This window comes from Strongylocentrotus purpuratus, unplaced genomic scaffold (genome assembly GCF_000002235.5).
Source record: "Strongylocentrotus purpuratus isolate Spur 01 unplaced genomic scaffold, Spur_5.0 spur5_scaffold_8, whole genome shotgun sequence".
Lineage (NCBI taxonomy): Eukaryota > Metazoa > Echinodermata > Echinoidea > Camarodonta > Strongylocentrotidae > Strongylocentrotus > Strongylocentrotus purpuratus.
Genome location: NW_022145614.1, coordinates 7,764,960 through 7,909,138, shown reverse-complemented (window position 1 = coordinate 7,909,138; position 144,179 = coordinate 7,764,960). Strand labels below are relative to the sequence as shown.

At 37.2% G+C, this 144,179-nt stretch overlaps 8 protein-coding genes and 1 long non-coding RNA gene across 10 annotated transcripts; 5 read left to right on the top strand and 4 right to left on the bottom strand.

The window, feature by feature from the left end:
• Positions 1–1,742: 1,742 nt before the first annotated feature.
• LOC100888732 (enoyl-CoA delta isomerase 2, peroxisomal-like) lies at positions 1,743–5,760 on the bottom strand. The gene is made up of 5 exons (XM_003730702.3): positions 5,601–5,760; positions 4,564–4,742; positions 3,394–3,529; positions 2,723–2,874; positions 1,743–2,005 (listed from the first exon to the last, which is right to left on the bottom strand). The coding sequence occupies exons 1-5, from the start codon at positions 5,741–5,743 to the stop codon at positions 1,839–1,841; spliced, it is 777 nt and encodes a 258-aa protein (XP_003730750.3). The 5' UTR covers positions 5,744–5,760; the 3' UTR covers positions 1,743–1,838.
• A 21,440-nt stretch (positions 5,761–27,200) lies between these two features.
• LOC100893077 lies at positions 27,201–35,795 on the top strand. The gene is made up of 8 exons (XM_030975872.1): positions 27,201–27,328; positions 29,026–29,109; positions 29,429–29,638; positions 30,300–30,437; positions 30,869–30,929; positions 31,828–31,895; positions 32,837–32,931; positions 34,616–35,795. The coding sequence occupies exons 1-8, from the start codon at positions 27,287–27,289 to the stop codon at positions 34,758–34,760; spliced, it is 843 nt and encodes a 280-aa protein (XP_030831732.1). The 5' UTR covers positions 27,201–27,286; the 3' UTR covers positions 34,761–35,795.
• A 2,497-nt stretch (positions 35,796–38,292) lies between these two features.
• LOC100890428 lies at positions 38,293–41,360 on the top strand. The gene is made up of 2 exons (XM_003726085.3): positions 38,293–38,465; positions 39,707–41,360. The coding sequence occupies exon 2, from the start codon at positions 39,775–39,777 to the stop codon at positions 41,278–41,280; it is 1,506 nt and encodes a 501-aa protein (XP_003726133.2). The 5' UTR covers positions 38,293–38,465; positions 39,707–39,774; the 3' UTR covers positions 41,281–41,360.
• Positions 41,361–43,609: 2,249 nt separating this feature from the next.
• Positions 43,610–45,443, top strand: LOC115920330. Its single transcript, XR_004062339.1, has 2 exons — positions 43,610–44,907; positions 44,943–45,443. It is a non-coding gene; the product is annotated as an uncharacterized LOC115920330 (long non-coding RNA).
• Positions 45,444–56,649: 11,206 nt separating this feature from the next.
• On the top strand, positions 56,650–62,144 carry LOC574834 (mediator of RNA polymerase II transcription subunit 10). Of its 2 annotated transcripts, none has more exons than XM_775230.4 (5): positions 56,650–56,752; positions 58,634–58,864; positions 59,329–59,415; positions 60,187–60,289; positions 61,037–62,144. In XM_775230.4, the coding sequence occupies exons 2-5, from the start codon at positions 58,731–58,733 to the stop codon at positions 61,124–61,126; spliced, it is 414 nt and encodes a 137-aa protein (XP_780323.1). In that variant the 5' UTR covers positions 56,650–56,752; positions 58,634–58,730; the 3' UTR covers positions 61,127–62,144. The 2 variants fall into 2 exon arrangements, with proteins under 2 accessions (XP_780323.1, XP_011675314.1); XM_011677012.2 differs by having other exon boundaries at positions 56,656–56,752; positions 58,629–58,864.
• A 1,185-nt stretch (positions 62,145–63,329) lies between these two features.
• On the bottom strand, positions 63,330–70,303 carry LOC586452 (exosome complex exonuclease RRP42-like). Its single transcript, XM_030975923.1, has 7 exons — positions 70,177–70,303; positions 68,508–68,621; positions 67,498–67,677; positions 66,965–67,104; positions 66,188–66,311; positions 65,213–65,368; positions 63,330–64,463 (listed from the first exon to the last, which is right to left on the bottom strand). The coding sequence occupies exons 1-7, from the start codon at positions 70,234–70,236 to the stop codon at positions 64,368–64,370; spliced, it is 870 nt and encodes a 289-aa protein (XP_030831783.1). The 5' UTR covers positions 70,237–70,303; the 3' UTR covers positions 63,330–64,367.
• Positions 70,304–71,366: 1,063 nt separating this feature from the next.
• LOC100892079 (kinesin-like protein KIFC3) lies at positions 71,367–103,327 on the bottom strand. The gene is made up of 21 exons (XM_030975085.1): positions 103,166–103,327; positions 102,113–102,243; positions 98,484–98,610; positions 96,241–96,324; positions 93,657–93,745; positions 92,800–92,992; positions 90,999–91,309; positions 89,424–89,570; positions 88,005–88,131; positions 87,268–87,500; positions 86,366–86,566; positions 84,710–84,889; positions 83,296–83,574; positions 82,193–82,486; positions 81,175–81,279; positions 80,599–80,726; positions 80,124–80,241; positions 79,200–79,329; positions 78,197–78,400; positions 77,408–77,586; positions 71,367–76,175 (listed from the first exon to the last, which is right to left on the bottom strand). The coding sequence occupies exons 2-21, from the start codon at positions 102,131–102,133 to the stop codon at positions 76,089–76,091; spliced, it is 3,237 nt and encodes a 1,078-aa protein (XP_030830945.1). The 5' UTR covers positions 102,134–102,243; positions 103,166–103,327; the 3' UTR covers positions 71,367–76,088.
• Positions 103,328–106,736: 3,409 nt separating this feature from the next.
• Positions 106,737–108,865, top strand: LOC580695 (exosome complex component RRP41). The gene is made up of 3 exons (XM_011677038.2): positions 106,737–106,971; positions 107,819–108,025; positions 108,492–108,865. Exons 1-3 carry the CDS (start codon positions 106,801–106,803, stop codon positions 108,852–108,854), a joined length of 741 nt encoding a protein of 246 aa, XP_011675340.2. The 5' UTR covers positions 106,737–106,800; the 3' UTR covers positions 108,855–108,865.
• Positions 108,866–114,686: 5,821 nt separating this feature from the next.
• Positions 114,687–123,407, bottom strand: LOC580634 (protein LSM14 homolog A-B). Its single transcript, XM_030975593.1, has 8 exons — positions 123,164–123,407; positions 120,692–120,861; positions 120,066–120,240; positions 119,086–119,439; positions 118,355–118,558; positions 116,978–117,062; positions 116,095–116,454; positions 114,687–115,646 (listed from the first exon to the last, which is right to left on the bottom strand). The coding sequence occupies exons 1-8, from the start codon at positions 123,282–123,284 to the stop codon at positions 115,508–115,510; spliced, it is 1,608 nt and encodes a 535-aa protein (XP_030831453.1). The 5' UTR covers positions 123,285–123,407; the 3' UTR covers positions 114,687–115,507.
• Between the last annotated feature and the right edge of the window lie 20,772 nt (positions 123,408–144,179).

The following is a 144,179-nucleotide window of genomic DNA, read 5'->3' as shown; positions in this document are numbered from 1 at the left end:
AAAAATCTTGTCATCTGTACTGTATATGCTGATCCGAGTCATGAATCTGATATTGTACATTTATTATCTTTTCCACTTTGATAAACTGGATATTTAAACTGTACTTTGGTCTTCTCCTCCAGAAATAGATCTAGTAGCTAAATGAATGATTGATAATGGTTATCATTGTCTTTAGTGGTTTCAATGTTCAAATCTATGAATTCTTCAAACAAACTAGTCTGTTAATTTGTTACATGCTTTCATGTAAATTTGAATGTACTGTACCCTTCCCAAAACTAAATGCATATTGAACCTTTCCTTTCAACAGAATGTTTGTTCCAAATTCATGGACTTTCATTTACTCAAATCCACTCAAAATTTCTAAGAGATTGAGTCATGCACTGCCTGTTTTGACACTGCATAAGGAGTAAAGATTTAAACTGTATTATTTCTACACGATATCACTGGATATTATTTTTCTTCATTATTGATATGATTGCTCATCTAAACTGAGGTTGCTGAGCTCACTCAAATCCTCTCAACATTAATCAAAGTGGTGAATTATATAGAGGAATCTTAAAACATGAATATGTACAATGTAAATAAAAGAGGCATATAATGTGTATATCACGCTCTGTGTGTATCTTTCATTTCTGCTTTATTACTTGGATGTATTTTAATGAATGATCAATATATTTACAAGTCAGATTTTTAAAGAATTTACAAAGCTGTGCAATTTGAACATGTTGATTATTAAAATGTTTTCTTTTTTAAAACATTATTTACAGTTCACAGTTCATTCTGTACACATGGCACTATCATCTGAATTACATGTCTAAAATATATGCAAGTTTTCAGCATCACAAGGCATTTTATTACAATTAACAAGTATCAGGCATGTATTTTAAAATCACAAGCTGACCAATTGTTTAAAGATGAATTATTCAACTTTTTTTTTTATGAAGATGAGAATCTATGGAAAGGATCAATCAATGGACGGATGATTCAACACATTTACAATGTCACTTCCATTTTAGTTTTTTGTAACCTTTGTCATCAAATGAAGCAAACGAGACTAGGAGGAGCTCTCTCCCTCAAGGGTTGTAAAAGTACAGACAAAATAAACACTCCACCCTGATTGCTTTGTATAAAGATAGGTTCACCTTTGCTGCCTTTGCAGGTTATGCAAACAGTTGATAAAAAGTCAAAAGAGCAAAATTAGTTCGCTTCATTTTCATTTTCTAAGTACAATCTGCAAGGGTATACCGTTAGAACTGACAGTCTAACTTGGTAAAGTGTGAATGCCTGTATTTTTGAGAAATAACATGTTGAATCAGAGAATCTCTCCTTGCAAATATAAAATACCAACATTGTCTAAGGCAATATTGCAATATTCCCACATCATTCTCCTTATATATTAAACAAAGTCATCTTAGAGTGAGTCAAATGCAAAACTAAGTTTTTCAGAATACTCATTTATGAAATCAATTCAGTTCAGAACTTTATTTCAGAGTCAGCTGCACAAGGTAGAGGTCCATAAAACATATGTTACATAGATATATATCACAACAAATCTTTCAAAGAGTATAGTGTAGATGCATCCATATCAATTCTGTCCAAATGTTATATGGTCAACATTTGTTCTTGCTATATCAAGAAACTCCAGGAGTGCTCCTCGAATCTCTCATTCAAGAGCAGATTTAGTTCATGCTTTATCTTCATAATCACCATCAGATCAGTGCGTGATGAAGGTATTAATTGGCATGCCATTCTTGGTCACTTCTTCAGAATAAAGTCACATAATAATGTTAAATGTTACAAGTCAATTCGACATGATTTGGCAGCTGTTTTGAATGATTTTACATGTTTGATGCATGGAGTTGAGCCCCTCGTTTGAAATCTTCGAGCCTGTCATTCTTGTCTTTTTCTGTCTCTCTCTGAAGATGTGCATCTCTTATCGACCTGAGGGGGGCACCATAAAGCTGGTCCTTTGTGGTATGCACACAACGTCTGTCCAGTTTCTCACCTGCAGTTTACATGAGACAACAACATGTTATAGAGAACATAATATATGCAATCTTGTCACTTTTATTAACTTCTGTACTCTAATTTACATTACAAATAATGGGAATGCAAAGGCACTCAAATGCCTTGGGGCAAGTCATTTCAGCGACATTGCGCCTCTCCACCCATGAGCTAAATAGGATGCAGATATATCATTGTGGTTGGATTACCATTAGAATGAAATTGTTATTTGGCAACTGGCTGGAATACTCTCCTTAGGAGTGGAGAATGCACACTTTGACTTGCACAAAGGTAATGGAATCTAGTCCCGGCCCCCCCCCCCCCCACTCTGGGGTCGGAATGACCGCATGCGTGTTACCAAAATGTCCGGTAAAGGGGTACTTTTCGTGCGACAAAGTCCGGCCCAAGAATTGTAAAAAAAAGGGGTGTATTTGACTTTTTACCCAGAGATTTCTTTAAAAAGGGGGTGTTTTTCTTTTTTTTGCTCTCATCTCTTCGGACTCCTGAGTATTTATTCCGAATTTAGGGGGGTACATTGAGCATTTTTCCGTATTTAGGGGGGTCTCCAAGGTAGAAAGGGGGTTCGGAAATGTTGGCAGTCCTCAGATAGGGGGTGCTTTCAAAAAGAGGGAAAGAGCATACGCGTACCCTAAATAACACTGAGTGGGGGGCCGGGAATCTAGTTACCTGGGTAATAATAATACTACTGTGTTCTTACCTAACTTGTTACCATAGCGAATAGCTGCCTCCATGACTTGATTCTCATCCACTGCCTCATCTACTATGTCTGCTCCCAAAGCTTCTTCTGCTGTGTAGCGTTTGCTGAATATAGCTGCATCCCGCACAACTTGTACTCTGTGTAACTTTAGTCTGATTTTTTTTTTTAATGAAATGATGAACGATTACAAAATAAATATGGGTAGCTTAAATGGATTACTCACTTTCTGCAAGCAATGAAGGTCATCAAGAAACAGATAAATGAAGAAAGAGAGAGAGATATGGGTAGAGATAGGAGAGAGAGAGAAAGAGAGGGTGAGAGAGAGAGAGAGAAAGAATGTAGAAAACGATAAGTAAAGGAAAGTTTCTTACAGTTAAATCATAAAAACACTAATACACTTCATAAGTTCATAAAGATATTGTCAAATGCGAAAAATATTAATTCAATTACTGTCTAAACTGCACAAATCTCTCTTATTTCCTTTCACAATAATCAATTATATAAACCTCCACAGAAGTATATATATATATATATATATATATATATATTCTCATGACAATGAAACTTATTAATAAGTCCAAATGTTATGAGGTCGATGCATTCATTTTCAAGTATTATCTGAATGTCTTACATCGTCTCGGTGAACATGATTATAGAAGATGCATGCTTACCTGATCATTTCCAGGGTAGTAGGAGAAAAAGATACAGGAACTGTAAGCTCCGGAAAACAGAACCAGCCACGCCCTTTCCCCATCACCCTGTAATCACAAGCCAATGCGAGGATGGCACCCATTCCAAAGGCATGACCTGCAGAAACACACAGCAAGGATGCAATTCTCATTTCTCAGGAAACTTTTTTTTCATCATACTCAATAAACCATTCCACTCTTGATTAATGAGCTGAGAATGGTATGTGATACAACTAATGGTTGTATCCAACACTAATCATATTCTTAACTTCATATCCGGACCCAACACTATACATAACCCTTACCCTAAATACCTATCATATAACCCAATTGCAAATGCCCAAAGTAATGATAGGAGCAAATGTCGGGTCACCAATTAAACACATAAAATTAATTCATTGTACAATGCCATGAACATCACTCTTGTGCTGACTATATTAAACTGACTTATACTGCTCCCAATCGAAATTAATATTCAATTCATAGTTTTATTTGTCTCTTGACACAATACCTTATCATTTATATCTCACAATATCATATAATATCTCACAATATCTATCATATCAAAATTATTATTTTGATTGGTGAAACAAAAATGTAATGATAATCATGCTACTAGCTTCTTGGAAGAATGTATCAATGAAGAAAATAAATGTGGCCAATTTAATGAGAGCAACATATTTATTCTGCCCTTTGGACAGCCCCTGTTTATGATAAAATATCAATTTGATCAGAAGGATGTATTAATGAAATCCTGTTGTTTTTTAAGAATATAAGATCTGCATATAATGTTAATTATTATGAATTCATTCAGTAATACAGTCAAACCTGCTTTAGTGACCACCTGTCTACAAAGACCACCTTTCTACAAAGGCCACATTTGTTGTTTCCCTTGAAAATGGTTTCTCATTGAATCATGTACTAAAGGGACCTGTCTACAAAGACCACCTGTCTACAAAGGCCACTTTTTGTGTTTCCCTTGGGTGGTCGCTATAGACAGGTTTGACTGTATTTCTTTTAATTTTTTTTTTAAAGTTAGAAATATGGCCAATTCAAATATGACAACATATATGTGATTCTTTCAATTCATTAGGCTTTATGGTTTGTTTTGCTTAGTCAATATCATGATAATTATGATCAAGATCATTTTACCGTTCATAGCTGCAATGGTTGGCATTGGAAATGATGCAACTCTCTCTGTGAGGGCATCACTTTCACAAATAAATTTGTCAGTCATGTCCAAAGTTTGTTGAGCGACCCATGGTAGGTCCACTCCATAGCTAAAGAACTTTCCTTCACCAGTGAAGATCACACCTCTTACGTCATCATTTCTAGGGTCAAATCATCAAAATGAGACAAAATTGTAGATAAATCATTGATATGATAATTGATTCATATCATGTCGTTATAGTGTAGAACTTTTTCAATTTGAAAATCTCATTTCAAATATTTAAATTCCTCTCTAAATGCATGACCTACCTTGGGCCAATCCCAGCTAATACACAAACAATTAAAGGGACTTGGTAACATTGTTCCGATGAGAGAATATGGTGCAAAGGTAGTATAAGGTACATAATAGTGATTTCAATGCTAGATGTACTTAAAGATAATCTGAAAGTAAAAAAACATTATTAATGATAACTTTGGGGGAAAACTAATCTGTTCGATTCCTTAATTCTCCCAACTATATTATTACAATTTAATTACATTTTAGGTGAATATAAATCGTCACAAAGCAACGAATTGGCTCTATATATACCATTCAAGACATCGAAGTGTTGAAAGACTTTTAAGAGCCTGCCTTATGTCTTATTTTCGTGGACAAACGGTTGGGATAATTCGAAAATGGTTGGGAAAATTTACTTTAGAGGGGGACGCACAGTTATGTTTTCAAAGAAAACCATAAATATCTTTGTGGTCTGAGAATTTTTTCAGGATTTTTTGCATGTTAGAGGGTTACAGTCGAAGGAATATAATAAATAACTTTTCAAACAAAAATTACCCAGTTTTTTCGTCAACCTTCAACAATGTTACCAAGTCACTTCAAGTCTACTGCACGAAAGCTTTGTAGGTACATGATTATACATTATACATATACTACATCAAATGTCTCCCGATCCCGACCTCCCCCTGCCCCATCTTCGCGCTCTTTTGATCCAGATCTAGATCACTAGAAATATCTCGTTTACCTTTCTACTTCGTCGAGCGCTTTCCCCATACTATTCAAAAACGGCATATTCATTCTATTGTCTCCTTTGATCATCTTGATGAGTGCAATACCATCTTTAACACCCTCCAACCTCACAGCCCGCAGAGCAGCAGCAGCCGCCATGATGACACAGACGTCACGCCTATAAAAAAATTAATAAATGATAAAGCGGAGGGCCGAAGTCAATATATACCCGGCAAATATATATCATGCCTATAAATATAGTTTTTGAGTGGGTTGCCACTGCCGCACAAACTAAACACATTTTTTCTTCGATAAATCATACCATAATACACAATATTTCAAAGGTATTTTTTGTTTTAATTTGTAACGATCACCCGAAATGGAAGTGCGTGCAGAAAGCGCCCCAGTTTTAATTATGGAGAAAAAATAGTATACGTTGTAAATATTAATATTTTACGAGAACTATTGAGTTTGGTGACATATGAAAGAAAATCAAATTTTCTACACTTTTTTTTCCAATTTCAATATGATTGGAATGAATTAACATCACAATTTTGAGTTAAAACATGATTTTTTTTTTTGGATTTTTTTTAAAATTTGGATAAAACACTTATTTTCCAAATATCAAAATCGGGAGAAATATCATTTTTCATAACTTTCCAGGAATTTGCCAATATACAAAGACAATATATTGTGCGAAGGAGAGGCTTATATCTCGTTTCAGTGAAAAGTTATTGACTTGAATTCGTCACAAACGACATCTTCCACATAATTTAAGGGGCCTACATTGTTGGTCTCGTGATGGTTCAAGGTTCTCATCAAATATTATTTACAAAATACTATTTTTTTCATTCATAATTATAAGGTCCGCTTTTGGACGCCCCCTCCGTTTTCGGGGCCTGATCACTACAAATAATTTGTTTTTAAACTCCTCTGAAATGTTGTATATTATGATACAATCTTTCGTAGAAACAAGGTGTGCTTAGTTTGTGTGGCACTGGTAGTGGCAATTAGTCGCGGTTCCAGGATTTCTTGGGGGGGGGGGGCCAAATTTGAAATTATGCGAGCCAAATATTCATACGTAATGGTGACCAGCGGTGACGTATTGAGCAAAAACGTTTGGGAGGCAGACAAAAAAAAAATCCGTTTCACCACATTCTCTCACATGCAGGCCCCGCTGAACGTTCTTCAAATTTGGTGGGGGGGGGGGAGGCTAAAGTATTTACGATCAGGTAGAACGTAGCGTAAATTGGCGTGGGGTCTAGGGGGGAAGCCCCGGTTTTAGGCATTAATTTACGGTCAGATAAGCATATTTTGATACCTTATTTGTGACACTGGCAGGTCACTAATTGGCGTGCGGTCCAGGGGGGCGGAGCCCCCGTAAGCTCAGGGGTTCTAGGCGTTTAATTACGGTTAGACAAGCGTGTAGCTAGAATTTTTCATTTTAGGGGGGCGGTAGTGAGCACTACCTAGGGGTGCAGGAAGGGGCGAGTTTTTCCCTTCTCCTACGCGAAGCGCGGAAGCGTTGACGTTTCATTAAATTATTTGAGAAAGAAGACTATTCGTTGTACCGTTCTCGACTCTTAATCCTTGTCTGAATTCAGCCCCCCCCCCCCTCCTGCGAAGCTTTGACGTTTCATTAAATTATTAGAGAAAGAAGACGATTCGTTGTACCGTTTTTGACTCGATCCTTGACTGAATTCAGCCCCCCCCCCCTCCTTCCTGCGCGAAGCGCTGAAGCATTGACGTTTCATTAAATTATTAGAGAAAGAAGCTAGACTATTCGTTGTACCGTTCTTGATTCTTAATCCTTGTCTGAATTTAGATCCACTCCCCCTTCCTGCGCGAAACACGGAAGCTTTGACGTTCCATTATAGAGGAAGAAGACGATTCGATTCGTTTTACCGTTCTCCACTCTTAATCCTTGTCTGAATTTCAAAAATGTTCTTTGTCTGCTCCTTTTCCTTCCTACGTTCTCTTCCTTTTTTCTCCTCTCTTTCTTTTTCTTTGTGGTCGGCGTTTTGGGGGCGACCGCCACCCCCCCCCCCCTCCCCTGGCTACGCGCCTGCGGTCAGATGATCATATTTAGATGCCTTGTCCACGGAAGCTCAGAGGTTTAAGGCAATAAATCACGGTCAGATATTTCATAAGCATTATCATAAACATTCAGGGGCCAGCCTTGAGGCCCCTGGTGGAATCGAGGGGGCGAAGCCCCCGGAAACTCAGGGGTTTTAGGCATTAAATTACGGTCAGATGAGCATTTTTTGATACCTTGTTATTTTGTGACACTGGCAGGACACTATATTTGGCGTGGAATCCAGGGACGGAGCCCCTGAATTTCAGGGGTTTTAGGCATTAAATTACCGTCAGATGAGCATATTTTGATACCTCATTATTTTGTGACACTGGCAGTTCACTATTTTTTCTTTCTTTCTATTTCTCTGTAATATACCTTTTCAAAAAAAGTTCATATTTTTGTTTTAAATGATATTTTATTTCCTTCCTTATAATTTCCCTATAACAAAAAATTCACATAACAAGAAATTATCAAAATAAGCAATATAAAACAAGATCTTTGATACAAGACACTTCATGAGTTACATCAATCAATAAACATTAAAAAAAATCTCAGATTCTACATGATTCTACATTTTTTCTTGCATATAACAGTGTATAATCAAAATAACAGTAGAGGAAGGTTTAAAGTATAGTACCATCCTGTCACACACCAACAAACTCATGCCACCCCCCCCCCCTCTAGCCCACCCACACTACCCCCCCCCCCTTTCACACACATAAACACACATACAACACACACCCACACTACATGCAACTAGCTGTTCCGGAGATTTCTGTTCTCATAAAATTCACATTACAAAAGAATTATCACAGTATGTAATACAATATAGTTCCGTTTAGTCTCATTTGACAACGCCCCCTATCGTTAGAGTCAGCAGCCTAAAATGTAAGCCTATGGAATTTTACCAACAAATCGTTAGAAATTCATTTTTGTTTAAACGAAAAGCGCATCCACCCCGACGTACGTTATCACTAGCTCTTTCATTGGAACCCTCATGTCCCATTGACTTTTGAAAGTTCACCCACCGTAATCTGATCAAAATAGGTTGCAAGCTTGCCATTGCCTATATACTACACAAGTGAAACAAGTCGAACTTTGGACTCAGTTTGCCAAGCGATCGTAAGGTTTTAGGTCAAGCACACGAAGGATAAGAAGCATGAATTATAATAGATCAGTTCTGATCGGTTCATGTCCATTTCATCCAAGTCCCCACCGTAATTTTTCCATTGAGGATAGGCAAACATTTTGCCGAGGTAAGCAAAAACATGAATATTCATGAACACCATGGACTATTCGATTATTAACAGAGGGGTGCCCACATCAAACCCCCCTACTTTAAGTCAAGTATTTCATTGTATTATGTAGTTTGGTAGGTTTATTTTAATAACTGTTTTATATGCAGATATCAATGATAGATATGGAAAATGTTCTTGTATTTTATATTTAGCAAAGCAATCTCACATACATGCAAATCCACTACCAACTGTCATCTGATCCGCCGATTGTCGTCTGCTATATACGTCCAGCGAGCGAAAATGAGACAACCGGAGCAATATGGGGGGGGGGGGGGGGGTTCGAGGCTCCCGATCCCCGTCATTTCGCAGGCCCTGACATTTAGGCATCTCAATAAGCATATTTCTTGCCTGAATGTAAATTTAGCAATTTGTCATTTTCCAACAAACGCATACAAAAGAATAATTTACTAAAAGTGAGAAAAAATCTCGGAAAATTATGTCATTTCAGCCACATTTGTAAATCACCATTATGGAATTAAAAATAAACCGCGTTTGAATTGTATTTCCTCCCAAGCCCCCCCCCCCCCCGATCTACACCTTGTTGGCAGGAAAATCGCAATTGATCTCCCCTACCTTTCTTCCTTCTCTTTTTTTCTTCTTTCACTTTCTCTCCTCTTACCCCCCCCCCCCCCCCCCCTCTCAGTGTTATTTAGGGTACACATATGCGTGTTCCCAGCGACCCGGCCCCCTTTTCAGCAAAAGTTCGGTGTATAAAGTGGTAGACCTTTTTCTTTTGTTACGAGCCGGAGAGTTTGGGAACACGCATGCAGTGGCGGATCCAGGGGGGCCCGGGGGGCCCGGGCCCCCCCCCCCTTGAGAAAAAAACCATGCAAAATCACGCAATTTTTACCTTTTTGGGGGGTTGGGCCCCCCCCCTGGCGCTCAAGGGGGGGGGGGTGCAAATTTTAAAATTTTCGAGGACCAAAAAAAAAAATTGTGCTCACTACCCCAGGCTTCTAAATAAGCATATTTTTGCCCGACTGTAAATTTGAGAAGTTGTAGTTTTCCAACAAACACTTATACAATTATAATTTATTAAAATAATTGTGAAAAAAATCCTGGAAAATCATGTCATTTTAGCAACATTTGTAAATCACTGGAGGCATCGAATTAGAAATAAACCACGTTTGAATTGTATGGGGGAGGGGGCTCATTTCTTCTCACCCATATAATCAAAACACACACGCTTTCCCATCCTCTCACAATATTTCCACAATATACACGTATCGCTATTATCAAATCCACCGTTGATGAATATAGGGGCATGCGGAATGTTAAGGAAATTTAACAACTTTTTCCTTTTCTTAAAAGGAATATTATTTTTGTTTTGATTCAATTCATGTTTCATTATTTTTTTTTCTTTTTGGTTGAAAAATCATTTTTTACTCCTTTACTACAGATTTTTTTCGGAGGGGGTGGGGCTTATTCTGGAGGGGGGGGGGGCTAAAAATATGTTTTGCTCCCCAATTTTGTCGTTTAAAGGGGGGTCGACTGTAGACTTTACGTTTTACCATAACAGTGTCTGTAGCATAGAACATAAATGAAGAGTACAAAGCACATAATTATATTACTTGTGTAAACACACTTTATTTATCACAGCAAGTATGTAATCAAAATTGATATCACTAACTGGAATAATAACGATATAGACAGAGTGAGAGAGGGTTGTATATAAGTTGCATACTTAGTATAAATTAATAACATTAATTAATAATTTGGCGATTTCTGTTTGAAATACAGCCCACCTCTTAAAGATATAGACCGGTAGTGGACAAATTGCTGTTCAAGGGTTTTGGGTGCAAAATATCCATTGTATATTGACTTGACAGAGGTTTAGATGAGAATACTTCAACCTAAATTCGCAAAAAAAAACAGAAATATGTGCCCAAATATTCAATGTTGAAGTGCATTTGCGATATCCATCCAGTCTGGATCGATATGATAATTTACCAAATATATAGTAGGCAGTTTCCCGGCAAAATTTGTTTAATTATTTCTTACATCGTACTACCCTTATATAACTTTTATTACTGTAATGTGCTTTGTATTGTATTATTCTATTATTGCAAAATATGTCCTGAAGTAGATTAGACTTTAACTTATGTGTATTTTACTTTATTTCTTGAATTACTTGATGGTCGTATGCCCAGGGGCGGCAATTTCTGTTAATGACCGGGGGGGACGAAATGCGATTTTTTTTTTTTTTACAAGGATGTTATGCGAGGGAGCGTAGCGACCGAGCGAGATTTTTTTTACAATTTGATTAGTCTAAACGCTGCACTCTTGGGCCTTCCAGAGCCTAAAAGTGTGTTGCAGTCATTATTCAGTATATGCTATATAATTTATTTTGCACGTTTTCAAATTTCCAGGGGGGGGGGGGACGATCCCCCCTAAAAAATTGAGGGGGGGGGGACGTGTCCCCCCCGTCCCCCGGGATCGCCGCCCCTGCGTATGCCCACAATACATTCCCACATAACTGCGCCAGAGGTGCCAGTTTCGACAGACATGGCGCATTGTAAATGTTCACTATTATTTAATATTTATTATTATTAGTCAAAACACATCTTTCACATGATGGGTAATAAGAGCTTCCATTTCATTTTGTGAGAGGGGGGGGGGGATGTTTCCAAAACTGGTCTTTTAATATATATTTTTCGGGGGTAGGGGGTAGAGAGGTTGGCGGCTGTCATAGTTTCGATGAGCTTCCGTTGTCATGGATGAAATGAGAGTGACGTTGATTGTACGATGACGATGTGTTGTTTGACAAGTTCCACTAGACGTTACCAATTACTCCGCCGATGCCTTGTAATAAAATTGTAAACATAACACACATGAAAACAACGTAGTTAATCAGCAGAATATTAACTGTTACATGAAACCTGGGGGTCTGCGCTTGAAATATAATTAAAAATAGCAATAATAATGATACAGCGAGCATGAACATGGAAAAGATAATCCGAGGAGAGTTCCCAAGTAGACAGCTAAAGATTCTTAATTAAGCAGGGCTCCCACTTAGCCGAGTTGGAGCCTCGAGTTGAGGCGAGCTGGCGCAATCTTATGACCAGCAGTTTTATCATTAAAACATATTGCTTGATATCAAGAATTCAATTCTTGATATCAAGAAATCGAATTATTGATATCACGAAATCGAATTCTTGATATCAAGAATTATCATTGCTTTACAACGTAAAATTATTTCTTGATATCAAGAAATATGTTTTAATGATAAAACTGCTTGCCATAAGATTGCGCCAGCTCGCCACGACTCGAGGCTCCAACGTACTCGGCTATAAGTGGGAACCCTATTTTAGGCTCAGCCTCAGGAGGGACGATAATATTCATGACATGACGTTGAGGGCCACCGATCGTTACACATTATGATAATACATATTATGAAAACAACTGTAACTTTATTTTTTCATCATTTTTTTTAATTACATGGTTTTTTGTTTTGTGTGGTAGCTTTACAAGCCTACTGATATGGATATGGAAGATAGTCCATGCCTTTTCTTTTCTCGTCCTTTCCTCTTCTCATGTTCTCTCATTTCTGGCCTTTTCTGGATTTGTCTACGTTCTGACTACTCAGTGAGATGAGAGGGGCACGTCCACCCCTACCCCGTAGCTTAAGAAATGGTAACACATAATAATGTTGAGCTAACAGTAATTCAAACTGCGAGGAATACGTTATTAGAAATTCATGGTAAATCTTACTTTTTCCCCATCAACCCCATTTGCGCAACCCGGCGTCTGACAATCATCATCCTGTTCCTCGATGGCAGCGGTGTCCATGTCTATAACAACATGATGATATAAAGGCAATCAGCAATTAATACCCTATATTGGTCGAATGTGTATCGTCGAGTAACGGGACATGTATCTTTGATCGAAATTCTGATAGATATATTATTTCCTAAATAATGAACAACTGTATTCTTCAATGTGTTACTCAACTGACATCTTCGGCTGGTTCAGTAGATTTTATACATTTTGTTTAAACGTTGCACTATAGACTACAAGGTTTAGGATAAACATTCAAGGATTAGAACATACACAACAAACTCTAACATCAATTAAAAACGCTGATTATTTGTATCCAATTGTATTAATAATTATGCTGCTCCTTCAAGTCTGGGTTTTAATTTTTTTTTAATGAAAAAAAATTCTTGGTGATACAGGTTTTGAAACCTTTTTAGAATTAGAGTCGTGGAATCTTCCTCTTTCCTATACGAAAATGGGTTGCCATTATTGCAATAATTATTGATCACTACGATTGGGATTTTTCTTCAATTGCTAATTGTTAATACACATTGATAATTGAATCAATTAGGAAGAGTTAAAAAGAAAATATATAATGCAGTTTCTCCAGGAATGTTGTCGCCTGTGCGATGGCTTAAAAATAATATCCATCAGGAGCGGATCCAGGAATTTCTTACGGGGGTGGGGGGGGGGGGCACAAAATGGCTTTGGGTGAAATCAGTTTATATATATATTTTGTTGGTCCCCCAAAAAATCGCAGCTACTTAGCCAGACGCTGAATAAGCGGGGGGGGGGGGGGGGGTAAGAGGACATACATATTTTTGTTTTTGGTCCCCCAAAAAATCGCAAAGACTCAGCCAGCCGCTGAATAAGCGGGGGGGGGGGGGGGGGGGGGGGGGGGGTAAGAGCACATTTTTTTTTTTGCTCTTGAAATTCGCGCCGGCCGCGAATTCGTTCAGTGGGGGGGGGGCGTGCCCCCTGTGCCCCCCCCCCCCCCCCTGGATCCGTTCCTGTCCATACAATAATTGCTTTTAATTAGAGGCTAATGACTTATAGATTGTGTTTTGTCGTCATCATGGTGATTATGTGCAGGTGAAGTTTAAAAGTATTTTTTTTGGGGTAACCCACTGCATGGGGTATTTAACAGTTAGTTTGTAAACACAATCCTTGCCAGCTCTAACGTATAACAAATAAAGGGGGGTCGTTAACCATAGCGTTCTGAGAGAGATAGTGCACACTGTCTTGCGCGATCAAAGCAGGGACTTGGGTTATTTTACAGTCTTCTAATTATGGATAGGAACTATTTGGAGCTCCATGAATTGACGTTTGATCGCGTACGTATGCGTGTGTCACAACTCTCTCTCTCTCAATATGATATGGTCTAAACTAACCAATATGTATAGGCATACTAGCTTCATTCTAGATATCGCCTTTACGGAAGCGTTAAAGTGCCATTCTACTTGACGACATGACGAGATATTGCATCTTGTCAAGTCGACTTAATATCCATATCATGTCGACATGTAAAGATATTTAACCTACTATGTCGACTTATCAACTTTTATTAGTCGACATGGCGAAATAAATTATCTTGCCAAGTCGACTTCACAAAAAGTTCATGTCGTCATGGCGACATAAGTTATCTTACCAAGTCGACTTCTAAAAAAATACATGTCGTCATGGCGACATATATTATCTTACCAAGTCGACTACCCAAAAAGTAATGTCGACATGGCGAAATAAATTATCTTACCAAGTCGACTTCACAAAAAGTTCATGTCGTCATGGCGACATAAGTTATCTTGCCAAGTCAACTTCACAAAAAGTTCATGTCGTCATGGCGACATAAGTTATCTTACCAAGTCGACTTCTAAAAAAATACATGTCGTCATGGCGATATATATTATCTTACCAAGTCGACTTCACAAAAAGTTCATGTCGTCATGGCGACATTACTTTTTTAGAAGTCGACTTGGTAAGATAACTTATGTCGCCATGACGACATGAACTTTTTGTGAAGTCGACTTGGCAAGATAATTTATTTCGCCATGTCGACTAATAAAAGTTGATAAGTCGACATGGTAGGTTAAATATCTTTACATGTCGACATGATATGGATATTAAGTCGACTTGACAAGATGAAATATCTCGTCATGTCGTCAAGTAGAATGGCACTTTAACGCTTCCGTACGCCTTAGAAAGGGCTATCAGGTAATCAGTACTGTTGTAGAGGTACATTATTAAAAATAGCTACCAACGTTTAGATAAGGTAGCTAATTTTCTTTTTGATGTTTAGTACACAGTACAAGGTAGGTTTACAGCTAGGTTTAGAGTGAGGGTCGTCTATCGTTAATTTTTTTTTCATTAAAAAAAATAGAAATCATGCCGCTACAACTGATTAAATATACCATATTAGGCATTATGGTCCATGATATAGAGCTCAAGTCAAGTTGCAATCGTATTATATCAATCAACTCAGCCCTGCCCCTCGTAGCCATTTGCAAGCTGGTTTAATCCTTTATTAATGAAACAACTAAAAACACTTTAAATGGCTCAATAAAGTCTGTGCTTGACAATTATTATCTTACCGCTTTCAGCTTCAGTTGATGAGTCTCCGCTTAAATCAGCATGAACACACACCACCACCATCATGACCACCATTGATAAGATGAATAACTTCATGACTGCTTTTGATAACGGTTACTATATGCAAGAATCAACGAAAACAGTGTTGCAAATTTGTGTTTCACTGATGACAACTTCAAAAATGTATAATTTTGCTATCTATTTTTATAGGATATTGCTCAAATTTTACTAATTTGTTTGTCTCACTATTCTGCTTTTATTAAAACTATTAAATATACCATGATGGACTTCCCCTTTAAAGTACTATGTCCCATTTGCAGGCCAAAACATGAAAAGGTCAAATTCCAACGGCATTTAAAAGACATTACTTTAGAACTTCCCTCAAAACGAAAGGGCTTGAAAACGGTCGTACGTCGTACGTTTTGTGCTGCACAAAGATTCAATTAGTTTAATTTCGGCTATTACAAGACAGTAGTGGGTTATTGATGTAGACAAATGCTCTTGTACCTGTTACAGCACATTTTATGTATGTTATTACCAACAAAAAAAAGATATCTGTCAGTCACTCAATAGTGTCTGACAGTGAAGTCTAGAAGGTAAACGGAGTTTTTTTGCATAATTTAAATACTAGGACACTGCTAATGTTTAATTTCACAGATAGGACACTACATGAAACGGGAAGATATAAAAGACCAGAAAAAAGGCCCCCGAATCTACGATTCTGTGAAGACTGTAAAGAATCTTGTAGGAGATGAATTCCGTATAATTATGAAATGTGACAAGTATGAAGATTTACGAGTAGATTTTATAGAAAAAAATAGTAATCTGGAAGAAAATTTTAGTAATTTAGAAAGTCAAGAAAAATTCATATTTATAATGAAATTAGACAATAAAGTTGTAATAGATATTTTTTCTTCGTTCACCAAAAACATAATTGCAATAAGGGGTAATTTTTAGATGCAATGTAATAACAAAGTAAAAATGTACAATCTTATGCTCTTGGTTTAATTCTGCAGTAGGTCGCAGTTATGTAAAAGTACTATTACGTCATTTATTTTAGGCATTTCATGTACCTCATTTACCCATTTTGTTTGGCACGAGTTATAATTTATTTAGAAAAGTGCTGTTTATGTTTTTATATATCTAAATATTCGGATGTAAATTGATACATTATATTACTATATGCATTATGTCATGTTATTACTAAAAGAAAAAAGAGTGTTTCTACTGGATATAATTTTCCTTCTGTTTTACTATAAACACTGCATCGTAAATTAATTTATACGGTATATATGTTTACAGAATATTGATTTGTTACATTACATTGTAAATTGACTTATATGACATATATGTTTCCAAACAGAATATTGATTTGTTACATTACATTGTAAAGTGATTTATATGTTTATAAACAGAATATTGATGTACATGAAGTTTAATAAATACAACACATGACATATTCATAATTCCTGCAAAGTTCTACAGAATTTTATGTTGGCTGCAAAAGGGACATAATATCTTTAAAACAGTTGGATAATATTTTACACATAGGAGGTAAATAAAAAAAGGACCATACATGTTTGTTGGGTAAGACAAAGAACCAACACTAGGTAATGTTTAACCAATTTCTGGTACATTTTACCTAACTAAAAACATGCAATAATAATAATCGCTCATACCCAACTTTGAGTTTGAAAACAGTTAGTATTTTGAATACCAATCAAATACCAATTTATGAAGGTAGGTGTAAGACACTAGCACCCGTTAGACCTCCCGTTTACGAGATCACTGGGCCATCGTACCCCTCAAAATTGCCAAAGCACTAGCTCCTGATTAATGTGCACTAAAAGCCCGTTGCACAAGAGGAGAACAAAATGCAGACCTTTACGCTCAACAACTGAATAAACATTAATTATTCCCAAATTCTGAATCTCAACGACCGAAAAACGTTTTATAGTGGCTGCTTCGGAAGATAATGAACCTGACTTGCCACTTTTAAAAGATCCCATTAAAACATACTTCTTCCCTCAGTAATAAAGATTGATTCACCTTTCTAATAGTTTATTGTTTCTCTTCACATTCTGTTACTTAGTAAGCGATAAGGTACTTTTTGTTTTAGCGCTCCTAAAATAATAATCGATATCATTTTCAATACCATTACGAACTGACGGAATCAGAAAGACGTATCATGTCCAACAGGCATAACGTAAGGGATGTTGGGTCCTACCTGATTTCGATGAGGTGTTCGAGTAGAATCCTGTGAGATGATGATATTCTTTCACGTAGCTTGATGTGACGAAGTGTCTCTACCCAGATATCATTCTGTTGAATCACTGCCTAGATAGCTTTTAATTTTATAGAATATCGAAGCCTGCAATGACCTTCTGCTCGTAACCGACAAGTCACCGCATTCAAATTAAATTGGAAATAGTGTTCAACAACACGATGGTGGATAAAACTTTCTAATATTCGAAGATATATGACCCTCAGACCCTATTGTTTCATTATTTTTTATTCAAAGTTTTAATCATTGTCATTGTCATCATTTTGGCATTTCCGTCTTATTAATTTAATTTCTTGTCTGTGTATTAACTACAGCTGGATTTCATATTGTTTGTTAGATTGAATAGATATCGAAGCCTAGATATCGAAGATATTCCCACGGTAACCGACAAGTCACCACATTCGTATGAAAATGAACAAATCAGTCAACGTCAAAGAATTGATTTATCATCGCTCTTTAATTAATTATGTCACCTTTTAATGTACTTTCATTCTTATGCATCACGAATGAACACTGAATGGGACTCTTCAATGTTTGTTTAGATAAATTTCCTCCCCTTTTCTTTCTTTCTGTTTAATACTGATAAAATTTTCAATTTTTCTTAATCAAGGCAAAATATTATTTTCATATTTTCTTTATGCAAAAGAGGGGGAGAGAGAGAGAATATGTTAAGTGAGAATTGTCGAGTACAACTATGAATTGCATCCTTTTCGATATTATTCAATTCGCTGAAAATATTCAGAATATGAAGTATGATAAATCCACATAATACGCCAACGTTGTTTAACGCATCCAACGCTCCAACCATAGCCCATATGCAAATACACACTTTTTTTCAAATATGAACAGATTTTACATTGAAATTTGAAGAAAAATCAAATTTACAATCCACTGACAGGCATCAGTTGAAAAAATGAATTCTTTGTGACTGGCTTAGCACTAGTTTCTGAGGGACCAGTCACTGAAGATCCATAATTTTACATGTGCCTCGAAAAAAAGTACAATGTAAATTTGATTTATATCCTTCATCAAGAAATGACTAAACTAAAATTGTTAGCTTTAAAGAAATACATCAGAAATCAATTATTAATTCACAACTTCGTCCAAAATACACACAAACACACACACACACACACACACACACACACACCACAACACACACACACACACAAACACACAATATATATATTTATATATATATATTACTAAAGGCGTCATTAGAGGGGCATTTGGGGTGAAAACATGAGTCATTAAGTAGACATTGTCATTAGGAGGACAATTTGGTGTCCTCTTAACGTTTTTTACGTTTTATTTCTCATAGAAGGCCCAGTTTTTTAATTATATATCTCCCTCTATATAATTATGTAGTTTTACTAAAGGCGTCATTGGAGGGACATTTGGAGTGAAAAATGAGTCATTAAGTAGACATTAGGGTTAGGGTTAGGTTTAGGATTAGGGTTAGGTTTAGGGTTAGGGTTAGGGTTAGGGTTAATGTCCACTTAATGTACCATGTAGGGTTACAAAAACGAATACATTGTATTAACAAATATACATTTGTTCATGCAATGTATTTGTTTTGTATGTGTTTGCACTTCAGAACCTGAAGAAGGTCTCACAAGCCGAAAGCTCGCAATAAAATTGTAAAGTACAGCTACGTCTCACGTTCCTAGACCATTTTCTTCACGCCTACATTATTTTGGAACACCCGTTGTCATGTCAGAGTTGAGAATTCTCACACTTTTATATATACAAATTAACGCTTTTAAATTCCCTTCTAATATGCTATTTTGTATTTTCTCCTGCACAATCTTCATAATCTTAATCTATGATAAGAAACCAAAAGTAATGTTTATAGATTTTGGACAAAGATAACCAAATTTAACCGATCTGCGCCACCTTTATTCAGTTGAATACAGTATGAAGCATACAACATCAAATTGGTCACGTTGTCGAAATGACTGAATAATTGTTATCAAGATGAACCGAAAATAAAGACAAGGCAGACGACTCTTCATTCCTTCAAGGAGTGTTCAGCTCGAAACCGGCAAAGTTAGTAATCATGTTTTCAAATCTACATAATTAATTAAAACATGGGAATTATTGAAACATCCTCTACAGCATCAGAGAGTTTGATCAAACCCTTCCATTGTCGCATGGAACTCGATATTGGTATTGCAGCGTGGATATTGAATGAAATCACTTTGACAAAGAAACTGTTTGATTTCTTCTTAAAACGGGTTCCTGGATTGAGCAGTGGTTTCATGCTCAGTACAGCTTGGGGTGACAGAGCCTTTTACTGGACCTAAGCTGTGGAACAACCTTTCATGATCTATCAGGAGCGCTGAGTATATCACGTCGGTCCTCCGTGATTTTATCTGAATAAAGATTTATTTCAACAACAAAAAAAAAATCATGTCGGTCCTCAAGACTTTCCGGTTCCTAGGTGCGACATCATCTCAACGATGCCACAACGAATAATGGAAAATAATTTTGATTTGAACACTGACCAAAAACGCTGAGTTTATGAGACATTCATTGTACAGGAGGAGCAGGCACGTAGCCAGAGTTTGATGTTTGGGGGGCACATACATGTAATCGATCGACGTCCTGGGGAGGGGTCTAAAAAAGTTCAACCGATCTTTTGGGGGGGCACGTGCTCCCCCCCCCCCCCCTGTGACTACGTGCCTGAAGAGGAAGACAACGGCGCTATTCAATGAAGCCATCGATCATCATTATGGAAAATGCTTTTGTGTTCAATAAGGATTTTAAAAAAAACACAATAAAAAAATGTCTTAGTAAAATATATTTGAATCATCACATGTAAATCTGGTGACACAGTCATACCTATAGGCACGCCGCCAAACGGATTAAAATATTTTCCATGTTGTAGTCGGTCTGCAATCAGTCGTGTTGATGTAACCAGTTAAAAAGGTTAATATAAGTATTTTATGATGATAAAGAGGAAAAACCGTAATTTGAGACCCGGTACCTTGGTCCTACCTCACAGTAGCGGATCCAGGGGGGAAGTGTTTTTTTACGTTGGTTAACGTTAATTTTACCTTTTTTGGAGATGCCCCCCCCCCGCACCCCCTGGCGCTCAGGGGGGGGGGGGTGCAATTTTTCAAATTAAATTTGTAAAAAATTAGTGCTCCTCATTATCCCCCCCCCCTCCCCACCGCTCTTCAAAAAAGTTATAGGTGACGATGTGGCATATGGCTCTCTGTCATTCTCTCTCTCTCTCTCCTCTCTACCTCTCCTCTCTCTCTCTCTTTCTCTCTTTCTCTCTCTCTCTCTCTCTCTCTCTAGATAATGCTCTCTGTCTCTCTGTCTCTCTCTCTCTAATGCTCTTTCTCTCTCTCTTTCTTGGGTTCTCCTTCTGTCTCTCTCTCTCTCTGCTCTCTCTCTCCCTCTCTCTCTAATGCTTTCTCTTTCTTTCTCTCTCCCTCTCTCTCTCTCTCTCTCTCTCTCTCGGGTTCTCCTTCTCTCTCTCTCTCTCTGCTCTCTCTCCCTATCTCTCTAATGCTTTCTCTCTCTCTCTCTCTCTCTCTCTCTCTCTCTCTCTCGAGTTATCATCCTGCCTCTCTCTCTCTCTCTCTCTTTCTCTCCCTCTCTCCCTGTCTTACTCACTCTTTCTCTCGCCAAACCTTTCTTTGTGTCTCTCTTTCTGACTCTCATGTTCCTTCTCCCTCTCCCACTCTTTCTCTCTCCATATTGATTTGTGTAACCCTTAGTTTTTGCATGAAAAGAGGAAATGATTTTCTGACACAAAACTAGAAATTCGTTTTCCGTGCAAACAAATAACCTCCGTATAATCTAACTATTGCACCCATTTTTGTTCTCTCGCCTCCTTTTCACATCTTCTCAACATTATGATTTGCTGTCCTATAGAACTGTTTTATCCATTTTAGTGCGATTCTATTTTATCGTTGGAGCCATTGTAGGCAGGCATGACTATGCGCTTTACAACGACATAGATTTTTTTAAAATATACGCTCATACATTATGAAGGTCGGGCAATGGCCAGATCAACTGCAAAAGCAGGCCGTATGGTGTTTTCAAATCGACTTATTCTGGAATTACTTTTTTGATTATCTTTTTCAATTTAAAAGTGGAAAGCTATCACAGAACATCCGGCTGGAATAATGTAATTGAAATTTTTCATTCAATACTATATTTTTCACCTAATTTTACATGAACTTGTTCACTAGCGGATAGGCCTATACTGCCTTTAAATCAGGGCTTGCATACTGCATAGCGGCGTACATCATTAGAGGCGCCTTATTTGTGAAAATCGTGAGCTCGCCACCTTTTCACATCTTCTCAACATTATGATCTTGCTGTCCTAACTGTTTTATCCATTATTTAGTGCCATTCTATTTTATCGTTGGAGCCATTGTAGCCAGGCATGACTATGCGCTTTACAACGATATAGATTTTTTAAAAAATATACGCTCATACATTATGAAGGTCGGGCAATGGCAAGATCAACTGCAAAAGCAGGCCGTATGGTGTTTTCAAATCGACTTATTCTGGAATTACTTTTTTGATTATGTTTTTCAATTTAAATGTGGAAAGCTATCACAGAACATCTGGCTTGAATAATGTAATTGAAATTTTTAATTCAATACTCTATTTTTCACCTAATTTTACATGACCTTGTTCACTGCGGATACTGCCTTTAAAGATGAAGTTGAGTTCTGGTCATGCGATTGCACTGTGAAAGAAACGGTGTGGAATCGACCAGAAAAGGTTGATCATCTAGCATATAAGAATGTGTGTGTATTGCAAGGTTCTGGAATCATCAAAATGATAAGAAATTTGGCCAAGCCTTGGTAAAGTTACAAACACTGTACACAGAAAGATGTATGGGACTACACGAACACATGGGGTAAAAATCCTACCTAGATTTTTACGATGTCACATGACATATTTAGGATATGAAGGCATTTGAAGAGCCATGCTTTTCAGGGAACATGTCTTATCTGATGTTCTTCCACAATTGCATAATAATAATAAGAATGATAACGCTCACAAATTATTGTTCACCTCTTCCCAGAACTCAACCTTCTCTTTAAATCAGGGCTTGCATACTGCATAGCGGCGTACATCAGTAAAGGCGCCGTATTTGTGAAAATCGTAATCGTTAACAGACCGGTACATATTAAGAGAACAACAACCTACCCCCCCCCCCCCTCCCCCTTTAACTTTGTAAGAAGTGCCCCTTTTTACATAGGAAATGTACCCCTTTTACTTTGACAAGTGCCCCTATTAATTGTTAAAAGTGCCCCTTCCCCTTTCCACCTCTGATAATTGCCCCTTTTATGTTGACACGTACCCCTTTTCTTTTCACAAGTTCCCATTTTCCTTTGCTATATGAGTGTCCATTTTCCATTCTCATAAGTGCCTTTTTTAATCTTTCGTAAGTTCCCTTTTTCAGGTACGGGAATTAGCGCTCCTTTTCACTTTTGACAAGCGCCCCCTCCACCTCTGATGATTGCCCTATTCAAATCTGAGAGGTTCCCCTTTTGCTTTGACAAGTTCCCCTTTTCCCTTGTAAAAAATGTCCCTTCCCCCTTTTTTATAACTACCTCTTTTTAACCCTTTATTTTTTACATGTACCCCCTTTCCTATTTTACTAAAGTGCCTCTTTTCATTTTTTCTAAACGACCCTGTTCAATTCTGAGAGATACTCGTTTTACTTTGAAAAGTGCCCCTTCCCTTTCTCATAATTTTCCCTTTTCATCTTTGATAAGTGCCCCGTTTATTTTAACATGTGCCCCTTTTGCATTTTAATAAGAGGCACTTTCCCCATCTCATGAAAGCCCCCTTTCACCTCCGATAATTGCCCCTATTAAAATCTGATCGGTGCCCCTTTTCTTGGCGTGGAATCCAGGGGGCTGAGCTCAATGAAGCTCAGGAGTTTTAGGCATTTAATTATGATCAGATGAACATTCAGGGGCCGTCTTATTGCCCGTGGTGGGGTCCTGGGGCGGAGCCTCCGGAATCTCAATGGTTTAAGGCATTTAATTACGGTCAGATGAGCATATTTTTAAACCTTATTTGTGACACTAGCATGTCACTAATAATGGCGTGGGGTCCAGGGGGCTGAGCCACATGAAGCTTAGGGGTTTTAGGCATTTAATTATGGTCAGATGAAGGGGCACGTCTTAATTAGGGTCCCTAATGGGGTCCGGCCGTCCAGGGGACAAAGCCACCGGATGCTCAGGGGTTTTAGGCATTTAATTACGGTCAGATGAGCATATTTTGATACCTTTTTTGTGACACTGGCAGGGAGTCTTATTGGCGTAGGGTCCAGGGGGCTGAGCCACATAAAGTTCTAGGGTTTTAGTCATTTTGATTACGATCAGATGAGCAAGTGGCGTACCTGGGGTACTCCGTCAGGGGGGGCAAGCGACCGAAACAAACAAAAAAGGCGATGCTAATTTTCACTTCTGGCGAGCGAGCGAGCGAGCAAAAAAAAAAATCTTTAAGTAACGTTTGGTATATAAACTGGTATTGTTGCAAGTTGGGGGGGGGGGAACATTCACTTGTTAGCGACGTTAATTTCACTTTTTTGCAAACTAGTGTAGCGAGCAAGAAAAAAATCACTTCTTTTTTAATAATTGCCACTTAAACTTGGTTCAATTGTCCCATGCAGGGCGCGGGAACAATATTGTGTTTAGGGTGATTTTATACCCATTTTAGCTAGCGAGCCAAAATACATCTTTCTCTCAATGAATTGCTATATAAAATTTGTTTCATTGTTGCAGGTAGGGGGCGGGCACAATCGTGTTTAAGGCAATGTCAATCCCATTTTGGCGGGCAGGCAACCCCCTACATTTCTCTTTTTTAATGATATTGTAGCAGGTTAGTGGTGGGCACATAATTCCACGAGCTAGCGAGTGTAGCGAGCGAAAAAAAAAAATCACTTTTCTTTTATAGGGAAAATATGGTACATAAAACTTGGGTTCATTGTTCCATGTCAGGGACGTGATTAAAAGCGGTGTTAATTCTATTTTGGCGAGTGAGCGTAGCGAGCGAGCAAAAAAAATCACTTCTCTTTATAGGGAAAATATGGTATATAAACTTGGTTTAATTGTTCCATGTCAGGGACGTGATTATTAAAAGCGGTGTTATTTCTATTTTGGCGAGCGAGCGTAGCGAGCGAGCAAAGTTTTTGTAATGATAATTGGTTCATAAATTTCAGATTTTTTTGTTGCAGGGCAGGGCTTACACAATCATGTCTAAGGTGATGTTAATTCCGTTTTGGCGAGCACGAGCACACCAAAACTTCTTTGAATAACGTTTCGTACATAATTATTAACTGGTTGTTGCAGGTTGGGGCGGGCACGTTAGCGGTGTCAATTCCATTTTGGCGAGCGAGCATAGCGAGCAAGCAAAAAAAATAAATTCTCTTTTAATAGAAATTAATAAATAAACTTGTTTTTATTGGTGCAGGTCAGGATGGACGCAATCGCGTTTAACGCGATTCAATTCCTTTTTGGCGAGAGGGCGAAAAAACTCTTCCATTTTTAATGATATTGTTGCAGGTCAAGGGTGGGCACAATTATTGTTTCCAAAGCAATGTCTATTCATTTTATTCGCGGGTGAGTGTAGCGAGCGAGAAAAATGAATTAGTCTCTTTTAGTAACATTCGGTACATATATTGTGTGTTATTGTTGCCATGGTTGCAGGTCGGGGCCCGTCGGGGCAGGCACAATTGTATTCTAGGCAATACTAATCCTTTTCTTTTTTCAGGGGGACGAGGAAGTGAAAACATTTAATACAAAATAGGCTAGCAAGCAGTTCGCGCCAGCGAAGAGTTTCAAATTTGTTATATCACTTATATTTTCCTATTTTCATTTGTTTTAATTTTTCAGGGCCGTATGCGGAATATTTTTCTGATGGGGGAAGGGGGAAAGATGCGTTAAAAGTTTTCGAAGAATCTCAAAAGCAAAAGGAGTGAAGGGAGTTCGAGCGACCGAACTGGTCGTGAGGGTACTTTTGCATTTTCAAAAGTAGAATTGAAGGATTTGGTATAGGCCTACACTACATTTTCAGGAAAAAAACTGTACGATTTCAAAATATCTGGGGTCAACTGCCTCCCCCCCTGATGCTTACGGCCATGTTCTTTATTTTTTTTCCCCATTTTTATTCCTTTCCTTTTCTTTTCCCTTTTTCTTCCTTTTCTCTTCTTCTTCTTTTTTTCTTTCTTTTTTTTCCTTTTTTCTTTTTCTTTCCTTTTTTCTTTCCTTTCCCTTTTTTCTTTTTCTTTCCTTTCCCTTTCTTTTCTTTCCCCTTTTTCTTTTTTCCCCTGGAGCCCGTCAGGGGGGGCACTCTGCCCCCCCTGCCCCCCCATAGGTACGCCAGTGGACTGAGGGGCCATCTTTAATAGTTAAAAAAGGATATTCTTAAACTCACTTCAAGTGATCTTTGTGATGGAGTTAATGCAATCGAGACTTGAATATACCTTTTTCGTGGACAGTTGCTAAAAAAAAAAATTGATTTATCATTATTAATTTACCAAAAGAAGCCAATGGACTAGTGAACCACTAGGGAATTCAGAAAATGGGACCATTAGAAACCCATAGAAAGATCTCTAATGGACTAAAGGGAACCCATAGAAAAACTCTATTAAATGGACCAACAGAAACCCATATAAGAAAATATCTAATGGAACAACAGAAACCCATAGAAGACGTGGGTGGATGTTGGTCCAATAGAAGTTTTCTGTTGGTCCATCAGCATTTTTTTTTTCTGTGGGTTTGTGTTGGTCCAATAGATATTTTCTATTGGTTTATGTGGGTCCAATATTTCACTTTCCATGGTAACCATGGTACTTTTGTCCAAATTACCATCCACCATGGTAACCATAGTTATCATGGTACCAAAACAATGAAATACATTGGGTCATTAAACAATATATTTCATTGTTTAGCGTACCATGATAACCATGGTATTGAAACCAATATACACCAATAGCTTTAATGGTTTCTGATGGTCCAATAGGCTATCGGATCCTATTGGAATTTCGACCTGGGTGGGATTAACCGCAACTGATCTCCCCTTCTTTTCACCCTTTACTTCTTCCTCTTTTTCGTTCCCTTTTAGCTCTCCTCTGTCTCTTTCCGTCTCTCTCTCTCTTTTTAATCGGGGGCGGGGGGAGGCAAGGGCCTTTTGCCCCCGGCGGCCTCCCCCAGATCCACAACTTATTGGCGGGAAAATTGCAACTGATATCCCTTTCTTTTATTTTCTTCTTCGTCAGCATTCCTTCTTTTTATCTCCTTTTTTCCTTTTTTTATTTCCCTTTCCTTCTCTCCTCTTCTTTCTTTCCCTTTCTCTCCTCTTTCCCTTCCCTTCTTTTCCTTCTCTCTCTCTCTCTCTCTCTCCCTCTCTAGCTCTCTCTCTCTCTCTCTCTCTCTCTCTCTCTCTCTCTCGGGGGGGGGGGGGGCAAAGCATGCTCGGCCCCCACCCCCTTCCCCTGGTTCCGCGCCTGGTGGCAACTAACTCAAAAACCATATATACAAGCATGATATTTGACATAATATATTTCGCCCTCCGCAACAAATACCAAATAATTGCGCAATGTTCGGTTCGGTTCGGTTCGGGTCGATCGTTAGTATAGTCTTAATTCAATACTTCTAAGTTATTTAGCGTCGTTGGTTGCTTGCTTTGACTGAACTGTAGAACTAGGAAGCAAGATGCGCTGGAATATGGAATGGTTTCTGTCACTGCTCACAGTGGTAAGTTTAACTCTTTTTATAGATCCTCATTATCAAGTCTTTCATCTGAAATGCCCAACTGCCTTATTGTAGCTTTGGTCGTTATTGTTTCTCCGGTCCCACCCATTAAAATCGATGTGCTCTAGATCTAACTTGTATTTTCCAAATGATGTTGATAACTTGATTTGCGTAGGCTATATAGACAAGCTTGTGGATTTGTTGTTTTATGCACCATCATCCATGGATCAATAAATTTATGTATTTTTTAAAGTAGAGTTTAGAAAAAGATGGTGTATCATTTTTGCCGAAATTTGTGCAAAAAACTGTCATTCAAAATCAAGTCATTTTCACTGATCAGCTGATCATCGATCTGGTTCTATTCTAGTAAAAAAAAAAAGAAATAATAAGAATAATAATGATAATAACACGTTCAAAGATCTTGATTCGATTGTAAAATTATAAAATTGTTGATGATGAGAAGTAGTGCTGTAGTCAAACGTTTAACCGTCCGGTATCCGACCGCCCATGGCGGATTCCGTTTTCAATTGGACGGTTTCGTTTTCCCGATTTTTTTTTTTTTTTTTTTTTTTTTTAAAGTTTCGATTTATGCCCCTCCACCTGGCACAATGCCTGGCAATGTCTCCCAGCTCAGTAATCTGTGTGTTGACTCACCACTCCAAAACTAGAACAACACTCCAATTTGTCTGTCATCTTGGTTTGAAAGTAATCTTTGTAATAGATCTCATCATCTCAATATGTAGTTTATAATAATAATTCATCCAACTTTTACACAAGGTTCTGTTCTAGGTCCTCTACTGTTTTTAATTTACATTAATGATCTTACACATTCTTCTAAAAACAACATTGTTACTTTTATTTGTGACAAGTTAACAAGCACAAATCGGCCCCTTTAAATGCACCTCGCAGTTAAATGAAAGTAAATTTTTTTTTTAATTTTTTTTTTTTTTTTTTTAAATCGTTTAACCGAAAACCGTCCGGTTTTGACTGGCGGTTAAACGGAATTGGAGATATCCGTGATGTTACAGCACTAATGAGAAGGAGAAGGAGGAGGAGGATGACGATGATGGTGGTGGTGATGATGATGATGATGATGATGATGATAAACGATGCATTTTGCAACACTTCTGGCATGGCTTTTTTCACCAATCGTTTGCATCAATTTTATGACCCGTTGACTCTGGCCAGTCTGGGAATCAAAACATTTTTCGATTTTTAGATTTTATACCTCCTGCTTAATTGTGTTGTTTTAATGTGAATCAATGACAATTGCCAATGCCAGTACACAAAATATTCAAAGCCCAATTATGTGTGTTAAAAAGTGAAACCTTGATTATTGTGATGTCATAAAAAATGTTGATGGGCTTTAATCAAAAGATTTAAGTTTTCAACAGAAGTACTATCAAAAAGTCTGTTTTGTTTACCTTTTCTTTCCTTAATTATAAGCTTTAGTTTCTTGTAAAGTGTATGTATCTAATTCAAATAGTCAGTATTTGATATACTTATAGTTTTGTAACTACTTAAATTGTGTTTACTGACATAGTGACATGTAGATACTTTACAGGGATAGGTGAAAATGATATTTTAGGCACAATCTGCTGTGTGGGAGTGAAAAAAATATACAAGAATCATGAAGAATGTACCCTAATTTTCTGTTCCACATTTTTTGCCTGATGGTAATATTTTTGCTCCATTATAAGGTTACACTTGGTCAGCTTGTAAGATGTGAAGAGAACAGATGCTCTAGAAGCCGGTCAAGGGTGGCAAGGTCAATCCTTGATAAGGTAAACATTTCATCAGATTTCTGACTTAATTGGCATGTGGATCCAGTATTGCAATTTCTTCTTGCAGAGTTGCAGTCTTCATTCCCATAACATCATTAATTGATTTTCATGTTTTTTCAAAAGTTAAATCACATATTTTTGAAGTACTGGTAGTTAATTATCATTCCAAAATTGTTTTAGAAATAAATGGACCTGTGTAAAAGGTAAGCTAAATGTACCATAATATTTGCCTTGAAAATGATAGTTTTTTTCTTATTATTCTTATTATCATGAGTGGTCAGTTAAGTGCCATTTTTTATTTGCTTTCTGGTTTATCAAGTCTTTCCAAGACATCATGCGGAAAGAAGAACTAAGCCCTGGAACAGAGTGTCTGCTAAAGCCAGAGAGGAACATGTACTGGGACGACGAAAGACACAAGTGGTCAGAGATAGCAAACAATTGGAACTGTCTCTACTGCGGCAAATCCTTCTACAACGAGCAATTCTTGGACAAACATTACGATAATAGACATGGGAGTACAGTATTGACAGTGAGTAAAAGCTTTAAAAATAGGGAAAAATACTAGTAGTGGTAGGTCCCGGGTTTGCTCGTTCCTTGGTGCTAACATCCTTGGACAAGTTGTTTTGCCCACCTTTGTCTCTCTCGACCAAGGTGTATTGAATGAGTGCCTTGCAAAGCTGGGGTAACAAAAAATACATTCCTACACGAACTGATTTAGGGAGGCAAGTTGGCTCAGTCGGTAAAGCGTCTGCCTGTCCAACCAAAGATGACTGAAGCCTGCATTTTTTTAAACGTGCCCCTCGCCTTGTTTCATAGACGCAGGCTATGTTAAGTGGAAAACACTCCGTCCCTCGGATGCAACGTTAAATGGAGGCCCTGTGTACCTGAGAAGCACCACCCTTGCACGTTAAGAACCCACTGCACTATTCGTATAAGAGTAGGTGGAAACCCTGGTGTAGTGGTGCACTTGCACACCCCAATCATGCTGAGTATATACGGCATCTGCAAGAATCTTCAGTATTGAAGGAGGCAGATTATCTTGAAGAAGAAGAAGAAGAAGAAGTTACCTAGGTCAAATATCTGGTTAAAAACAACCAAGGTAATCTTTTAGAAAATCTGTGTGAAACTGTGTACAAAACTAAATATGGTTATAATTTTGATAAAGGAGACCTACATTTTATTTTCTATAGGGACCTGAAGCAGTGTGCCTTGCCGATCATTGTGATTACCTGCGCTGTGACATCATAGCCAGCACTAAAAAGACTTCTTTCTGGGAAGAGGCACTCTGTAAACAAAAAGATCTCCTTGTGCTCAGAAAGAAATGCCAGGTGAGTCCTCCCAATTGACTTTCTTCTTATATTTTTGTTTCATGTTGACGTGTAAGAACACAAATCCTATCCTGTTACTTAAAAACTAATAAAAGAAGTGATATTGTGAATTGATTGATTCACATAGTTCATGCGGGGAGTAGGTCAAAATACACAAAGTGTAGGTAAATATAATAGTCTAGATGATTTATTAATATTTAAACCAGCCACATGGTTTATGTTCAGTCTAATGATGTTTTTTAAAACTTTATACTTGCTATATTATGTGCAATATATAATAATAATAATAATAATAATGGATTCTTGTATAGCGCTCAAGTCAGTCAGATTTGACCCTCCTAGCGCTCCCGATATGGGCAGTTGAAGTTGCCTGTAAAAGATAAATCAAATCCGTAACTAATGCAGGTTTCTATTTTTTTTTCTCAACACAGAATATCATGAAGTCATGTATTCCTTCCCACATAACAGATGCAGAGAAAAACAGCCTACTAGGTTTGTCTTACATTATTTTATTTGACATTTCTTGTATGACAAACACTTGATCATATCCAGTCAGTTACAACTACATGTACATTTATGATATCTTGTATGAAAACACTAGTTCAGTCAAAATAATGAACCAATTACAAGAAACCCTTTTTTAAAGGAAGAGGGTCGCCAGTTTCCACATGCTGAAATCCCATTAATGGATGTACAAGTCTGCACACAGCAAACCTGTAGTCCTATCAAGAAATACCCCCTAGCGTCTCGGAGAGTCTTTGGGTGAGGGAAATATACGATAATGACATATGGGGGGATGGATGGATGGAAAATGGAAAGCATAACAGAAGACCTACATGTATTGGTCATAAGACTGAAGGCTAATCCTGGTGATTGGGTAAACACCCAAATTCCTATGAGAGCCCGCTACCATGCGTTTTTTTGAATTATTGAGTTTTTCATCCTTATTGTATAAGTAATCGTCTAGAATCCCAACAAATATTCATACCTGGTGATATGTAAAAGAATCATGAAATATCATAGAAATCAGTAAATATTAGAAAGAATGAAAGAATGTAAACATGTAGTGAGCATATGAAACTGTAATTCTTGGTAGTGAGCCCTTGTCATTCTCAAATTTAAACTGGATGCCGGGCTCGTGCTTTTGTTCAGAATTGGATTTAAGAAAGAAAATTAGTCCGAGGTCTAACTTTTCCTTTGTCAAACCTGATCTTGGACTTAGGGTCGTGTTTAATTGAATTTATATGGATCTTCGGGTTTAACAAAGATTAAGCCTTATTTCAAACTGTCATCACATAGCTCCTTGTAATATATATTTATGTATTTTCTTATGAATTCATGTAATCTTAAATGCTTTGCATGACTTGTTACCTTGGTTTGTTGATCACAGATAAGCTGGATGATACTGTGTGTTCATTTCTGACTTGTGAAAAATACTGGGAGAACCCTTACAAAGAGGTGAGATATAAAATAGGAGATAACTTTAATGATCCAGGGAGTGGAAAAGCACAATTATGCCGATACAACTCTCATTGCGATGATAGGTCTTTGAAGTCTGCTGTCTGGTCACAGTTTGTAAAGGAAAGCAATTTGTTGAGTTGCCTCAAATGAGAGTCAGGGTAGTTTACAATCTTGCAGATTTGCTGTGACAATTTGGCAGTGAGACTAACCAAATAGTTTGTTTGGCCCTTCAATCAGTTTGACATTTTTTCTCACGCGAGAATTGTTTTGTTTTCACAACCACGTAATGTGGTTAGATTTTCTTATAAATGGTTTTCCCAACAAAGAGAGTATCACAGTCTGTAAACTACAATCTAATTGATAACTGAATTTTGCTGAATATCCAATTCTGCTTTACAATGGGAATGGATTCATATACCGGTACAATAAATACCAGCATACAAAGCCAATACTATGAGAATGACAAATGGAGAAAACTACAGAAAATATAAATCAAAGTTTTCAAATTCAATTTATTTTGTCTTGTAACAAAAAGCAAGTTACCGGTAAGGCACTACCAGTATTTATACAAACATTGCATCATGCTTATATGTTCCTTGTTGGAAGTTTTACGTCACCACAATTCCACAATTCATAAGGCAAAATGCAACACCAGCCATAGGGATTTGCAATATTGTTCAAAGTATCAACTGTGAAAAAAAAAACCATTAATCTCAAATCGCAGTCAATGATTCAAGTTCCATGCCTTTTACTTGTTTATCTCTGTTTAAGCATTATTCATTACTATTTCCTTCTCCAATGACAATAAAAGCACATCTTTTCAATTAACTGTAAATCTAAGCATATCAGGAGCTCTTGTAGCGCAGTAGAATATATAAATGTATTATTATTATTATTATTTTTAATGAAATATGTTCCTATATCATGACTCTGTGCAGGTGCCGCCCTCGAGAACTGCTGCCTATTTCATTGCGGGCATCTTCACTGTGTTTGGTTTCATCATGTACTATGTCATGGCCTGTTCCCATCTCTAGTAAGTTAAAGTCAATTTCAAGAATTTTTTCTTTAATTTGTTAAAGATACACTGTACAATAGTGTCACTGGATATTGTACAGCATATTACATGCTTCATTTCCAATGCCAGACTAAAGCCCCCTCTAAAATGTTGGGGGCCCCAAATTCGCCAAAAAAGTTATGGCAAAATTTCACTTAAATTGTATCATAATGTGAAAGAGGATATCATATGCAAAGATTTCCCCCCAAAAAATGTGTTTGAAGACAAATATTGATAAAAGAATACTTAATTTGGGTTATCTGTTGTACGCATAAAACCTATATTTTGTATTCTTTCATCAATATTCGATTTCAGACCCATTTGTTTTGAAAATCCTTGCAGAAACGTGTCTAAAAAGACATCCTTTTTCACATAATGATACAATTTAAGTGAAATTTTGCCATCAAATTTGTGGGGCTCCCAACTTCTCTAGAGGGGCTTAAAGTCCGACAATTTCAAGACCTTTTTTCTTTAATTTGTTAAAGATTCAATAGACTAGTGTCACTGGATATTATACAGCATATAAAATGCTTCATTTACAATACCAAATTAAGTTTCAAATACATCACATTCTAAATGATTGCTTCTAAAATACCTGTGCTCAACACTGTAACCCCGTGTCCACACACAACAAATTCATTGTATAACTATCCCGAAACGGTATAGTTATAACGTTTTGGGATAGTTATACGATGAAATTATGGACACGCTGTTAGTCACCATGTATCATCAACTGTAAACATACTAGAATATTTTTGTTCTCGCTTGAAGTAGAAGATCAGACTGATTATATTTGTTTTAGGTGTGGTCTTGTGATATCAGCTATATTTGAATGAGACTTGCTAAATGCTCGTACCCTTTAAAGGTACTATGTCCCATTTGCAGGCCCAAAAAATGAAAAAGTTAAATTCCAACTGCGTTTGAAAGATAATACTAATTTAGAACTTCCCTAAAAAAGGTGTGGCTTGAAAATGTCTTCAAGTGGGAAAATAATGACTATTAGTTGTCAAATCGACTTTAGGGCTATAGAGCCCAAAAGTAATAGTCTTGATTTTCAGACAGTTGTACCGAATGGTCATATGTTTTATGCTGCGCAAAGATTCAATCAGTTTAATCTTGGCCATCACAAGAAGTGGGTTATTGATTTAGACATATGCTCATGTACCCTTTACAACTCTTTTCATGTGTGTTATTACCAAAGAAGAAAAAAGGCCAGTCAGTCACTCAATAGTGTCTGACAGTGAAGTCTAGCAAGTAAACGGGTTTCCTTGCATAATTTGAATATGAGTACTACACTGCTAACGTTTAAATTTCACAGATAGGACATACATGACATATTAATAATTCCTGCAAAGTTCTACATAATTTGAGGTTGGCTGCAAAAGGGACGTAGTACCTTTAAAGCTTAACTTTATGATTTTAATGTATACATGCATAGTTTCTTTTTTGCTCTGTCATAACCAAAGACAGTATCGTGAACAAACGAAGTCAGTACCAAGTATTATCAATATTTTATTTTACAGAAAACCATTGATGTTGTCTTAATCATCTTAAGTATTAATAGTACAATTTGTATGTTTTTTCCTTTGGAATGTAAAGGAAATTCTTCATATTTACTTTGCAGGACATTAATTAGACTTATATCTTTTTCGTCAAACTGCAGCGCTGATGAAAAGGAGTTCTTAGGAGATAGTGATGGTTTTGTAAGAGAAAGGTCTAAACTTCCAGACAGCCGTCGCTATGTCAGTTATCCAACCAATCAAGGGCAGTCAATACGAAACAGACAAGGGATGGTGGGAGACAGGTGACAAAAGGACTTCATTTGAATCTTTTACTGTTAAGGAAGAAGACTTGTAAGCTGCTGGAAGAATTTATGTTTATTCTTCAACCACCGAAGAGGTTCATCTGATTGGTGACGTAACTTAAAAATAAGTTTTCTTCACAATCAGTAGAAAAATCTACCTGTTTTCAGATAAGCTTTCGCTTGCCGTGCTGCAAGCTTCTTCAGACAGACGATTCAGGACAACGATTGTGAAGAAAGAACTGACTTTCAAGTATTCTCCTTTGAAGCGGGAACAACTATTTGATGCCATTACAATTTCTCTCTCTTCTAGGTTATTGTGATGAGACATGCATATACCATGAAACTGTAAAGTAGGTTTGGAGATTTTGAAACATACAATTGAACAAAGTGAGAGAGAGAGAGAGAGAGATGGAGAGAGAGAGAGATGAACAGAGAGAGAGAGATGAACAGAGAGAGAGAGAGAGAGAGAGAGAGAAATAGGTATATACTTGCAATAACATGCTCATCTTCAGCATGCTTTTGCCCCAGACAAAGCAATAAAGAGAAAACAAATTTGTGGAAAAATTGAATGCTAGGTTGTCAATTTGTATTGATTGGAAAGAAATGCTTTTGTTATTTAAAGTTCATAAATGGATTTATTTCGATGATTGTTTGATTTGCCAGTTTTTTTTCTCCAAAATCTGTATGACTACTTTTTTGTTGTTGCACTTAATTAAAACAACCAACCTACATGTATAATTAGGCTGCACCTCAAATCTATTACCTGTAGCCGAAACAATGGCAGTTTAACAGTTGTTTATGATTAATTAAGCACAAAACCATTACTTACATGAAATGCCTACACTTACATGTAGAAGCAAAGTATTAGGCTCATGCATCTGTACCCAAGATTGTTTACAAAATATACCTCTTTCTTTTTCTTCTCTTAAACACCCTTTACAGACCTATGTATTGAGGGAAGGTATTGGAAATTGTCATGGTTAGAGTCAGTTGATCAAATATTTATAGTCGTTATACAAGGTTGTGATTAAAGAGAAGGTTGAGTTCTGGGAAGAGGTGAAAAATTATTTGTGAGCATTATGATTGTCTTATGCAAGTGTGGAAGAACATCAGATAAAAATATGTCAGGACAGATTTTTATGCCACATGTTTATGTAGTCCCATATACATCTTTCTGTGTACAGTGCTTGTAACTTTACCAAGACTGGGCCGAATTTCTTATCATTTTGACGATTCCAATACTTATATGCTAGATGATCAACCATTTCTGGTCGATTCCACACCGTTTCTTTCACAATGCAATCGCATGACCAGAACTCAACTTTATCTTTAAGTTGTAAAAATTGATAAGCTTTGTATTATATATAATTAGTAGTAATAGTACTCATATATAACAAACCTTGTGATTATTTATCTTAAAGAAAACACAAAGTCATTACCTTCAAACAGTACTTCAAATAAATAATAAGATCTGTTTACCTTGAGCAGGGTACTAAAACAAATTAAAGATGTTATTTATGAATTATTTGACCAAATGGTTTTATTCTATTTAAAGTGCAATTCCACATTTCAGGCACTTATATGTATTCTTGTGCACCATCGTCTCTAGGGAAAACACAATCATGGGTGTTACGATAGAAAACAGATGGCTGCTGGTAATTTAAAGTACAGATTTCTGAATTTTGTTTTCTCCTGCTACATGAATGAGACTGTTTTCTGTAACTGTAATATCTTTTTTCATTATTTGATGTTTGATATTTAATAATAATAATAAAATTAAACAATATTTATAAGGCACTTAATACTGGTGTCTCTAAGCGCACCATATTCTGACTTAACAATTATTTACCAAAACTTATAATAAACACACAACTTATACATCTGTTCTTTATTCAATAAATCATGCATATATAATAATAAAAAATAAGATAAGAGTGAGATCAAACATACATACAAGAGGTCAAACATAGGATCAAACATAGGATCGAACAAACAAAAAATAAGACGGTGTGCACCTCCTTTGACCGACTCACAACTGCAGAATATGTTTTATATTATGTCTATGGATACTGCAATTTTTTCATCATTTTCTTATAACTTTCTTAAAAGCCAATGAAAGACTGAAATTTATGTCACAATCGACAGCAAGTCACAAACACACAGGGTATCATCTAACATTTAAGTCTATATTTCAATATTCAATGGTTTAAATCTATCTTTTATTATGCTCATTGTTGTAAGACAGTATAGTCCTTGCCTTGTTCAATATGTTGAGAAAATAACACTATAGAAATTATGGATAGTTATCTAAGGGGAAACTTATGTAACTCCTCGGTATTATGTCTAAAATGCAAGCACTCCTGAGTTATTTATCCAATTTAGTAATTTAAGTGGAAAATATGGAGTTTTAGAAAAGACTGCTATACAATGGGGAAAAAAATAAATATATAAAATAGATATGTTCCATATGTCTTCAAAATGCATTGTGTGAACTTTTCAGGTACTGAAGACAGTTATGATTTCAGTCTAGATTCATTATGTTAATCAGCTTTAGAGTTTACACCAAACGTAGCTAGCATAAAGAAAGAAGTATCCACAAGAAAGTTTACATTGGGGTCAACTGTATGTTTATTTGTATGTACTGTAGTTCTGAAACTGTTAGTTTTTTAAGTTTTTTAAAGTTTCACAGGGCCTCTTGAAAATAAGATAATGTAACATGTGTGTACAATCAAATCAAAAGAAATAATATTCTGTTTCAAAATCAATGACTGTAATTTTGTTTTGTTTTACGTAATATGGAAATTGGGCAAATCAATCTGAAAAAATATATTGATATGAATTACTTGTTCTACCGCTATGCAGTGATTTTTCTTATATTATATCATGTATAAGTAATTAAAATCTGTTCAATAAATAATGATAATTGATTATTTAATGTAAGTGCAATTTCTGTTTCATTCTTTCATTTCTTTTGTGTTGATCTGGAATACTCAAGGAGGTTATTGTTTATAAGAGGTGTTTGCAAATAGAGTTTTTAAAGTTTACCAAACATGACAAAACAAAAGAGAGAGAGAGAAAGAGAGAGAGAGAGAGAGAGAGAAATCTAATAGCAATCTTGTCATTAAAGTACAATGTGCAATTTTGATTTTACAAATAAAATAGATGTTAAAGAAATACAGAATAAAAATAAAGCTTATAACAATTCATAAAAACACTGGTACTAGTGGGTTTGAACTAAACATATATATTTATAAAGCAATATAGGTTTATACTAGCTGTACAATAAATGTCTAGATCCAGTGCCCTATACCGGTATCTTACTTTTTAATGGAGATCAAAGTATCTATAACTTAATTCCCATCAACCTCTCATTTTAAACATGTTTTTTTCTTTTTAATTAAATGTTAGCAGCCTTTCTCCATGACGCATCCGGGTCCATGATACTGCAGCTGCACAAGAACAAGAGATGCAACCACTGACCTCTAATTGGCATGCGAAACTCGTGTGAGGGCGGCACAGATTCAAAAGAAAAATTCGTTTCCATCAATTATCAATATTTGCTAGAAAGTAAAAAATTGAATAAGAGTTGACATGTTAGCCAGGTGGTTACAGCGCCAATTGGAATCATTAATTCATTTGTCTTAATATAGATGTGGTCTTAATCTTTTTTGGGTGCAATCAACTAGGAAGCAAGTTTCGACAGAGTGTGGTAAGAGATTTATTGAATAAAATTAACGAACAAAATGTGTGCCTGGCCTAGATCTAGTCCGTAGCTTGGCGACCAGTGACGCTTATGGAAACCGCTCTCTCGCCTAATGCTTCGGCAGCGGTGCACGGTGGCGTCTGTGTGTGTGGCGCGGCGTGGCCGAGTTTGTGGGTTTAGTTTTGTGCCATGCCAGCAAAAGTTGCAATGTGTTTTATGACGTTTACAGGTCTTTAACTTCTAAGTTTGAAGTGTTGCACTTTAGAGAAATCATTGACGATTTCCTCTAGATTTTACCAGTGCGATAGCAATTATCAACTTGCATTTTGTCGGGCTTGCACTTGTTAGGTCTGTCGTGTTGTGCATGTTGGTGGTAAATGTCTGTTGAATAACTCCACTCTTCAAGTTCAGGGCCAGGGAGCGGGAGGGAGCTGAGAGCTTGAATAAAAATTGAATATGAATTTGTAACTTGAACTTTGAGATTGAACTTTGAAGTTGTACTTGAAGTTGTACTTGAGTTGTAGGCCTCCTGTACTCGGTGTAGGCCTAGGCCTCCTGTACTCGGTGTAGGCCTAGGCCTGGCCTAGTTGTATCTACATTTTGCTCCTTTTTTTTCTTTACCTGATGTTTGTTATGTTTATTTGTCATATGAATATGACTGCGTCAGTGCGAGCAGTTCTCCAAATCAGCCTTTCCATTAGTTATGTGTAATTACATTATTAGCTTGTTTTCATTTAGACCAATTCTTTTTCTTTTCTCTCATTTTATGAAAGTTGGAAGACAAAAACTGTTACAGGGAATACTGAAATAGAAACTGGTAAAGGAGAACGGAAAAAACAGTTGATTTATTGATAAACTAGTACAGTGACTTGTAATTTAAGATTTACAAGTCACTGGTTTTTGTTTTTGTTTAAATTTACAGATGGATTATTAGCACCTAAAAAAAAACGCCAAATGGTCACCATAAAATAAATTAAGGAAATCTAGGCTATGTGTTTATATGATAATTGAAACTTTTTATTAGTGATTAAGCTATTATATTTAATTAACATTTTAAGTTCAACTAATCCAGAATTCTGGCTGTATTTTAATTTACATGTAAGTGCAGTTATTCGGTCTAGTGGATGCTTACTGTCACTTATGTATGCACATTGTACATACACCTTTAGGTATACACTGTATAGATGCTTTGTTTGTACAGATACATGTCTTAATACATTTGTACATGTTTATCTATCTAATTCCAGGTGAACGATTTTAAGAGATATGGGAGCATCCAATGTAAGACGGAGCCCCTGTCATCCCAAGCGCTGCAATGGAACAGGGAGGGATTAATGCTACCCATCTAAGGTACCCCCAGAACACGGATACAGTCTGTGTAAAGGATGTCGTTACTCAGGACGATGAGAGAATATGGATGGACAACCTCCTGGCTGTCAGCGAGGAGCCAGACGAAGGATGGGATTATATTGACCGGATAATATGTAATGATTGGAACCTAGCAGTGCATGGATGGGATGACACGCAGCCTTTTGTGAAGTATGCCTGGGGAGATGCTCCTGCAGCTCCTAAGAAGCGGGAAGTAGAGGATCATGGTGGAGGGAAAAGGCATAGAGGGAGACGTCACCATCAGCAGCCAGTTGTGGACGACTCCTGGAAGCGCTGTGTGGAACCGAGGACATACAGGTATGTGTATGACCCCAAAGGATTGCATCACACAACACTCAAGTATTACAGCGGAGCGACCCTTGAGAGAGCAGTCGAGGAGGATGGTTTCTCTAATCATATCATGAAATTACGGGAGTATTTAGAGAAAACATTAAATCATGCCAAGAAGGAGACGTCTAAAGGGATCAAAGAACATGCCAAGCTGGGACAGTATGTTGCTAAAAAGACATCCGTTGGAAGAGATAGGAGGGAGCAGCGTTCATCAGAAAAGAAAGTTGGTGGAAAGCTACGTGGACTTGGAGATGGTTTGTATTTTATGACGGATGAATCATCACCAGAGGATGAGGAGGATGCTAGGGTTACATTCAATACACTGAAAGGTGTAGAAGGCAAGGGCTTAGATGATAGTATTCGATCAAAGATTGAGCGTCAACCAACTCCCATCCTGCCTATCAGGAAAGTGGAAAAGGTCAGCAATGGGCAAAACGATCATGTCACAAACCAGAGAGAAAGCCCGCGGTTGAAACTCACTCATGCTTTGAATATGGGAAGTGGTCCAACCAACAGCTATGAGAAATTCCCAACGCATTCTGTTCAAGTAACTCCCCATAACATTCTTGACCTCACTCTCAATCCTCTCAAGAAAGTGACACCTTATCAAAGACAGGTTCACGATGACAATGAAATTCTGTTCTATGATCGCATTATAGAGAAGATACCAAGCAAACCATCCAGTGCAAAATCCGAGCCAGATCACTCTCCATCCTTTAAGGTCCTCCTAGAACGCTCGTCTGCACCACACATGGGAAGCAGGGGAGATAGATCAATGCTTGCAGAAGTGAACGGTAAAGCCATGCCTCTGCCAACGTCCGTCAAAGAATTCCCCCTCGCACAAGAGCTTGCTAATGTTAGCAAACTGCTCAGAGATCAAGACCAGAAGAACAAAAACAAAGGGAAGCAAGGAAAGCCTAAACAATTCAAGCTTGGAGCAGGGTATGTGAATAGTGTTGGTGAAACAGGGGCTAAGTTGGGGGATCCGTTGCATCGTGGTGTGATGGACAGAGAGACTGCAGGGGCCATGGCCGCAGAACTGCTGCCTGGAGTCAGTGGACATAAACTCAATCTTCCAGCATATTCCCAAAGAATTCTTTGATTTCAAATGAAATGAGCCTTCCTTGTTATTTCAACATTAACTGAGATGTTTAGTAATGAATGTAGTCCTACATGTATCGGTTCATTTAATGTACATTTCTTTTGCCTCCTCCTGAGGCTTTTACTATCTCCCGTCCCTTATCTCTGTCTCCCTCTCAATCTGAACTTTAAAAAAATAACTATTAGGAAGTTCAAGCAATAGATCAGGCACTGCAATTTGATAGTCATTCAGATATTCCAGTCATACAAAGCATGTGTAGCTGGGAAAGTATTCTTTAGGTACAAATTAGGCTACGGTACTTGTGATTATAATGAAATGTTATTCACAAGAAATAAAAAAGTACATGATGTTTCCAACTTTTCAATTACCGGTATGCTGAGTGGCTCCTGTGGATATCAGTAGACAATACATGTATATTGCATACAATGTATAGATCTCCTGGTTATGTCCATCATGGTGTGTTTAATTGTCAACAAATAATTTTCATCTGTATACATTCATATCATTGTTTTAAAGGCCCACTGCACTACTGGTAGCTACTTGCGCCCTCTATATAACAAACAATGCCTAATCGGTGACCATTGGTCCCCCATGATCCTCTTTTTCTTATGTTAACTGAGAGCTGAGTTGATGAGATAACCACCTGTCCAGTGACCTTGCAGAGTGGTCTTATCCCTCCTGTAAACTATGGCAGATAAGCTTTAAAGTTGATTTGAAAAATTTGCACATATAGTCACATACTGCATTTCACTACTGTCATTTGGTATCTAGCTCTAGACAGAAGGACACATACTTTAACGCAGAGTCAAAGCCCTCCTGGCTCTGAACAGACAACATTGTATGCCACAGCCATGGACATACTGAGGTTCCATCCATTTCAAGAATACTTATTCACAATATTTATTGTCTATATACCGTGTTTTTGATAATAACCATTTTTAATCACATTTTTGTATAAATAAGTAAGGAAACTAATAGTTTCCTTTGTTCTACAACTATGGGCTACTATATCAAACAAATTTCAGTCTTTCATGTTTGGATAAAATGTGATCAGAGTAGTGGAGAGAAAACGACTGTTACCAGGTACTCTTCAAACAAAAATTTGATGATCGACCCTGCATGTCATCCATCTATGACCATGTGGCTGTATTTTTGTGACATTTCCAAATTAGTGCAATCATTATTAGTGGAATTTGTTCCTTGAGTGGCAATTAGGGCAATTATTTGACTCGTGGAGTTTCAAACCTTGTCTTTTCATGAATTTCCTGTAATTTGGCAGTCACAATGATAGCTTACTTTGTGTGCATCATTAAAGAGCCCTTACCTTGCTGTAGGACTTCATTTGTAATGTCATGTACATTGTACCGGTATGTATGCAGTATAGTACATTGTGAGATCGGTTAAAAGCAAATGTTCTAATCAATATCATGACCTGTTTGGTACAATGACTTAGATAGCAAGTGTGAGGACTCGTGAGCTAGCCTGGCATGAATAATCAATATTCCTTAATGCTTCATTGTCACTGCTATTCACCAGCTAGCGACATGTTGATAATTAAAAACATGACAATAGTCATGAATCAATTTGGATTGAATCAACCTTCAAACTCAACTAACCAAAGAGAATAACCCGACATTGTACTTTGTGTTTCCTCACTTTGCTGCATAGTTTTTTTGCTTTTACAATTATATACTAATTTAATACCCTCTCATGCAGTGGACTTAAATGTGATGGTGTTGTTAGTCAGATATTGTACTAGTCAAAGTCATGGATGTTTTGTGAAATTATGTGTTAATCTTGCATTAATTAGATTTAAGTTTATTTGATATTATGAAATTCTCTTAAATTCAGCTTTGAATTTTGACAGTTTCAACCTAGTTTCAAGAGAACATCATAATTCAGAGTTATCTGGTTTCCCACGATCATATTTTGAGAACCATTTTTGCGAATGAGTTAAATGCAGTTCTCTATTAGGTTTAGAATTTGTTCTAAAAATCATTGGAGATACATTTATTTCAGTATACGAACGTTCTTATCTCAGAATTATAAGCTGTGGTATCATTATTTTTTTGGATAGTCAACAGTTCAATACATGTCGGCAATGTATCTTTCAGTGATTATTCTCCCAGACCAACATTAGCATTTGTTCCAGACCATGCAGACTTAAATTTGTCATGATTGTTGTCTACAATTTTCGGTGCTTTCAAATGATAAGAAAATTAGGAAATTTATGTTTTGACCGTAATGATTTTTTTAAAACATTGTGCATTACTTATTTACTTGTTCTTTATTGCTTTTATTTGTCAGAAAGGAGATTCAAAAGATTCAGATAATTCAGATTATATTTTTGTTAAGGGAGTACACCCTTTACCATTGCCTTGTTTAACAGAAGTTATCTGGATGGGCATAAATTCTGTTGCTACGTTAAACAAACTGAATGACCTTCCACCTGCTCGTATCCATGCATTACCCATTAAGTCCTGTGTTACCATGACAACGATGACATCCACACTGCTCATTAACCCTCTAAAGGCAGATCTAATCGAGCGGTTGGTAATAAACCCGGTGCAGCTTGTTCTGCAGTAAAGGATCAACAAATACGACTTCAAGCTTTGCTAATTAGTGAGTTCATCCATACTTCTGGATGCACCTGTAATTGATTTTAAAAGATTAGCAGGTAATGAATGATGCGTTTATTGGAAGTAATTGCATCAAATGAAGGATGTGTTGATGGTTGCCCAGTTCAGAGCACTTTCAAATTGTTCTGTTCCAATTGACATGTGTGTAATTTAAAAAAAATGAAAGGAGAGTGAATGCACTTTTATTGCTTTGCTTCACTTAAATTTTGGGCTGACATCTGTAGATCAGATGAAAAAAAAAATCATTTTCTTTCATCAAAAAAATATCACGATGGTTACTTAGATCTGAATATATCTCACTCTTTGTCAGTAAGAAAATTAAAAAATATAGATGACCTTTGATCTTTTGCTTTTATGAACTTTGGCCAAAAAAGGTCTAAACGAGTGCAGGTTAAATATGTGTACACCGGTAGCTCATAATTTCATGCAACATGCATTTGAAATTTGATCAATCAATTTTCTATGAAACCTTAATTACATATTTTTACATACCGGTACATGCTTATGTACCGGTAGGCATATAATTAACAATAGGAATACTGCTGATTTCTAGTTGATAGTAAATGGATCAATATTTAGCATGATTTGTTACTTCTTATGCAGTTTTTAATTTTTAGGAAAATTAGAAAGGTGTCCATGATAACAGCTTGTGTCTTTGCCATCCACACAATTATATTTCTCTTGATTATGTACACCAAACTTCCTTCCATTGTCTAATTATTCCTGCCACATTATTACTTCCAGTATTTCTAGAAGAAGTTTTACTAGAAAAATTAGAAAGGTATACAGATAACAGCTTTTGTACGTTACATGTTATCCCTTATTGTCTTTCATTTCAATGACTTTTTATTATTTGTAGCATTTGTGTACCGATATACATTTGTATGTTGTCATAAAATATGCAGTACCGGTACAAATATTTTGTTTTATATAGTTGGTACTGTTACAATATCCATCATGTTTTCAAGTATTTTCTGTACAGTGTCAAGTAAAATATTGAATATACTTCATACATGTACTAAGATTTAAAAATACAAGGTGTAAGTTTTTACAGGTCATTCAGCAGCATCTTGCATTTGATATAAACTTGTATTATGCAGACCTTGATTGATTATTATACAAAAATGTTGTAGCTGCAGCTGCTAATTAAGCTTTGAGTTTGCAATTAGTTTTGTTAATGTTATTTGAATGTTGAAAATATATGATTTGGTATAATCACACAGGTGTAATTATCTGATGATATTGGTTGTAAATCATACGTGCTATAGCTCACAAATGTCTTTCCAATTTTGATTGGTCTTTCTCTATGATCCGTCCACATTGATTCATTATGCACATTTCATTCCTATTTTATATCAGATGAAACACAATTTTATTCATTCCAACAACAATCAAGTGTCTTTGTTTGATACCACCTATTTGTACACAGATCGAGCAGCCTTTTGGAGGTTGTTAATTGTTATAAATCTAAATTTGTGTCTTTAATTTATGTAAGATTCAAATAAATTCGTCATGGAAAATTCAGTCTTATATTTGTTACTGTATTTTCGTTTGGTTTTGATTTTTCTTTTATTCTGATGAAGTGCTAGCTGGAGTATGTATGTTTGCATTAGCTTTAGAAGCCGTGTTGTAGTTTGGTATTGAAAATGTATGTTTAGTGTTGGATGATTATGTAAATGAATGTGGTTGACTGGGATTTAGGATGTAGGATTTTTTTTAAAGAAGTCTAGATAAAAGGGTAACAAGGAAGATACAGGCGAGAGTTGATGTATATCATGATCTGAAACTCCCCTTTCTCTCTCTGCAACTATAACTTAAGAGCCTACACATGACGTTTTTTGTATGCAACGTTTTAAATTCATAGGATTAAGAATACATGTACACGTTATATGTATTAATCAATAAGTTTGTGAATGCATTTAAGGCCCTGTGCTGAATATAAGAGTCTACAGGTCGATAAACATTACATCTCCCTAGCAGAGTGATGAAAAGGATTCATTGAAAGCTTTTTCGTCTAATCCGATTGCTTGTTCTGCTTTTGTCAAACAAATTCTGTAAGGGTTTATCCCCATTAGACAGTGGAACATAGGAGAGACTCTGAGAAAATCCTGCTTCTAGTGTGTGCTTTGAACCTTAAATAAAGAAAAGGTAGACCTTCCTTGGTCTACTGTTTCCATAGGGAGAGTGACAATAGCGTCGAGGAGGTAGATATCACATGGTTGAAAGGAATTACTGGGGTGTGTCATGGACAGGTTGATGGTTTTCTGAAGAAATGAACGCAGCCTTGGTGTACTGGCAGTGGATTGTTTAATTGACTGGTTCTATCGATTCATGGTTGAATTGGACTTTGCCCTTGTTTGAAGGATGATGAGGGGTTGTATGTTCTGTGTCTTTGTAAATAAACGTTATGTAAAGATTCCTGAAAGACGTTTTGGAAGGAGCATAAATATAAGAGACAGGTAATCTTACCTCTCTTCTTTTATGGATTCTTTGTAATTACAAAGAATCCATAAAAGAAGAGAGACAAGATATTGAGATAGAGATAAAGAAAGGGAGAGATATGGGCCAGAAAAAAAGTAAGAGGTGATATAAAAAGCTTGGATAGAAAGATAGAAGCAGAGAGAAACGAAGGTAGAGAAACAAAGGTAGATCGAATACAAATATCAGGAAGCATGATTATCTAAAAAATAATGTTTAACATTTAAACAACAAAAAAATACGACAGGAACAACAACTTAAAATCTTTTTTCTATAAACACTATGCATTTACGCAATTCTGTGAAAAATAAATAGCATTGAATACGTTTACTAATACTATACAAATAGATTCAGCAAAAATCTTATCAAGTGAACTGTAAAAATACATTTTCATAAAAAAGTAAATATGCAAACAAAATATCATACATAACATACAGTGGCATAGCTACAGAGGGTGAATGGTGAGAATAAGAAAGAACAAAAAGGTGGAGAAAAGAAAGTCGAAATTAACAAAGGGAGAGGGATAAGGAAAGTTTTGGAAAATATAACAGGAAGATGATACAACTCCTCTCCACACCCATCCCTTAATCAATCCTAAATTCCTAATCAATAGCCTTTTAATTCACATTTCATTCAGAAAGTAAAACCAGTGCCCCTCCTAAGTGATGTTGGTGCCCCTTCAATATCTGGACCTGCACTATAACACTGTATATATACAAATATATTTCATACTTTGTTCAGCCATATATACGCTACTATACCGGTACACTATATACTTTTACTAAAGCATATATGTTATTAATATAAGCAACAAGAAGCAAATAGAACATGTTTTGAAAGAAAAATAGTCTCATGTTTGTAACCCCCCTCCCCCCTGCCCTCCTCACGAGAGAATGCCCCTTAAATTTCAACAACTTATTACAAATATAACTTTTCTTTGCTTGACTGAACCCAAATACATCCATCCCCAGCAAAAAAAATGGATCTCTACCTACGCAAACAGCCAGATAGCTCCACCTATTACATTGACAAAGTGATTCAATACTTTTGCATACTTGAGTTGAAATGTGCACAGCATAGAAAACAACAAAAATTATGCTTGGATAGCAAACCATAAATAAGCAAGATGAAGCCTACTAAATATATATGTAAATCAACATTTACAGTTTCTGCTTTTTCCATCTTCTCTACAAATTAAAATAGTCTATATCAATATTCATAACACCATATATTGATAAGCTTAGTTTAAAATAAAAATGTGTCAGTTCTAAAGGAAATTAAACTCTCTTTCATAAACAATATTAACATCTATTTAAATCAAATAAGCTTTCACTCTTGGCCTTGGGAAACAAATATATTTGCTACAAATATATAAATAAATATATATGAATATGAATAAACTTTTGAGAAGATTGTCTCTTTGAAATAAACCTAAATTGTAGGTCTTATACATGACATGATGTAACATAAATTGAAAATGAATACAAATCAATAATATGAGCACAAGTCTGGCACTAAAATCTAATTTGATCTAATCATTTGTTTAAATTATTTTTTTTGTATTTTGTTTCTCTCCAAATCTTTAAATTTTGTCTCTGTGCTCTGGTACTTTTTGTTAATGTTTAATTTACGGTAGGTATATTTACCCTACAAATACAATGCATACTATACATGTATTATCATTAAGAAAACAGAGAATAGTTTGCACAAATCAGATTATTGTTAAAGATATTGTGTACTTTTAAATGAGATAAATATAATAATAAATTGATAAGGCTAAACTATGTAAGCATAAGACCTACATTGCATATTAATACATTCCTAGATAAATATGATATAGTCAATGATCGGGAATATGCCATTCATTGAACGCGAAGACAATTTGCAGCGATATTCATAATTTAATTGGAATAAAAGATAGCCTTACATAGTACTGTCTACTAGCAGATTTCACACTCTTGCATAGTATTATAGTTTATTTTAACTTCATAGTCTAAAGCCAAAGCTAATATTAAATGCAAGCATAGATCTGCTAACCTATAGCACTTAAAAAATCCATTAATCCATTCTATTCTATAAAAATCAGGAAAAGACCACCGTTACGCAAAAGGATGCACTTTCCTCGTGACCAAAAATGTCATACTTATATCAAAGTGACTCGGTAACATTGTTGAAAGTTGATGACAAAAATTACTTAATTTTTGTACTAACCCTCTAACATGCAAAAATTCCTGAAAAAATTCTCAAACCGCAAAGATATATATGGTTTTCTTTGAAGGCGTTACTGTGCAATACCCTCTTACAGTGATTAACAGTAAATTCTGCCAACCATTTTGAATTTTCCCAACCGTTTTCCCATGAAAAAAAGACAAAAAACAGGCTATTAAAAATCTGTCAACACTTAAATGTCTGGAATGGTATGTAGATCCAATTTATTGCTTTGTGACAATTTACATTCACCCAAAATGTAATTAAATTGTAATAATAGAGTTGGGAGAATTAAGGAATGGATCAGCTCAGTTTTTCCCAATTCTAATCATTAATAATGATCCGTTTTCACTCAAATTTTCAGATTATCTTTAATTGTACATCTAGCATTGAAGTCACTACCTTAGCACCACTATCTCTCATCTGAACAAAGTTACCAAGTCCCTTTAAAGGAAGAAGACTTGAAATAATCTAGTTCAGAAATTCTCAAAGTTATACTTTTTGATGTGAACGGTACCAAAGCATATTGCATAGCAGAGGAAGGGAACATTGTAGAGAATTCTTTTGAGTTCTGGTAAATGATTATTGACAAACAATTTTAGTAGAAAGTTCATGATAGCTTCATGATTATCAACGAAAGGTAACAAAATCGTAGTACTAGCCCACCCTTACTAAGTTTTTTCTAGTTTGCTGAGTTTCTTTAGCAAATGCAATTCAATTACCAGAACTTCAGATTATCTGGAAGGGGTCAGAAGAAAAACAGTAATTTTTTTGGTTTTCTAAGGGAACTGTGTCTGTGTAAAGCTATCCGACCTGATAATCGATTCAATGTCCTCCCATAAGGATGTCTGTGTGTGACTACTTGCCAGTTGACCACTGCCCATCTGTCTGCTCCGAAGCCTATTGAAGTCCAGGTCTTCAGTTTGGACATCTGCACTGACCCTCTCTTGCTGGGATCCCATTGTGGAGACCTGGACCTGCTTACTCATCTCACTCAGACCATCTCCTTCAAGGTGCTTGGATCCAGATCCTGTCTCTGTCTGGACAGAGATGGAGTTGCCAAACATCTCCAGGTCAAAGACAGATACTGTTTGTGTCTCGGTGTTGGAGAAGGCAAACTGTGAGTAAAGGTCCATTCCTGTTTGGCAGAACTGATCTGTCTCGGGCATGGTGGTAGTACTGCTGGTGCAATTACTAGAACTCAAGGCTGTCTGGGTATACTGGTCAAGGAAGGAGAACTCATCAAGGCTCCAGTCCCAAGCAGTCTGTGTTTCCTGGTGGCCAGTGTCAGTATCAAAGACAGTTTGAGTCTGCTGGCAGCACAGTGACTCGTCCATTCTCGGCATATCAAGTGAAGGGTTAGATCTGTGCTCTGTGCTAGCCAGGAACAGAAGATCCAATCCAGACATCACTATATCAGGTGCAGAGGACATACTAGTAGCACTGGTCTGATCTCCGAGACCCTGTGGAGAAGGGGGTGCGCCCATGCCTCTGTTCTGACTTCCTATATCCAAGGACGCCGGAGACATACCAGTAGCGCTGGTCTGAACACCGAGACCCACAGGTGCGGGAGTCATGCTACTAGCACTTGTCTGAACTCCGATGCCCATTAGTTCAGGAGACATGCTAGAAGAACTGGTCTGCACACCAAGACCCAAAGTTGAAGGACTCGAGCTAGTTGCATTGGTCTGCATGCCTTGACTCAAGAGTGCAGGAGACACACTAGTAGAACTGTTTTGAACATCAAGACCCAAGGGTACAGGAGTCATGCTACTAGCAGTTGTCTGAACTCCGATTCCCATTGGTTCAGGAGATATGCTAGTAGAACTGGTCTGCACATCAAGACCCAAAGTTGCAGAACTCGAGCTAGTTGCATTGCTCTGTATGCCCAGACTCAATCGTGCAGGAGACATACTAGTAGAACTGGTTGAAACATTTGGACCCAAGGGAGGACTTCCCATACTTGCTTCTGCTGTTTGAGTAGCTGAGGCTTCATTTGTGTTCGTCATGGCATCAATCACACTGGAGAGAGTTTGTGTTTCTGACGTGTTGTACTCCAAGAAATTCTGGAAAGTAAGGTCTGTTTGAGTTAGTACTTCAATGGGAGTTAAAATGTTATTTCTTGGATCTACTGAAGGTGTTCCTGCAGCTGATGGATTGTTGCCAACTGCAATAACATTCCAAGGGGTCTGAGTACTGTTAGTGTCAAGCTGATAGTTTGGGGGGACAGATCTTTGAGAAGTATTCACCCCATAGTTGTACCCAGTGGACTTTGGTCTTGATGTTATCGGTACATGAGAGGATGCATCTTGTGGTAGACTCGTTAACACAGGATTTGGAAACTGAGGAAAGAAGGGACCAGGTATAGCTTGCTCCAGTGGTAGCAAACGAGAAGCCAACGGTGTACCAAGCGATGAATGACCCTGTGCTGCTACACCCTGCCCATCTAATGTTTGTGTTTCAGTAGAGGCCATTTTGCCGGACACCTGACCGTGTGACCAATTAGCATGTGTCTGAATAGCCAAGGTCTTCTTGTGTCTCCTTGGTCCGTTCATCATAGGTATGAAACTTGGAAAGCAACTATGGGCAGTCTGAGCATAGGAACTACTCGTGGCCAGCTTAGGTGGCAATGGATTGACCCCCGACTCATCCGTCTGGGTAGATGTAGTCGCTGATGCACGGGATTCTGTCTTGACCGTGTGACCGACGCCAACAGTTGCGGTTCCAACCTGACCCAGTGTAGTGACTGTTGAAGGTATAGTATTGCAGGTTGGAGTGATGTTGTTGATCAGTTGTGTAGTCCCAGACAGTGGTAGAAAATTACATGTGGATGGATGTGGGAGAAGGGGCACAGGTTCACACATGGTCTTATGAATATCGCTAGGACTTCCACATGGGACCGGAACAACCAAGATATACGTCTCCTTCACTGGTTCCTCAGGCTTCTTCCTGCAACAACAACAAAAAAGAAAAAAAATGGCAATTATGAAGAAAAAAATATTCTAATTATCACTCAGCACTTGCCTATTAAATCAATGATTCTTAAAACCTTGAGAAAATCATGAAATCATGAAATTTTGATTGCACAATATTGCATTTAACTTAAAAGCTTTTAAATACATGGACCATATTAATTTCAATATTGCATTACCAATCATATTCTCTTTTAGCCAATAATAGGAAGTGAAACTATAATTTCACTCTTCATTCATCTTAGGTGAGTTATGTCCATTTTGTTCTCCATATGTACCTTGCACCCATATGACAATAGGCCTACTTTGAAGCATGCAAAACATATTATTTTGTTAGCACTGATCATAATTTATTCAACTGTTATACTCTTCCTATGAATTTGCTTAAGTCATATTATAAAACCTTCATTTGTTTACATCCATTACCCACTTCTGTTATCCCACCATCAATACTCTTTGATCTACATGTAAGATGTACCTATTGTTTTGTTATGAATGTACCATTTTTAATGTCTTTTTAATACTATTGTATTTTGTGCAGTACCCTTATGTTATTACTCGAAAGGCTGCCATGTACAATGTTTTTTTTTATACCACAATAAACAAAAACAAAAAACAAAAAAAATATTATATTGTTAGGCTTCTTCAAATGACAATGTTTAACCAACTTCACTCCCCATAGATGGGGTATTAGTAGTGAGACAATTTGTGAAAATGGGAGTGTATGTAGGAGAAACCACACATTCATCCATAATAGCAGACTGTCACTACACTATCTACAGGTGGTCACCTAGAGATGCCCGTCACCATTAGACAAGGTTACTATTGAGATGTCAATGCATATTTTTAATCTGCCAAAGTGCTTTGGTCCTCCTAAGCGATTCCCTGGGATGCTGCAAGGCAATTTCACCCAATTAAGAGTTTTAACAAATATCCCCACACAGCAAACGACACCTAACAGACGAGTAAATAATAATTGTGATTCTTGAGTGGCATCTTTCTTTTGTAGTAAATATTGTGCATATATTGTTTGCAATACCTGCTAATCAATAGTATTCGCTCAGAATCAAACTCTGTTTACGTAACATGCAATATAACATTTATAAATAAATCAAACCTTCCATTGTAATGATCTAGAAGATTTTTTTTTTCTTTTCTTTTCTGTTTACAATACTTGCCTATGAATAACGCTCCCTTGATGTCCTACATAAATATAGGTATACAAATACATGTCATACCTTTTATTATACTCCTCAGGAAGGTCATGTTGTTTTCTTTTGGCATGCATGTAGAGTGATGTGACCGAGTTGTGTTTCTCTCCACACGTACAGAAGAATTCTTTGCCACAGTCTCTCTGATGGCTAGTATGCTGACTAAGTGTACTGAATCGTTTATCACACTTCTGGCAAGGATACCTTTTCTCAGCATGCACAAGATAGTAGTGCTGTATGAATAAACACATCATTGAATTTGAAAGTACTTTTAAGTGTTGTCTCATTTTGGGAATTTAAGCGAAAAGTTAATAAAGCCAATAGATGCTCCTTGATCATAAGATTTCAAAATTTGCATAAGATTATCCACTCCTGTGCCAAGTTTTAATCAAATCTTTATAATATTCATCAAACCAATAAATACTTTGTCACATGAATGTATATCAATTTTTTTTATAACCTAAATGAAGTGTGACACTCATACAAAAAAATAAAAAAATAAAAAAATAATTTGACATTTACACAAACTTCTACAAAGGTTATATTCTTCAAGCGTTCATAGAAAACGGATCTCGCTACCATTAAAAAACAATATACTGCATGGGCATAACAAAATCAAGACAAATTTAAAACTAAACTCATCATCAATAAACAAATTTGTTGTTAAATCTTAAGATAATTTGTCCCTCATGACCCCCCCCCCCCCCCCCCTCCATGGCCCCCTCCCTTCCCTCAACAGGGAACTCATATCAACAAAAAGTTATGTCCTGTTGTCAAAAGATTTACCCATGTATGAGTATTTCAAATGTCCTCTGGATGTTTTAAATGGGTGTCTTCTGATGAATATGAGAATTTTCTTTGATACTAAATTTACAATCAAAGACTATATTTCAGTACCTGTTTAAGAAGACTAAGCCTAGAGAAGGGCTTCTTCCACTCTTCGCTTCTGTTACACATTTTGACAGGGCAGTAGAAGTGCTTGGTGACCTTTGTCACATTCTTCTGTTGAGACCGTGTGAACCTTTTCCTCTCATCGTCATTCTAAAATAGAAGAGGAATGAATTGAGAAATGACATCTGGTATGGTTTCAGGTCATGTAGTATTCAATGATTTCAATTCCCCTCCTTATTCTATGTTTACATAAGATACTTTATTTCAATTACTTTGTATTAGACATTTCTTTCATTCATATAAATTTCTCTTAAATATAAAAAATATAAAACCATTTTTTTTTTGTGAGCATAAGAATGATGAGCAGAATTCAGTGAGTGTTCAAGTTTCTTGTGAGTTTCATACTGCAAAAGAATCTCATTTCAGCTTGAAATTAAATTTAAGAAAGCTTTCGCCACATTAATTGCAGTAAAAAACCTGATAAAGTAATGTTGCAATTTACAGTGAGATTTATTGCCTTGAAATATCATTGAACCTTTTTAATTCAAGGAATCTTTTTCTCTTATACCTTATAAATCTTGTGTGTTTGTATGACGTGTATGCTGCGGGCTGCTGAGGTGTTGAAGATCTTGTCACATCCATCCACTGTACATGGGACATTGACTGTAGGCTCGGCTTGGAGCTCAGCCTCCGTGGGACAAACAATCAGAGGATCACTCCTCCCACTATCTTCCATCATCTCCATGGTTACACGTTTTCAGCTGCATCCATGTTCAACTCGGTGTCATCATCACTCATGAATGCATTCTGTGAAGATCAGGAAATGAGATAAAGAAATGTAATGTATAAAAACATGAACAATAATGATTATAGCAAACATATCCATCTGAAGTGGTGCTTAAAGACCCAACAAAGTATACCCACTCAGCATGAGTTTGGAAAGTTTGGTTATCCAGATAGGCAATCTCAAACAGTAATTTGAAGAAGTTTACAAGCAATATTTCATAAATCTTAAGAACAAATACCTGGCTCATCTCCGTCTGGATTTCATCAGCAAAGTCAAGGAATGCCTCGTGGATTATCCCATCTGTCTAAACCTATATGTTGTTGATGACCCACAGCAATTTACTCCTGCTACTCTGTTACCCCTGCATCCATGCTTGCCTTCCGAAATTCATAATAACCTACTTCTACTATCGCTCTTTTTCCTACACAAAATTGATGCTTCTCGTTCTAAGACTCTCCAAAGCTCCTAACCGGTCGGATTATACACATTTACTTTATTTGGACTCCAGGAATCTCCAAAACAGTGGAGGGATCAACTAAGAAGAAGAGAAGAAGAGATGATTAGTGCTATTTGATGACAAGAGAAGGCTTTCATTTTTGTTAATGTTTAGACACCCCCCCCCCTCCCCCCCCCCCCCCCCTCATGAATCAATACTATATGCTGTCCTGAGGTGCTGGCATGCAGCATCCAAAGAAGTTTTTTAGCAAATCAATTAGAATCTACCTCTCCCGAGTCCTGGGCTTGGATTAAGAATGGCAAATGCATTTATAGGAATGCCTTACTAAAATAGGATATTACAGCTGGAAACTCAAACCATTTGATCCGCATTCCATTAGTTGTCTTGACACCTATAATTATAGTGAAACTGAAAAGTCGTCCCATCAGCTCGTAGCGAGAGACTCCAGCCACCACGTTCTTCCTCCTGCTCTCCCGCAATCTCCCTGTTTATGAAAAAACCTCCCACCAAACATGTAAAATGAACAAGCATACCGGTAACGTATGCAATATGCGCACTCCCTAGGGGGTGGGTGCAGGGAGGGGCGAAGCGTGAAAGTTTTGACCATTGATTAAATTATTAGTGAAAGAAGACGATTGGTTGTACCGTTCTCGACTCTTAGTCCTTGTCTGAAATCATTTTCCGGCCCCCTCCAGGCTCCAGCGCGGTCGTTGACGTTTCCTTAAATAATTAGAGAAGGAAGACGATTTGTTGTACTGTTCTGGAAGGACTCTCAATCCTAGTCTGACTCTGAATTCAGTTTCCCTCCCCCTACAGCGCAAAGGAAGCTCTGACGTTTCATTAAATTAATAGAGAAAGACGATGATTCTTTTACCGTTCTCGACTCTTAATCCTTGTCTGAATTTTAAAAATTGTTTCTATGTCTGCTCCTTTTTCTTCCTAGGCTTAGACTAGACTAAAGTCTACGTCCTCTCACTTTTTTCTCTTCTCTCTTTTCTTTTTTTTTCTTCTCTTCTTCTCTTTCTTTTTTCTTTTCCTTCTCTTCTCTCTCTTTCTATTTTTCCTCTTCTCTTTCTTTTTTTCTTCTTCTTGGCCGGTGTTTTTTTTACCATCGCCCCCTCCCCCCTGATTAGAGCGGTACCTGAGTAGATGAGGCGGGAGGGCTAGGAGCTAGGCGTGGATCGCGGAGATTGAGTCAGCTCAGTGCAGTGGTGGCTTCATCAAACACATTTGTATTGTCCCACCTAATGAGTTTCACGTACCCGCCACAACAACAATTACAAATTAAAAAGTTAAACTGATTCAGTTTTTCTTAGAGTTAGATATACCTTCCCATTTTCAACAACTACAACTACAATAACTTGAACATAACTTTAAATGTGAAGTAAAAAGTAAATACATACCCTCAAATCCAAATGTTAATGTACTTTCAAGCTGTTTTGTTTCCTTCGACGTTGTAAATTCTATATGTTGTTGAAAGACATGATTGGTCTGCAAATTCAGACTTTTAGTCAAAAGCTCAGTACTCATGCAAATAAAAAATTATTCCGCCTTGATGAAGTGAGAAAACCATGCAGCTCTGTTTCAAAATTAGTCTTAAAAACTGTTAATTCTTTACCACCATAAAATGTTTAAATTTCTATCGGAAAACAAACTTTGTATTTTCTGTATGACTAAAATAAGTTTCTGATAATAGACTAGCAGATCCAGTGCAAACTAGCATTACCATTCATTTGTGCTCTGCATAAAATCAGCGTGAAAGAGAGTCAAATATCTGTATTGTGGGAGTGATATGTATGAAGGGTTAGCTGGCTGGCTTGATATGATCAGTAAGTACATGATATCTGCTCTTTTATGGGATTAAATAGGGAATATGATTCGTAAATTTGAGATGACCATTGTCCATTGATTGATGATTGAACAGTGTGAACAAGCGCCCATAATTTGCATTTGAATGTGTGTGTGAGAGCCTAGCTGAGTTGGCTGGCTGACTACAGCTGCACTGTCACTGTGTGTGATGGTGACTGTGACTCAATTGTTCAGTTAACTGTCAGTTCAGTTCAGTTTATTAAAAAACACATGGCATAGTAATCATGACGAACAAACATGATCCAAAGTGAGACATCAAAAAGCAATGCTTGTGAGTGGGGCCCCTGTGGAGGATGGACCTCTCAATCCCAGCGGATTGGCAAAGACTTGAAAGAGACCAACGTGTTTCAAGGATCTGCGCGATTCAAAACATGAAAGATGGTAGAGGATACGATCATAGATACGATACAGTCTCACGCGCGCAGAGCCCCCAAAACAAGCAGTATGATACCTTGTAAAACCTTGAATACCAAAGCTTAAGGAAGAAAGCTGTGATAGGTGATATTCGATCTAGACCCTATGATTTCTCATATTCTTTCTACACAAATTTGCGCTGCAACTAAATAAATATATAATAAAAACAACGAGACCTTACTTCCGGCTTTCCGCACAGAGATCTACAGCCGATTTATAAAAGATGCGATCCATAAAAAATAAGGTAATTTCATAATTTGCAAGGCAAGATATTATACGATCAGATGTTCCCACTTCTTTCTTACAATTTTGAGTACACAGTATCTGCTCCCAAACTGAAAATTTCCAAACCCTTATCGATAAGATAGTTTTTGGAACGGACGCAAATGACCGCAAAATGTGACAATCTGTTGTCAATATTTTCATAATTCCAGAGACAATTCTGTCTCTGGGTAATTTTATATTCCTCTTTCAGATTTTCGAAATCTTACCAATTTTTTTGAGATAGCAAACTTAGGTCACGCGCGAATTAGTATGGTCAAAGTCACAACACCACCATACTACTGATATAGTCCAATTTTTATTCAAGTGACTTGATCTTGAATGATTGTAATTTTATGAACATCTGATTAATAATATGGGTCCTTGCTATTTTCGTATAGCATTCTAGACTCAGGGTTTTTTTCTTAAGCTTGATTAAGAATTAAGGTAGATTAATTCAATAAGTCTGACTCTAACTTCTAAGATTGTAAGAAACTCATCATTTTTATCAGTCAAGTTAAGACTCAAAATTGAAGCTTGTATCCAATAGTGTGGCTGATTATGATTTATCTTGACAAGTTCTGATCATGCCCATGGGTGGTGAGATACGAGAGAAGGTAAAATTCGGACTCTGAGAATATCTACTTCATCAGAAGTTTCAAACTCCTCCCAATAGTTTGGTTATACTTCATGCATTATATTTGTAGAAGATATTTGGTTATTCCATTAGTACCAGTCATGGGTGTAGATCTGTAATTGATACCTATTGTTCAGGGGGGGGGGGGGATGATCTATTCATTCATCCCCCCCCCTGAACAATAGGTATTACGTAAGGATTGACGCCCATGGTACCAGTACTGTGGAGTACTGGAGTTCCAAACATAACTTGGTATCAAATGCACCATTTCTTTTCATATTTGACCTGATCTAATCTGCGGTTGGGCTATCAGCTCAATACATTGATTAGAAAAAATTAAATGTGTTGAGTAACATGCACAATGTAAAGGAGAAACAACAGCTTGGACTTAACCATTTACAAACAGATGTCAGTGATTAAAGTCGGAAAGTCCTGATCAATGTGACAATGTTTCAAAAGTCTGTGTCTTTTTGTGTAAATATCAGTCGTCTTATTTATGCTTTTTGCTCATCTTTTAACCCTAGATTAGAACACATTTTGGATATCAAGCTGGACTAATGTAATTTCAGTAAAGGAGAGATTTCTTCAAAAGACAGTTAAGCTGTGGTCACCATCTATCAACTACCATGTCGTCATCTCAGCCAGACAAGTTTGAACCATTGGTTGAGAATCTAGAGAGGTTTATTGAAATCACCCGGCAGCTGGGACTTGTCGTCAGTGACTTCCAGCCACAAGGACAAGCACCTCTAAACCAAAAGCTGTAAGTTCTAGTTCTTGAGTTTCAGAAAAAAAAGTATTGACGGCTAATGTTCTCGTAGATTAAACCTACATGTTTCCTTGCGTTGTAATGGAATTTCATTCTTACCAGATTAATTTTGTATTGCTAAAAAAGAAACCTTCCAATAATTCACCCCATACCCCCCCCCCCCCCCCCCAAAAAAAAAAGAAGGGTGTGGGACTTGGAGGATATGTCCTAGTTAAGTGGACTATATAAGTAAACAGTTGAAAACATTTATATACTAGGAATAGTAAGAAATGATATCGACTAATCTGAAGCTTTAAGTCTTAAAAAGAAAAAAAAGAGTGCTTTGAGGTGCTGTAGAGAGCAATATTGTCAGTTAGGAGCTTTCTGTCATTCAGCTATTATTTATGTGGTGAAACTTTTCAATATAAAAGCCTGCTTCTACTTCTTCAACATTTCTCTTGTATCCCTTTGTTTTTTAGACACATGCTGGTGAGCAGTCTTCAAGAACTAGACAAAAACAAGGAGCAAGTCCAAGATGTACAGGTTCCATTAGAGCTCATCTATGAGTAAGTACCTGAATTCAAATATCATCTGTGTTTGAAGGGGCATGCCACTTTGGTCATTTAGATGGGCACAAGGGCCAAGATTGATTGCAAACATGGCCTCAACCTTGGTTAGTTTGAGAGGGGAACTGTGGCCAAGGAGTAAGGCATGATGGCAAAATTCTTTCTTCCCTGATCCTGCTATGCAAGGTTTGACAGAATTTCTGCAGTTTAGAAAGAATTGCTTCTGTTAGCATAGTGTAGGGATATATATGTAGCTTTATATGTTACACATCTAATAATAAGATAGGATTTAGCTATTTCATTTTATAACCTCCAAATTTCTTTTAAAACGTTTTTTAAAAGCCATATTGTTAAAATTATTGTCAAAATAATTTTTGTGTATCATCATCATTATGAAGAAATCTTTTGATTAAGAATATTTACTTATTTTATCAATGTTATAATTATCATTTCCATGGTTTTAAAAAGTTTTCCGGGCAAAAAGAAGAAGAAGAATTTTGTTAAGTCCAGTACTTGTGTGGAATAGTATATTGTCTGTTTGGGGCCAGTATGGCGTTATATCATTTACTCAGAGTTCACATTTAACATGTCTCAGTTGATGGACATTTAAATATTGTATTTATTTTACTTCATTTTAAGCCCATAGCCAATTTCATTTCTATTTAAACACCACAATAGTAATGACTTTATATATTGTTTACATTTTCAAACATTCAGAAAGTAAAGCAGTTGTGGATTTGTCGTTAAAAAAAGACTTCTTTTTATTTATAGATATGTTGACCAAGGCAAGAATCCTCAGCTGTACACAAAGGACTGCATGGAGAGAGCTGTAGCTAAGAATGAACTGGTTAAAGGAAAGATAGAAACATTCAGGGTGAGTGCAGTCCAGATCAACCTACCAGATGGTAGACTCGGAAAAGGGTACCTTTGTAGTTTGTTGTGTAAACTCTGCCTAAAACAGATGTTGGCACTCGACCTTCAGTTAATAAGTGTACCCAATTTATTGAGGTTTAACTTCGGCTTAGGCCACTGTCAATGACCTGCCCTACCCTAGGAAGATTCCTAACGTAGAACAGTATACATGTACATCTGTGATTTATCATTAAACATCATTACCCTGGTCATAGCTAGCAGCCTAATGTGTTTATGTTTTTATCAATCGAGGGTAACTGTGACCCCGACTATTCAAAATGGAGTCTTGCAGCAAATTTCGTGAAAAATTGAAGGAAAAAACAGCAATTTTTTACAAAAATCCCAAGAGGTTAGCTCCACATTTTCTGCCAGAACTTGAAAAAAAATTAAGAAGGGCCTATTTTCATGTTCTTTTACTAATCCAAGATAATTGTGGCTCTGTTCTATTTGAAGCAAGATTTTAATACAAATTTCGTGATAGTTGGAAAACCAGCCATTTTTAAATAAAATCGCAAGGCGTTAGCATCATCATTTGGCAGATTTTTTTTTGTTTTTTGGAGAAGCCTATTTTGTTGTTTTCCCATCAATCCAAGATAACCGTGATCCCAGCCTTCCCAAGGATGGGTACGTACTAGAGCAAGTGGTGAAAGCAAGCTTTTCTTACATACTTTTAAACCAACATTTGCAATGTTTTATTTTATTTCTGCAGAGATTCAAGAAGGCTCTTGTCACAGAGCTGGGTAAAATGTTTCCAGAAGAGATTGACCGTTACAAGACCGTCAGAGGTAGCGACACATGAACGGAGCAGTTCAGCAAGAATTCTATTGACTTGTGAAAGGACAGTGAACCATGCCGTGTTAAAGAACAGTGAAGTTTTTCCATTGCCCGTTCAGGATTACCAAAGGAGATGGTGAGAACCGTTTCCCACGATGAATACATGAATGGAGGCAATGTTATAGATGCAATGGATAACATGATGGGATACTGAGCTTACACTGTAAGGAGTAGGGAAATGATGTGTTGTACACACAATGGAATTGTTGATGGAACTTCTCTTCAGATAGATGCCATTAACGATGTGTGGGAATGCATGTTTAATGGAAGAGTCGGTTGCCAACTTCATACTCGGGTTTGAAATCGGACTGGAAATGATTTGTGCCGAGAGTATAATAAATGAGATCTGTGCGAGTCCTTCATTGAAGAATTCCTGCGAATGTTTGCCCAAAGCACATATAGATGAAGATGTTGCCTTTATTCACCAACAGAAGTGAACTCATGAGATATAACAAGTCCATTTTATTTCTTTTACTTGGACCAATTACAATGTAGAATCGACTTTAATTCAATATACAATTTTGTATCAGTTCTTGCCCATATTAGCTTTAGTCCAGTCCTCTTTCACTATCTCTCTTTCTCTTCCTTCACTATCTCTCTCTTTCCCTCTTTTACTTTTTCTCTTGATATGCAGATGAAACCAACTGTGATCACATGACCCCCAAATTTACCATATTTTAATAAATATAGTCACAAAGTGTAATTTGCATGTGCAAGTCCAAACGTTTGAATAATTTGGTGTCCTATATGTGGATTTTGGGGTCCCAGGCGCCTGTTAAGTTCTGCCAAAAGTATCGTTTTACTTGACATTTTTGTCTCATCCAAGCTCTTAAAGACATTGAAAATTGGCAAAATTATCAGATTCAATAAAATCTAAGACGTAGGTAATTTATTGGACATATGGCTTGAACTGTTAATGCTGGAAGTAGAGGGATTGTCTGAAGGTACAGACAAGGCAACAAGATAACTAGAATATGGAAGAAAAAAAGTACATTTTAATATGAGGTTCCTTTTTTTTGGGGGGGGGGGGGGAGGGGGGGGGGGGGGGGACAAGACCCAATCTAAAGGATTGTTCAGATATGGCACGGTAATTCGCCACGTTATTTTAGGTGTAAATGGATGGCAACAAAGGAATTGTGCATATTCATTGAACTCTGTGTTATATGATCGAGAAATGTGAAGCGTAATACACTTTATGTCGTAAAAGAAACATCATGGTTTTGCTGCGTCATATCTGGGGGGTGTTTCACAAAGATCCTAAGTTGAACTTATCTCAAGGTTGGACTTAACATTTATGGAAAGCCGTTAGCACCTTTGAAAATATTTTTATAAAATTATTTTAAAAGGCATAAAATGTTGATTCAAATCATTCATATTTTAAATTATCATCTGAGATTTCATGTTCCTGTTGTAGAATTTATAAAAAGTCTAAAATACTCCTAATTTTTTTTTTGAATTTAATTTATTTTAAGGCTACAAATGGCTTTCCATAATTTTTAAGTCCCACTTAGAGTTAAGTTCAACTTAGAATCTTTGTGAAACACCCCCGTGAACGAGCCTTGACTAGATAAATCTCCTCAGGAATGTGAAGGTGTTAATAGACAATGATATAAAAGGAAAGCTTGCATGAAAATCACTGATGTTTTATATGCTTGTATATTTCATAAAGATAATAAACATGATCGAACTGTAAAAGCAAAAATGGTTTGTTAATCTGTGTACACATTAAACACTACCGTACTTGTTTAAATGTAACATACATGAAGCCCTCAAACTTCCGTCAGCTCAGGGGAGCTTTTTCAATACCCCGGTACACGCTATAAACCACCCTGGGATTTTAATCTTTTACAGATCTAGAAAGAAAAAAAATTCATAACCACAAGTCAAGGTTACCTTTAAAGGTCTTCAAAGGTTCTGTCTGACTATCTACATCCCTATCTAAATGCTATTACCATTTTAAGTGTTCAGAGAAGTTATGTTAGTGTTGGTCAAAGTAATGTTGAAATTGTGTATTTTGTGATTCATATTTACTGGTACAAAACACAAGCAAATCCACAGTAATTATTTCTTCCTTTTAAAATCCTTCATCAGAGTTTCCTTCAATCTTTTAACCCAAATTTTGAATTTGTCAATCTAGACAAACACGTATTCTACTCTTTAATTTAATATTTTTCCAATGATAATCCAAAAAAAAATATCAATTGAAATGTGACCATGTATTACAAATACTTTTATTGCTTTCAAAACTCTTGAAAAACCAACAGGAAAGATCATTTTAATCATATTCAAGACTTTGACCAGTACTCAACACTGTAATACCTTTAAGTTTAAGACACATTTGTATAACAAAAAAAGTATCCCATACATAGATGGCTATTACTGTTTCATCAAGTTTAATATCATATCTGGAAATAAACCTTGAAGGCAACTACTCCATGGAAAATATGGTAATATGGTCTTCTGACAACAAAAGTATTGATCGAAAAGTATGGTAGTAGTTGCAAAATCATAATATTTTATGACCAATTCGAACATCTATTCTTATATTTGTAGCCATCTAAAACGTTTTCCCCTTTTTAGAAGAACTATGTTCAGTGTGATGAAGGCACAATTACTAAAAATAGACTACCGTTACAAGAAACATGGAGTTTGAACTGAGATGATGAGAATTACATCCTTAATTAGATATTATTTGAACAGTCATGAACATCTTCATCACAAACTTCTAATACAGAACACATTGTATTGCATTCGTTTTCTTTAACTGTCAAAATGGAGAGGGAGATGGGAAGTGTTCTTTCACTTAAAAGTTCATGATCTCATTCCCAAAATCCAGTGTGAAGTACAGGAATGGACATGGTCCACGGGACTCGACAGTCCTGGAACATAAGATGTCCTGTGTCATGACTGCCAGGTTCTCCAGTGACTGTAATGATGACAAGCCACAATATCATACATATTTCCTTGTGAGAAAAAGATAAAAATCTTCATAGTATAATCATCTTGTGTCTTGGAAGTGGTGTGGATGCATTACAAGAATACATTACTGCCGAGGCCTGGAGAACCTGCCCACCAACTGTCGAACAGATCTTAAATTTCAGAGTTTTTCATGACCCTTGCAGCTTTAGGCAGCGGTGGATCAGTACTCTATACATTTGCTCTTGACACAAGAGTTCAAAGTTCAAAGTTCAAATAATGAGCTTTCATCATGTGAGGAATCCCTTGCTAGACATGTCACTTCCTTTCTTTGAGAGGAAATCATCCAGGCTTTTGTTCAGGTCCTTCCCTATCTGCTTGGCTGACTGTCAAGGAAATATGGAAGACATTGTAGGTAAATGGTTAAAGATATGAAAGGAAATATTGTACATATTGTACATGAATATTCACTGCTAGTTGATATATAAATATATACAAAATGAGGTGTCGATAAACATAATTTTTGCTCTTTTGCAAAATGATAATTTAGTGTCTTGCCATTCCAATCACATTCGATAGCAAAAAGAAATAAATGCTTACAATCATGACTGTACAATGTAAATGAGGGTATACTGTTTCTCGTAAAGTTCAGACAAAAGAATGTGAAGATCGTCAAGAGTTCTGTACACATGAGAAATTATATAAACATTTTTCTTCTAAAATCTCTGCGATGACTACTAAGTGTCAGTAGTCCTTGACACAAGAGTTCAAAGTTCAAAGTTCAAATATTTTTCTTTTAAAATCGCTGCAATGACTAATATCAGTAGTCCTTTCACCTGTTGAATACTAAGCCCAAAATAAACAGAGTGGTGATATACGGAAATCAAATTACATCCGACAGGTTAAAAAGCCTAAAAGCTTATCTGTACTAGTTTATAGGAGGGGATTAGACCACCCTGCAAGGTCACTGGACAGGTGGTTATTTCATCAACTCAGCTCTCGATTAATATAAAAAAAGAGGATCATGGGGGACCATCGGGTACCACTAAGGCATTGTTTTTTATATAGAGGGAGCAAGTAGCTACAAGTTGTACAGTGGGGCTTTAGTAACAATCAAATGAAAAGGGAAACTTACAGTGAGCATCTTATAGATACTGTCTATTGTCAGACTTCCAGAACCTTTCTTCACCATGCCATCAATAGCGCCCTCTTTGTTGACAGCTGCAACTATGCAAGCCATGCTGCATGCTTCTTCTTCCAGCGTCGCATCCACGATGTGACCGGAGCCAACCTGCAGATTTAAAAAAAATGTAATCGTCTTCATTTTCGACTATTCTCAACTTAAAAATTCTAATGAGTTAGGTCTGTAGAGGACTAAGTGAACTCAGAAGACTGATATGATAATGACAAGCACTTTTCAGCCCTAGCATAACATCCAACTCTTTATAAGATTGACTGCCAAGTAATTGGCAAAGGAGAATGTGAAATTAAAATATGAAATCATTTCTATAAATAGGCATCATCTAGTTGATTGATCTCCATGAAATCAAATGAAAAAAATATCTCTATAATGTTCTAGATTGTCCTTTGAAGTGATTATTTGCTACTTGTGTCATGTGTTTAGTCAATTTTTTTTTAATTAAAGGAATAGTTGAGTTCTTGTTTCAGACCGCAAATGCCTTCAAAGTGCATGGTTATTGTTCTTATTCTTATTTATGACATTTCTAGTGCCTTTTTAGAACCTAAAATTGCTATGAAGGCAATTTTAAACCCCAAAATGTGTGAAATTTAGCAAATACGATCATACCAATTCAGCTCCACTTTCAAAAATATATGGTGACCGTTAATTAATTAATTAATTAATAATAACAATACATGGGCCAGCTGGTTGTCCTTATTATAACCAACACGAAAAAGCCAACATCGGCATTGGCTGGAATAAGGGCGCTATTTCGTTTTTTCAAATTTGACACTCAGTTTTTTCATTATCTCACAAAAAAATTATTTGTGTAGCGCCCTCTGCAACAGAACTCGACTATTCCTTTAACTTTAAAGGGTTTAGTATAGAATGTTTGTATACACTCTCAGCGGTCTATTCTGGCCTACTTACCGTAGTGACTGTAACAAGTACAGGCAGATTCTTGGTATCCAAAGTGACAAAGTCGTGTGGGTTACTGGATACATCAATGTCTTCCGTACCATCCATGTCTTTATGTACTGTCACCAAAGGTATCCTAACATTCAGAGGAAAGAGGTTAAAAAATAACTTGTTTTGAAGATTAAAATAATGCCGCCGACACCATCTTCGGTGAGACATTAAAAAAAGGCTTCATATTGAAAATAGTGTAATTGTTCTAGCATTTAGCTTAAATCGCATGGGAAGAAAAAAAAAGTATAAATTCACAGCATATAAAAAAAAAGAAGAGCAGGACATAAGATATCATGGCTGGCCAATTATTAAAATGTCATCAACTGAGGTACTTTTTGAGCAGCATTGTCCTAATTTTTTTACTCAAAATGAGGTTAAAGTCTTAGTTTTAAGGAAACCGATGCACTAACTAGTTTTTAGAAAATGAATAACTACAGTATTGTTGTAGTTTTAGACGGATAAAATGGAAACAATACCATTTTTTGCCTCTTAATGGAGACCACAATTTTCAAACAAATTCACAACTTGAAATACCTAGAGGCCACAAGTCTACCTTCGTGAAGCCCTTCTTACTGATCTGAATACCCTTCTCATGTCAACTCTATCTGTACTCTATTTCAGATGGCATATAATGACCTCTATGCCCTTTTGATTGACCAAACTGGCCTGCACCTGTAACTGAAGCATTTCAGGCAAGACAGGCATGCAGCACTCTTCTTGATCTTAGAGAGCATATACCTTGTATTATAGAGGGCTGCTTTGACTGCCAGAGCGATAGCATCCAAGAGGTTTCCTCCACATTCCAGCACAACAATGTCAGCATAGAGAGTCCAAACACACTGACCTGCTATTACACACAGGGATTTATAGTCCAGCATCTGTGAAAGATAAAAAGAAAAATGATGAATTCATCAGAATTGGTTAGACTTGAACTGCGCACATTGCCACCGCCTCTCTGTGCAGAGAAACAATAAAAAATAAAAGGGGGTATGGTATGTAGTGTCAGCAAAGAGAGTCCACATTAACTAACACTCAATTTGTAGTCTAGCAACTTTAACTCATAGGAGATTTGTGGCTGGCACAATAGGGAGTAGCACTGTGGCACTGGGTGCATTGTATGGGTGGCAGCTTAAGAGTTAATAGTAATAAGTAGTAAGCTCAGTACCAAAAATCTTTTCACCTGCGACTCCTATTCACAATTTATCTGCAACCTTCAATAGACAAACATTTTATTACTCTTCAGAAATCAAATCAAGAAATTGTTGTCCTACCTTTTTATTTTTGTAGACGAGCCCAAGCATGTTGGATATCTCGGCTGCCAGCTCATCTCCGCCCCGCCCTGCGAACTTTGGAGATGCATTAGCTGAGAAGTCTACAAAGAATTCTATCCCACCTCGGGATGGATTCAATGGATTAGGCGGTCCCATTTCAGCCTTCACTCCAACTAAGACCTTTACAAAGATGAAGGAGAAAAAAACAAGCAAAAACTTCAGAAAAGATTACATAATTATGTAGAGGAGGATGAGGAAACAGAGAAATATAAGAGAATAAGTTAGACAGAGATATATAGAGAGATACGGATGAGAGAGATTTAATGCTGATAATTTCTATTGTGTATAATGTGCAACTTGCACCAGATTGCAGAGTTGAACTCTGCCTGTATAATTTACATTTGCATTGTAGCTGTTTTGAATATGCAAATGAACAACTGAAGATTTGATTTTAAGAGCTCTTATCAAGATATGTTGTTAAGCATCTGCCCAATCCATTTCCATTGACCCTCATGATAAAATTTATTGTACCAGGCACATTATTTACATTCCGAAATAATAATAAAAATGATAAATATAGTTGCAATATATATATATATATATATATATATAGCACTTATATAGTGCCATCAGAGTCAGTGTTAGAGTTAAAATACAAGTTACCAAGCAGTGACGGAGTGAGTTGAAAGAGTGCATGTGGCTTTAGAATAAAAATGTCTTCAAACTAGTGCTGTAGTCAAACATTTAACCGTCCAGTATCCGACCACCATGGCAATATCCATTTTCAATTGGACGATTTTGTTTTTCATTTTATTTTTAATTAAAAAAAAAAGAAAGAAAACCGTCCGGTTTAGACTGGTGGTTAAACAGAATTGGAGATATCCGTGATGTTACAACACAACTTCAAACTCAAACATTTGAATAATGATACCATTAGCAGAAATATATTATATTTAATCACTTCACAATGTTCTAACAGTCAATTTTCAAAGAAATATGATTCAACATACTTGTGTGTTTGATAGCTTCAATCTTGCAGAGCCACTTGTGTTGGACACTACTCCACATTCCAATTCAAAGTTTCGATATGACAGACATGTTCTTCCATCTGAGCGCAAGTCATCCTAAATAGAGAGAGACGAAACAAAAAGTGAAGTTTCAATAAGAGCCCTTTTCAAGCCCCCTTTCCTTCTTCTTTTCCAGAGACAACTGCTTGGTTCCCTCTTTCTGATATCGATTGCTGACACCCTACCAGTGACGTCATCTAAAGCAGTTGTGCAATATCCAACACGTGGACATCCTATCTCGCAATGGCAGATAGCCTGCCGCTGACCTGTGTTCATAACCGATCGCGTTCGACAGCAACGATAAACAACAAAATTAGAAAATGGTGAAACATAGCTAAATAAGGTTGGCACAATTGCTGAAAGTATGCTGTAATATCTGCAAAACAAAGGAAATTTTCATCAACGAAACTTGTAAGTTCCATTATTTTGGTCCATTTAATTGTTTGTTAAACCATTGGAATGTATCATGATACAGCAGGTTTTACAAAATGTTGCATGAACGTACTGCAGTATGTGCTATGTGTGTGATTGCCCAGTGTGAAAGTGCATCTGTCTACCGTATTTGCCGGCGATAAGGCCGCAGCGCTGTATAGGCCGCACCCCCGATTTTGACATTTTATGTTGCGTACAAATGTTGATGTGACTAAAATCACCACCTTAAACCGCACGGCCATCCCGCGCTGATACCAACACTGCTGTTTTCTGTGATGTAGTCATTGAAATGGATTGAAAATGGCGACTTCAGACTTACTTACTTTTGCAATGCATTGGCACGAACTTAGATCAAAATCTATCGGCAGATGTTGTTTTTGGAAGTTTATTTTCGTCTTCATGTCAACAATGCAAGATAAAATTGTTGGTAAGATGTGTGGAAATGTATAGTTATTGTACCGTTCGTAGATCTAGTCCCATATGTACAAATTCGTGCTGGTTTTGACTTTTTTTTTTTTTTTTTTTCTTTTCGCCGCAAAGGCCACACCCCGACTTTTTGATATTTTCTCTTCCAAAAATACTGCGGCCTTTACGCCGGCAAATATGGTAATTAAATTACCGCCGAAAATTATTTGTCAAAAAGACAAAATCAAAATTCAAATGACCCTGGCTATTAAATGCCTGGGCTTGGCCCTGCTCATCACTCCAGCAAAGCATAGAGAGTCAAATGCGTATTGACCTCTATCACTGTACTACATGCTGAGACGCAGTAATTGCACACAATACACACATTGCACACTAATGCACACAATTGCACAATGAATACGAAGTGGCTGATCGGCAAGTTTGACAGTAGACTCACGATTTGAATTTTCAAATTATTCTTTCTTAGTCATCGGTAAGTTGAAAAAATTGTATCTTACTGCTAGACCTATATTCGCCAAATATTGAGAATCAATAGAACAGCTTTTAATACACAGCCAGAATAGTAATGCAGCTATGAGTATGTGTGCACTTTGTCTATAGACCTTATCGAATGTAACCAACCACAATTACAAACAAGAAAATAAGCGTGTGGGGCTTAACACATTTTTCTCCATACAATTTACAATATTGCCTGTTGCCAAAGATCAAAGACCCTACAAGAACAAAGAAATTACAGTAAATAAGTATAACTCACCTTGCAGATTCCATGTATTATAAACGTTTTTTCACCTTCACCTAGTTGTATCGAAGCCATTTTAGGACAATTAGACTTGCGAGGTAAAGTCTGCAGAATGCACACGTGCAGTATCGAGTTGCTGTGTGTTTTGAGTTATGCAACACCACAGACCAAGTCAGCCAAGTCAGTCGTTGAGGGGGGGGGGGGGGGGGGGGGGGGGGGGGGGCCGGGGGGGGGGGGGGGGGGGGGGGGGGGGGGGCCCGGGGGCAGATATGCGCCTCGATTAACGCGGGCAGAAGAAAAAAAATCCAAACCACATCTCCCTGCCTTTATTATTGAAAGGAGGTTGGCTGTCAATTATTGATAGGCAAGGGTGACAAACAATTTATGCAATTTTTTTATGGTGATCGATCGCCAAATTAGGATTACGGTTCGAGGACAAATTGCCCCCTGCACGTTCACCCCCCCCCCCCCCCCGGAAAACTACCATCCAAGGACAATTACCCCCCGGAAAATTACCTTCCCCCCCCCCCCCCCCCCCCCGGGAAATTATCCCTTGGATAGTTATCCCCAGAGGAAATTGCCCCCTGAGAACAAATATACCCCCCCCCCCCCTCCTGAGGACATTTTTACCCCTCGGAGAATTATTTCCGAGGACTATCCCCTGAGGACAATTACGCCCCGAGGACAACTACCCCATGGACAATCACGATTCAATAGCAAAAGACGATCTGACACATCACCATGCATGTGAACCCAAATTCGTTCCAATACTATATAGCACGTTATCATATATTACTATACACATTTCTGTTTTATTGCTATAATTTCTTAAACTGTTGATGCTCAGTGGTGTAGGCTTAATAGGTCAGTATGGATGGTCACTTAAATATGTGATGTTTGAATAAAACAATTGGGACTTGTGTATTAATTCAGTCTTTGCAGATCAAAAAAACACCCCAAACAAAATTAATCATGCCACAAATATTTCGCCTCCCCCCCCCCCCCCCCTCTCTCTCTCTCTCTCTCCTTTTCTCTCTCGTATGTCCTCCTCACAATGCATATCCTTGACTCTTAATAAAACAAACTGTACTTCAAGAACTCCCAATCTCCCTCCAAACAAACAAAAACAAAAAAATCTAGAACTGCTAGCTCCTTGGCATAAAGTACTAATATAAAACAAGAAAATGGTACAAACAAGTGCAATGTTTCATGGCAGTCAATTCATGTTAAGATTTATTTCTCTTCTAAAAATATGATTAAATAAATTTTCAAATAGACTTAACTAGGACATTAATTGTGCATTGTACTGTGTTATTTTTCCCCATTTATTTTGTATATTGATTTTGTTTAACTGAAACAATTCATGAAGAGGCATAATTTACCCCCCTCAATGACAGGCATGGTTATCCTCAACTTGAATATTTGCAATTCATTATAAACCTTTACATTGATAAAACCCAACTTAAACCATTCAAATAATATTTTCTGCCACAAATAGAAGAGTCCATGATTAGTCTATTAAAAATTTGTCAGAAAAAGAACGCAGCCAAATTACCAATTAAAGGCTTACAAGATTCAACACAAAACTCCTCTTGCCATATTAAAAGATACTGAACTAGGAATATGTGTGCTAAAATATAAACATAAAGGCAGACTTATTTCGTATCTTGAAAAATTATGTATATCATATATCTTAAAAGATTAGATAAGTTAATGGTCATGCAATCCGAAAGTAGTGTTAAATTTGGGGATATATATCCTGTATTAAATGCATTTAAAATAATTGGTATTATATTTCTACAGAGACTTAATCAGGTCACATGTATCCATAATGTAATACTGTTTACATACTAAGAGTAGTTTCTGTTTCAGGCAACTTAGTATCATGAAATGACTAAAAACACATTTTTTATAAAATAAGTACAATAACTCAACTTTTCCACCCTTCTAAGAAATCTGAATATATTAGTTTCTATTTACAAGATAAGATTTCTTCCAACAACTATATGCATATTATAATTATTCTGAAAAAAATAAGAGCATATTGTTCAAAAATACAACATATACTCCATTTTCCTTACTTTGGATATACATGATTACTGAAATGAAATTGTGATGAAAACTTTACCAAGCATGACAACCATATAAAGCCATACAAATAAATAAATTACACATTGACTAGTTACATCAAAGCCTACAAAACATAAACATAACAGAAATGACTTCTTTTACTAAATCAAACAATTTTGTGACATCTGTATTACATTATTATTGTTTTAGATCCATAGTGAAACTTTTCTTTCCCCAGATGTGCAACTATGAATTCTTTGTAAACTAAAGGTGAACAGTCAGAGCCCTTTTTTACCTTAATTACTCCCAAATGTAATGTTAATGTCATAACAACTGAGAAAGTATCACTCTGAAAAAAAAAGCTTGAAATGTTCACATAACATATATATATATTTACCCTTGAAAATATTCCAATGATGATTCTCAATTCATATGTTATTTTACCAAACTGTAATATAGTAGATTAGTTATAAAAGCAAGTGATTAAAACATTTACGAAATGACCCCTACTACGGTACCTAAAACTCTTGAAACTGAAACTCTGAAAGATATTCAAAAATATTTTGAAGCCTTTAAATTTGACTATAAATAACTAGAGAATCAATTAATCAATTAACTTACAGATCATCACAAATTATATCTACATGCTTGACTGTTTACATCACATAAAACAGCATTTGACAATAAAAAACAGCGTTGCAGTCATACAACATTTACAAGGCACTACTGCTACAAATATACTGGTATGATAGTGATATGCACAAGCGGCGACAGCCTTGTTAACCAAAGGTCATGTGACCAATAATGCCTCCGACACCATCTTCGGTGGCGGAGGCATACAAGTCAATGAGACCAAACAAAAAATGTGATCACATCTGATCACCTTCTACTCTCTCAGGCATTGTATGAGATCAAAGAATCTGGAGACCGAAACATAGTGAAAAACAACAGTGAATTTGGGTCTTGTGAACCTTGATTTTTTTTTTTTTACTTTTTTTTTTTGGGGGGGGGGGGGCCTCTGGTTAACTGGGATGTCCCCGGCACAAGCAGCACAATGTGGTTAACGTTATTCAAAGTTGTGCAAACATATACTATTTGATGACAATGTGTAAGGATGGTGGCCGGTTTCTAAGGTTTCTAATGCTTTTACAGACCACACTCATCGGTCAGTGTAGCACACATACGTAAATAAAGATAGGACATTTTCAAACCTGTATCTCACTCCCTGAAAACATATTTCAATATAAATCAAACTCAAGCATTTATATCGCCAACTTCATACAAATATTTTTGATATTGTGATGTTGAAAATGCAGAAAATGACTAATTTGATTACTACTTGAAGTCAGAAAAAACATGTCAAGTAACGAACATTTTCTAAACTGAGACTTACTTGTAAGTTAGTTTTACACACACAAGGTCTGTGTGATATAGCAATAAAAATAATCACCAGTACATTCATATTAATAAAACAAACTCAAAGTAAACACTGTCATGGATCAAAATTAAAACTGATTAAAACATTCAAACTTAAACTCCTCTTACAATACGATTCTGTAATGATTAATATTAATTCAATCATTCCAACTACCGGTAAGTACAAAATGTCTCGATCATACTACATAATCATTTTTGAAACGCAATCCAATCTGTTGAAATATAAATAAACATGCATGTTATCTCCCCCTTCAATTAAACAAAAATACATGTATCTTGTATCTATCCCATCTTCATTTTTGTTTTGTCATTCGTATTATCGCTCTCAGATCATTTCTTTGGTATTTTACACATACATCGATTGGCACAACGTTTGCTACATATATATTTCATTCAGTCTGGAAGTAGGCTACTAGTGCAAAGACAAAGTGTAAGTACTGATAGCTAAATCTATGAGGTCCATGCAAACATCAACAAAGGATACACACACTGAATACATCAGCCTGTTTCAGAAAATATGCCATGTCTGAAAAAATAGAAACAAACAGTTCATGCTCAAACTTTTCCTCTTCTTTGTGCATTGGCTGATAATAAGGCCCTTTTACTTGATTGGTGAATACAACAATGATGAAGGGAATAAATCAAACTCTTCAAATTGAAATATATTCCCGATTCAGCCAATATAATAATAATAAAAGTGAGCAAATGATGCTTGATTATATTTGAAAAGCATGTTCGATCATTCCTGAAACAGGCTTTATTTACACAAGTACATAGGCTCGATAATATTAATCACATAGACTCTAATTTTGAAGCATATAATATCTACTGTACATTTAAAAGCACACACTTTTCATTTAAATAGAAAATTGCCAACGATTTACCCAATCATGATTCTCTAAAAAATTCTGAAATGGACGATCTTTTTATACACAGAATAGACAACATCAATAATGCAAGCTTGTGAATAACTGATAGAATGAGGTGATAAGGGTTAACAGTATTAATAGTAAGTTGTTCTTGCTATTGTTCATATACATTAATTTTGCCAAAGTTCTATAAGACAGAAAATAATATTGATAGCATAAGTGCATGATTTTTATAAAAAATATGCGTTTTCAATAAGTTAAAATCAAATTCATCACTAGCACACCATTATCAATATACAGACGCAATAACATTTGTTCGATGACACAAAAAGAATGATTTTTTTCTAAACAATTCCTTTTGAGAATCACAAATTATCTTATTCCTATGATAATGATGCACATGGTCTTAAATAAATAAAAGGAACGAGTTAACATGAGATGGTTATCCTTCAAGAACATACTTTGACAATACAGATATAATCTACCTCTAGATACGGAGACTCTGATCATCATCCAATATGATTTCTGTAGCACATTTACATTGTCAGAGAAACATAAGTATAGGAGAGTTGTTAAGAGTGTAATCGCTAAAATGCAGAAGTTATTACATACTGGTAAAAAAGGTAACATTCATGATTCGGCATTCATCCCTCTTTCGATGATTGGAATTAATTTGACCATTTTTTTCCTAAGTTTTAATGATCAGATTCATCAGGAGAGTTGATACAAAAACTTTTCACTGATTAGGGTGTCCATATAACATGTCATTCAGGCTTCTACCAATCTTAAAATGTAGTAGGCAAGCTTTCATTCACTCTCGTGGACTTTCTCAAGCCAAGTGATTCTCCACACAGTTTCTTGCTGTCTGCTGCCCAACAGTAGATTAATCCATTCAATTTTTATGAGATACTAATTAAAGAAGAGTTGCTGATAGAATTGTAGCAAGAAGCATTATTTCAATACATGGAGATGGATCTCTAAATGAATATGAAGACATCCTTTTGAAGGAGCTTGTTCATCATTGTCGAGTTGCAGTCAATTTTGTTGTGTCATAATACAGTTCATTCATCCATTGCAGTCGTAATCAATACAAAACAAACATTAAGGAGAGAGTTGATACAAGAACACTCCAACCATCTTATGTAGTGGGAATGCCCCATTTCATCACACAGACAATAGAAGAATAAGATTAAAACATCATAATGATCATCATAATCATCATCTTGATTGATCGTCATGCAACGCGATCATTCTTCCACGTAAGTTAGATGAAGGAAAGTTTCAGGAGAGTTGTAGATTTATGTGTAGAAAGAATGCCAGGAATCCATACATATGATTCTCTTGATATATATACTGATATTGGTGACTAGGAATTGCTGATCGTCGTCATAATGTCACTGTTCACTAATATTCATTCGACAGTTGATTCATGTATTTAAGTTGTAGCAGAAATAGAAGATGTTTTCAAAAGAGTTGTTGATTGTATCGTATCAAGAATGCACAGAGCCATATCACACAGACATTGATGACGATCCAGGAGTAGTTTATTGATCATCGTCTTGGGGTCACCTTCAGCGTTTTGTTCGTAGGAGTCTTTGCTCTTGCGGGTGTGGAGTAAGATGCAGATGTAGGAACCTCCTGGAAGGCAAAAAAAACACAAAAGAAAATGGGTTTAAAGATGATATCTTGCATGATCTCTATCATATTTGATTCTCTTTATATGCTCATAATTTGCCTCTTCTTTGCTCTATTACAGAATATGATCTATGTCATGCCTTTCAAATCAATTAAATTGCTATTGATTCTAATAACTTATTGCATCACAAATACCAATGATTGTGTGGCTGGTACTACCTATTTTCCTTCTCTTTCTGATCATCTTCTTTCTCGCTTGTATCCCACTTCCTAAACTTTATTTTTATTGGGGGGGGGGGGGGGGGTGGGGGACCTAGACTTCAGAGCACTAATGGCTTAAATAACTCCTCTAAAAGACCTGGATAATCCCTACCAAAATATTTTGGAGAGTTTCCAGAGGACATGAAAGGGTATAGATTCATCTGAATTTTGTGTTTGTATCATTGTAAAATATAACTTGAAGCTGTTGTGTACAGTTTTAATTTCCCTGGAAATAATGGAGATAATTGTAAGTAAATTATTCTAAATTTCCTTCTCTTTTCCCACCTTTTATCACTTTTATTTTCTTTTCTTCTTTTCAATTTGTATGGAGTGAGAGCAACATTTCAAAGATTTCAGATCACTGTTAATTGTAAGTACAGTCGAACCTGTCTCAGTGGCCAGCTCTCTATAAAGACCACCTGTCTATAGTGTCCCTCTCTAATGCTTTCGTTCAAGATATATTGTAAAACCTGTCTACAAAGGCCATCTGTCTACAGTGACCACCTTTTCTGTATCCCTTGGATGGCATGTATAGACAGATTTTACTGTACACTAATACCTATCAAAAGGTATGTCTTCATCAGCTTGAGAATGCCAAATAGCCCGCTGTATCTGATCTGGGAAATAATCCAGAAGATACAAATTGCGTCTTCATCAGCTTGAGAATCGACCTTGAAACTTGAAACTCGAGCTTGGGAAATTAGCTCGAGATATTTTGCTCAGCGTTCGCACATACTGCGAGTGTTCAGGCTGGTAAAGACACACCAGACAAAAAGCGGGATACTTGCCAAATAGCTGGATATTTTGAAAACTAGCCCAAGATATCTTGGGATGATTATCTTGACCAAATATCCCGCTAATTACAACTTCGGGCTGATGAAGACGCAAATTAACTGGATAATTTGCGATCAGGTTATTTCAAATAGCTGGATACTTTGCAATCTCAAGCTGATGAAAACCTATTGAAACCTTACCTCATACTGTGAAAGCCTGTCCTTGAGGGCAGCTACTTCAGCCGTATCTGTTCTCTTACTAGCTGCTCCCAGCTCCACGCTACGTACCCTCTGAGCAAAGCTAAGACTGCAGTGAGACTCTCCAGAGTTCTTAGCTACGGGTGAGACCTGGACTACCATCAAAGTCTTGCTGTCTCCACCTGATATCAGGAGGCAAATACAAACACTAGTTGGTTGGTCGTTTCTTTTACCTGACTGGTAAGAAAGCATGTACATGCTTGTAAGTATAAAGCAAACCAGGCGACTGATGGCTTGAAGTCCTCTCTGAGGGACTGATAATGAGGATTGATGCCTTATACCAAAGGGCACTGGCGCATCAAATTGTTTTCAAAACCGGGACCTCTCTGTTACAAGACCACTGCTCTACCACTGAGCCATCATGACTCACCCAGTCAAGTAAATTATGATTCTCCCAGATGAGAATACCATATGCTACAAAAGGTGTATATTCATATGTCTGTTGACATAAAAAGTGGTAAAAGTCCTTAGAACTCCAAATATGAACATACCCACTAAGTGCAGAACTATCATCACTGAAGAAGAAATATATAAACTTGACCAATTGCAGGTCTTGCAAGAAATTCATATTCATGACATTTATCCATCAATTTTTTAAAAAGTCAAACAGACACGTTTATGTGTGAGACCAAGACGCCCTCTCACACCAAGACTGGCGGATATCATCAGAATCGATGGATAGCGCCAATAAACCCAACAACAACAACAACAAAATAATGTTTGATAACTCACCTAAAGATTCTTGAAGTAGATACGTAAGTTTAGAGTTCCTGTACGGTATATGACCTTGCTTAGCTCTCAAAGCTTGGATGACATCGCCTAGAGCTGAGAGAGATTTATTGATACTTTGGGCTTCCTTCAATCGTTGGGTGTCTGTACTCGATCCTGATTTATTCACTCGCTCTGAGCCAGCCAAATCTACCAGGTTCAGTTTACCTAGAGGAGGATTGAGAAGAAAGAAAGAAAGAAACAGAGGTGGTAAAATTGAAGATATTTGCATAATCAATAATTACACTGAAGAGTATTGATATGTATGGGAATTCATTGCCATTTTCAGTTTATGGCAAAAGACCACAAACAACATGAGGTGTATATAATATACAGTGCATTTGCAATCATTCCTGCTGAATACCGAACATTCCACACAGAGAGAGGGGGGAAAGAGAAAGAGAAAGAGAGACAGGGGAGAAAGAGAGAGAGGGAGAGAGAGAGAGGGAGGGAGGGAATGAGAGAGAAAGAGAAAGAGAGAGAAAGAGGGAGAGAGAGAGAGAGAGAGAGAGACCTAAAATACATGTTAACACATATCTTTCCTTTTTTGTTTAAAAACTCATATTCCAACAAAAATATCCAAACAACTACCCTCTCTCTTAGTAACAGAGAGTGAACACCTAACTCAAAACAACTAACCCCTAAGAAAAACAATCCCCAAAGTGATTACCCCGACTGTAGAGTAGTTGTCTGAGTCAAGGAATAGTTCATTGAACTTGGAAATACTAAATTGTCTTAAAGACCTCCCTGCAAGGTCACTGACAGGTGGTTATCTCATCAAATCAGCTTTCAATTAACATAAGAAAAAGAGGATCATGGGGGACCAACAGGCACCCATTAGGCATTGTTTGCTATACAGAGGGCGCAAGTAGCTATAAGTAGTGCAGTGGGGCTTTAAGGCTAGTTGTCTTGAGGTAGACGTCCAGGATGTTATCATCAAACCCTGCCAAAGACGAGTTCAACGTACCTTTTGTCCGCTTCCCAGATGCTTTGTTCTTTCCGAGGATGTTAACACATAGCAAGGCATGCGATCTTGAACTGTGTTCGTTCATGTCTGTACATGCCGTGGAACGGTTCTTGTGACCAGTGGCAAACACCTGAAAATGATTCAAAGATCAATCAATTACAGGGAAATTCTGAAGTAATTATGGTTATGTGTTCTATCATACTCCTCTTGTTCTTTCGTGTTTAATGCTTTTATGTGGATTTGTAAATTTGCGCTAAGGCGCCTTGAGCATTTGATTTCAAGTGGATTTGGTGTCCTACAAATTAATCTTATACATGTATTTTATTATTATCAATATTATTATTAGCATCATTATCTTTATCCTTATCTTTATCTTTATCTTTATCTTTATCTTTATCTTTATCTTTATCTTTATCTTTATCGTTATCGTTATAGTAATTATCATCATCATCATCGTCATCATCATCATCATATCATTATTATTTTCATCATCATTAGCACTTATAAACTTTAACAATACATGCTAGTAGATATAACTAATATTAATATAACAAGATGGTATTCAACTTTTATGCAAAGAATTAATACAGGCAGTGTCAAATGCTGATGTTTCTAAAGACAGTTCGAAACAAAACTGTTGCTGTTAAAAACAAAAATATGCCTACATTAATTTTCGATAAAATATACCTTTATAAAAGTATGTAAATTGCAATGCCTCATATATCTTGCATGTCGTCATAAAATAAACTGGAATCCTTTAACACATAGGTCAGTCAACATGACAAATTTTCAAGCTCTGTATATTTGCAGTTTTTGCAAGTTTAAAATCAATCAATCTCTTTTATTGTGAAGAATAGATTATCATAAATATCAGAAATGAACAAGAATATTACAACAATCAGAACATGAACAAAATAGACATACCCTATTGATGTCTCCAACGGAGCTGACTTCAACTTCGGTGAGTCCAGGCACATAAAGCCCGCCCTCGGTGGCCATTTTGACATCCATCTTGTTGGAGGGGTCGTCGCTCAGTAGATCCCTACAGAGAAGATGAATTTCATGTTGTTTGTTTATCTGATGGTTGATGTAGACTATTGGGTAGTACATGTTACATTGTTTAAGACCTACCGGTAAGCAAAATGATTTTTCTATTTGAGTATATAAATATTGTTTTAAATGTTCATCTTGAACCTGTATTATAAAATTGATCAGGTAGTTGAAAGTATTTCTAAAGCTGAGATTAGCATTTGCATTTCGTATAGGTACACACTCGATACATGCACAGCCTTGTAACATGGCATTTTTTTCTCTCCTGCTTATCATATACATATATATTTTTAAATACTGACCCTATCAGACAGTGTCTGGAATGTATTTTATTGGCAGAAATGTTTACCTGAGCATTTCATTGTAGATCTCCATAACAGACACAGTAATGGTAAAAGAGTAATCTGAGCGTGCGGCTGTGTCTTCAAACAGTAACTTGAGGGCACGTTGGTTGATTCCAGGGTTCTTTGCTGGACCCTAAGGACGTAATGAATATATACCAAATAGGAAATATCATTTCATGAATATTTCTCATTTAAATATCAAAATAACCCTTAATTGTATTGCTACAGATACTGCTAGCAGCTATGTACCCAGAACTTGCAGTATATATCCATGTGAGCTTTTTTTTTCCTTCTTTTTTCTTTACGATGCCCTCAGTAATCATATACTAATACAGCTGACACCACCATGTTTCACTGAAATCTATTATGTAGCTGATATTGAATGAAAGTAACATATCAAGGGAGATTTCAAATAAAAGAAGAATACATATAGTACCATTTTCTGGTGGTTCAGTAATACAATTAAATTTAACACAAGGGCATGGAACTTGATTAAAAGTGTGACACCAATTAAAGGACAGTAATGTCATGGTGTTTGTATCATTACTAGGCCAATTTCAAATGACTTGATGATGACTAACCTGCATAGTGAATGTTTTTCCTGACCCTGTTTGTCCATAAGCAAAGATACAGACATTGTAACCATCCACACTTGAGATGATCAACGGTCGCACATCATTGAAAACCTGAAAGAATGATAAATGATTCAGTGAAAAAATTATCCTCAAGAATTGGAACAATAAATCAATGAAAGGAAACAAAACAAGAAAATAGAAACACTAAGACAAGAAAGACTTGTCAGAGAGAAATAGAACATTGTAACATATCTTACCATGATGCTAAATATATTACTCATTGCGGATGTAGTATCGAATTAATAGCGCTAGTGATATTCGTTTGCTCGCAATGTATGGTCAACAAGGGATCTAAAAGATCACAACGTTTCTTAATTACCATGTTGCTAAAATATCAATCATCAATATTCTATCACTCTAATTTATTTGTAAACAATTTTGAATGCTCTATTCACTGCATGAGCAGGAGCAGGAAAGAAAGAACAAATTCCAGAGGATTTTCTACAAAATGGAATGTATCTACAATAACTCGATCAAAATCATCTTTAAAGATGAAGACCAGTTCTGGTCATGCCATTGCATTGTGAAAGAAACGTTGTAGAATCGATCAGAAAAGATTGATCATCTAGCATATGAGTATTGGTGTGTAGCTGCAAGGTTCTGGAATCATCAAAATGAAAGAAATTTGGCTAAGTCTTGGTAAAGTTACAAGCACTATACACAGAAAGATGTATATGGGACTACGCAACATGTATGCGACACATGCGCGATATCTATCAGGTCCAAATAGATATAATAATTTACCAAATACACAATGTATATCAATTAGTAGGCGGTTTCCCGGTAAAATTTGTATCATCACGTGTTAGTCAAAACATATTCTTTCACATGATTGGTAATAAGAGCTTCCATTTCATTTTTTTGAGAGGGGGGCGTTTCCAAAACTGGTCTTTACCTTTAAACTACTAAACAAGTATTGAACAAGCAAACCAACGTGTTTACGAGAGGATATATCAGTGCTTACCTCTTCCTGACTAGATGCCTGGTTGAATACTTTATCCACCTCAAACGTTGACATCCTTCCTTTGTTAAGGACATTCAAAAGTCCATCATCATCCTGATCAAACGTAACCACAGGCTTGGCGTTTGCGCCTCCTCCATCTTCCTTGATGAGTGGACGAACGCGAGCAAAGACGCGGATGTTTCCCTTCAGGTCGATGAGTTCGTTGTGGTACTTCTTGCGCAGGAGGAGCTCCTTCTGGTATTTCTTGTGAAGCTCTTCGTTGTGTTTGGCAACCTTTGAGAGCCTTGCACCGATCTGTTTTAAAAAAAAAAAAGGAGAAGTGTCTGAATGTTAGAGGGATCGGGTAACTTTGCCTCAGATTCTTAAAAAAATCCTGGGCAATTCATGATCATTTTAAAGCGCAATTTTTTTAGGGCTTCAATATTCCACCATATCACAGGCACTGATAACACGTAGGGCCATGCATCTCAGATTAAACATTTTAAACGATGCCTTTAATATTTTACAATCAATCAAATTATTTAGGACCATTTCTCTCATTGAAGAGTCAAGGAGTTTTCTCATCAATGGCTTTTAAAAAAATACTGCACAGAACTGTACCAAATACAAGATTCAAAGTATTTGTAGATATCTCCGGTATGGCTAGCTGCTTTTTGATAGGTAAATAGACAGAAAGTAAGATGTTTTAATAAGGTAAGAATAAAACAAAGGCAAGCAGTTACTAAGTACTTGGGAAGCACACAGACACATTGTAAAATGTATGATATGGGTTAAGGAAGAATATAACTTTAAAAGCTTCCAACAATGTATCACTATGTAAGTTGTGGAGTTAATATCGAGTGTTCAGTGACACAAAGACGTAACTCCATATTTTGCCAAAATGAGTATTTGATATCAAAATGTTCAGAAAAATGTGGGCTTTCCAGGAAACACAAAGCTTATCTCCACCCAACACCCCATTGAAGTTGATGGCTAGTAAAACATAGAATTAACTCCTTAAGGCCCAAGTGGACCTCTATCTTTAAACTACTTTTTCTCAAAATGGCCAAAATGGAGTTACGTCTTTGTGTCACTGACCCCTCAAATTATACTGTTTGACCTACCTCGTTCTTTGTATCTTCAATGGCCTTACTGAGCATGAGAGGGAACTGACTACACATGGACCTGAGCTGCTGATACTCCTGGGCTATCATCAGTAGTCCAGGTCTAAGCTGGTTGAACCTGGTCCTCATCAAGGAGTACTTCTGGAAGATGAAACTGGACTCCTGTTCCGCCGCCTCCTTGGTGCGTATGATCTCCTCGTCTTTAGCCTCCTCCAGGCACTTCATCTCCTCCTCCATCTGCTGTTGGACTTCAGCCATCTCTTGCTCTCTCTCCTCAAGCTACGCGAAAGAGATTAAAGATAAACTTTAGTACTGGTAATGCGATTGCATAGTGAAAGAAAAGGTGTGGAAAGGATCAGAAACAGTTGATCATGTAGCATGTAAGTATTGGTGTGCACTGCAAGGTTCTGTAGTCATTAAAATCATTAAAAAATTTGACCGAGTCTTGGTAAAGTAACAAGCACTCACATATAAAGCTATATATGGGACAACACACATGGTGTCGGGGCTACCTTGATTTCCTTGTCTTTCTATGCTCATTACTCAGCCAGTATACATTTTCTTCCAAAATTGTTTGGCACATGTCATTTATTTGTAATCTTGAACATTCAGTGTAAGTTTCGTTTGATTCTGTGAGAATTATTATTATTATTTTTACCAGTACTGGAGTTTATCTTTAACAATATTTATAATTTAAAGGTAGACCAGGTTTGGAAACGCCCCCCTCTCAAAAAATGAAATGGAAGCTCCTATTACCAATCATGTGAAAGAATATGTTTTGAATAATACGTGATGATGCACTTCAACATTGAACATTTGGGCATATATTTCTGCTTTTTTGCAAATTTAGGTTGTAGTATTGCCATCTAAACCTCTGAAGGTAAAATTTAAACAATATTAATTGAATGGATATTTTGCACCCAAAACCCTTGAACCGCAATTTTACCACTACCGGTCTTTACCTTTGACAATATTTAATTCATTCTTTCAGTGAAAGTAGCATACCACACAATGCTGCCTGACATGATTATCAAGTTATAATGCTTCAATGTTTCTGAGTTAGAATTATGGCAGTATGGCAGGTTTGCATGATGTTTACAGCTATTTACAGAAACATTAGATGCAGATGGCAAACAGAATTTAAGGATAAAATCTTACATGTGCCTTGTTTAAATTATTACATCCTAATAAGCAACACCAATAAAAAAAAATTAAAAAAAGAAGCCATTAATAGTATTTTTACAAACGTTTGAGGTAATGGTAAACAATGGTAAATAATAAAAAAGACAAAGTACAATTTTAAAAATTATAAGCACATACAAAATGGCAGAATTAGCAAAGAATTTATAGAAAATCGTAGGGTATATTACTTTAAAAAATAACAAATGAAGTATACCAAATAAATTAAGCCTACTTTTTGTACGAGTGAGTCGACCTCATTCTTGGAGTCTTCAAGCTGTTTCTCAGTGTCTGCATGAGTGTCCTTGAGTGAACTGAGATCTTTCTTGAGTTTGTTGTTCTGTAGTTTGAATTGTAACAGGGCTCGTTTCGCTTCTTCAGACTCAACCTCAACTTTCTTTTCAACCTCGACAATCTAATAAATTAATCATATAGAAAGAATTAGGTTTGTGGTGACATGGGTGAAAGCAATGATGTGAAAAAACCAAATTCAAAAGTCGATTGCCACATGCATCCAATACATTCAAGTTGTTTCATCAAGTCTTTCAAGTTGTTTCATCAAGTCTTTGTTTAAAAACTTGTTACATGTATATAATTACCAGGACCATGGCAGGTCACACAACTCTTACAGCACAATGAAATATACAAGTCCCATATATGAATTTGCTCATTGAGGTTACAACAAAGTTAGATTTCTCCTGGACTCTTTCTAGCTAACTATTCTTCTCATACAGCTCATGTGTCATGGTCTAGTGGTTATATCACCGGACTGTGGATCAAATCGATTGTGGTTCAAATCCCAACTCGGCACTTAAGTCCTTAACCTACTTTTGCCACTCTCCATCCAGGTGTACCGGGTAGGATTGGCATGTGTGCGCTTATTAAATGGTGCATGAATGGAATACTCCCTAGGGAGCAGAGCATGTGCATTATCATGTGCGGATTAGCAATTGAATCCAATGACAGGGGTAACAATATAACGATGTAAAACGCTTAGAAACAAAGTATTTGGCGCTTTACAGATGTGACTATTATAATCATTATTTCCATCTCTCCTGTCCACCCCATCCTTTCCTATCCCATCCCTATATGCTTTCAATAGACTTAAAATATGTGAAAGTCCTTGTATCACCTCGTGCAAGATTAGGGCGCTTTTATTAAACTTATAGGTACAGTGTAACCCTGTTCATCATTGTTTTCATGTTGTTTACAGACTGAAAAAGGATAGAACGGGACAGTAGAGAGTGAATAAAACAAGAAAATTATAATTTGAAATGTAAAAAACGTTGTAAACCTGGCAATAAGAGACTCTTAATGAGTCCAGTTTTAAAAATGTACATGGCTTTTCGGCTAAAGCTATCAGCCGCAGGCTACGCGCTGACGACTATCTGATCTAGGGGGTGTTTCACAAAGATCCTAAGTTGAACTTATCTCTAAGTTGGACTTAAAAATTATGGAAAGCCATTAGCATCTTTGGCATATTTTGTAAAAGGTATTGTAAAAGGCCTTAAATGTTGATTCAAAAAAATTCTATTATCAAGGAGATTTCATGTTCTTGATGTGGAAATGTGAATTTATGAAAACTCTAAAATATTTGAATATTTTTTTATCTTAATGCTACAAATGGCTCTCGATAATGTTCAAGTCCAACTTAGAGTTAAAGACCGTCAACACTACTGGGCCAGAAGGGATTAGACCACACAGCGAGGTCACTGACAGGTGACTCAGCTCTCAACTAACATAAGAAAAAGAGGATCATGGGGGACCAACAGGCACCAATTGGGGAAGTTTTCTATATAGAGGGAGCAAGTAGCTACAAGTAGGACAGTGGGGCTTTAAGTTTGACTTAGGATCTTTGTGAAACACCCCTCTAACCCTATTGAATACAAACCTTAGGATTGGCTTTCAACTCTTCATACTCCTCCTGGACCCTCTCCAGCTCGGTGCTCTTCTCGTTGAGCTGCTCCTCGAGGGATTCCTGAGCCAGGAGCTGCTTCTTTGCAGAGTCCAGGAGGTTCTCAGACTCGTGGGCAAGTCTCTCTTCAAGCTCCTTGATACGCTTTGCGCTCGATTTGTTAGCAGCTTGCAGTTTCTATGTGAGACAGCAAAAAATGTCAAAGTATACAAATATACAATGTACAACCATAAGTTGCTTTTTAGAGGTCCTGGGGGCGTTTCACAAAACTTGTCATCAGTGACAAATGACAGTTTTTGTTATAAGCCACTGAAATCCTTGCTTCTGATTGGTTATCAGCAGATCTGTCACTGATTTTTGTAATTAAATTGTCATGGAACAAAGGCATTGTGAAATGGGCCCCTAGTCTATTATTTATTCTGTATTTATGTCTTGTAATGTTTTGTATGATGCCAAATAAATTGAAACTGAATGCCTATTTGTTAAATGGCTCAGACAACCATTCTCTTTCAATATGTGGATCAACAGCTTGCTTTTTTCACAATCTAAAAGGCAGTGTATATGTTGGACTGCTTTTACCCCAAATGAGTTGGGAGATCAAGAATTTGTAGACAAAACAAAGGAAATTTTTTTTTTTTAAACAGATGATCTTTTGAAATATCAATTATGATTTGAAACCTTGTTATAGCAACACATGAATCAACAAATAAATTCAAGAAACTTCAAGTGGTTTTGGACCAACAGCTCATATATATTCATACACATAAATTGATTCTATTGCATCCATACAAGGAATGTAAATAAAATAGTTGACATCAACGGAACTGGAAACCAATGGGTCTTCCGAAGTAATTGAAGTAAGAGTAAAACTTAATTACCTTGATTTCTTTGAGATGCCCGCCCTTGGATGCCAAGAGGGCTGTATCTGAAGACTGTTTGGTGTCAGAGAGCTCATTAGTAAGCTTGGAGACTTCGACTTCCAGTACCATTGCCTTATCTTTGTAAGCCTCCAACTCAGCAATCTGGTTCTCTTTCTCATTGAGTTGGGTCTGTAAATCCTGGATCTGTTTTTTCATCTCTTCTTTCATCCTCTCCAAGTCTTCAGACATACCTGTCATGTGACATGATCATGTGACAATTAATGAATATATATATCAGAGATTTACCCTATCTAGACTGGGCTATTCACACTGGATTATTGAGAGCAAGTTTTCGAGGGAAGGGGAGCATTTCGATCATCCTACCCCATGCATCTTAGTGTACAGATCTAATCAATGCTAAAGGTTTGATCCCTGGCACAGCACTTATGTTCTTATTTTATATCTACAGCTTCTCATGACCCTGGTGTTATTGGCATGGGTACATATTATAGCGGTTTAAACAACATTTTGAACATATATAAAATGGAACCTGGCTGAAACGCTCCCGTTGAATAAAGAATAAGCATATTTGTGTATGGGCAAGCTTGAAACATTGTTGATTAACTGTATAATTCCAGACAAAAATATGGTAATCATTGTAATTTAACAGTATAATGGAAATTAAGAGACTTAAAAAAAGAAGAGGAGGTGAGAAAGATTAAGTCATATAAGATAATGAAAGACAAGATACATACCTGATGATTGGTTGAGAGTCTCTGATTGTTTCGCTGTTAACTCATCTAATTCTCTCATCTTGTTTGCCATCTCAGTCTGTAACCGAGTCAACTGTTTTTGAAGCTGAAGCTTCTCAATCTCAGATTGCTGAAAAATCAATGAATGAAAATGAGCTTTAACGATATCCATCTCCCAAATTAATTCATATTTCATAACAATCAATTATAGACTTTCTGAAAATATATTTATAATTATTGAACTTCCTGGTTCAAAGATTCATTCACACCTTGTCCTATTGTGTCTCCACCATTGAAAAAAAAATCACCTTCAATAATTTTCATTATTCTTCAATTTATTATCTATTATATTGTACGTCAACCTTCCTCTTCCTCTCAAACACAAACATAAATACACTCAATGCAGATGTCTACATACACTCTTTCTCTCTTTCTCTCTTCACCTCCCCTCCTCATCTCCTCCCTTATCCTTCTCTCTCTCTCTCTCTCTCTCTCTCTCTTTCTCCCTAATCTCTCTCTTTCTCTCTCTTTCTCCCTAATATACTCTCTCTCTTCCCTCTTTATCTCAATCTCATCTGACTAATCCCTTCTTACCTTATAGCACACCATAATGGCCTATAAGCACACTAGCTCCTACCAATCTACACCATCACTGACACTGCACGTGGACAATACTGATCCTTACAGAACACATAATAAAATAAAAGGAAGCTCAAAGACAAAGGAACAAGTCCAATCAATAGTGGAGATGGCATCCCCACAAAAGATGGCTGAAGGGTATTCACAGCCAAGACAGGGAAGGAATCGATAGATCAAACAATAGATGCATTCAAGGGTGTGGTTTGGGAAAGAGTATCCTCATGGAAATGTTTGGGTCCTAGCACTGGACCAGAAGGACATAGTCTGGAGGGCAAAGGTCGGACCCATATGAATCCATCAACAACGGCACAAGCAGCTTACTTATCAAATTCAATGAAAGGGAGGTGATGAAAAAGGAATTCTTACAAGAAGGAAATGAGCTGCTATAATATGTGCCACACCAGAAATATCTTTATTTCAAGCACATGCATGTATGTTTTTAAATTTTACCCATTTCAATGCACCTTTCCAGTGCTTGATCACTAAATACATGTAACCCAATTTAATGAAAATATTATTGGGTAAAAGAAGGGGATTAAATCATAATACAGTCAAACGTGTCTATATATAGCGACTGCCCAAGCGGTCTTTGTAGACAGGTTCCGTTAGTACATGTTTCAATGAGAAACCATTTTCAAGTGAACAAAAAATATGGTCTTTGTAGACAGGTGGTCACTAAAGCAGGTTTGACTGTATTATACTTAGGGTTGATGCCCTTCGTCTGACTCTCAAAAAATGAGAATGAGATAATTCATCTCAAACTTGAGTCATTTTTCAACTCACCTTGAGTGACTTGGACTCCCTCCTCCTGACTTGCTCCTGGTGCTGTGCCTCCTTCTTGTACCTCGAGCAATCATCTTTCAACTTCCCCACCTCCTCCTGTAGTTGCTCCACCTCCTTCTCATAGTCTGTCACTCCACCATGCTGCTTCTATCATGACGAAACAGTTTGAATAAATTAAGTCAGTAACTCGCAGTAAATTAGTTTTGTAAAGATATACACTTAGGCACTAACTGCTTCTTTAATTAAAAACAAAACAAATGCATTTCAAGGAGATTGAGTCAGGAACTCATGCTGTTTCGACAGAAAATATTTTTGTAAAGATATATTCAGTCACTAAACTAAGCTGCTTCTACAGACAACAATGTTGTTCTAATCTCAAAATACAATCTTTCATAAATGAAAATTCTTTCACATACTAAGTAAGACAGCAATTTTCATTTTTTATTATTATTCATTATATAATCATTCCTGGAGAGTTTGAGAACAAACTCTTTTACATACATGCACCATTTTCAATCCATTAAAGATTTTTCACTCTTTATTACCTTTAATTCATCTTATTGCAATTCTGGCTTATAGCACTCTAAACTGTAAAAAAGAAAGGCCTTTTTAAATGCCTCATTGCCAATTTTCAGCAATTCTGTACTAGTAAAATCTAATCTAACACACAAATCCGTCAAATGAAATCATAGGGACTCTGTAAGAAATTTCATCAGTTCCACAAAAATAAATTTTCTAGCAGTTATTCATACTATGCAAAATATAATAACATGTACAGTAAACAACTAAATTATTCATACCCTCGTAATTTTTTAAGTATGGGAAAAATTGATTGGTCCCAATTCATGTTTCTTGAGAATATGACATATTAAAGTTTACATCTAAAAGTATTCAAGAAAGACCCTAATTCAACCACATTCAACTATCATTCTTGAGTTACGAAAAAAAACATGAACAGCATCAAATTTACAAGGGTTATTAAAAATTTACATGTAGTTATTAAAGGTAATACAAAGTTTTGGTATGGGGTCATGAATTTGGTTCAAATGAACATATTGGAAGCATATGCGATCCTATAATATGCAGTGATCGTTGTCGCGGTTGAAATCGAGTCTAAAGTTATGAAATTATAAATAATTAACTCTTTATGCTGTATAGCTCCCTCTCAAGGTCAAGATATTAATTAACCTATAAAACAATGTTTCTTGACTAAAATCAACAGACTAGCTATTCTCGTTTGGAAATTATATATCACAACTACATATTCAGAGATGTTCATGGTTGCAGCTACTATTGTACGGCCGTAGGCGCTATTTGAAATATATCAAAATTTACTGGGAGCACCGGTAAATTTTTATATTCCATTTTTCTCGAAAGCAGAAGTGTTTTAGGGGCTAAATTTTCTATTGCTTATAATTCATCCACAGGGGCATCCAAATATATCAAAATTGTAAAGAATCACTATCCACCCAATTTTCAAAATTTCCCCAAACTTTGTATTACCTTTAAGTGCATATATGATAAAATGTTGAGTGGGTGGATAAAAAATATCAGAACATCAATCATCACTCTCACCTGTTCCTCTTGCATCTGCTTGATCATAGAATTAGCTTCCTCCAGCTCCTGCCGAAGCCCGGACTCTACCACTTGGTTACCATGGTTACCCCTCTCTGCTTTATGATCGTCATCCTCATCCTCCCTAGGGCTTGGGTGATGTTGGTCCGGCCCGCCCCCACCGTGTCCATTCTGCTGCATCTGCCTCAGGGCCTCCTCAGCCGTGTACTGTTTCTCCCTGGATTCAGCGACCTGGTTCTGCTGCTCTTCTAGAGCATCAATGAGCTGCTCCAGTCGGCTTGAGATGCTGTTTGACTGAGTTGAAGCTGCTCCTGCGAACCAAGATTTTCAAGATTTCAAATTTATTCATGTTTCAACAAAACATTACAAATCAATTATAAACATTTAAAACAAATTTAAGAAATACATGTTGGAAACAGAGGGGTCCACTAAAAAGCAATGCTTGTACAAGTGTGAACAACTCAAATGAAACTTAGGAATAATGAGTAATTACATTAACTAATCTGTAACTACAAAAGGAACTACAAAATAGGGGAAAGAAAAAGGGGAATGCCAACAGAGACGAGAAAGGGACAAGACAATACTTTACACGACAAAGATAGAAGAACACGGTCATAATACAAAGAGTAGACAATGACAAAAAGAAGTGAGAGATCGAGGGTACAGAAAATAATACTAAAAGATGAGCTGCATGTGGGGTTGAGAAGAAGATAAGGAAAGAGAAATGCATGTTAGAAAGGAAATAAGCATGAGAAGGAACAATATAATATATCAAATTACAAACACAAGATAAGGGTATAAAATCAAACCTGCCTTTACAAAAAGGGTATGGAAGGACATCATTTTAGCTACAGATTTATCCATACATTATATTAAGAATTTTATCTATGGTAGGTAAGTCTCTCTACTCAGTAGTGAATACATGTATGAACCTGGTAATATTTATTAAATGTGATAATGTGATATACTGCTGCTGTAGCTAAAAACTTGTTTCTCATTTTTCAAGCAGATTGAGAAAGTTTTATGAGTGTTTCACACACAAGTTTGAATGATTTTATGATTTTTTTTTTGTTATATAAAACTTTTTAATACAAGCATTTTTTCATATATCGTTATGTAGTAAATGTATTTCTACCTGTCTCCCTTAAAACAGAACCCCATTATTCCTACACACTGACCCCATTATCTTGTGAGTCTAGATATTGACCATTAATGATCACCCAAGAGTTAACTTCAAGGAACCACATTCCAAGAACTATGACTCATAGGCCCAAACTCCAGTCACTTGCACTGTGCATCACTACAAGGTGTGGTGACACCCCCTTATCCTGGTAGACAGTCAACTATTGACCAATCAAAGCATGTTTAGATTACTCATTCCTGATATATAAGTGCAGTTCCTAAACTAGAGAAGGGGGGATTAATTTCAGAGTATAACAGAATTTTGATACTTCAAACTGCATAAGTAAAATCATCCATTAGACTTGCTCTCGACTTCATTGTTAATAATCATATCTTTGAGTGGTTCTTCAATAAATGTTATACCTTCAACTGTATTTATACTTTGAGCCTCTGTGCAATTTATAAAGAATGCTGGCACCAAGGTAATACAATATAATCCGAATCCACAACACAACAATATTATGTATGCATGTCTATCGCTATGAGACCATGTCTTTAATATGGTCTTTCTGTTTCATATCATTAAAGCAGTTTGTATATTTACATTTATATATTCTTTTGTATTATTTATCATTCACAAGTACTAAAACAAAAAGGATAAAACAATTTTGTTTCTCACCTGTATCACCTCCTTCAAGTTCAAGAACCCTTGTTTCCTGGTCCCTTATGATATCCTGAAGACTGTCAATGAGTTGATGCTTCTCTTGCATATGAGCTTCGTGACTCTTGCGTAATATCTTGATTTGTTGCCACTTGTTTGCTTTCTCCTTCTCATAGCTGGCGCGGTATTGCTGGGAGCTCTCCCGGAAATTCTATTCAAATTTCAAGATTAAAGTTTATAATTATGTTGATAAAAATGATAATAAAGAAATAATTACTATCATCCTAACTATAGATAAACTAGTAATTATAGTACCACAGGTACTGACTAATATCATAATACTGCAAAAATGTTTGTAAGTGCCAGTCTTTCAATATTGGGATTCTATGTTTGATTATTGCCTACATGTGCATGTAGCTCCCATGCTAGCGATGTTCCTGACAATGAATTGAGTTTTAAGAGGAATAAGTCAACGCAAAGCGTAGCATCCCCTCGCAGAGTGCAAATGACCTATATTTAGCGTTTTTTGCATTTTTAATGAGCTGTGATGACCTTTGACGTACAAACTCAACAACATTAAATGAAAAACACATTTTCACATACACAATTAGGTATTTTCGCATATATAATGAGCTATGACCTTTGACCCACATACTCCGAAATCAAACTTAGGCTGTATTTTGATACCCATCATGTACCTTCATATTAAATTTCATTAAAATCCCTCAAACATTACTAAAGTTATCGAACGGAAACAAGATTTGTTAAGGAAGTACGGACAGAATTAGGACAGACGGCAGCGTTACTATATCCCATACGACTTTGTTGGCGAGGGGATAATAAATTTGCAACATGTATTGTTAATTAGTAGATACCTTGACTTTCAGTAGAAGCTCTTCTCGCTGCTGATGAGTTTGTTTTAATTCCTTGCGCAGAGCTTGGACATCCGCATTAGACACCATCGCTAAAGAAAAATATAATAATGGATAACTATCAGTATACATCACTCTGTAAATTTACATGTACAATATATTATCAGTGTAATTTCTTATGCTTGTTTTATGGGTTGTAAACTTAGCTATTTTTAAAATTATCAAAGTATAAATACAGACTTGAAGGGGAGAAAGGCCAACTGCTTTGTGTTTTAATACCAGTATTACAATTTCAAGCTTAAACTTATTATATAATTTGTCTATAATGTGTTAAATTACAAACTTTTACAATAATTTCAGTCAATTCTGGTTTCAGGAGAAATATTTCACTTTTCTGGATACCCATACGACTTTGGACTGATGTACGTTACATATATGTAAATCATTTCACTGTAAATAACTCTAATCCACTTTTATTTGAAAAACAAACAATGCAGTCAACAACAATAGCGGAATAAACAAGTTTAAAAAATGCCAGTATCATTATGTGCAACTAAGTTGAAATATGATAACAAATACTCACAAATTAAGTTGTACAGATACGACATATTGTCCAAGTGTAGCACAATCCTAAAGTAACATTTTTGTCCTCTTAAACTCCCAACATTTTCTCATAAATCAAGCAAAACTTGCCAAAAGCTCATAAACAAGACACAAGTGAACAACAACAAGAGGAACACTGCAATTTGCTGCGCAGTTAATAAAGTGTACAATATGCCAGTTACAATATGAAAAATGATACACAACTATGAAAATGAAATTTGCACTTCAGTGGTTTTTAACAGACCATGGGACATTCCAAAGAGTTCAAGCATGTTAGTCTTTCATGCCCCATCGCCATGTGGGTGTGGTTTTCCATAATTAGTTTTTAGAGCAAATACTAAATATCCTTGGACCTTGGGGCTCAAGATATTGAACAAATTTTTAGTAATTCCTTCTCAAAGGGATTGCCTTCTTAGACATTAGACCTTTTTTTTCATCAGCAAATTTATGAAAACTCAATTATTCGTATAAATTTATATTTATTTATTATACAAACACACATGAATTGTTTCCACATCATAAAAAATATAAATTGGGTGCTAGCTGAAGTTTCTTTCATATTCAATAAGATATTATAATCTGTGAGTATACCTCGCCTTCAATACATGATACCCTGGCTAATCATTGTATTCAAATCATCCATGCAAGAATGCATCGCATTAATACCAATAAACAGCTGTTACATATTGATCTCTCTCTCCCTCTCTCTTTCTCGCTACCTCTATATCTCTCCCTCACTCTGTCTCTCCCTCTCTCTTTATATCTATCTATTTCTCTCTCTCTGCCTCTCTCTCTCTCTCTCTCTCTCTCTATCTCTCTCTGCCTCTCTCTCTCTCTGCCTCTCTCTCTCTCTCTCTCTTTCTATCTCTCCTTCTCTCTGTCTCTCTCTGTCTCTCTCTCTACCCTCCATGCATACAATATGAAAGATTTGCAATTTCCCTATAATATAACCTGCAAGCTGTTCTGATTAAATACAATGTAAATGTTTGTTAGGAATACATTGTAGATACGTGTACAGTGCTAATTAAGTCGATAATAATATTCTACAAAATATAACATACCCTGCACATGTAGAAGAATCGCATCTGAAGAATAACTACTGTGCAATAATGAAATTACAGTATTTCTCATGCATTGCATTTGTATTGCATAATATAATATGAAATCAGTTTTTTTAATGATTAAAAAGTAATAGGTATAGATGCAATCAGCATCAAATTAACAAAAAAAATATTCACAAAATTGGAATTTGCAATTTGTCCTTTAAAAAGAGACTACATGTACATGCATGTACATGTCATTTTGATGTGAGCAAATAAACAAAAAATTCCTCTGTGCAATCACTTATTCTATATGAACTAAACAATAATAATAATACATTTCAGTTTTCTGGTTGTACAGACCTACATGTACAATGTTCAGTACATACATGTATTTGTATCTCTATTTGATATGAATGTGAATGATCATGTGTTAACATCATTGATATTGCTACTGTCCAAATAACTGGGATTCCATCAGCTCATCAATACCACATCCATGACAACACACAGACACACACAAATGCTATCCAATACACGTTCACATCAACTGACTGTGTATGTGTACATGATACTAACATGTAAGAGCATTTTCATTCTATTTATTCAGAAATATTCTCGCAAAATCAGTCACCTCAGCATATCAGGATAAGAAACCAATCTTTTTTTAACTAATATTATCAAATATGTCTCTTAGTCTTATCCTTAAATTAGCATACTAGCTGTATAAAATAAATGCCTTTATTAAAGAGAGAAAAAAGACCATGATCATACAAGTCTATGTTATACAAACACATGAGCTGGCTCAAAGCCTCTTGTAATTTATAAAAGACCTTGTAACCTCAAATCATTACGCAAGCAACATCCACAAAATGCAAGACAATTATGAACAAGCATCATTAACATAACTCCCAACAGATAGAAAATAATTAACAAAAGCTCACCTTTTTTGCCTCCGCCGAGACCGCTGTCCGCCTCGTCATAGCTTCCATCGCTGCTATTTTCATCTCCGTCACTAAGGAGGTCACCTGACGCAAAGAGACGACGAGAGATTGCACTCAACATCTCATTTGAATTTCATCTATGCTAATGAGGATGTTGTTATCAAATACCACCCCAGTTCCAGTGTGCATATTGACTCTCTGCTCAGTATCTGATCAACTTTTACATTCTCAATTTTAAAACACAAAATGAGAGAGATGCAACTACAGATAATTGAGATTGATGCTAAATATTCAAAAGAATTGCACCCTTTTTTCTCAGTGAATTGTAGATTCCCTTTTTCTATGCAGATCTACTGATACTGATAAGCTGCAATTCTGCCCCAAGCAGTTATTAGAACCTATAGATATATGTATTTGTAATTTTGCATAAGGGCTGATCTTCATATTTTTACAGGAAATTATTGATTAATTTTATGCACAGCAGATGTTGACCTTGAGAAGTATTGCCAGTTTTTTTCATTATTGATTTTTCAAGATATACCTGTAGTTAAAATGAGCCAGTAATTAGGGGGAACGGTTATAATTGGATTAAAAATACTTAATATTAATTACACACAGTATAAGAATATTTTAAATTCAATTATGTTTTCTATAGATACACCCACCTCAGTGGATATACCTATTTGCAGTAAACACACCTTCAAAAATATCCTCTGTTAAATCTCTCTCTCTCTCTACCATATTCTCTCCAACCCCCTCCTTTCCTTGGATTCTTTATTTCACTGCGTCTCTTAACTCTAGCTCATCTCCTCTTTTTTTCTCCCTGTCTCTCTCTCTCTCTAGCTCTCTCTCTCTCTCTCTCTCAAACAAGTTATTATGAATGCTATGTTATTCTTCCTTCATCAATACCCTTTAGTACTGATATCATATTAATTACAACATCCATGCAGTATGAATGTTTCTTATACTTTATTTAAAAAAAAACTAATTAATAAATTTATTCACATTCAAGATTACTATTGAAGTTGTGTCAATTTTCTAGTACCGGTACTGTGTTTTTGTTTTTTTCCTTCATCTTCCATTTACTGATATTGCCTTTTCACTCATGTCTCCTTCAATTTCAATATATTTCATCATTTACAAGAACTTTAATTCTAAACTAAATTCTACGCTAATGGAAAATGTAAAAGATCGAGGCCACCACAAGTCTTCCATATTATTACTCCCAAACAAACTACTACATGTAATATATTTTAGATCATGAATTCACATGCACATGCTCAGTCGAGCAGCCAAAGCTGTATCCAATGAAAGTGGCATTGTCTAGCTACATAATAGGTTTTATGTGGTAGCAGAAAGCAGTCTTTTGTCTGCTAAACTTAGTCCTTAGGGTGTTAAATTCAAGAAAGCAATGAGGTAACCATGCTGACGTCATTGCACCCCCTCCCCCTCTATATTTTCCTGTATATTCGGAGAAGAGTGTTTTTTCTTTCATCCATTCTTTCTTGCTGTTCTGTATCTTGTTTGTTGTTTTCATAACATACCTCTGATGACGGTGAGTGTTCTTACTGTTAATTGACTTTGTAAAAGCTGACACGTACTATATATGTAGAAAACATCACACAAACGAAAGTATCATATCAATGATGGTGAATAATTTCTCTGTTATTCCTTTGTTTTTTGTTTCTTTGTAATACTTTGAATGCAGACTCCTAAGCATATGTAGCTCCCTCTATAATCACAAGTTAAAAATGTTAACTTATTTAATAGAAAGTGAATAACACTGTCTTTAAGGTTTTAAGTAAAACAGCCTCTGAGGAACTAATACTTCAACAAGATCTGCTTCTAGTTACTTCCTCTATTATCATGCCATTACTATTATATTTGTCTTGTTTCATTGGAAAAAATTGTAATATACTTATTAATTGTATTATTTTTTGCATGAGAAATAAAATCATTTGAATCAAAGTTTAAAAAAATGTTCTCCAATTCTAAAATCTCTTTATCATTTGCCTTTACTTGCAAATTATTCTATTCTCTGTTTTACCTTTTCCATCCATGAAATTATCTCTCTCATCCCTCTCTTATTCTTCCATTAACAACCAATCCACACTCTCCTTCCTTCTTCATCATCTTTTTCTCCTTTTTTCTTATTCTTCCTCATATCTTTCTTATTCATTTATTGTTCTTCTCTCTCTCTCTCTCTCTCTCTCTCTCTTTCTTTCTCTGTTTTATATACTTACTATCACCAAAGCCCAGTTCTTCCATCAATGACTCTGCTCTGGAAGGGGTAGGGGACGGTCTTGTTACCCTCCCACCTGTGTGGAATGTCTTGGGTGTCTTGAAGCTCATGTTGTTATTATCATTACCCTGGCAAAGAAAGAAATACAATGTAACATGAAAAATACGACATTTATTCTTTTCCCCCATGTATAATAAGTTGGTATTACTAAAAGGTAAGGCTAAGGCATTAAAAAGGATACTCTCATGTTTTTCATTTATTGTCATCATCGCCATAAAGCCTAACCCATACTTTGTAGTACCCTTGAAAACTGAATTTGCAGCAGTTACATACAATAAGTAGTTATTTTCAAAGCTGAAAAGAGACATCACATGTCGATACCAACTTTCAGAAGAATGTGCATACATGTATATTCACTCCTCATAGTATATTTTACACCGAGTCAATTTATGGTGTTAATCCAGCTACTAAAACTAGTCGTACTGTACTAGTTACCGTAAGACTGCATATCAGTGTTAATAATTTTAAATGAGGTATGTAGTACTTTGATTTTCTGTTCTAGGATAGCACATTATTCAGTGGTAGTTGAATGCTGCCCTCATCTTTTAAAATTTAAAACTGTCAAATATTTTCCAAAGAATCATAATTAAAAGTTTCTATGACCTCAAACAAGTAGCCAGTAGGTTTTATCATTCAGTGATATTGCAGAATTCTTTTTGTCTGCTGAAAAAAAACGTTCATTTTTAATCCATAGGTTTTATGGCTTCTATCAAAATCCTGACTACGTGTACTGTATACATTACAAAGCAGCCAGCTTCCATTAAAAATTCTACCTTTCATATTGGAGAAATGCAGCTGGCAGCCTCTCAATGTAAACAACTCTCACAATGACTTTGGACATTTTATAGATTCAGCACTCTAAAGGCCTTGTCTACAATGTATGGAGGGTTTTCGTATTGCTGGGTTAGATCGAGATATTGACCTTAAAGACAGCAAATACAGGTGTCACAAATATTCATTTTTTGGAGAAAGCAACTTCAGAAATCTAGATGTATCCAGTAATATGACTAACTTTCATCATTGCTTGTCAAGGGAGTGTTTTCGTATTGCTGGGTTACATCAAAATATCAACCTTAGAGACAGCAAATGCAGGTGTTAAGAATATTCATCTCTTGGATAAGGACAACTTCTAAAATTGAGGTATCCAGTAATATGACCAACTTTTATCATTGCTTGTCTAGGGAGTGTTTTCATATTGCTGATTTCAACCTTAAAAAGAGAGCAAATGTGGGAGGTACAAATATTCATCTTTTCTTTTGGATAAAGGCAACCCCTAAAGTTGTTCAATCATGTTATTTATATGTGTGCAGATCTCTCTTGCTGATACATTGCTTACAAGACAAGTATTTTTGTTATAGGAATAAGATAGCGAATTTAGCAATACATCAGCATTATTAAACAGAAAGTTTTCTCTACAGGTAAATTTTGATACAATGAGGTCTTGACATGTGAATACAATCTGATTATGTTTTAGGGGCGTGATCTTGATCACTGAAACTGATGCCTTCAGACTGGGCACAAGGGATCTCTGATCTAGTCAAGGATAATAATTCAACTCACACCTGAAATGTTATTATCTTCATACATAATATATGTATGACTATCCACTCATTGTTCTAATAATAGTAATAAAAGACCATCATTGGAATAAGTCATGTTCCCTCACCAATGCCCCCTCCCCCCAAGGATCTACTTATTAGTTATTACAAGCCTCAGATATATTATAAACTAAGTTAGTTGAAACATAGTCTGTGAATCTTCTTTTTTAAATCTATGAACTTTTACATGAAAGTGTTTACAAAATGCACAATTTGAGAAAATTTAGGTTTTAATGCAGAGTAAGAACATAGATCTACCAAACAAAACCTCAGGTACCATCTCTGATGGGTGGAGGCATTCTAAAGGAATGTTATCAAATTTAAGGTCTGATGCTCTATTCACAAGTCAAATCTATGACAACAACAGAAGTGTGAAATTAAATCCTGATTGATTCTCTAGAACAAAGCAAGCATCAGCTGTTTAAATACAGACACCGTAGGTCCATTTCATGTTTGTGCAGTTGCTAGGCAACCATTCCATCCCTAAAGAGATGAAACGACCCTTAAACAAACATGGACTACAGTCTACTACCTCGATTTCTAGTGCATTGCTCACTTTAACAATTAATGGGGCTACTTGTGATCAAAGAAGATTATATATATATATATATATATATATTGAAGATAGTTGTAATCTACAATGTGATTTTTGTATGTGAGCAGACTGGGTGGTACCCTCTTTCTGGGCTAAAAAAACCCCACTACATTATGTTTGATGGAATGCCTATTTTTCCAGGTGTTCAACTTTAATTTCAGAGTGATTACTGGTTGATATTTCAGCAATTGTGCACCAATTATTGGCAGCACATGCCCATGTGAAAGAAAACAACGTTTGATACTTAAAAACAAAACACTCATACTCTGATTGATACTCTAATTAATATAGGATTTTGAAACGTAGGGTGTTTTACTATTGACACAATCTGTCAAAATAAGCTGTACCATACACGTAATTACTGTACATTTCTCCTTTTGTTCAAGATTATAAATCAATATTCTCAATGTACAGTGGTTTCTTCATTGTATCTTTAATCTATCTCACACAAACACCACTTATTGGCCTTGAAAAGATATATTGATTAGAAGAGTTGTCCTGAAGGTAACACAAGTAATAAAGATTGTGACGTCAGTACGATGATCTCTGAATGTGGGAGGGGGTGCACCAGAAAAGGAAGAGAATATCTCATGATCACTCAAAGTGTCATCAGCCAAATAAAGTTTTTTCTTCTTCTTCATATGATACAATAAATAAATGATTTCTTTTAGCTTTTGTGAGGATTATGCAGCTTTATACATGGTCATGCTCTTGTACATGTTATTACGCTTTTAACTGTCAGTATCTCTTACTTCTCCCCTTCTTAATCCTTATATTTGATACACATACAGATATCAACTAAATGATTAAATTTGATGTTTTTATTGTTGTTTTTAACCCAAAAATGAAAGGTGGACTGATTGAATACTTTTAAATGTAAGCTTTAATGCGTCACATTCTCAAAAAACTTAAATCAGGACAAATCTATTTTTTAAATTTTCTCAGAAAATTACAAAACTTGGATTAATTTATTTGTTCACTGAATCACTGTATTTATATTTATAATCAACAATACAATAACACAGAAGCAATCATACGTTAGAAGAATAATTAGCAAAATACTTTAGTCTATTAAGTATATGATAGTTCAGTATAAAGTATCTAAATTCAAGTACAGTGTGTCTATAATAAAGTGTCATGTACTTGACCAGTAGGACTCTTTACTGCTAGTACATGTAGATCTAAGCTTGAAAAACATTCTAAAACACTGTAAACTTAGGCGACATGAAACTTAATTGTGAATTGTTACGTACAGTGTACACACATTTTCACAGCATGAAACTTTTGCAAATTGCAAAAATTTAGTCAAAGTTAAAATTGACTTCCAAGTTTAGGGGATGTACTTGTACAAATGTTTAATTCTATAATAATACTCACTCTGGGGCTAGTATGATACATGTTGATGCGATGATTTTGCTGATCCCCACAAAAATGAAAAGCCTGACTACTCTGAGGGAATCAAGTCATACTAGGTACATTTGTTGCCAATCTGATGATCACAACTCCATCTAGAGCAAGAGAGAGAGAGAGATTTAAAAAATACACGAAATGATGTTGAAACTCTTAAGAGTCTGTTTTTTTTTTTAAAGTATACAACTCTGCACAATCTATATGCAAAAGTTCCCAATCCAAACTCAGCAAGATGTCCCCACTCCATAGTTGTCGTTGTTGTTGGATTGGTCCACTACGTACATCTCGTTTGATCCGATTGCATGTAACCAGGGTATCAGCATCAGCATCAGCATCAGTATACGGAAGTGTGTGGTGATCCTGTTGAAACTTCCGGTCGTTTCATTGAGTGGTGCTTCGTTCGAAAATGAACCTGAACTATTTTTGCTCGCATAGCGGCCGGGTGGACGCACATATAAATTTTATGGAAGCATTTGGTGCTGAGAGGACCAGTGCTTGTCCAATCGCAAGTTTATAGTTGATTTGTATAGGCCACTTGGTCTCAAATTCAAACTCCACATGGTGCTCAGAGCCTCAGATGAAGATTGGACATTGTAATCAAAATACATGTAGTTTGCTTTTTATTTGTAAGAAAAAAACAATTAGAAATATATAATTGATATTTACAGTCATTAGAATCATTTGGAATTCTACCTGTCCTGTATGTCACAGTAGAATAAAAACTGAAGTTAGACGGGACTTGATAGTTCCGTCAAAACAGCCAGTAATTTGAGATTCGACTACATGTAGTGTTTCGTCGTAATTGAATATTTGGGGTGCATGCGCCGAGTAACAGTACCCCCTTGCTACTGGTACCGTTATGCACCTGCACCCGTTCAAGCCACATCGTCTCGCGCACCGACTTCAAACATTACAAACTGTTTATTTGAGCATTTATGGATTTTCTAGCAGTCAAAATTGCATTGATAGTAATCTTAAACTCCTTAAAATTTAATATATTAAGGTTCGAAAGCTACTTACCACGCAAATAAATATATAATTCCTTCCTTCAAAATTAACAAACTGCTATGTTCTCATTAATTCACATTAGGCCTAGATCATGTATTCTATTAAAGTCTCCGGCGAGCCGTGCGGGTGCAGACCGGTGGCGTTCTTAGCAATCGCAGTTATGGTGACGAGACGCCTTCAAGGCAAAACTGCCAAGCCGGATACGCGCCCTCTAAAGAAAATCTTGGAATTGACACAGCATCAATAGAACACATTAGTGGTGTCTGCAGCTGCAATCTCGTCGTTGGAAGAAGGCAAGAGGAGCAGAAATGAAGGTAAACAGATGAGGAGAAGAAAAAAAACAAAGAAACGGCAAGAAGGGAAAAGCCGAATGGACAGTTATAAATAAATGAGATTAGGGAAAAAATAAACTGAAGAATTTTGAAAGTTACTTATTCCTCGAATTTGACGGAAGAATATATTAGACCTTTGTGGCGGGAGGGAGTTCTGTGGGTTAGAGTCAGGTGCGTACGCAGGGGGGGGGGGGGGTTAACCCCCCCCCCCCCATCTTAAGTTTTTTATGTGTATGTTTTGTGTATGTTTTCTGGGGGAAAAAAAACCTTTTGATTTTGATTTTGATTTTTTTTTTTTAATAAAAAAAATATATATATATATATATATATATAAAATAAAAATAAATTATGCCAATGACTGACACTGACCTAAAAAAGGTGACCTTACCCCCCCCCCCCAACGGAACAAATGTCAAATTTTCTAATTTCGAGACCCCCCCAAAAAAGTGTCCGCTAACCCCCCCCCCCCCCCCCCCCCCCCCCCCCCCCCCGCTTATTCAGCGGCTGGCTGAGTCGATGCGAAATTTTGGGCCCGATTTTAACCCCCCCCCCCCTTGAAAAAATCCTGCGTACGCCACTGGTTGGAATAATGTAAGTTATACATTTTTTAATAGATAGAAGCCCCCAAATACACGCACACACTATTAAAGGGAGGTGGACTGTACAAATAGTTTTACCCTCCGACTTTTCAAAGGATATATAATTTGGAAATGCAACCAGTTTCCAAAGTTTTGAGGGAAAAAATAATATAGAAAGTATGGTTGTAGAGTGTTGCTTTGTTTTGTTTAATTTCTAGGAGAAATCTCGGCGCCTTCCCGATTCCCCTCCGAAAAACCGATTTACGCCATGGGGCCTATATAAAACAATAACACTGACATTAAAGGCATTTGCATAAGACTCAGCTATATATGCTGCCATAGTACAACTTACATCATGTACCTTCCTACAATGTAATGTTCTATTGGCCTATGCCTGAATGGCGATATCTAAATTTTTAAGTCATTTCTATTTCTTTATTCAAATAACCAAGGTTCAAGTTGTGCCCACTCCGTCGCCTGAAATTCGTTCAGCCCCCCCCCCTCCCCTTTAAATTTCTTATTAAAGCCGAATATCTCTCTTCTTTGAACAAAAAGAGTGAAACTTTCTATTTCTCTTATTTTGAAAAGAATCTACCCGCCCCCGGTCGGGTTTATTTAATTTGTTTTTATTGTACCTACAGTGGAAGAACAAAGTATGTCAGATATATTGTTTTGAAAGCTGCTTATGGTCACAGCTCCGACAATTTTTAGCATTAGGCTATGCACGGCATCCGACGACCCAACCCTGATTCTGGATGCCAGGGGCGGATCTAGCATTTTGCTAAAGGGGGGAGGGGGGTTGACCCAGTAGAGGGGGGGGGGGGGGGGGCGAAATTTGAAAATCGCGTCGAGCAATATTTCGCTCAGTGTGGGGGAAGGTTAGCGAGTACTATTTTTTTTCCTTCATTTTGCCCTCCGAAATTTGAAAAAAGTGCCGACCGATATTAAACTCTTTTTTGGAGGGCCAGCCAGTTAGGGGGTTTAACCCCCCGTAGACCCGCCCCTGGATCCGTCTGATTCTGTTCAAGGAACACTTTCTACTCTAAAATGCCCTAAAGCACATGAATCAACAAACTCGTCGATAATTATTGTTGCGGGACAATTTTCAAAATAAATGGAAATGTATTAAAAAATGTGCCAACAAGACTGAATTGTTTTTTTAATGATATAAATTAATATAAATTTATTTACAGCAATCATTTCATCAGCCCTGAAAAATGTACTCACAGCATGGAGGAGGCTGGCAAAACCAGGCCTAAGACTGATATCATCAAATACCCCTCCCCCCTCCCCCCCCCCCAATCCAAAACCAGCAATCCTGAAATGTCACGATCCCTCAAAACAGCTCAGACTTTATATAGTGGGGTAGCGAAAACTCGCAAACTTCAACTTTTTATTTAAAAGAAAATAATAAAATAAGGAAATGTCAAAACAGTCTTTGTAAAAAAATACACCACAAGGCCTAACGGATCGAAGGAGGAGGGGGGGGGGGGGAGTAGACATTAGCGGGAAAGATTTCTCCACCTGGCACACCCAGCCGCTCTAAAAATAATGATGGTCATGCAAATTTACAGATACGCTCATGGCGTCAAGGATTTACAATTTTCATTAATCACTTGAAACATTACCGCCTCCGTGGAACTTCCTTTCCAAAACAAGTCGATGGACAACAAACACAAGTTTGGGCCCCAATTAAAAAAATCATGACTTTTTTTCATTTTTATGAGCTTAGACTGGTTTTTGTAACGATTTCACCTACCACATAGCAGGTTTTTTCCCACGTTATTCAATATTCATTCGATATTAATTGTTTTTGCAATACCACAAATGATATCTCAACAGTGTACAAACAGGAATAATCGATATATTTGCAAAGGTGGCGGACCTGGGAGTGTCCCTCTTCCTTTGTAATAAGTGCCCCTTTCCCTTCTGATAAGTGCCCTCTTTATCTTGACACGTGTCCCTTCTCTGTCTAATAAGTGCCCTTTTCTTTCTGATAAATGCCCCTTTTCTTTTTTTAAATGAGCAAATTCCCCTTCTCACACACTTGGTATACCCATTTTCCTTAGTATGCACCCTTTCATTCTAATAAGTGTACCCTTTAAACTTTGTAAAAAGTGCCCCCTTTCATCTCTGATAGTTTCCCCTCAGTTTTGTTTTGACACTTGCCCCTTACCCGAATGTCATTTGATTCAATCAGCATCTAGACGAGGGTAATTAGCATAGACACTTATACAGCTCTATGCGGTACTATTCCTGAAAAGGTATAGTGGCCATTCAAACTATGAGACAGGTAGGTTTATCATATCCAGGCGCGGATCCAGGATTTCTCAGGGGAGGGGGCCCAAATGTTTTTTTTTTTTTTTTTGCTCTCGAAAATTTGAAAATCGCGCTGGCCGAAAAGTCGCTCAGTGGGGGGGGGGGGGGGGGGGGGGGGGGGGGGGGGGGGGGCGGGGGGGGGGGGGGGCGGGAGGGGGGGTGTAGTGAGCACATTTTATTTTTGGCCCTCGAAAATTTGCACCCACCCCCCCCCCCCCCCCCCAAAAAAAAATGAAGTTTAAATTCACGTTTGATGATATGTTTTTTATCTAAATTTATTAGGAAAGTGTTCTCTTCCTGAACGTACCCCCCCCCCCCCCCAACAAGGATCGGAACACACAAAATCCTGCGAACTCGTTTATGCGGGTAATGCGTGATAGTCTTATTCAAGCCTCAGAGCAGGTCAGTTTCTGACAAAATGGCAGGACTGGAGCTTCTTTCTGATGAAGGCTTTAGACTAGATGGCCGACGACCATCTGAACTTAGAAAGATTCGTTTGCGTCTTGGAGTTTTCGACCAGGCAGATGGATCAGCATACATTGAACAAGGAAATACAAAGGCATTGGCGACCGTATACGGCCCTCACGAGGTATTTTTTATACTCCAGTCCCGTCTATTCATATTTATGTCATGTGCTATTTATATTGTGATTTGTGTGTTCACTGGCTGCACTGCATGAGTTCAAACAACCTTGTACATGTATAACTTGAGTAATGATTAGTGGTGATGATTAAGATGATGATGATGAAAATGATGAGGATGATGATATTGATGATAATGATAACAGTTGAACACAAAACAACACATTGGAAATCAGTTTGAAAGATTACAGAAAGCTGAAACTGAAAGTACTAGATCTAAGTCAAGACTAAGAGTGTGATGAGTATGGAATTTATCATTTATGTATAGCGTTGTCTTAAAATATTGACATTTGTGGCTTACCTTCTTATACGATAGCATTCATCATTCGCAGGTAATGAACTATAGCTGTGCCTGTGTATTAAATATATTAATGTTTGAACTTATATATTAAAAAAATGATTAAATCAAAGAAAAACATTGACCTATCTCTATCCCATAACTAATAACAGGGCTGTCAACTTTGGGAAACTGCTTGTAGGGAGATTTTTTTTTTTAGTGCCAAATTCAGCCTTCAACCAGCTGCTGAATAAGCGGGAAAAATTCGCAACGACTCAGCCAGCTGCTGAATAAGCGGGGGGTTGGGGTGGGGGTTTCCCGGTACAAGCTTTTGGGAGGGCGGGAGAATAAGCGTGCAGGTGGCGTGAGACTCCCTCCAAGTGCGGGAGGGTTGACAGCCCTGCTAATAATACCAATGCTGACAGGCCTAGCTTTATTTTCTTAATATCCATGTGAGCCATGACATTACCAAGCCAAATGCAAATTCCTTTCTTTTCTTTTCTTTCATTTCTGAAAAGGTCCTTGGAGGAAAAGGTAAACCTCTACATGATAAAGTGATCATCAACTGTCAATACAGCATGGCAACCTTCAGCACGAACGAGAGGAAAAACCGCCCTCAGGGAGACAGGAAATCGACCGAAATGTCACTTCATCTCCAGCGGACATTTGAAGCTACCATACAAACACACCTCTATCCAAGATCTCAGATTGATATCTTTGTACAGGTCAGTCATTTACAAGCTTTGTAGGGTGTGTTTGATAAAAAAAAATATCTGCTTAAATTAGCAGCATTAAAATTTAATAGACCGAGGCATTTTTCACAATTGAAAAAAATGTTCACCATCAATCTTTGTGTAATTAACACCATTTTTTCCCCTCCCTTTTTGTTGATGTCAGTTTTTTTTGTTGATGATTTTTTTTTTTTTTAATGCAGTTGTACCAGTGTCAGCAGAAGGGATATTAATTTACCCTGGAGCTTGGTAGATTCCATATTTCAATAGAAATTTAATTTTAGAAAATATACCACATATAAAAGTGGCGCGTCCCCATTATTTTCAACAGTGGGAGCCTGTCCCTGTTACTTTTACAAGGCTTTTATTTTGACAGGCAGAGATATTGATCTTTTTAAAATAATTTGTTGATGAGTATTGTCAGGAAATGTGACCTTATCATTTTCGTTTCCATTGTCAGATTCTGCAAGCAGATGGAGGAAATTACTGTGCTTGTGTCAACGCTGCTACACTAGCAATCATCAATGCAGGCATCCCTATGAAGGACTACGTGTGCGCTTGCTCCTCTGGCTATGTGAACAATACGCCTCTGACCGATGTGAGTTACCTTGAGGAATCTCAGGGAGGGCCTGTAGTGACCGTAGCCATGCTGCCAAAGTCCGAACAGATCGCTCTCTTTAAGATGGACAACCGGCTCCACGTAGATCACCTTGAGCAGGTGTTGGAGGTAGCCAGTAAAGGATGCAAGGACATGTATGCTGTAATGAATGCAGCCGTCAAGGAGCATGTCAGTAGGATGGCAAAGAGCATGGAATGTAGCTGATGATGATGAAGGACTGCACGATTCAAGATTGATGACATTCCTGGTGCCTTCTGATGTGGATGAATAACTTTCTTTCAGTGGAATGTTCTTATCCATTAGTTGTTTTTTTCCTGCTGGTATAATGGTAACCCTAAAATTCCCATACATTTTTCAAAGTCATTGTTTACCAGGGCCCTGTTGCACAAAAGCTTTGCCATCAACAAACAGTAGTTACCATGGAAACCTTGATTTTGATTGGATTCTTAGCCTTGTTATCATGGTAGTTGCCATTGATGGCAAAGTTACCGTCAATGGTAAGTTTTATGCAACGGGGCGTAGGTGTGCCGCACCACCATCTAGACATCCATCCACATACCTGCCAACCCTTCTGAATAATCCAGAATATTCTGATTTTCTGGATTTTTAGGGCTTAAATTTTTTTTTTTGCTTTGCTTTGCTTTAGCCAAATTAAGCTTATTTTATCATGTGCCGCGATTTGAGAGTTCACGTACTGCATGCGTTGAATGGCTGCATGATCAAGCAGGGAATTTGTATTCGCTTTTTTGTACAGATTTACCATGTATTGCCATGCTACATGGGCGAACGCCTGTTGAGGGTACAGATTTCTTATTTTCAAAGGCATACCGTGCTAGAAATTCCTAATTCGTATTTCAAATGTTGGCAGGCATGCATCCATCACCTTTCTTTGTTTACTACCCATCTTTAACACATCTTCTACCAAAATCATTTGGCAGACAGGATTTTCTTCCTGGTAGTACTGAACATTCAGTAGGATTTACTCCTTGAATCCACTGATCACTATGGTTGCCAGAGCTAAAGCTGACGGTCCTTTGGAAGCTTATAGAGACGTGATATCATAATGGTATATGTGTTATACTAAAACATCATATTATTGTTGTTGTTATTATTCATTCCAAGTGTTGATTCTATGAGAATTTAATTTTGTCAAAACAAAAAAAACAAAAATTCTCAAAACACAGAGATATTTATGGTTTTCTTTGAATGCGGCACTTTGCAACACACTGTAACAGTAAATTCTCCAACCAATTTGCAACACACCCCATTTGAGAGTAATTTTATTGAACACAAGATACATATCTTTGTTGTAAGTTTAATAGAGACCCTATTTTTAAGGTGTTGTATTTTTACTTATTGTTAAAACCTTGAAAATGTAATAAAATAAGGTGTAAAAGCAAGAATCTTTTTCTCTTTGAGTTATGCTTTTGTACAATTACAGGGGAAGTCCAGCCTAATATTTAGTTGGTTTTAATAAAAAAGCAGAAAAATTAGAGAAAGAGATCAGTGAAAGTTTGAGCAAAATCCGATAAAGAATAAGAAAGTTGTGGACTTTTATAATTGTATTCTATCAAACATAAATTGGCAATGATGTGACGTATATTGCGATGTCCAATCACTGTTGCAAGATACATCATTGTTGCCAATTTACGTTTGATTGATTAAAACTTTTAAAAATCCCAACTACCTTGTCTTTTATTGGATTTTGCACAAAATTGTGCTGATCCGTTTCCCAATTTTTTCTGCTTCTATTGAAACTACATGTAACTTCAATTCAGGGTGGACTTTAACTAGGTGTAAAAATGCAATCAACCTCTTTACAAGAGACAGTGAATATGTCTAGAAATGTAATGAAAGACTGAAAGATGCAGGAAAGAGAGCACAAGGGTGGGAAATGTCGAAGGAAAAAAGATGTAATAATGTATGAAAAGTCATATTTTATGAGAACGTTTGTGGTTAAGAGAATTGAGAAGATGGGTATGAGAACATAATATGCGAGGGAGAGAAATTTGACTTTTATCAGAGAATATTTTGGGCGTAAAGACAACTAAGGTAGTCGGGCTAAATGTAGTGGCATGAAAAGAAGTGTCCGGAACGCAAACTGCATATTTGTTGAAAATCATAATTCCATCGCTCAGAGGGATAACCACATTGTAAAAATATGGAGCTGGTAAATGCATTGAACTTACTTCTCAATGAGGCTTACTGTTAACTACACCTTCATTCAGATACACTATATGTAAAAAAAAAGAATTTTTAATTATACAAACATCACTAGTATGCATTTGCGTTACAGATGTGTCATTTTGTGCCACTACATTTCGCTAAGTTACCTAAAAGTTGGTGAAAATACAAACGATGATTACAGGTACCAATCACACAACACACAAGACATTCTTGTACAACTCAAGGAATCGTTTCTATTTTGTTTTTTATTTCACAAATACAACATAACATTATACAGTTATCTTTTACTGTACATTTCTCAAAGAAGGATGAGCATATTTCTTTGATTGTGGAATACCAAATTCACCCCCTCTTCCACCTAATTTCTCCTTCAAAATAGGTTACCTCCTACATTTGTGAATCCCTCTTATCATTTAATTGAGAACCTGCTTTCAAAATAAATTTCTTTGCAATCTTCATTTCATTTGCTTATAATTCACCTGCACACTTTTCGTCTCCAATACAACAGGTTACAGGACAAAACTTCCTACTTTTTTTTCTTTCAAATCATTCTCACATCACTGCGGATATTTTTCTAAAATTTCACTTGTATTACATTTTTTTTCCTCATTTGGCTACTTACATGCCAACTAACAACCTTACTGAGCTTGAAACCAATTTAATTAATGAAAGAAAAAAGTTTTCTTTTAACAAAATAGCCCGTTTACTTGAACAGCCACCATTACACTTGAATAAAGAATGAACAAAGTGTGCAAAACTTTGTTTGAACCCTATAGTATGCAGTTAACATGAAATTCCTTTTCAATGTGCATGCTTTAAACTGTAATGTCCTTTGGAGAAAAAATGTCAAGAGCAGGAAGAATACTTATAAACCCTCGTTTCAAACCATGAGATGAAATAATTACTTTACAACAGTCACAGAAAACCCTTTCATTGTGGGTATATTGTACTAGAATCATATCAAATGTTTATCATCCGCTTCTTTACACTACAAAATCAATTAGTTTATTCACAGAGCTTTCTATTCATACTTTGAACACAATTCCAACTAAACAATGAGCATCCATTTCTTTCAAATATATCCTTTCTGTATGTTCTTTGTAGACGCTTGATAGACAATTCAACCTTTGTCTTTACATCTTCATTCTTGTAAAAATAAAATGAATACCAAGTTATGTGTTTCGCCTTACACATACTACAGTAAAAGAATCACCAAATGATAACTTTACAATTTTGTAAAAATGTCAACTCAAAGGCAGCTCTGTAAATTCTGCCAATCAAGATTCTTTTCTTCTTTGCCTCCAGGAAATCATTCCCACCTGTTCCCCTATAATATATGGGGGTGTTTCACAAAAATCCTAAGTCAAACTTAACTCAAAGTTGGACTTAAAAGTAAGGGAGAGCCATTTGTAGCCTTGAAATAAAATGCATTCAAAAGCAAAAATTGAAGTATTTTAGACTTTTTATAAATTCCACATCAAGAACCTGAAATCTCCTTGATAATATAAAATAAGAATGATTAGTATCAACATTTTATGCCATTTAAAATATCTTTAAAAAATATTTTCATAGATACTAACAGCTATTCATAACTGTTAAGTTCAACTTAGAGCTAAGTTCAACTTAGGATCTTTGTGAAACAACCCCATGGAGGATTTGTAACATCATTTGCCTACAAAACCAAACTCAAAAATCAAGGAAATTTTCGCATAAGTTTACTATAATCATGGTAAAAGATACATCAACCACAAGATGAAGTATCAGTGTCATCTTCCAGAGACAGGAACAATCTGAAAACTCACATGACATCAGAAGATCAATCCTGCAGTAAAATCTGCTTTACACCACCACTAGGAAGACATAGACTAACCATTACAGTAGCTGCAATATAAATACCCAGGACAGCAGCGTTATTACTGCAGACTCCATCAATTGATTCATTGTATCCAGGGCTTTCATTAGTCACTATACGTGGTAAACTCATCGGTAAGTCAGGAAAAACAGGTAATTAACCACATATACGATCTCAAACATTAACTTTTGTGGTTCCTCCAAAAACATAGCTTTTAGCAAGTGACACATCGGGTACATAACCCTGTGATCACTAGGGTATCGGGGCATGTTATACATTATGTTTGAAAAAGTGAAAATGGGCGAGTCGCATTAATGCTAGACAAGTGAGACATTAGAAAAGCTTTCTAGGCAAATCATTTTCTATTATTGTATAAGTGAGCCAAATCATACACCATTTAGTTTTAAACAAACCATACATTTTCCATCCAGAATAAAATAGAAACCTGCTTTTCTGTATTTTCTGTGAAACAAACCTGAAAATTCCCACCAGTTATAGTGACTTGGAACATGGGGAGTTTGCTTGATTACTGCCACTACTTTACATAAAGTCATGTTCTGTATCTTGACTTCTTTCAAGAGAAACTCATATCAAATATAAATTCAGTAGTGAAATAAACAATCAAAGTGGTTAACATTTCATATCGATGTCAACTTGAAAATTCTTCAGTGTAATCTGCAATTGTAAAGATTGGAATTATTTCCCAGCTCTATAGATTGAAATGAACACAACTTACACAAGCCTCATCTGTATCTGTTCTAATGAAAAACAATTTTTTTCCTCCAACATCATCGAGGTTAACACAAGCATGGTAAAGTGAGATCAATAGTTGGGTGGGGGTGAATGGGTTACATCTTTCTAACTACTGTCTCTTCTACCTAACTAAGACTGTCAACAATGCCTTTTTATGTTGACAAGGAAAATAACTGATATCATAACATGTGCATGTTATATCTAATAAATTGCAAGTGCCTTGTGAATTTGTGTAACATTGATAACAGACTGGTTTGACAGCTAAACAACAAAAACAATAACTAGCTGATAGAGCACACCGCGTAATCTGGATTTTTGTTAATACAATAGGACTTCTTGCTTTCATTTCCATGGGAGACGGGAGTGGGAAGATATTTGGTGGAACTTTTAAATCTTCAACAGAGGCACAATCAAAATGCCCCACTCCAGCAAAGCATAGAGAGTCAATGGTAATGCGTATTGACCTCTAGCGCTGCACTACGTGCTAAGAGGCAGCAATTGCACACATAAATAGTCAATACAAACATTGCATACTAATGCTTAAGTTTGACAGTAGACGTACAATTTGAATTTTTAAATTATTCTTTCTAACATCAGTAAGTTGACACAAATTTTATTTTACTGCTATTTAGGTGTCATCAATTGCCACTAAAGTACAGATTTTGAGTGAAATCAGTTGAGTTTTGTACAGTGGTGTTTGAAATGTTGAGAATCAATAGCACAGGTTTTAATACACAGCCAGGATAGTAATGCAGCTATGTGTGCTCATCCCCCACCTCCACATAAGATGTTAACATGCTTGCTAATAAGAGACTCCCATGAGCTTGGTAAATTGAACAATGCATTGTTGTTGTTCAAAGATTTATCACAATTTGGCCATTTCACAAATGTCGGAACACCAAAACTGATTGATCTTTCCTAACACATCAAGACCTTGTTTCAGAAATTAGAATACAACGTGAAGGTTACAACACTAAATCACAAGAAAAGGATCAAATGGGTTTAAAGGAACAACTACGCTAGAAGCTGCAGTATTATAACAATGGACAACTAGAGGGATTAAACATGACAATGACGGTACACAATACTCACATCCTGTATACGCATGCCGCTATTACATTTACAGTGCAAAATGCTCTTCATGCATTTAGGTTTTTTGCTTCATGGCTGCTTTTGATGAGATTCTACAGTATAGCACTTTGCTGATGATCTCCAGCACAAAACTTTTTCAGATGTCATCATGATGGTTATATTCTTTTCCGGCTAAGTGTACATAACATATAGAAGAACGTATCAGTTGTCCTTTTAAATGCTTTGAATAATCAAATTTTTAAAAGTATTTTTTTTCTTCTTCTTCAAATCTTGGTCAATAACACCATCATCTAAACCAAAAATTTGCTTTGAGAAAATTGTAATTGTCTACATGTATTTATTTCTAAGTAGCAGAAAATCAAAACTTTGAAGTGAATTTGAATCTAGAGGAGAATAAAAGTAAAGAATATGCTGTGATCTACATTTGTAGTATCATGACTAATTTGCTGGCAGGTGTACTTTAAATGTGCATTAAATAAAAGTTTTCAGAGAAAGTGTGATTAAAACATCGTATGCAGTGCTGTTAAACATTCACTATTACTGTCACCCCTTCAATGTTCATAATCAAGTGCTTGCTCTCTAAAATAAACGAAATGAATGAGGTTTGACGCATTCTTTTTATCCCAAATTCTTATTTGAATTGATTCTTCCAAAAAATGAGAATGATAGCAATGTATATGAACTAAATAAAAGTGACTTAAGTCCAAATTAAGGCCTGAATTCACAACTTGAATACAGCATAACTTTCTCTGAGAAACTACTCAGTAATTCCTCCGATAATACGTCTACGTGGTGGCTTTGAATTCATATATCTCCTTAATTGGACTGATCAATAAAACAATTCTACTACGATTTCCAGAAATATATTTATCATCATCTGTTTTTCCTTGTATGGGCCAGGCACTATATAGATCCAAAGAATTGATTGGCACTGCTGCTCCTGCCATGCATAGCTTCCTCTATCATGCTCTCGTCAGCGTAGCTCTGCGCTTCCTCTTTTGCCACAAAATGTGAACAAAATTGTCCTTTGTACAAAAAGAAAAGTGCTCATTTGGTCTGCCTTTTCTCTACGATCCTTCTGCAACTTTGATATCTTCCTTCTGACTGCTTTCCTGCAAAGGATGAGGACAGAAATAAAGGATCATGAAAGACCCGTCTGTTGAGGGTGGGATGCATGTTTTGAGCTACTGTCAACACGAAGGGGGCTGCAGTGAACCCCAAATTTCAATCTAGAGTACAGATCTCAAGAGCGCCATGTATTTTAATCTCAATCCCCAAGATCCAAAAGCACATGTATGTAAGGCTCCGAGATAGGGTGTATGAAATTAAAGTATTAACGGGTCAACTACACTATTATGATGAAGTCATTACTATATTACAAGACTGCAAAAAAGAAGAACATGGAAAAGACAAGCAGTATCATAACTTATGATATATCATTGATCTTTAATATCAATCCCACATTAACTGCATTTAATGAAATTTCAAGTTCAATACAGGGCCGTCACACAACAAAACTATCAAAGGAGGGCTTTATATGATTCATCTGCTGGCACTTACTGTAGTGCCTTTCGTGATGCCTCCTTCCTCTCTCCTACGGTTATCATCCCCACGGTCCCTACGCTGGGTGCATCTCCTCGCCCCCAGTCCTGGTTGCGATTCCTCCTGTTATTCCATGCAGTACCCCCTCCTGATCCGCCTCCTCCTCCTCCACTGCCGCCTCTTTGGTAGTTGTTGCGGCCTCTGTAGCCACCGCCACTCCTGTTGTATCCGCCCTGGTAGTTGTTGTAGCCACCCCTGTTGTAACCACCTCGATAGTATCCACCTCTGCCACGACCACGGCCTCTGGAGAACGGCACTCCAAACGTTTCCGTGTTCATCTTGTACTCTTCACGGCGGCTGGGACGAGTTCGATTTCCACTGTTAATATATATTGTAATGACACGTTTAAAAACACTAAGCAATAGATTCCCAGTAGTAGTAGCGAATACCTTTTTTCCAACTTGAATAAACTCTTCTTTCAACCTAGTATTTGTTTGAGCAGATCAGTCTATTATGTTGGGTTTACTACTTTACAATCTCATCACAACATGACATACATAATAATGACTTCAAAACAACCACATATACAACACCATATGTGCCTAAATGAGATACCTGGTTATTGATTCAGCTAAAATCACATACATTGAAAAACATTTAGACAGATTGGCAGATGTAGGACTTTGTTTTTCTAATGACTACTAGCTTGATTTCCTGTCTCCTTTCCTCATTTTTCATCTGGCATTAATTTCTGACAATTCAATTTGGCAGATTCAATTTATTTTCAGCCTTCAAATTTCAAGGTAAACTTGTATGCTGTGAGAATTTCATTTCATTTTTCTTTTCTTGTCATGACAGGTACCAAATACTTTTGTTATACAGTTAAGAAATGAAGACTTACTCTGTGTTTGTTGATTCACATGAGATGCTGTCGAAGAAAGATTTCTCTGGTTCATAGAATGCCTCTTCATTCGGATCGGTGGTGTCTCACTCCCTGACCCATCGTGTTCATTTTCATGTTCACTCGATTTCTCATCACCATTAACTGAGGAGTAAAAAAGGTCAGCCATTATACTTTACAATCATGATAACATTGAACAGAAAAATAATTGTCATGTCCAGAATGTGACCCCAATTACAATCAAAACCATCATTGTTTTCAAACAATTTGAAAAACATCATCTTTGAGAAGAAAAAAACATTCTAATATAACTGATCCTGTATCTCTTAATCATATTTAGGGTCAGACTGAAATTCAATGAGTTCATCCAACATAAAGTCTCAAATTGAATGAAATCATATCAACACAAGTGGAATTGACAGTGGAAAGGGGAACAAATTTTGCTTGGTTAGTGGCTGATACTATGCAACATTCTCAAGGATAGAACAAATGATGAATTACTTTACATGATAGAAATACAATATTGTAAAAAAGGCAGCTTGAGATGACTGGTTATGTGTTTGGGGAAATGGGTCCATCCAGAAAGTTGGGGCACTTTTTGTGACATACCAGAAGTGAGAAACTTTGTCTCACATCAAGTGTAACATTGTTTGCTCAAATTGAGTTTTGCATAAAAAGCATAGCCAACTATCTTCAGAAGTACTCAAGCTTCATGATTAATTAATATTATGGACCCAAAGTTTATGTCATGTTACATGAAAATGGTGTCCATGTAACGCTGGTAAAAAGATAAATGTGTATTAAATGCAAAGATTTTGAAGAAAAGCAACTGAAACAGGAACGATTCTGGAAGGGCACTACTATATATTCATTGCATAAAAATCTTCAACAGATAATTTCATCTCCCCATGTAAAGTAGGAGATCTCATACCTACGTTACATGGACACTGTTATATTTTTTGCCCAACTTTATGGAATGACCCAAATGACAATGACTGGGTAAGTAGAATGATGAAATGGGGATAAGGGAACATACAACAGGCATAATACTGCAGACACAGGGTTGTGGGAGGTAAAAGATACAGCATGTTGAAAATGGAGAGATGCAGTCAATTTGACAATAGGGACTTTTAGATTTGCACGAAGACAATGTGAACTGCTACGATCGACGTCTTTTTAATGCACTGCCTTGAATGGACGTCACACGTATCAGTCCACGCAAATCTAAAAGTCCCTATTATAAAATATGGAGGCCCCCAAGAGCAGCATCACTACAACAAACAAACAATGCCACACACTACTTTCACAACAACAAATGTTTTTGTAATCTTTGTTATTGTCAAAAAAGTTATACTCAAATTTGTTGAGAGCTCTTACCGATCTTCAGCTTGCTTTCAAATTGATCCTCAATGGAATCCTTATCATACTGAGCGTTGGCTGTGTCAAAGTCAAAGTCCGTTCCAACCTTGATAGGATCTTTAGCAATCTGTGGGCGTTGACCACGACCACGCCCCCCTCGACCCCTCCTGTAAGGTTGCTGCTGTTGCTGTTGCTGTTGGTGTTGCTGCTGACCCTGTTGATCTGAAAAAAGGATCAGGTTTTTTTTTAGTTTTTTTTTACCAGTAACCAATAAAATTGCGTTACAATTTCTTGGGGAAAGACCAAAATATATTTGACCCCATCATAATAATGTACTTATTTGATAACAAAGTTACAAAAAAGAGCGTTTATTACCAACCATTTCATATTTTACACATATTTACAACAACAAATTGAATGAAAAAGAGAATGAGAATTCAAAGCATCAATGACAAGCTAATTTCCTTAACTGATCTGATTGCAGTTGGACCACTACTGACATACATTGTTACTAAATTGATGATACAGCTCGTTGCAAAATTTAAGTATTGCAAAATGAATCTCTTTTACAAACCAATTTCATTTATAGTACCATATGAAAATATTGAGATATATCTAATCATGAAGCCTTGGCTCATTAAGCAGTCTGGGATTCAAAGGCATTTCTTGGCTTAGAAATGACCAAGCACTGAATAACAAATCTGCTAAATTTCGTGCAATGACAAAATCTTGAAGAATTTGATTCTTACTGTCTGGTCTGCGGCCTTGATCCCTAGGTCGTTGATCATTCCTTCTCCTATTCCCGTCTCTATCATAGTCCCTGTTCTGATTGTCACGGTAGCGATCCTGATTATCTCTATTGCGACCATCCTCCCTCACATCTCGGTAGTCCCTGGTGTTACTCCTGCGCTGCTCTTCGCGTGATCCTCGCCGGATCCTCTGCGGCTGGGCCTCCTGATCACGATGATCATGCTTGTCGTGGTCTTTCCTTCCCTTTCCACTGCCCTCGTGCTTGTCCTTGTCAGGCGACTGTGGACCAGAGGCTTGGACTGCCTGCTCCATGGTGGGTGACTTGCGGTTGGGTGGAGGGGTCTGCCCGTTAACTTCTTACCAAAAGTGTTCAATGAGAAAATCAGAACAAACCTTCATTAGACACAACATCGCTTTTAAATTTGTGAATCCTTAAGACAGCAATCACATTTGCAAAATACTTTTTTATTTATAGTCTCAGCAAACAAAATAAACATCTATTTTCTGCATATATTGATAAAGATGCCGACCAGTAAGAAAAGAAGAAATTACCCATTTTAACATGATTTGTCACAGGGATCAAATTTAAGGCTGAATTTGAGTTGAGAATGATGCACGATTTATCCTAAATTGAAGGAAATGAAAACCATCCTTCGTCTTTCTGTCACATGTACCAGAACATTTTGAAATTGAAAATCTACCTTTGATAATGCTGTGTTCATATGTAGACAAATATGTTTATGGAGATGCCAGTCATAAAAAACTCTGAGGTATCTGATATCTGAACTTCACTCCATTTCCAAATATGCATTTGTTCTTTTTCATGATATACACCACCCAAAACCAAACAATTGTGTTGCAGCTTAATCAATCTTTAAGTAAAATTGAATAGTTTTCAATGTAATATTCTCTGCTCCCGCTCAGGTCTCTATGCTATTATTATTGTTAAAGATTTGTACGTTCACTGGGCTTGATTCACCTCCTATTTGAGGGCGTTGAACCTGGCCTGCTCCAAACTGATTGGGCATCATACCTCCGATAGCACCATACTGGTAGGGGAGCTGATTGAACGGGGCAAAGGGGGCCGGAGCCGTTGCAAAGGTGTTTGGTGGGCGGAAGCTTGGGGTGGTGGTAGTGCTCACTGCTCCAGAGTGCTAGGTAGAATAGGATGACAAATTAACAAGACATAAATCATTTGCCAAAACATGTCTTGAAACTTCTGCATTGTTACTAAGGCCTAAAGTTTCTTAACTTTTCATTCAAAGGGATAACCTGGTAAAGACGAATCATAAAGCCCCTCTAAAGTGTTGGGAGGCCCACAAATTTGATGGCAAAATTTCAATTAAATTGTTTCATGCGGAAGAGGATGTCATTTAAGACACATTTCAGATTTTTCGATATTTTTAAAAATAATTTTCTCAGACCTGCTAAGCTTCACCCTAAAAAAGTGTTCATGATCTCATTCATCTTGTGACATCATCTGTCAATCGAGTGAGATGACAAGAGACAGTGGTATGTAGCTTCACCGTAGCATCACCAGGCAAAATTTCAAAAAATATCTACTACTACAAAAATATTACTAAATGATTACCATAACCAACTCACTTGCAGAATGGCTGGATCCTGGGCGATAGAGGTTGACTGTGGAGCTTTAGGAGCTTCACACACCATCAGGTCTTTGATGTCAGAAGCCCTAAACACAATGTAGTCATACATCTCATCTCGCTGAGCAACAGGATGATCACATGGCCTGTCCTCTGTTCCAAAGGAACGTACTGCAGAGTAGGAAGAAACATGGCATGGGTCAACATGGTAATGGCATGATTATCACATCCTCCTAACAGAGTTGAAATTACAATTCATCACTTTATAAATATCATATTACATGTCATTTCCTCATTACTTAACTTTACCGCATGGTGGCATGAAGTACACATTTCATCTGAAATTTTATCCCACGCATTAATACAATTTTGGTAATGTACCGGTAATCAAATTCAATGCACAAATCTTATTTTAAGTGCCTCATTAGACATTACAAATTATTTCATTCGCCATAGATAACAAAATTGTATTTCAATAGTCAAAATGTGAATTGCATACATTCCGTGCTGTTAGATGACAAGCCATAATGTTTGTTGCATCTAGCAACAATTAATGTACAGTATATTACATACAACACCGAGCCCGTAAGGCTAGCATTTGTCAGGCATGCATGCCATGGTGGGTTTAAGACCTAGGCGTCCTCAATGAGAGCCTATGATGGGGGATCAGGAGCTTTTCGGCAGCTATAATGACATTCAATTCGGTGGCTAATGCTAATTAATTTTCTCTAACATCTTGGTTCTTTATATTCTAAAGCTAAATTGTTCAGAAAATTATGATGAACAAATGGCAATAATGCGCATTTACAGCTCATTATAGATGCGCATGCCTATTTTGGTTGACAAATTGAAAAGGTCCTAAAGCTTTGCACATGTAGTCCATCTTGGCAATTTGGCAATGCGAAAAACGGGATTCTGTTCAGCCTCCACTTTGGGTTGTCAGATCTTCCGAGGATTTAGAGGATTTAGAATACGTAAGCTGTGCCTGGGATCCATACAGGATAGGGCAAATTAATAAACTGGACGCAGTTCAAAGGAGGGCAGCACGCATTGTAACAGGAAACTACCAAAGGGAATACAGTGTCACACAAATGCAGACCTGCCTTGAATGGGAAACACTTGAATGTAGGAGGGAAAAAAGTTGTTTAGTTTTGCTGTACCATATCAACAAGGGAAAGGTTAAGACGAAACCACCAACACTCAATAAAAATCCCCTTTGCCAGAAAGGACGTATATAAATTTTCCCAAGAATTGGACGAGCATGGAACGCCCTCGACCAGCAGCCTGTAATAGCCACATCTGTTGATAACTTTAGAAACACACTTTAGCACGCATCACCTGCCATACAAGTTAGCAACATGCGGAATACCGCCCTGCTGACTCCAAATTCAGAAGTTTCAGAAGGATTTATCACTCAAAACGTGAAAGACTCTGTTCAAAGTCAATGTGAAATGCATCATTGCGTACTAATGTTTCGTTTTTAAACGAAACAGGTGCCAATGATTGAAGGAGACGACTTGACAAGCAGATGCAGATGCAATGCTTTTACTTCTCACTATTTTTCAGTTTTAATCAAACCCACCTTCAATTTCATGCCCATAAGCCAAGGCATATCTAACAGCTATGGGTTCAGCCTCCAAAAACGTCAATGAGAAAAAAACATCCGTCACTCTCGACAGGTCTCAATTACTTACCCAGCCCTAATCACTAAATCAGTAGGGGCGCTGGTCCTAGAATAGGTCCAAGGATCGTCCACATAGAATCTAGAAATCTAAACGAGGATTGCTTCATAAACGCGGACAGACACGTCAGCAAAAATAAGGATTGTCCGCATTTTCGCAGACGTTTCATAGATCTATTACTGAACCACGCATTAGCGAGGAGTAAAAAAACAGATTCAGCAATGATTTTCTTGATGCATTTTAACATTGACTTTTTACAGTCTTTCACGTTACGAGCGATAAATCCTCTGGAAAACAGACAACCCATAAAAAAAGGTCGACAGTGAACTGGGGTTATTTTCTTGCGCAGGTTCTGTTTTTTCGCATCGCCAGCGCGTCATTCGGGAACCTGAAACCTGCAGATGAAAAACGATCCATTTTTTTTAGGACGCAATTTGTCCGTGATTACAAAGATATCCTCATTCTCGGACCAGCGCCCCTATCGCTGATTGGGCCTGGCCTGGGTTTGTGCTTGGCTGCGCTTGTGCCACTTTCAATCATGTTTGCATGCCTCTTTTTTGCCAATTTTGGGTTCATCATGAAAAATTGAATGAAAGTTGCCATGGAAATTCATGAACTAGTTGGCGAGCCAGGAACTTTGCAAAATGTAGCCTCTAAGCATTAGAATGATAATTGCAATGCAAGGGTTACCAGTTTATTGGGTTTCTTTTTTTTAACACAGACTCTTTTTCGTTGTTGTTCACGGCTAGACCCGTACATCCTTTATTAGTGAATGTAGATTGCCTACTCACCTTTCGACAATGTCACCGTCGAATCGGCAGTATCAACCGAGAATAAATGGCCTTCATATCGAATTCCAGCATTCGATACGAGACTTATCTTACTCCCATAATATGATACTCCTCCACTCATCTTTAAAATTATGATAGACTAATAAAGAGAAAGGATGCCTCCGGATTCTGGATGAACTTCGTATTTGGAAAAAGGTAAGTGTTTCCCAATATTGACGCGATAACCTTTGACATCTTCTTTTTTGGACAATAGATGGCGCCAAATTTTCACCCGGCCGATTTAACATTATTTTAACAGCGTCAGTTAGCTTCTTTTTTTTCTTCTTTGGCTTTCTTTCATTCTTTCACTTGTCAATTTTCCTTTCTTTTATGACCGGTTGTTTCCCGTTATCTTTCCACGGTTGCCGTGTGCACATGCCCGGGCGGAACTTGGAGGGGCGCATAAAGCGTAAAAAGAAAGGGGCGCTTATATTATTTAATTTCGAGAGAAAGAAAAGGGAGAGAAGGGAAAAATATTATTGTATTAACGAATAATACCCCCCCCCCCTATGCCCAGGGCAAATGACACTACATTATGAGGGTTTAAAATGTAGAAATTAAGCTCAGTCGCTTCTCTCTCACGCGTAATTGATTCTGTATTTTGTAATTCAATTAAATGCGATCCAAAAATAAGAAATTAGATATAGAAACAGTTTATCAGTGTGCACATTTTGAATTTTTTTCCGCTCGACTGCACGAAGAGCTCCTTTGCAAAATTTCCTGAGTAAAATACAAGAAATACAGGCACAAATCTGACGCTAGGTCCCCTCGCTCCCTCACTTTGAACGTAAACAAATTTAGCCGGGGGGGGGGGGGGGGGTGGAATTGCATTGCCATTGAGTGTAGCTATTCTGGAAATATATAAGCTGATTTTTCAAAAGATATACGTTTGAATTGAATGGAATTTCTATATCGTCATGCATAAATAAAAGGAAGGCATACAAATAACATTTGTATACAATATAACAACATTAAAATATCATTCAAAAATAATTACAAATAACATAGATAACGTAAGTACGTAACAATGAAATATAATTCAATCTCTCTGTTGAGAGCCAGAGGAATGCCAACCCGTATTATTTTGTACTCCCTTGGCTCCCATCAGACAATACTTACTTAAATATATTCTAGAAAATGTCATGACAACAATCACAATATGAAACGAACAATTCACAGCCAAGATCTAAAATCAATTATTTATCTTTTTTTTTTTAAATTCAGATAAAAACTGTATAATATGTTCGCAGGTATAGACTAACCGTACATCATACTGTATGTCAAAGAGGAGAGACAAGAAAAGAAAGAGAGAGAGAGAGAGAGAGAGAGAAAGAGAGAAAGGAATGACTGCGCGCAATCCGGGGGGGGGGGGGTACTCAGATTTAGTTTGGACGGTGGTGTGCCGCTCAAGCCTCGAAACCCCTACCTATTTTTAAGGGTCATTTGGGGGATTTTTCTCGAAGTAAGGCCCCTTTTTCACAACTTTCGGGTGCCATGCAAACAGCCATGCAAACACCCCAAAACAGAATTGAAATGTTGAAAAAAACGGACCTATTTTTAATGGCATTTTTGTGTGAAAAGGTATTAGAGCGGCACACCTCCATATTATGTCTTAATAATTGAGTACTACTCCCCCCCCCCCCCCCCCACCCCCCCCCCACCCATCCCTGGGCGCGCAACGGTTTGAACGATGAATTAACAAAAGAAAATATAATTGTATTTTCTAATTTATTCTTGACCTACATGACTCTTCATAAATCTATTACTTAGAATTATTTCTTCCTCCCTCCATACCCTCAAAAACTCAATATATTACCCCCCCCCTCCCCCCCCCCCCCCCATTCGCTCTCTCTTCTCTCCCTCTCTCTCTTTATTTCTCTCTATCTTTCTCTCCCCTCTCTCTTTCGTTCTGTTTTTCCTCTTTCTTTCTCTCTCTTTCTCTCCCTCTCTCTCTCTTTCGTACTCTCTCTCTCTCTCTCTCTTTATATATATATCCCTCTCTCGCTCTCTCTCTGTCTCTCCCTCTCTCACTCCCTTTGTCTCTCCTCCCCCCCCCCCCCCCCCCCCCCTCTCTCTCTCTCTCTCTCTCTCTCTCTCTACCCGACGTCATCAACGTCTGCTTTGAAAGCAGCAATCGTCCCAACGTGATATCGGATGAACATGGCGGCCCAGCTGAAAATGATTGCTATGTCATGGATTCGATTCGGATTTCATTCGACTCAAGTCGTCCTCAGACATTTCCAGGTTACGTTTCTCGTTAACAAAATGAAGAAATCCCACTTTATTCAGGTCAATGAATTTGAGTAACGTCACGAGTTGCATTGTGTTAGCGAAACTGGGTATACTTTCTAGACGCTAGTGCAGGTTGCAGCCTATAGTATAGTCAATAATTCAGGTTGTATTCATTTTAAATGATTTAATCATAAGTATGAACATTTTCTTTTCCACTTCAGAAGAATTACTGTTCACCTTAGTGAGGTAGAGGTGTCGTGGTCTGATTTTAATCACTCATGCGTGAAATATGCATCATTATGAGTTGCATCAAAATATGAAAGAGGGGTAATATTATGTGTCATTTATTAATTATAATGGTGGTTAAATTATGATAAAACATCGATAAATTCTCGGTTTCGTTTTTTCTGGGACGCACGTATATGTTCAATAACATCGGTCATGTATAAAAGTACCGACCCGTATAAAAGGACTAATGATTCGCTGCGTAACGATCAATCAATACAGGACGACCATCTATTATGTAAAGCCTCGGTCACAAATACCCTTACGGGCTGCTACGAACGCCGTACGAACGATTTTCAGACCATTTCGTAAGATCTTATTAAGAAGGCCGTACGAAACCAGCGTTCGTAGACCGCTCGTAGACCGTTCGTAAGATCGCAGATTGGTCGATGGTCTTGTCCAAGATTTTTTGTTAACATCGTACGAAACCCTTTCTTCGTAAGGCGGCCGTACGAACGCCGTAATTACATCGTAAGAACCACGCAAGATCTTTGTACATTTCGTAGGGTCGAGGGACAATTCTAGAAGCTTCAAATTATTACGATGACCGTAAGAACGCCTCAAGTTGTTCATAGAGAGCTCTTACGGCGTTCGTAAGAACGCATAACGATCGGAGATCCTTATGGCCTTCGTATGAACGACTCCTGGCGTTCGTAAGGCGTTCGTAAGATGCTCGTAAGGTGTACGTACAGAATGTATGCAATTTTTGAGTTTTAGCGGTTATAACGCCAACCGCCAAGCACGCCACCCCTCCCACTCCCACCTCCCGTATGTAATAAAATACCTATAACCCTTGAGCTTCCGGGGCTCTGCCCCCTGGACCCAACCAAGGCCCTAAGGCTGGCCCCTGGATGCTCATCTGACCGTAGTTAAATATCTTAAATCTCTGAGCTTCCGGGGGCTCTGCCCCCTGGACTCCCGCCAGTGTCACAAATAAGGTATCTGAATATGCCTATATGACCGTAATGTAATGCAGATTTTCTTCTGCTCCCCCCCCCCCCCCCCTTCCAAACGTTTTTGCTCATTACGCCATTGCCCCTGGAAGGTGAGCCCCCTTTAATGTTTGCCCCCCCCCCCCCCCCACCCCCAATCCCAAACTGCTTCCAGTGCGCCCGTGCATAGTGTTCGTCGAGGGTGCATCTCCTGTCGAAGAAATATATGACCAAAGGGGAAATCTGTTAGAGGGAAGAGAGGGAAGAGAACAAACTTAAGGAATGAGGTGAGGAGGAAGGAGAAGAGGAGGAAAGCAGCAACAACAATATCAAGAATGATGGTCATCGGAAGCGACCGGGAAGAGGCGGTGGAAGATGACGACGACGAGGAGGAGGGAGAACCATCAAGACGGCAGTTTGATAGCGATGAAGATGAGGTAACAGGGAAACTAAGAAAAGAGGAGTATGACTTTGATGCCACCACAGAGCAAAAGATGTTTGACTTCTTCGGTGTACATGACTGCTTTTATAATAAAGGAAGTAAAAGATATGCTAACAGTAAGTTCAAGAAAACTTCATGGAGTTGCAGTTGCAGTTGTAGTTTTTCTGGGCAATACTGCCATCGTAAAATATCAAAGTTTCAACAGTCATAGAATTTTCGACAGTATACGGCAGCGCTTCTTTTGCAACCCGACCAAATATTTAAAGAAATCGTAAATTCTTCTTACGAATGACTTGTGAATGCCGTGAGTTACACGTACGACCACCTTGCGAGAATATAGACTCGTAAGATTGGCGTAAGTCTGACGTAAGAAGAACTCAAGGCGTTCTTACGAAAAACATACGAACTCTGGGGCCATTGTATAACCGAAAATAAATACGTTTCTCAAGAAGATCTTGCGTTGTTCTTGCGAATTAAACGGCGTTCGTACGAACTCCGTAAGAAGGACGTAAGAAACTATGCCCCTTCTACGAATCTCTACGAACTCTGAAATTCGTAGGAAAAGGGAGATTCGTACGAACGCATGGTTCGTACGAACATTTGTGACCGTAGCATTAGGTATGGCATCCAACACACCCTTTACCTTGTTCCTGCCAACAAAATGCCGGAAGACCGTCCTTATTTTGTGAGATATGCAACATACCGTCGCTGTTTTCACGAAGTGACGGTAGTGAAAAAAAATTGCATTCACTTTGCGTTACGATTTTCCTCACTACCGTCACTTCGTGAACAAGAACGCCAAGTAGAAAGGAATTTTCACCATCAGACTGGGGAATCGTCTCACTTGATCATTAGGCTCCATCGCTTGATTAACAATCATTAAGCAGTAATGTATGGGTATCATCAAAATAGATCCCAACCCCTAACGAATGGTGATAGGGGTGAGAGCCTCAAGGAAAAGGAAGAGAGAAGATGAAAATCATGAGAAAGAAAATGATATGACACCTACCCGCACAAAACCACTGAACCGGTGGCCTAGTTACCGAGAGCAAGAGCAGTGCCCCCCCCCTCCCCCATCACAAGGTCTGGACCCATGATGCGCCACTACTTTCCCCCTCTCTGGGAAATCGTCTCGAAACGTTCGTCCAAGATCAATGTAAGTTATTCGTTAATATTGCTTATTAAATAACGTCACAATTTTTTACTTTGATGTCTACAGGACCTAATGAAATGCATCATTATCTATATCACCCTCTTTACAAAATGGCAGACTGGTTTTAACTTTCATTTAAAGCCTATCTGCACTAGTTTGGCCAGGAGGGATTGTACCTCCCTGCATGGTCACTCACAGGTGGTTATCTCATCAAATCAGCTCTCAATTAACATAAGAAAAAAGGAGATCATGGGGGATCAACGGTTACCGCTCAGGCATTGTTTGCTATAAAGAGGGCGCAAGTATACACGGTAGTGCAGTCCCGTTTTTAATAAGTTTTTTACAAAGTTATTCCGTATCCATCCAGGTCTCGTTGCTATAACTGTACAGTATTTTGTTTGACAGTGAGGCGAAGATTTCAAACCACACTCAAGCTTAAGTGGTATTTATTCTTGAAGTGCTCTTCAGAGTCAAGTCATACCCGTTTCGTATCGTATGAAAACAATCTCACTCTCTCGTTCTTCCTCTCGGTTAAGCGATGTGTTTCAGAGTGATATTAATTTATCAGATTTATCACTGATTCAAAAATATTAAGAAATAACAATTCACAAATGCGAAACTCTTGTCACGTTCGTCACCATCCCTTTTTTACCGGGAGTTTTTTTTTTTTTTTTTTTGTTTTTTGGAGGGGGGTATAATGCTTCTCTTATTATTCTTCTCTTCTTCAGCGTGATTACCATATAAAGACTTATATACCCATTAAATTGTTGCATCATTTTTATGTTATCATGTGTATTGATTCATAAATGAAATAACGTAAATTATTTTAAATGTTTTTAATTTTTCCTCCCATTACCCCCCCCCCCCCCCTTGATCCGCCCCTGCAGAATGCTGCAGATGATTTAAATATAGCAGACGAGCTGGAGTGCATTGAATTTCCGATTGGACCTGAGATGAGCCCATCATCTGATTCTTGTTTCATCTCTAAGACGCTCTTATCCTGAGTTGATAGCATCAAAGCAGGTGTATCATTTCTCGCATGTTATCATGGCTCCTTGGGGCGCCTATTCAACATTAAAACTCGATGCTCTATAATGCTAAGGGTTTAGTACGTCATTCTACTGACACATCACTATAGGAGTCGTGTGGATTCAGGGGCGGGGAACACCATTTTACATAAAAGAGAAAAAAAGGCATACTTATAAAGATTTCAAGATTTTTTTCCTTCATCATAATTATTACCTCACAGCAACGATTTCCGAGTTCCAAGGAGAAAAAAACATGTTATAAAAAAACTTCATCCAAAGCATGCCCGGGAGAGCAAACGAAATTCTCGAAAATTGTATTTCCAAAATTATTACTCCATTAAAATGGTACCCCGGTGAATATATGAGAATCTTTTGATGGGGAGGGGGCTGGGTGGGGCTTTGTCAGGGAGGTTATAGATTACTCCCCCCCCCCCCCCCCCCCCCCCCCCCGCCCGCGGTCACAGAATCCTTGATCCACTTAAGGTATGCGAACTTAAATGCAAATAAATTAATGTTTAATGACTGTTTCGTAACGTATGTGTTCAGGGATAACGATAGACCGTTTATATATTATCCCAGGCGTGTTATTATGAAATATCAAGGATAAAAAGTGCGTTTATAATACGATCGTACAGTGTTCATCCGTTCCGAGTGAGTGTGATTAAAACGGCTCATTATCAGCTATGGGAATTTAATGACCTTCCATTAATGCCATGATGGGTAACAATATGTTTCACTTATCATGGCGTCACTCGATAATAGCGTTCTTAAAATAACAGGACCTTGGGGAAGTATCTCCTTGACTGGTGGATGCTTAGAGGCAGAATCGCTGATTTGGAATAGAAATAATAAAGATAAACATGAAAATAAATCAGTGGCTTAGTGTTTGCGGGGCACTGAGTTACGTGCCCCAAAAACATAATGGCAATTAAGGGAGACCAAAAAAAAAAAGATATAGAACGCTCAGGTAAGAAGAGAAACACAATATGACATTGTAAGGACAAAAGAGAGAGCGAGATATTCAAATAAAATGAGCGGGTATATTATAGAGGAGCAAAATATTACATTTCTCTACTCCTAGAAGATAATTATGCTAATACTGAAGGGTATAGACATGACGATAAGTTATTTCTTAGTTTCGTCATCGATGGAACCGTTTGGGCATTTTTTTTTATAGTACTTTTATTATTCCCTTTTTTATGTATTTTTTCGGGACGAATATTGTTACCAAGATAGAATCAGCCTTATGGTAATTTGATAAGAAATGTTATCAGTATAGGCACTTTTATTAGAGTTTATAGCAGAGGACATTATTATATTTGTAAAGCGCTTAGAGACATTTGTATTAAGCGCTATATAAAAATTAAATATTATTATTATTATTATTATTATTCAGTTTTGCTCTTTGCTCAGCTATACAGGTACGAATTTTGACTATCGACTATCAAGTCCCTCTGATAGGGGTGTAACGTGGCCTCAGGAAAGGAACATAATAGGCCTATATAATATAGGCGACCAAACTTATAACATCTATGATAAAAAAAAAATTGATTAATTTTAAAAGCCACATATTAAAGGAAATCATTTTTTTCATGGCATAAAATGAAATGAGTTTAGTATGAATGTGTTTATTACGTAAATATAATTATGTCTATTGTGAAACGTGGTAGTTATGTTCTCGTTTTAATAAGTATACTCTTGTGCATGTGCATCGAGTACCTCTGCGTATACGCAGAGGTACTCGATGCATAATGACATCTATGAGTTCCTCCTGTATGAGAGAGTGCGCCCTCTGGGTCTCATCCATCACACAGATCAGAGGAATTCGATTTACTTTTTGTATTACTAGTTGCAGCAGGGGGTATTTAAACTCTCATATCCCTGGTTGCAATAATCTTCTGAAAATAAATGTCATCATCTCCAAACATAGGATACAACTACTTTCACTGTGATACCAAAACTATAAAGCTATCATCCTGAATAAAGTAGGAATTCAAGAGTTACAGCACGTTGCTTTTGTTGCTGTAGTTTTCATGCATGGTTACATGACTCGTATATGACAAACCTGACTTATTGCATACAAAGGAATACGATCTAAATAAATATAATCTTAAGACGAAATTAAAAAAAAGTGAAAAGTATGAATTCAAATTATAATGCGAAATTAGGAAAAGGTAAAACAATGGTTCATCAGTCGTTTATTCCCTTTTATTTAAAAAGAACAAAACAATAAGGACTTGCGTTCACTGTAGCTGAAGATAAATCTAGTCTTTCTATATCATTGTAGACTCTAATGTATCAAAAAGAAACATTTCAATTGGAAATGTGTCAATAAAATGCAGAGAATGTATGTCTTGCCTACAGGCACATTGAACACATTGACACATTGAACTTTTGTTTTCAAATCATATGATCACGTTTCTAAGGATCAGGACACAGCGTACAGCTGGCGACAAAAACGAACTTCTTCTAGACAAGTGTTTGTCCTACCATGACAAGCTCCTGTCTGTCTGTTCGTAAGAGGGAGAAGGAGAGGGAGAGGGAGAGAGAGAGGAGAGAGAGAGAAAGAGAGAGAGAGAGAGAGAGAGGAGAGGAGAGGGGAGTGAGAGGGAGTGGTGGGGGAGAGAGGGGTGTGGGAGGGAGAGATGGGGAGAGAGAGAGAGAAAGAGAGAGAGAGAGAGAGAGGAGAGGGGAGTGAGAGGGTGTGGGGGAGAGAGGGGTGTGGGAGGGAGAGATGGGGAGAGAGAGAGAGAGAGAGAGAGAGAGAGGGAGGGGAGAGAGAGAGAAGGAATAGAGAGAGAGAGAGGGGGGGGAGGGAGGGGGAGAGAGATCGGGGTGAGGGAAAGAGGGGGGAGGGAGAGTTAGACGGAGAGGAAGAGGGGGAGGGGAAAAAGAGAAAGAGAAAGAGAGAGAGGGAGAGAGAAAGAGGGGAGAGAGAGAGAGAGAGAGAGAGAGAGGAAGGGAGAAAGAGGGGAAGGGGGAGAGGGGTCGTTGTGAGGGAAGGAGGGAGGGAGATTTAGACAGAGAGGAAGAGGGAAGGGGGAGAAAGAGAGGGGGACAGAAAGAGAGAGAGAGGGGGGGGAATGCATGGGAGAGAGAAAGGAAGGAGGGAGGGAGAGAGAGAAACAAAAAAAACTCCGCCACCTGGCTCAAAGATGACAGAAGGGTGGAGACACTTTCTAAAGATCAACTGGCACCTATGAAGATTAGAGAGGGATACTGGATCTCCAAAGAACATTTTAAATGGTAGGGAGAGGGTGTCAGAGCAAATCGACGACAAAGTTCCCGACAGAACGACTATGACGACTGAACAGCATTTTTCGACATGCAAGCAACTAAGTAAGTACGCACGCAAAAGAAAGTGCCCCAAAAAATGTTTAGCAAATTTTGACTAAATACTGCAATACACTTTAAGGCTCTTGAGGGCCCAAGAGTTCAGCGTTTAAATAAATCAAAATGCTAAAGCCTTATCGCTCGGGAGCTACGTACCCTCGCATAATATCCTTTAAAATGTACAAGTAAATAACGAGAAAATTGAAGTGTGAAAATAGTATATTGCTTGTTTTTATACTATAGTTTTGCTAAAGCTACAGTCCCATATACGTCCCGGACCGTCCCGGACCATCCCGGACCCCATCCGGGGTGATCCGGGATTCGGTCCGTGTTGACACCGTGTTGGCACCGGGGTGGTCCTGGATGGTCCTGGATGGTCCTGGACGGTCCTGGATGGTCCTGGGCGGTCCGGGAGTCGACCCCGGATGTTTTTGACGGTCAAAAACTGCCGGGGTGGTCCGGGACGGTCCGGGACAATAGTTTGATCCGGGGTGATCCGTGTAGCCACCGTGCTGGGTCCGGGGTCATCCGTAGTGGCGCCGGGGCGGTCCGTGTTGATCCGTGGCAGTCCGGGAGTGAGTTATTGACCGCCCAGGACCATCCAGGACCATCCAGGACCACCCCGGTGCCAACACGGTGTCAACACGGACCGAATCCCGGATCACCCCGGATGGGGTCCGGGATGGTCCGGGACGGTCCGGACGTATATGGGACTGTAGCTTTTAAAGCATCACACTTTTTTGAACAAAACATCCCGGACCATCCCGGATCACCCCAGACCATGGTCCGGGATGGTCCGGAGTGGTCCGTGCTCGTCCGTGCTGGTCCGGCTTTATATGGGACTGGGGCTTTAGGAATCTAATTTTTTAATATAATTCATGTGCAACAAAACTTAAAAAAAAAAAAAAAACTGTGAGGGGGTAGTTACTTCCGTCACCTTCACCCCTCTCGGTTACTATGATCCCTCGCACTGGCGAACTGATGGGGGAGGCTTGGGGACAGTTGCCACCCACCCCCCCCCCCCCAATAAAATTCAAACGTGGTTTATTTCTCATTTGATACCAGTGATTTACAAATGTTGCTAAAATGGCATGGTTTTTTTCCTGAGCTTCCATCTGACCGTAATTAAATGCCTAAAACCCCTGATCTTACAGGGATCCGCCCCCTGGACCCACCAGGGCTCCAAAACGTCCCCTGGATGCTCATCAGATCTAAGTAAGTGCCTAAAAAACCCTGAGCTTCCGGGTGCTCTACCCACTGGACCCATCCAATGGCCCTAAGGCAGCCCCTGAATGCTTATTTGATCGCCATTTAATGTCTATAACCCTTGAGCTTCTGGGAGCTCCGCCCCTGGACCCCACTCCAATTAGTGACCTGCAAGCCAGTGTCACAAATATGGTATACAAATTGTGCTCATCAGACCGTAATTAAATGCCTAAACCCCTGAGCTTCACGGGGCTCCGCCTTGAGCCCCGCCGGGGCTTTGCCCCTTGACCCCACACCAATTTACAATCCACTTGCTCGTAAATACTTCAACCCCCCCCCCCCCCCCCCATTTTGAAAGACGCTCCGCGGGCCTGCATGTAACATGTAGGATTGGGGGTGATGTGGATTTTTTTTCTTCTGCCCACCCCCACCCCCACCGCAAACGTTTTTGCTCATTACGCCACTGCTCCCTCGCATTTCGCCCCCCCCCCCCGGTCATGATAAGAAATCGCCGCCCCTTCCTGCATGCACCCATTCCTGTCTCCTTTTCGATGTGTTTTCTCCTTTTCCCCCAGTAGCAAAGTCACACTATTTATATTTTTGATATGCTTCATCATCAAAGACAATGTTGAGTGAAGAAAAATATTAAATACTCGCTTCAACAGACGATTGTTTTTATTTAACTTGTAGTTTTGCTTGTTTTCTTAATACTAAAGTCTTTTTATTCATAATTTTCATCGCCTATGTAGTATCGTGAAACATCGTGATACCAAAGCATTGCCAGTACCCATCCCTCTTCTCTCCTTAATCATTTTCGCCCAGTACAGCTCCACGATGATGTGGACTCCCAAGTCAGCACCGCTCTTAATTGGCTCATCACGTTCACCAAGTGGTTGTTGGCTGCGTCAATCACCGCAAGCATGGTCGTCATCGACAGGGGGAATGATTAAATCCGTGTGAGATTGCTTTCTCGACTTTCAGGCGTCGTGATTTCGCTCGGGTGCCCGATACGACACTCGGTGATATCACCCCCACCCCCACCCCCTCCTCCTCCTCCTTCTCGTCTTATAGTCTTAACGCGATAGGTGTAGCACGGCGCATACATCCAATTATTAGTTTTGTTTGGAATTGATTAGCCGTGGTGTGATAATAGAGCACCGTTATTCGCGTTGCACCGTCACGCCCGTATACAACGCTTATCGACCTAGCTCTAGGACCAAAGGAGTTCTAAGGCGACACCACCATCATCTTACCTAGATCGCTGGCGTCTCACACGCAACGCCACCGTCGAAGATTACGTGCGGTCTTTGAGAAAAATAAAATGAGCAAAAGATGCAGGGGGAAATAAAATTGCTGGAGTATGTCTATGAATATGCACGATTAGAAAAAAGGCACGCGGCTATTCTTTTTTCTCCTCCTCGCTCTTTTCGTCTCTCTCCTCATTGAGCTGTGCTGATGAGAGATCGACGAAGCAGACTCTCTTTATACCGCACGCAGCAAGGCTAAAGCTAGGCAGACGGACGAGGGAACACGCACATTGTATTTACATCCTCCAGACGATGTACTCAGGAGGAGCCGCAGTTACTTTATAGCAGACTTGTTTTTAGGACGCGCGCCACGTTAAAAACGACCAGAACAACACACGAAAGAACTAACTTAGATTCATCTCAATGATATCACAAAGCTACCCGGAGAAAATAGTGAGCTATACAAGCAGACGTTTTCCATTACATCTAAGTTCTTATATTCCTCTCCAACACCGAGAAAGCGACCGGAGAGGAAGAATTCTAATGAAATCTTCGTTTTCTCCAGTGACCTGGTATGAGGTATCGGTTGTCCGTAGAAGAGCCGTTGGAGGGATAATTAACGTCAACTAAGTCTAATTAAGATCCATCAACCCGCCAGTATTCCTTGCTGTGTAGAATGAATATTATCATGGACGGTCTAGAAGGTCATTGTCGAACTCTACGAAGGATTTACTTTGTCTCCATCACATGTAAGTAAACAAAATATTCATATTTTCACTTCTTGTTATACCGAATGGACCATTTTAACCTGGTGCATATTTATATTAATAGATGATTAAGATACCATTGTTCCATTAACGGATTGTTTTGGCATTGACGTGTTCACTTCAATGAGACTGATACATGCACGTACATTTTTTTACTAGACACCAAAGGATGTGCAAGTTTTTGTGATTTCTGACAATAATTTGACAAGGATATCCTTGTATTGAAAATGCTTATTCCTAGATTTTAACTTAAAATTGATTATTATTATAACGATATTTTATTCTATTTGTCTTATATTTTTGCAAAAGCCAAAATAATGTACGGTATCGTGTGCTTGCGTTTGAAAGTTGTTCAACTCGGGAAAATAAACTCACAAAATGCTCCTTAGACATAATGTAAAGAAAGCAAACCAAAGATTAATGTTGTCCAACGTAAATTATATCAACCTTATTATCATGGACTCTCCAACGGATCCCCGTGTTTTTCATGGTAAACACCATGAATATTGGAATGTTAACATCCTGATTTTTGCAAGAATAATTATATCGAAATGATTTTTTTTTTTTTTTGTAAAGAGAACCAATTCCATGGAATGCACTAGATAAGTAAACAGTGATGATGAGTTGTCGTCCTGATAACCAGAATGGCTTATGCTATTTATTCCAGATTGTTTATATTTTAGCCTAAAATCACGGCTATTTCAGCAGAATGTATCGTATCGTATTACCGCTCTTAAAATGTCAGAGTTCCAAATGTCTCGTTTTAGTGAAAGACGTGTGCCCACGCATGCCGAAGGGTTATACAATGCGATCGGTTGATGATCGAGACAACACTAGTCACCCATTATTGAAATAACTTCGTAATTTTGCCTATTATCTTGATATCAATATTATAATTTCCTGACCAGCTGATTAGGAGCTATGCTGGGGATTATAATAAAAAATGTTTCTTCCAAAATTCAATCTCCGAAGATTATGTTGATAAGAAACACTAAGACGAAACGGTATCCGTGTTCTATACATAGCATACACGGTAATGTACTTATCGTAACATGGATTTTCCTCGAATTTCTATAATTATGTCAGACAGATCTTTAAATTATTTCTCAATTCAAAGGCATAATAGATTTATATTCATTATCTTTCCGTGTATGTCAACACGCAGATGTAGGTCATGTTATAACAAAATAAGGGAGGGAAAATTCGAGAAATGAATCGTGACAAGTCTATCTTCTAATGAATTCGACAGGTGATCCCGACTCCTCCCCCTCCCCCCTCTCGTGTTCACTCCCCCTCCCCTCTCGTTCTCTCTGTCTGTCTGTCTGTCTTCTCATTTCTTTTTGCCTCTCTCTTCCTTCCATTCTCCTTCTCTCTGCCTGATAGTATCTCTCCTTCTCTCGCTCTCTCTGATCCAATATTTGATTTAAGATCGAGAATATTCTGTGAGTATGATCGATGAAGTACTTATCTCGAGAACTTATTTATCCGCCTAATCCATATCCATCAGCTTTCAGTCCCACATGTTTATTTGACCGTATGCTCCTCGTTGTTTCGAATGTATTATAGGCTAGCATCGGTATCTATACCTTATTCACGTCTGCGTTGTTAAAAGTCAGGATTTGTAAATTCTTTGGTTTATAATCATCCTTATGTGCTTCTTCTTCCTTTGAATAAAGATAATTATTTCCGTATCGTAACTGATCTTCTGGCATTAATGTTTGTAATACTGAAACATGATTAACCCATGCTTTTAACAGTAAGTTTGGACAAGAATAAAGCATTATTAGAACGCTTAAACTTATTACGTCCCAATGAAATGCTGATTTGTGGTTGGTATCATTATAACAATGAAGCATAAAACGGAAGAAACTGATAGTAATATTGTAATAGCACATGTTAATTACCAGCTGCGTCCATCCGAAAATTCCATTGCGCTGACAATAAGACATATATTGAGAAAATATATTGTAAGGTGTGTTTCAGGATGGTTTAACATAACTTGCAATATATTGCGTCTTCAAACGGAATCTTTTTAAAGCGGCAAGTACTTTCCGGGTAATCAAACTGCGTTGAACATTTGTTTTATTCAGCCCTGAGTTAATAATGTTCACTTCTGAATTTCCCACATCAATATCAATTTTGCGAGCTTTCATCGTACTTTAGGAACGCAAAACTGATCTAGATGATAATATTGTTTGACATAATTATCCTGGGTAGATTATGAACAAATTCAGACGAAATCATTCTTGACAATAGAAGCAGTGTTACGATCACACTCGCGACTATTTCCAATCAATCTTTGTACAAAAATCCTTAAAATAATTTTCAAAGAGAAGAGAATCTCGGTGCAGAATCCAATCGATAGTAATAATAATTTTTAATAAAACTAAAACTGCGACTTTTTCCAGTCAATTTTTAAACAAAAATCATTAAAATAACTTTCAAAGAGAAGAGAATCTCGGTGCAGACTCCAATCGATAGTAATAATGCTTTTTTTCCTATGCGATTTTTGTTGTTACTTTGAGCGGGAATTGATCTTCTAGAATATTTTATGTTGTTTTGGCCTCCGAGGCAAACATAGATGCATCAAAAGATCACCTTTTCCCGCGCTATTCATTCATTCATCATGTTTTAATGATGAGTATTATCGCATATCAGCTGGTATTATCTCTTCATTGTGTTCCCACGTACAATGCACCCGAGGGAGCATCGATATCCTCAACGGTACTATCGTGAAATATTCATCGTTATAAGGCCAGGGGCGTAGTGTAATGAAAAAGTGTTGAAGGGGCACTTCCACACACGGGCGCCGGATCACAGATTTTGTAAAGACGGTTTTGGGTGGGGAAAGTTCTGAAAATAAAACAATTGAGGGCAGATAATACTTCGAGTATGATGTTTGAATTTCAATAAGGAATGAAAAAGGGGACACGGATTGCCCCCCCCCCCCCCCAACTACAACAAAATCCTGCTTTTTGTAAAAGGTTTGGGGAACAATTTCAAAAATTATACAATGGGGGCAGTTTTCTGTTATGTACTTTAGATATTACAACTGATTTTGAAAAGGGGGACACGGATTGGTCACCCCTCCCCCCCCCCCAAACAAAAAACACGAGTATATACATGGGGACGGGTAGACGTGTAGAGGAGAATGCCAGATGTCTTAACCCTTTTCTTACGGGAACCTGGTGGTCCCTGTGTTAATCCTATGGGACATATACAATTCAGTAGTCAACGGGTTAATAGATTCTCACTTCCTTCCTATAATGATATAAGAACGTTTTACATGCAAACTTTAGTAGAAGTGCCCCCATCGCCAGCTTTAGTCAGGACACAGATTTACCCGTTTTTCGATCAACTCCATGCATATTTTGATGAGATTTCTCACTGCACTCCAAATCGAGTTACCCCTTTTCTTTACATCACCGAGATGTATTTCAAACATGATAGAAATTATCTCGATCTCTTAAAAACATGTTCCGCTCGTAGAGAATGTTGATAACGTCTGTCATGTTTGTACTATGTGCAACGCGCTCTGATATGACATGATATGAGCTAATTACAAGAACTTCATCGTCCGTGACAACTTAATTACACTTTGCAGTTTGATCAACACGTCAGAGTACTTTAATGACACTCTTCCTTACTGATATTAATTGAGTAGAAAATGTAATTGTTTATTGTCAAAGTTATGCCAGCATGGTTTTGATATCAGAATTAATGCATGAGAATAAATTCGCTTTTTCATGTTGGCGTCTTGATAGGAAATATACAAAGATGTCTTTTCCTTTGATGTTTTTAACTCAACCTACATCAATACAAACTGTCAAACAGTGCCTATAGATAATTATGACTTGCAAATACATTTTCTTCAAAGTAATTTTAACGTTAATGTTTATAACTTCTTTCTCTGAGACGATGTATTACGCCTATTGTAGAGGGGTTCTTTGTTTCAAAACAAAATAATTACTTTTCTTGTACTTTACAACTCTATTTGCCTTCTCCACTGCAGATGAGACTATGGTAATATATATTATGCTACCTTGTCCTATCTTGTAGGGGCCTACTATTGTTTCATGTTGATAAGATACTTAAGATACTTGATGAAAATTAATGAGGGCAGTTTCTGGAGATTGAAATAACCATAGTTATGGGGCACATGTACTTTCGACAAACTTTATACGACCCTTCCTTATTATATGCTGCGTTTTGATAAGGGGTGAACGGGATAGTGGTGTTCTGTGTGTTATTGATGTCGGCTTCTCATGAGCTTTGATGTATGGTTACCATAGTGATAAGTCCGGACGCCCATGGGTGAGCCTCACACCCCTAGAGCTGAAGAGTGGTGCAGAAGAAAGAGAGAGAGAGAGAGAGAGCCTTTCTACCCCCTCCTCTTCGTTGCACGTATTAAAGAAATGATCTTATCCAAGATGGTCAGATCATGGACACGTACTAGGTCCATGGTCAGATATCCTACCCTTCTCCTCTCGTTGACACTTTGGATTGTCTTGAACCCCTGCTGGAATTGGATCATGCAATCATTACCACGGTTGAATGGCACCCAATGTCACCGTATCCCCTATGGCTCTCGCTTAGGTACCCTGGTGTATTTGGCATGGAACCCCCTTTGCTCCATTAGATACTACGCCAACCATTAAACATGGATGATGCTTGCCTGAATCATCATCCATCGTCACCGCTGCTTGAGGGATGCCAGCCAGCCATCCATCCAACCATGGCGTTGAAACAATGTCGAGTGCATTGGAGAAACGCAAACAAAGATTAGCGATGCAATCAGGATAAGGTCACGTTCACATTGCCCCCACACGTGATGGTCGTGCACCAGCCATGCCGTGCAGGACCTTTCATACTTACTATACCCATCCCTATGTGCAGTCATAATATTTTTTGCTTTTCTAATTGTGTAAAACGTTCAAGGAATGAGCCGAAATTCTTATCCGCTGCTTGGCCGCTCTCACCTTCGTGATTTTGAATTAACATTTAATTCACTACGTGTTGGAGTCATGTACGAAAGCATTCACCCCAAACATTGGGCAACTGCCATTATCATACCTCTTGAAAGATACAAAACAAGTGATAACAAGCGTCAGTAATGCAATATTCCTATCCTTACCCACTTTCAGACTGTTCGATTTATAAAAAAATAACTTGGATTACGAAATAAACAGTATACACACATTTTTAAACAAGCGACCAGATTAATCTTTTTCGTACCTTTTTTTGTCCAAAATATTTAATTATCACAAACGTAGTGTTATTTGAAACAATGGATATCTTGCTTTATTGATCAATGGATTTTAAGGTCTTTATCAAGGATTTGGGGTAGCCTATACCTGTAAACGTCAAATACTGTAATGGTTTTCAGTCTTTGTCAATGCGAACATAGTATGATAAACCCATCAAGGAGAGACGGTGAAGAGAAATATTGATTTGAGGAGAAAATATGGCAGGAATATCATTAAAAAGAAGGAGCTTACAGCATTCGCCACACGTACGTTTATGAGAAACCAGTTCCTGTCCTTACTTTATTTCAAGGTGGTGTTTCTGTATATAGTGTGGGCGGTGACAAGGGCGAATCCTGCCTCATCCTCCTTCTCCTCCTCCTCCTTCTTCTTGTTCTTCTTTTCTTGTTCTCCTTCTTGTTCTCCTTCTTCTACTTTTTCTTCATCTTCTACTTTTTCTTCATCTTCTTCTTCTTCTTCTTCTTCTTCTTCTTCTTCTTCTTCTTCTTCTTCTTCTTCTTCTTCTTCTTCTTCCGGTGTTTCTTGTGTTTCTTCTTCTTATTCTTCTAATTATATTGTCCTTCTTTCTTCAATATTCACATTTATCATCATACTTTGACATTGTACAGAACAAATGGTTGATAAAATAGGAAGTTGTTATCTTGTTTATTTCAGGAGTGTCTTCACCTTCGATGAATGGCACTGCAAATACTATTTTATAACAATAGTTAATTCAAAAAGAAAAATCTACGTGTGTAGGTTCACAGGGATAATACTTTTATCAATTCAAATAACAGATGTGTTGTCCAGTATTGATTAGGATATAGTCATCGATTCGTGTAAAACTTGTCACCACTCGAACTTTAAGTGGCTATCAAATAAACGTTTTACTTAGATCCGTCAAGTCTATTATTATCTTGGCTCTTTGTAAAAGTATTCTTCCCAAAGAAACCTTTCACAATATGCACAGTTTTATTTCATTGATGAGTCAACCCTTCCTTGTCAAAATAGTTGTCCGTGAATTACTACATCTTAACGACTTTACACCTTCATTGACTACGCAATGCTTACCGTCTTAGATTATATTGATTTGTGTCTTGTCGTTAGAATTTCCAAGCTCGATTGTCTTGGAAGTTATGCAATATTCATCAGTGGGTTCCTTTCAATTCACCCGGGATTCAGAAGAGATACGCCATTCGAAATGGAGTAAGAAGATAATAAAATATTTAACAAGGATCGTCCTCGTTTGTTTTTTAATTTAAATTGTGACCTCGCATATAATTGCGGTTATGGAATGGTTATAACAGTCTATATCTCTCGTACAGTTGCATTATCGTATCAGTATGAATCATTATTTTCTTCTTCAAACGCGTTAAAATATGAGGTGTAAGATTTAACAAAGAAGATGAAATATTACATGCACACTACAATCACGTATTAATCACTTCGGTAAATATTGATTTTGAATAAAGAAAGGATGATAACGCAATTGGATAATTTGAATTCCCCTGTTGTTATTCAGTAGCTATAGGATATGATAGCAGTATTAGCTGGAATATCTATTACATATTTAAAATATCAAACACAAAAAGGAAGTAATGAATTGGGCTAAAAAGCTATGGCAAGCAGTATATGTTGCTTCACCTCAGAAGGTGTGAAACCTCTATCTTACAGCCATCCAAGCACCATGTCCAGAGGCCCTATACCTTCACGTTGGGGGCTAGAGATATCACCAAAATAAAAGGACTTATTTTGAAAGGAGAAAAGGGGGAACACAGAGCGACGCTCCATTCCATCCAGTTATTACATTGTATTAGTCACGTTCCAGTTTCTGCTTCATTTGGTATCAAGCCATACTACTTTAATATTGATTGAATGATTAGTTTGCTTGTTTGATGACTGTACACACTATTCTTCAAAGAAGTCGATCAACCTATTTTCTACTGCTTTTTAGGCTATAGGCTATTGATATTGACGTACCCACCTGCATGGTCTCTCTCTTGAAATTGTCCAAATTGTCCAAATTTGGCGTCATAACCCTAAGGTCTTTGGTTAACATCATGATCGAATTTCCAAGAATGAATCGTTCATTTTATGTATTTTCAAGAGAAAATGTATACAGTAATTTGCCTACAAACGATTTTCTCCAACAATACAAAATTGTGTTGAATTTTCGTTTTTCCTTGTTGGAAAACTGCCGGGGGACAGAACGCCCCTTGCCCCCATTGAATAAGCTAGTGAAACTATAGGAATTAACTGAACGACGATACTGTGGAGTGACAAATACCGGAAATAGTATTGATACACCATGCATGAAGTATAGGCCTAATGCATCCGATCGATGATAGGGGTCTAAGACCTCTCCGATGGATCTTAGACCATCTATTTTTACCACCCACTGGTCCTGCTCATTCATGTGAAATCAAGTTTTATTGTAGTACTGATTATCTACGCATTCAGCTGTACAATTGAGGGGATATCCCTATCGAATAATGCAGCTTTCGGAATTTAGCTGTAGCATTACATTGGACACACACTGTCATCATATGATTCTTCTTTAAAAATAAAGTTGTACATTGTATCCAGCTCACGAAGAGCGAGGTTCTTTTCAAGTAGTTTTTTTAAGTACAAACGGTGGGCTGAAGAGAACACGATTTGATGAAGAATAGACGTATCGATAAAATTGTACCTTTTTGACGTACTGATCGGTTCTCTTTTGTTATTAAATTATTATTGACTGGCTGAGTTAGACTTGTATGGATTTGTAGGCCTAGCTTTATCGATCTACCTTAACATGCCGAACGCTGTCTCACACCTATTTTATTTTCTTCTCGTGTCTTAATAAAATACAAGGGAATTGCTCTCGAGAGAGTTATCGCATTGTAGTGTAAACCTCATCTATACGTTTTATAGGCAAGACTCTTAACGAAAGAGGGCTATAGGTGAATGGAAAATAGGTTAATATTACATTTTGTTTATGAGAGAGGAATGAAGAAAAATCATGATGTCAATGGTGTCAACATTTTCTTATGAATGTGAAAGTTGTATGTGTAAAGATGAAGATTATTTTCCAGTGAATATGTAAAGAGAGAAAGCCATCTCAAGTTTT

What these genes read in the sequence shown, in the direction of transcription:
- LOC100888732 (XM_003730702.3), bottom strand. Translation starts at nt 5,743, where the DNA reads ATGGCGGCTGCTGCTGCTCTGCGGGCTGTGAGGTTGGAGGGTGTTAAA. An exon ending in AACCATTGCAGCTATGAACG is followed by an intron (nt 3,530 to 4,563) that starts GTAAAATGATCT and finishes GTGTTTCTGCAG; the next exon opens with GTCATGCCTTTGGAATGGGT. An exon ending in ACTACCCTGGAAATGATCAG is followed by an intron (nt 2,875 to 3,393) that starts GTAAGCATGCAT and finishes AAAAAAAATCAG; the next exon opens with ACTAAAGTTACACAGAGTAC.
- LOC580634 (XM_030975593.1), bottom strand. Translation starts at nt 123,284, where the DNA reads ATGAGTGGAGGAGTATCATATTATGGGAGTAAGATAAGTCTCGTATCG. An exon ending in TCAAGGCCGCAGACCAGACA is followed by an intron (nt 118,559 to 119,085) that starts GTAAGAATCAAA and finishes TCCTTTTTTCAG; the next exon opens with ATCAACAGGGTCAGCAGCAA. An exon ending in TGTGAATCAACAAACACAGA is followed by an intron (nt 116,455 to 116,977) that starts GTAAGTCTTCAT and finishes ATATATTAACAG; the next exon opens with TGGAAATCGAACTCGTCCCA.
- LOC100892079 (XM_030975085.1), bottom strand. Translation starts at nt 102,133, where the DNA reads ATGTATCATACTAGCCCCAGA. An exon ending in GGGAGTCCAAGTCACTCAAG is followed by an intron (nt 88,132 to 89,423) that starts GTGAGTTGAAAA and finishes TTGATTTTTCAG; the next exon opens with CAATCTGAGATTGAGAAGCT. An exon ending in GACTCTCAACCAATCATCAG is followed by an intron (nt 87,501 to 88,004) that starts GTATGTATCTTG and finishes GTCACATGACAG; the next exon opens with GTATGTCTGAAGACTTGGAG.
- LOC100893077 (XM_030975872.1), top strand. Translation starts at nt 27,287, where the DNA reads ATGCGCTGGAATATGGAATGGTTTCTGTCACTGCTCACAGTG. An exon ending in TGCTCAGAAAGAAATGCCAG is followed by an intron (nt 30,438 to 30,868) that starts GTGAGTCCTCCC and finishes TTCTCAACACAG; the next exon opens with AATATCATGAAGTCATGTAT. An exon ending in AGAGAAAAACAGCCTACTAG is followed by an intron (nt 30,930 to 31,827) that starts GTTTGTCTTACA and finishes TGTTGATCACAG; the next exon opens with ATAAGCTGGATGATACTGTG.
- LOC580695 (XM_011677038.2), top strand. Translation starts at nt 106,801, where the DNA reads ATGGCAGGACTGGAGCTTCTTTCTGATGAAGGCTTTAGACTAGATGGC. An exon ending in CCGTATACGGCCCTCACGAG is followed by an intron (nt 106,972 to 107,818) that starts GTATTTTTTATA and finishes ATTTCTGAAAAG; the next exon opens with GTCCTTGGAGGAAAAGGTAA. An exon ending in AGATTGATATCTTTGTACAG is followed by an intron (nt 108,026 to 108,491) that starts GTCAGTCATTTA and finishes TTCCATTGTCAG; the next exon opens with ATTCTGCAAGCAGATGGAGG.
- LOC574834 (XM_775230.4), top strand. Translation starts at nt 58,731, where the DNA reads ATGTCGTCATCTCAGCCAGACAAGTTTGAACCATTGGTTGAGAATCTA. An exon ending in CCATTAGAGCTCATCTATGA is followed by an intron (nt 59,416 to 60,186) that starts GTAAGTACCTGA and finishes TTTTATTTATAG; the next exon opens with ATATGTTGACCAAGGCAAGA. An exon ending in GAAAGATAGAAACATTCAGG is followed by an intron (nt 60,290 to 61,036) that starts GTGAGTGCAGTC and finishes TTATTTCTGCAG; the next exon opens with AGATTCAAGAAGGCTCTTGT.
- LOC100890428 (XM_003726085.3), top strand. Translation starts at nt 39,775, where the DNA reads ATGGAACAGGGAGGGATTAATGCTACCCATCTAAGGTACCCCCAGAAC.
- LOC586452 (XM_030975923.1), bottom strand. Translation starts at nt 70,236, where the DNA reads ATGGCTTCGATACAACTAGGTGAAGGTGAAAAAACGTTTATAATACAT. An exon ending in TGAAGCTATCAAACACACAA is followed by an intron (nt 67,678 to 68,507) that starts GTATGTTGAATC and finishes ATCTTTGTAAAG; the next exon opens with GTCTTAGTTGGAGTGAAGGC. An exon ending in TCGTCTACAAAAATAAAAAG is followed by an intron (nt 67,105 to 67,497) that starts GTAGGACAACAA and finishes TATCTTTCACAG; the next exon opens with ATGCTGGACTATAAATCCCT.